The sequence below is a fragment of the Myotis myotis genome, unplaced genomic scaffold, assembly GCF_014108235.1.
Source record: "Myotis myotis isolate mMyoMyo1 unplaced genomic scaffold, mMyoMyo1.p scaffold_m19_p_2, whole genome shotgun sequence".
In the NCBI taxonomy this organism is placed as follows: domain Eukaryota; kingdom Metazoa; phylum Chordata; class Mammalia; order Chiroptera; family Vespertilionidae; genus Myotis; species Myotis myotis.
In genome coordinates, this window is record NW_023416324.1 from 67,592,666 (window position 1) to 67,727,164 (window position 134,499).

Below are 134,499 nucleotides of genomic sequence, written 5' to 3' on the forward strand. Positions count from 1 at the left end.
AAACGCACTATTTATCCCTCAATAATTACTAGTAAATGCTGGAAATAGCTCTCTAGTATAAATAGACATTGTTCCTCACGCCTCATCCAGTGCCAAGAGTCAAAGATTACATGTTGCTCTGGTCGGTGTGGCTCAGCTGGTTGAGCGTTGTCTCATACACCAAAAGATCACCGGTTCAATTCCCAGTCAGGGCACATGCCCGGGTTGCAGGCTCGATCCCCAGTAGGGGGTGTGCAGAAGGCAGCCAATCAATGTTTCTCTCCCATCAATGTTTCTGTCTCTTTCTCCCTCTCCTTTCCTTTCTCTGAAATCAATAAAAACATATTTTAAAATAAATAAATAGGGAAACTTGCAAAGACCTGGGCTTTTGCAGTGTTGATAGCCACATTCATTCACTGAGACCTTGACCTGAAATAGTCATTATGCTAATAGAGTGGCATACATTATCTAATTTAATCCTCAAATGAAAAATAAAGTCCATATTATTATTTCCATTTTACAGATGAGGAAGCAACGACTCAGAGAGATTATGTTACTTGCCTGAGGCCTTACAGCTGGTAAGTGGTGCCACTGGGATTTGAATCTAGGTCTACATGACTCTGAAGTTCATGCACTTATAGTCCTTACCATCTGCTCACAATTTGAAGATATAAGTAAAATTACCAAATATGAGTTTATTCTTTTCTACCTCATTCCCCAGTCCTGTGTCATTGACCACTTTGGTTACCATGGGAGGCTAAACAAACCCCATCCCCGCCCCCCTATGTCCATGTCCTAATCCAGCCGTGGGCAAACTATGGCCCGCGGGCCGGATCCGGCCTGTTTGAAATGAATAAAACTAAAAAAAAAAAAAAAGACCGTACCCTTTTATGTAATGATGTTTACTTTGAATTTGTATTAGTTCACACAAACACTCCATCCATGCTTTTGTTCCGGCCCTCCGGTCCGGTTTAAGAACCCATTGTGGCCCTTGAGTCAAAAAGTTTGCCCACCCCTGTGACCTAATCCCTCAACCCTCTGAATGTTTCCTTAATATAGGAAAAGAGGACTGCAGAGGTGACCTCGTCAAGGCTCTGGAGATGGGAAGCTTGTGCTTATTACTCAGGTGGGTCCCATGTACTCGCAAGGGTACTTACAAGAGGGGCCCTGGAGGGGTCAGAGGGAGGAGTAGGAAGTAAGGTGGTGAAAGTGGTATGGGAGTGGTGTTGAGAAGAGGCTGTGAGCCAGGGAATACAGGCGTCTCTGGAAGCTGAAAAGGACAAGGAAGTAGAGGCTCCTGGGACCCTCCAGAAGGAGCCCACATCTTGATTTAAGTCACATGAAACCCACTTCTGACTTCTGACCTCCAGAACTATGAGAACAGAAATGTGTGTTGTATAAGCCATGGAGCTTGTGGTAATTTGTTACAGTCAACATAGGAAATCAAAACAGTTAGAATTATTTCAGACTCGTGTCAAGATCTTCAGAGCTGTTAGAGAGGTAGTAGGTATGTTTCCCACAACGTCTGACAACTGGTTAACACCATATTGTGGAACTGGAATCTGGGTCTCTTAAGGCCTTAGTGCTAGGCTCTTTCCACTACATGGTTCAGCAGACATGCAGATGTCTCTGGAGTAATAGCAAGAGGGAATCTGAAGTCGAATAAAATGTAGACAAGGTCCTTAGCTGGTTTGGATCAGTAGATGGAGCATCAGCCTGTGGACTGAAGGGTTCCAGGTTTGATTCCAATCAAGGGCACAAGCCTGGGTTGTAGGCCTGATCCCCTTGGGTTGCGGAGGGGGGTCGGGGGGAAGGACAGGGATGCAGGAAGCAGCTGATCAATGATTATCTCTCATCATTGATGTTTCTATCTCTCCCTCTCCCTTCCTCTCTGAAATAAATAAAAATATATTTTTAAAAAATGTAAACAAGGGAGCACAGGTTTAAACCCCGACACAGAGACAAATAATACCATGTGGTTCTGTTACAGAGAAGATACACAGGGAAACCTTTCTTTGTCTAACGTCCTGTGCCTGGCTACTCATGAAATAGAACAACTCAGGCTTGATTGAACTGTCCTAGCAATGCTACCTACACATACTATGGGTGCTTAATAAAGATCACTTCACAAGGTGAGGACAGGTAAAATAATGGTATTATAAAGGTTACTGTAATATTGTTTAAAACACACACACACACAATACTGCTGGAGTTGAAATCAGAGTTGGATTCAACTTCCAATTCTGCCCTTAGCTCTGTCACTTGGGTAAGTCAGCTGCCCCTCTGGGTCTCAGCTTTCTCCTCCATGTAATGACCTGCATGGGCCCCTAAAGCTCTTCTACACTAGACTAAGTCAGTCAGTGCTCTCTAAGGAGACAGCGCCGTCCTAACACGGGCGCCGGGCTCAGGAGCCTAAGCGAGGAGCCCTGAGGTTCACCGCGTGCCTTCTGGGAGCCCGGTGCTGTGCTCACGAGGTCGTGTCATGATCCACAGTTTACAGCAGAAGAGACAGAGACGCAGGGCGTTCACCTAGCACAGTGGAGTTCCCGCAGCGCGCGTTAGTTAGAACCAGCTCCGTCTGACTTGAACTGTTGTGGTTTACAACCTGGCCATCTTCGATCTCCGCCCCAAAGGTTAAATACTGTCACTGACACTCACACACTTCAGATTTCAGACACTTCCACACCCATTCGCTCATTCAGTCCTACCAAGGACTCTGTGACAAAGCCCAGGCAGATGAGGAAGCTGGCTCAGCTGTGTGTTCTTCCCCTCAGCGCCAGGGAAGAATCCATCTGCCAAGAATGACCTTCAGTATGTTACTAGCAGACATGCTTGTCAACAGTGTCCTGGGAATGAGACAAACACTCAAAACTGCACGGCAAGGTAAGTTTGCTCCTGCGCAGATGGATGCTGTTGCCAGCTGAAACCCATGGGCAAAGCACGCTGTAGGGGAAGTCTGCTGGGGTTTGATTCGCTGATGTGTTCTGTCCTGCCCCTCGCGCTGACTCAGAGCTCAGGTTCACATTATTTTGCAATTGGCTAATTCAGAGGAAGGGGAGGGGTAAGGTGGAGCCTGAGATGGCAGTGAGCTCCTTTCTTTGACAGAAAAGATCGCTGGTTCACTCGCACAAGTATAATACTGAGCTTGCTGTGGCTGGAAAACACTAAACTAAATTAATATAAAAACTGTTGTATTAGGACAGGTCGTACAAAGTGGTTTCTCCTGCCATATTGGTAAATGAAGATATTATGTGGTTAGCAGACATTGTATATTGTCAGCCACAAAGAGTGAGCTGAGTGTCATGCAGACCATCCCTACCAGCCAGTTCCTATTTGAATGCATCCCTCACCAGGATTCAAGTGAAATATAACCCGGCATTTGGTTTTCATGGCATTGGCCTGGTTCATGTGAATCGTTACATTTTACTTCAGAGCAATTGCATTAATTTTTCTGTAAGTAAAGAGGCAACTTCTTTTGCTTTGTCTTAAGCAATGTATGTCTAATATGTGGAAGAAGAAGGAAGAGAGGGAAGGAAAGGAGGAGCAGGAGGAAAGACATAGGGAAGGAGAAGAGAAAGGCAATCAGAAGGGTATATTCACAATGAGAAACATTTTTGTTCATGAGAAAAATATTTCTAAGATTTTATACATATACCAGTAATAACAGAGCCCCAGAATCAATTCCCAACACATTTCAAAGGGTTGAAATTACTATAGGCTATATCTGTGGCCTCAATACTTTAAGCTAGTGATCAAAAATAAAAAGTAACTAGAAAAATATTCATATATTTAAATAATCCATTGGTCAAAAAGAAGCGACAGTGAGAATTAGAAAATATTTTGAGCCCTTCTTTGTAATGACAAATGGTATATGCTTTCTTGCTGGGCGTGATGGCCTCCAGGTTTATTTTCTGCCATCTGAAACGCAGGGCATGTTTATGCTCAGCTGGGGAAATCCAGCATGGTGCTTCCACACTGACTGCAATTCCTTGCTTTGGGAAAACACATTCTGAGGCTCAGGACTGAATCTCTGTTTGCTTGACATTAGTAACCTCCCACTCTGTCTCAAGTTAGTTCTCCTTGGCTAGAAGCGAGGTTTATATTTTTAAATAACAATGGAAGAACATATAGATCCAATTACTTTATTCTAGCTTTGTGCTGTGGGTGTCAAATTGCTGAAGAGAAAAAGGTCTCCTCAGTGTGATTTTCTGTACACCTAAATATGTCAGTTCATGAGTAAAGACAATATGCTAGTCAAAATAATCTCAACCTGATATATTAGGTATCAGCTTGCTTCTGTGGGGATCCATTTTAATTTCAAAAATCTTATCAAGAACTATCCAAAGAACAACTTTTAAAAATTCTTTTGTAATAATACATTATCTGGTGATGAATTTCTTTGACTGGCATTGTAGTTCACTTTCTGAATTAATAACACATTTAAAATAAACCACAGATCCACTGTGAAAAGTTGCTGAAGAATTACAGATGGTGCCTTTGAAAAGAATGTTACCAAAATATTTTAATTAGAGATGTTGGTCTGACTGATGTTGCTCAGTGGTTGAACATCAACCCGTGAACCAGGAGGTCAGGGCACATGCCCTGGTTGCAGGCTCCATACTCAAGGCAGAATGTGCAGGAGACAGCCGATCAATGATTCTCTATCATCATTTATGTTTCTATCTCTCTCTTCCTCTCCCTTCCTCTCTCTGAAATCAGTAAAAATATTAAGTTTAAAAAATGAAATTTCAAAATATGTATGTGAAGCCATTTCAAATTATTAATGGAAATAGGAGTCAGGAATAATTTAAATTCATAGACATCCCAAAAGCTGCTTTTTCCATCAATCCTTTTATCATTACATAGATTCTGAAGGTCGAAGGTGCTCGAGTCCTAGCACTGCCCCACACTAGCTGCATGCTTAGGCTTTCTGGGTGTGTTTCTTTAGCTGTAATATGGGCATAATGGTGATACCTCAAGGGTTTATCTTTATCAAATCTTGTAATGACTATGAAAATGTTTTATAAATCATACATGTTAACTAGTATTAAATATTAATAAATAACAAACCATATTCATTCCATTTCTAATAGAAGTTATTGTCCCTAGAAGAGAATACTGATATGTTAAGTACTCCTGTGTTCTATTACAATATTGAGAAAGCAAGGAAAGGTATTTAAAACACTCAGCAAATGAAAGGTGTGATTTGACACAGGTATAACTGAATCTGTGGAATACCGACTGAGAAGCTCTAAGAGTTGTCTTCAGGCTATTTCTCAAACTCACTCTACAGGGAAAGTGTTAATACAACTCAAAAAAATTATATGAATACTACATGGAGGTGATATATATTGGTGTGTGTTATGGAGACTAGAAAGATAAATAAGGTAAAATATCTGCCTTCAAGAGCAAAGAATAATGAGTAGTCCTTAGTCATCAGTTGGGATAATTGTTTCCAAAATTATTCCCTCCCTCCCCCCATAGCTCACTCGCTCTCTCTCTCTCTCCCTCTCTAGCCCCCTCTCCCTCTGCCTCCTCCTCCTCCCCACTCTTGCTGTGTGTCTATATACATTTAAACATATGCATTTGTATGTGCACAATTGAGCTTATATTCATATATCATGTTAATAGCCTCTGGGATCATTTCTTAGCCACAGAATTACCTATCCCAAACATATTATCTCATTCTTTCCCACCATTCACATGCTTGCTCAAATTATAGGAAGCCTTGAAAAATTAGTGAAAATAAATATTATTTTATAAATGACTTTAAAATCGTAAGAGGAGATATGATAATAGTTAATAATGATGGAAGGCTTATCTATCAAATACTGCCCATCTCATTTAAATCTCAGAACTATGCTCTAAAATAGATATTTCTGTCAATCCAATTTGCAGATGAGAAAACTGAGAATTGTAGTTTTAGTAGATTGCTCAAGGCCATACAGATTATATGTGATAAAACTTGGAATTGAAACCTATGTTTCTCTTATTGTAGAAACTATTTTTGTGAGTGTGTCTGTATGTGTGTGTGTATACTAGTATATACTGTGTGTGTGTGTGTGTGTGTGTGTGTGTGTGGTGTTCATGAAAGTATGTGTAGTTATTACAAAAATATAATAAGGAAGGCAAACATAAACATCTAATTTGTAATGTGAAAAGTACAAGAAACCTTCCGTGCTTGTGATGATAAATAAATAAATATTAAAAGGACAGATTCCATAAAAGGACACATTCCAGGGGAATGAACTGATTCCTTTCCGGGAATAATGGAACTCATCAAAGAGATATTTTAATGGACTGGTATTACTATCTTGGTAAGTTGTTTCCAAAGATGGCCACCATCTTCTCACTTCTGGATACCCAGGCCACTTCATCCCGAAGAGGTGAGATCCATTTCTCCTCCTTCTGAATCTGGGATGTTCTTGTGACTTGTTTTGTCAAAAAGTACATGGCAGAAGTGACTATCTGACAGTTCCAGGCTTATCCCTTAGAAAACATGGTGGTTCCCATTTTCATTCTGTTGGAAGGTAGCAGTCATATAAACATCATTTAGAGAGAGAGCAACTACTTACATAGATAGATAGATAGATAGATAGATAGATAGATAGATAGATAGATAGATAGATAACCATTTGTATAGAGCGAAGCCCTGGATAACAAAAGACTTTGAAGGAAAAGAGAGAAGCCTGGTCAACCCCCAGTTGATCCAGCCACCCCAGGTGGAGCACCAGACACGTAAGTGAAGCTTGTAGATCTTCCAGCTCCAATTGAACCACCACAGCCAACGTGGAGCAAAGACAAGCCATCCCCAAATTGCAGAATCATGAGAAATGAATAGTTGTCATTGCCTGTTAAGTTACCTATAGCTCTATAATAAGCTACCCCAAATAATATGCAATAAGCAACTGAAACACCTAAGAAATGGTTTATATTACACTCCACACTGAGCAACAGACCCAAAAGTCATGAATATATAATGACTTGCTAGGGTTTTTAATCAAGCTGAAGGCAAGTAAGTTTTTATTACTTGCAGCTTAGTGGTAGCTATAAATCTTTTGTAAATATAATGCCAGTGGTGACTTATTTTTGTTGTTCAAATTTAGAAGTTGCAGGGCTCTGGGCAAACATCCCATTTACCTCTCAAGGGTAATATAACAGATTTTAAAAGGTTTACCTTAAAAACCCGAGTCTTTTGAAAGATATGATTAAGAAACTGGGATACCTAAGCAAATTATAAATAGAAAATATTCCTCCCAAGGACTTTTTCCAGTTTATTTTGTTTAAAAACATCATAAATTAAAAATAAATAAATAAAAACATCATAAATTTATTGAACCTAGAGAGTTTTAAAGGAAAATAAAAAAGATTTTTAAAATGTCAGAAATCATTTTACAATAGCTGGAAACAGAGTGAAGTTAATATATATGTGTTTTCATTCCTGCTAACCTGGGAAAGACAGAGATGAATGAGATTCAGAGCCACCACTATCCTCACACTAGGCATTAGGTTCAAATGCCTCCTCTACTCAAGTTCAACAAGAAAATTTAAAGAGAGCTGTATTTCCTGGGATTGGATTTCGGATCCCAGTCTGCCTTCCCTGGTCATCTAGTGGAATTGGAAATGACCAGGACGTAAACAAAACCAAAGGCTAGGAAGGGTTTCTAGATAATTAATAAATATTTTACATGACTGAAAAGTTGACTCAGAAAACCTCTGCAGAAATTCTGGAGGTACAGGCCACGTGGCTGCTACATGGATCACTCCATTTATCACCAAGGTTGACCGCTGAGTGAGGTGATTGAGGGTCCCAGTCCTTCTCATTAAGTCACCTGTATCCAGACCAATGCTTCAAGGTCACCCCATGAGGACTCCTCACCTAGGATACCTGAGTCTGTGCCTCCCTTCCAGATGACCTTAAAAAAATCTATTGGTAGCAGGGTATTCAGGAAACCTTTCTAAATTACATTAAATGGCAAGAAACCTCACATTCCAGAAAGCTCTAGCATTTTGACTCTTCTAAATCTACTCATGTGACAATCTAACAAACTCAAACTATATAATAAATTTAAGAAGTAATCAGTATATGCTCCAGGCTCTGAGCTAGAAAATAAATAATAAAAGTAAGAACTTTCTAATAAATAAAAGCAAAGTAATTAACTCACAAATTATTTAAACCTCTATAAAGTTGTTTAGATAAGGCTCTCAACCTTGAGCATTACTATCAGCACAAAAAGAGTTTTTGCTGAACCAAGTTCTCCAAATACAAAATAAAATAACAATACATCATATTTTTCCTTAAATTATGTTCCTTTTATTTTTAATAGTTAAATATTCATATGGTTCAAAATTCAAATGGTTATAATATTTAAAAAGTCATATTCCTATTCTGTCACCCCCAACACCCAATACCCCTGCCTAGAGTTTCTTGTGTATTCTTTGAAAGACATTTTATGCCTTTACAGACATATCTTTCTCCTTCCCACATGTTTTCAAAATAAAAATGGCTACCTTATATTTGTACATTTTCTACAACGCACATTAAAATAATTTATGTTTCATTGAGGGGTCTTCAAAAAATCTTTTTATTTTATTGAATTTGGGGGGTGACATTGGTTAATAAAATTATATAGGTTTCATGTATGTAATTTTATAATATACTAGAGGCCTGGTGCACAAAAATTTGTGCACTCAGGGGGGAAGGGGGGCGTCCCTCAGGCCGGCCTGTGCCCTCTTGCAGTCTGGGAACCCTCGGGAGATAACGACCTGCTGGCTTAGGCCTGCTCCCGGGTGGCAGAGGGCAGGCCCAATCCCTAGGTGCAGCTCCTGGTCGGGCTCAGAGCAGGGCCGATTGGGGAGTTGGGGCGCCACCCCCTGTCATGCACAGAGCAGGGCGGATTGGGAGGTTGCGATGCCACCATCAGTCACGCTCAGGGTAGGGCCGATTGGGGGATTGGGGCACCGTCCCCTGTCACACTCAAGGCAGGGTCGATAGGGAGGTTGCGGCGCCACCCCCTGTCATGCACAGAGCAGGGCCAATCAGGGGGTTGGGGCACTGCCCCCTGTCATGCATAGAGCCGGGCCCATCAGGGTTGTTGGGGCTCCATACCCTGTCACGCACAGAGTAGGGCCGATAGGGGAGTTGGGTCATTGCCCCCTGTCACAACAGAGCAGGGCGGATCAGGGGGTTGGGGCACCGCCACTGTCACACTCAGGGCAGGGCCGATGGGGAGGTTATGGCTCTACCCTGTCACACACAGAGCAGGGCCCATGGGGGGGGGGGGGGAGGCGGGTTGGGGCGCTGCACCCTGTCACACACAGAGCAGGGCCGATCAAGGGGTTGGGGTGGCACAGCCTGTCACACACAGAGCCGCAGGGCAATCAGGGGGTTGGGGAGCTCCCCCGTATCAGGCACAGAGCAGGGCTGATCAGGGGGTTGGGGTGCCTTCCCCTGTCACACACAGAGCCGCAGGGCGATCAGGGGGTTTGGGCGCTGCCCCCTGTCACGCTGATCCCGGTGCCGGGAGGCCTCTCGGCTCTGCTGATCCCGGTGCTGGGAGGCATATTACCCTTTTACTATATAGCATAGAGGCCTGGTGCATGGATGGGGCTGGCTGGTTTGCCCTGAAGGGTGTCCTGGATCAGGGTAGGGGTCCCCACTGGGGTGCCTGACCAGCCTGGGTGAGGGGATGATGGCTGTTTGCAGCTGGTCACACCCCCTTCAGGGTGGGGGTCCCCACTGGGGTGCCTGGCCAGTCTGGGTGAGGGGCTGAGGGCTGTTTTCAGGCTGGCGGGTGACTGAAGCTCCCAACTGCTCCTTTTTTTCTCTTTTTTTATTCTGGGCCAGCTTTAGCTCTGGCTCCAGCTCTGAGTCCTCTGCTGCTGAAAGCAGGTATCTGGTTTGTTTGGGTTCTATAATTGAAACAATGTATAACTCCAGCTCTGAGATCCTGGCGGGCTGAAAGCAGGTTTCTGGGGTTTTGTTTAGCTTCTATATTTGTTACTATGTTTCAAACTGCAAGCTCAGAGGCCGGCAGCGGCAGGCAGGGAACGTTGGAGTCTTCCATCACTGAAGCAAGCAAGCCTCATATTCACTTCCAGCTGCCTGGCTGCCGGCCGCCATCTTGGCTGGCAGTTAATTTGCATATCTCCCTGATTAGCCAGTGGGAAGGGTATCGGTTGTACGCTCATTACCATGTTTCTCTTTTATTAGATAGGATCATCTGTATATTGTATTGTATGTTCACCATCCCAAGTCAAGTCAAGAAAAATTATACTCTTAAGCCTCAAAATTCCATGGGAATTTATTTTGATTTTACAAATGAGGACACTGAGAAAACATTTAAAAAACACTTGCCCAAGGCAGAGATAGCACATAACCTTGCTCTTTTTATTTCAATCAACATTCCTTTTACTGTACTTCAACATCCTTATTTATTCATTCCTCACTCCATTTGTTTTGCAAATATCTATTAAGCTCCTATTCCATGCAAAATATTATGTTAGGTGTTTTGGAGTCCATATATTTTAGTGAGAAACAATTTCTTCTTCCCAAGAGCTTAAATTGTATAGTGGAAATAAAAAAAGATTTATATAAAATGAATGTTCCAGTGTGATTTTACAGCTATGCAAGTTACTATGGAGGTCCTAAAAACATTGCAACTATTTTGCCTTGAAATATCAAATAAGGTTTTATGGTAGAAATGGCCTTTGTGTAAAGCCTTGAACTATAAGTACAATAGGAACAACTTAAACATATCAGTACAATTAAAATACATTTATTTACGAAGTATTACAAGCATAACAGAAGCATTAGTTAAGTAAATAAAGAATTTTTCATGGGAATAAAATGTGAACCCCCCTCACTGTAGCTCACCACAACATAGATTACTCTCACAAATATAATGTTGAGCAAAATAAGTCAAACACTAAAGAATACATTCTGTGTGATTCCTTTCATGTAAAGTTTTAAATGAGTCAAAATGATGCTAGAAATCAGACTAATGTATACTACTAGGAAAGAAGGGAAGAGGCATCCGTTGAGAAATGAATGAAGATAATTTGTCTTCCTGGCCTGTGTGGTGATTACACACATGAATTTACTTTGTTATGCTTTACTGAGCGGAACAAATAATTTATTCATTTTTAATTGGAATACTTAATCCTAATATTTTAAATTTTAAAAAATTAAAATGTGGATAAAATACAGGGGAAAAAGCATTCTTTGCTTTTGTTTATTATAGTCCTCCAGTGGAAAGTATGAATTCACAATGCTATTTCTCTGACAATCATAGGAACCTATTAGCAAATGACCACATAAGAGACTTACATGTGATACTTAGGAAGTTCCTCTTTCATTATCATTACAAATCACCAACAAATATCTTTACCTATCTAATGACATTATTTATTCCTGCTGGCTGTAGGTTGTCTCATATATCCCAATATCATGATGATTGAATGGATTTGTGAAAATTAGAGATTATATTAATCTTATAATGTCCTATGAGATTATGATTTTGTCAATATACATATATTGCGATTTCTTAAATTTCTGCTTATAATTACCATGCATTGAGGAAAACAAAAGAGAACAATCCCTGAATTCTTGTGTGGACTCCAGGTGCAAGAGAGGAACAGTAACAGTCCAACTCGTCAGTGTTGCCAGGATGTCTTCATGCCTACAACTGTTGAACACGTAGAGCATGTGAATTCATAATAATTAGGTTCCCACTTCTATGAGTAAGTAAGCACTGAGAATAATCCTTTATTCTTTATGTAACTCAGGAAGAGGGATCTGTGAGAAACCAGGGAGCAACTCTCTAAAGAAGATTGAGCTCTGGCCACAAGAGGGCGTTGTGAGAGATGCAGAATAGCTCAGTCCAAGGCTGGGAGATCTATGGCCACCCAGTGCTGAAAAAGAAATCACTTTCATCACTGGCTTTCTTCATTACAAACCTTGAACAATATTTGGCCAGGGCCAAGAATGGTAAATTAATATTTAAAAGTCCATCAATGGCAGTACGTTTCCTGTTTGTTAACTCCACTAGTTAATGGGCCTCTTAGTAAATAGGACCTGGTTTTGAATACTCAGTTCAAACAGCTCCTGTGGCTATGTTAGGGAGGAATGGAATAAGCTTCTTTCTTCTACCCTCAGTTCTCCTAGTGCACTCCAGTTCCTACCAGAACAATATAGCAACAGAACTGCTCTAGAATCATTCCAAACTTTATGATCGTGGAATGTCATCTGTATTTATTGAACTGATACTACCTTGCTCTGAATTTATTTAAAAAAGTAGATGTGAGTAAAAATTATAAAATTGACAAGGTTCTGCCAAACCGGTTTGGCTTAGCGGATAGAGCATCGGCCTGCGGACTGAAAGGTTCCAGGTTCGATTCCGGTCAAGGGCATGTACCTTGGTTGCAGGCACATCCCCAGTAGGTGTGCAAGAGGCAGCTGGTCGATGTTTCTCTCCCATTGATGTTTCTAACTCTCTATCCCTCTCCCTTCCTCTCTGTAAAAAATCAATAAAATATATTTTTAAAAAATTGACAAGGTTCTATAACAATTCTATACCTCTCTTAGAGATACAACTAATTATTTCATGTCTATAATATTTAACTGTAGCTTTTATGTCATTTTATGTATTATTTTCAAATTCATTAATTTTCTCTATAAAAGACTTATTAGACTGATTGTTCAAAGTTAGCTAGAAGTTAACAAAGAAGAAGTATTTATAATACAAGGTAGGTGATGTAAACCCTTTGACTACATAGTATTTAACCACAATCTAAGACAGAGAAACCACAAGATAAAGCCATCAGTAGGAGTTGTCCATTTTTTGCTGCTAATGCAAGAATTTGCTTAAGGAAAAGTGGCCTTTGGACTAGCATATTCCACTGGAATGAAGCAGGCTGACAAACCTGCTCAGCTGTAACACATGCCATCTTTCATTAAAAGGAAGGATTACTCAGAACAATGCCAAGGTCCCCGAAGAAGTCCCTGAGAACCATGAAGAATTATTCCTAGGTCTAGAGACGTATTCAAGGACTTTCCAAAACATGTCTGCCTGAATTGCATAACTGCTCTGAACACTGACTCCCCTTCCCCCCTTTTTGTACAGGAATGTCTACAGAACATCCTGTGCCTTTCTCACCATTGTTCATTGGGTTTTTTAAGAGGGACAGATACCTCTCTCTTTTGTTCACAAATGTACAGATCAAGAGCACTATAACTGAGCTGCTGTACCTAAGGAAATACACCCCCGGAGCCTGGGCTTGACTTAGACAATGGGATTCTGGACTTTGGTCTGATACTGGAATGGGGTCATAAGAGGATCTAAGAGTAGGAGAGACGGTGAATCACTTCCTAGAATCCCCAGTGATGATCTCCATCTCATGGCACTCAGATCTTTTGTAGTCTCCTCCCATTATGTACTAGGGTAGGTCTGTGACCAAAAGCATATGACAAAAGTCCTGGGGTGTCCCCTCCAAAATTAGATTAGATTATAAAAGGTTAACGCTTCTATTTGGGGAACCCCCCCACACACACACACCTCTCTCTCTCCTCATCACTTGCTTTTTCCTTCTTTCACTCTGGAGGGAAAAACGACATGAGCATTCCCATAGAATGTTCCATATGGACAGGAACTAAAGCCTCCTTCAACAACCATAGCTATCTGCCAAGCCCATCCTTCAGATCCACGCTGGCGTAGGGTTTGACGCAAGTCTGAGGACTGCAGCAGGATTCTGTACCATTGGTCTGAGGATAGGGACAGACGTACCTAAGAGATTTGCAGATTTGACTCATCAACAGAGAATGAGAGCTGCTAGAATCTTATCCTGGACTCATTTTACAAGAAATCCCACCTGCTCAACCAGGGGCTTGGCCAGAAGGCAAGAGGTCCAACAGAGTCTGGGCATGGGCTGGACTGGTAGAAATCTAAGAGCTAAGGAATACTCATAGTCAGCAGAATGAGGGGCACTGCTCACCTTGTGGGGGTTTAAGTCAGAGGGACCCAGCATGTGAGCTGTCAAAGAATCCAAGATGGTCCCAGAAAAAAAGTCAGCTTTAAACATCAGCCATCCCAGAGAGTGAAAAGACAGAACAAAAGTATCAATCAGTCAAGTAAGAACCTTCTGGTCCTTTTCCCTTTGTCCCTCCCTGAACTCTACACTTAATAGTATAATATTCAGGAGAGGCCTGAGGTTGCTTAGGTAGGGGAAGCACCCAACAGACCCTCCCTGCCAAGGCTGATAGGAAGCAGCAAGAGATAGGAGGGGACAGGAGAGAGGGAGATCTTACCTTTAACTAAAAATCAAAATTTAGACTAGACATGCTAATTTTTAATCAAGCTCTGTTTTGCAAGTTAAAGCCACAGTGGGACTTTGTCATTAAGTCCCCTTGAAATTTTTCAGCAGCAAGAAAAACATTTGTCTTACTGAATATACTTTAAAGTGACAGTGGGAGGTGAAAATAAAATTGCTTCTCTTGTTAAGTCTCTCAACCTATGCTTATCCAATATGCCAGTTGTATTTATTATAATGGAAATGTTATTCAGGCTAAATTATGAAGAAACACAAGAATTTAAATGGAAAATTGCATTGCTATCATGAAAAGTATGATGATAAACAATAGCCACAATGCCTGACATTTAAAAAGCTTTTTAAATACATAAATCTATGTTTTATTATATTTGCAACCCTCCACAGTAGTTGTAGAAGATGTTAACTAAGCACCCCATCGGCCGGGTTCCTCATCTCTCTACATATTTCCCCCACCCAGAATCACTGGATCTGGATGCAGGTCCTCCCCAGCTGGCTGTGTCCCTAGGCTGGCCTGGGACTGCCCCAGCCTCACATCCTAGGGTTCTATGTTGCTCCTCTTATTCTCATTCTGACTCTGGCACTAGCCTCCACTCCTGGCATCTGGGCCTTCACTGCATGTCCAAATTTTGGCGTCAACCTTCGTGGTTTACAGTTGGTTTCTGCCCATCCTCAAGTCTTTGATCACTTGTCTGTATTCTTGTTCCTTCCCAGGACTTCTTCCAACGTCATTTCCAAATGATTGGAGACCTATCTTAGAAATATGGAAGCCTAGACAACTACTAGTAAGCCTTCACATCTCTTGACACATCTTCCTCACGTCTTCTTTGCTGTGCCTTCCTCAAATGCCAGAACTCCCTGCTATTTCAGTGTCCTATTGCCAGCTATTTGCCTGGTTGAACCTGACTGACTGTAGACCTCGGAAAGTGTGCTCACCTGACAGCCTATACCTCCAGCCCAGCACATGCATCAGGTCCAGCTCCCCTATGGGTGGGTTTATTGCCCGGTCCTAGCCCCTCCTGTAAGCCTGTTCTGATGAAAGTAACTGACATGCTCCATCAAATCACAATATTAGTGAATTAACATTTATTAATGTGTTGTAAGTTCCAGTGAAGTATTATATCATTTTAGTTGGTTCTTGCAATACCCCATGAGGTAGGTACTAATTGCCTATAGAAATGAAGAAATTGGTGCATATACTGGTTAGACAACTTGCCCACTATATATATATATTTTTAAATATATTTTATTGATTTTTTACAGAGAGGAAGAGAGAGGGATAGAGAGTTAGAAACATCAATCAGCTGCCTCCTGCACACCCACTACTGGGGATGTGCCCGCAACCAAGGTACATGCCCTTGACCAGAATCAAACCTGGGACCCTTCAGTCCGCAGGCCAACGCTCTATCCACCGAGCCAAACCAGTTAGGGTGACTTGCCCAATATTAATTGGTCTCAGGTAGAAGAGAACAAACTTGACCTATTCATATAAAAGTTTGTAGGACAATTGATAATTTAATGCATACACATTCACCAAAAAACGGCACATAAAATGTTAAGCCATGTACCAGTATATAAGAAGAAGGCTAAGTCTATTTTTGGGAAAAGGAAAGACAAGTGAGAACTAATAATATTAGTTATTAACTAATAAGTTTAGTAACAATAAATTTGTTGGCACACAGATAAGAAGAGGAAAAAAATTGAATCTGCTAACTGGGCAATGGACAAAGTTTTGCAAGAGACACAGGAGAAAAAGACTGGTTTCTGGAGAATAACATTCGGGAGCCAAAACCCTGGAGATAGAAGGAAGCCTGAACTTAGTCCTGTTTGGACAAGAGCTGGAACAGCGCCAGAGTGCTGTGGGAGGCTATGGGTCTGGCACTTTAAGCACTTTAACTCTGTTCAGGAGGGCTTTCTCCCACTCATGAGGGGAAAAAATAACAGTTGAATTTGAAGTCCAACAGAACTAGGGTTCATAGCATCAAGGCTCCACCCCTTACTTTGAAATAATCAATTGGGTTTTCTGAGTTTCAGTTTCCTCAGTTATAAAATGGGAATATTAGTATCTACCATGCAAGATTATGATGTTGATGAGAGATCCTTATGTAAATAACCACCACGGTGCTGAGCCCAGTGCAAATGCTTGGCAAATGCTTTATGGTATCATTATGATTTGGGGGAATGGAAAGACCACCAGATGCCAAGAAAATGATTGTGAGCTGTACTCTTAGCTCAAGTTCCTGGCACATAGCAGGCAATCAGTAAATATCTGTTGAGTAAATGGAGGAGTAAAACAAGGAATGAATGAATCCTAGAGATGCCATCTCAAGGCCCAGCATATAGTTGCTTGCTTAGAGAGAGCAGCATCTGTACTGACATCTGATGTGTCACCCACATGTGTCATTCTCTATGTTTCAAGGGGCTTCTAGGTCTTGCAAGCTCTGAGGCAGGGTCTGGGACTGCTGCCACACTGGGATGTTGCAGGATGCTCTAATGCTTTTCTTTAGCATATAGGATTCATTCACAGTAATAGATGTCACATCTGCCATTTCAGAAGGTTCATGTGTCTAATGAGTATTTTTCCAGGCTTTACCCTGGAGATAGGGTGGATCAAGAAAAGGATCATTTTATAGTCTAGATCAGTGATGGCGAAACTATGACACGCGTGTCAGAGGTGACATGCGAACTCATTTTTTTGGTTGATTTTTCTTTGTTAAATGGCATTTAAATATATAAAATAAATATCAAAAATATGCATCTTTGTCTTACTATGGTTGCAAATATCAAAAAATTTCTATATGTGACATGGCACCAGAGTTAAGTTAGGGTTTTTCAAAATGCTGACACACCGAGCTCAAAAGGTTCGCCATCACTGGTATAGATGGCTCAGTTGCCTGAGTAACCTCTTGGTCCACATTCACTTAGTGGTTAAAGGGTGGAAAAAGGCATTAATTGAATATGGACACAGATAAGTTCTGAAGTGGCAGAGATGCCATTGTAATAGCCCAGTTACTATTTAACAGGAAAGGAATAAAGTGGAGACCAGGTAACACAGGATGCCATGTATACAGCTTTGCCAAAAAGCTGCAGTTAACATTCTCCAAGTCTGTTCCCCGATGATCGAGGGGGGGAGTGACTGGACAGAGGCAGTTCTGAGGCAGTTCTGAGGCAGTTCTAAGGTCTGAGTAATGTGGAAAGGCGCTTGTCTGTCGGTCACACCTGGGAACAAATTAGTGGCCAGAATAGGCATGGCCACTACAAGTGTATGAAAGAAGAATATTTAAGTTTCTAAACAAAGAAGCACTCTCTCTCGCTCTCTCTCCCTGGCTCCTGGCTCTCCTGACTCTCCTGTTCCAGGGGCCATGCTCCCCTGTGCCCACAGGCTTATAGCCATGGGGACTCCGCGATGGCCTAATGGACTTCAACTAGCTTGGACGCTGAACTACTCCCGGCTGCAGCATGGAACAGAACTCTGGGCACTGGCCTTGCTTTTGGTTCTACTGGAACCCCAGCTGCACCTCTTTTGGGACAGGTTTCAGGGACACACATGGGACTTTGAAACCCAAGAAATGAAACTCCACACAAATAAAGCCTTTTACCACATCTCATTCTCCCATGGGGGCTTCTGAAACTTCTTATTTCAGCAATACCCTAAGAACCTCACTCCCACAAGCAGCAGAGGAATTTGATTCTCTGATAACACCGTTACATTGAAAAAGAATTGAATGCTGAAGAGAAGCAGTGGGAGGAGTTCCAGGAGTAGGCAGGGTAAATTAAAGGAAAGTCAGTATAGAATGAAATCTTATAAGAAAAATGCCTAGTGATGCCATAAAAATCTTTCACCACATCCTGGGGTTAGCTGTGCTTACTCCATATTGAGAGTGAAATAAAATACAGCATCACAATGGCCCAGAGACGTTTAGCCTCGTGATCTATTCATAGAGAACAAAGATGCATTTATACTAATGGCATTTGAAGAGTATTTGAATCTAGTAAATGATGCCAACTCATACTGCAATTAATAAAATACCCAAGGCCAGTGATGTGGAAGGGGGAAACTAGATGCTTTTAGGGACCCACACTTTATGTGGGTCTGAATCCCCAGAGCAAAAATGAACACGAATGCGGGGTACTGACTAACCAAATGGGTGACTGGAGCCATATGGTAGTTGGTTCAGTTCCAGCTCAAACAGCAGACCAATCTGTGGTATTCTCAGATCTTTCTAAGCCTGGCACCATGCAGCAAATAGCTCATCTGTATTGCTGGGGATGGAACCAATGAGAGCAAACATCTATTTACATAAAGGCAGACTCCAACAGCCAAAATGACTTTATATTTGGCATGGCTTACTCATAGAAACTGAGCACTTACTAGGCCAGGAAGCTACAATTGGTCCATTGAATTGTTTCCTTCATTCTTGGCAAATTTCCCGTGTTTTTCAAGAGGCTAAACCCACAATTTACAGGGTTTTAATCTTAAAGCTAACTAGAAAAGTTATTTTACATGTAGTTGAAGTGTAACAATCTGGTCCTTTGTACTCAAAAATATTTATTTATTATTTCATGTCAAAAGCAAGGGTTCTTTTTTAGTTGCTTTTTTAATGATTGATAAATTGTGGTTTTTTGTCTGTGTGTTTTTAAGGCACATATTTTAAAGACCTGGATTCTAAACTTCTTTCCAGTACTTACTAGCTGTTTAACCACAGTTATTTATAGTCCTCTCTTCCTAATCTACAAACTAAGGGCAGGGATACTCACTTCAAACATTGTTCTGATGCTAAATGGGACACACAGAGAATACCTAGCAAAGAGTCTGGAAGATTAAGTATTAAATAAATATCAGTTACCTCTGCTTCCTTATTCTCTATCCTCAATGTTACAAGAGAATTAAACACAATGTTTTTAAAACTTTGAAAGTAATTTGACCTAAATTTAGCCCTCTGTCCAAATGAATGTATTTTTCAGAAAGTAGCTCAGATAGGTAAATCTCTGCAGCTATAATCATAACAGGTATGCCTTGAAAGTCAGTGCACAAATTGAATTGTTAATATCTAATTAGTAATAATGGTAGTTAAATCAGAGTTTACTTTAAAAATCCTGTGAAGTACCCTAGCTTAAAATAAGTAACCAACCCTAATTAATCTGTTTTGCAAAATGAATTCTTTAAATACTATATGAATACTTTGCCTAAAATGGGATGTATTCTTAGTTCTTTGTGAGCCAATAATTACATATTTATTCATCAGTGGACTTTGAAAAAAGTATTGTATAATGTTGATTATATTTCATATCTGAAAACATATCACTGTCAGAAAGATAATAATATTTAATTTATTCAGAATCATGAGACCATTGCTACACTTCAGTCTTCTGTGGTAAGATTGGTGTGTGTGTCTCTGTGTGTGTGTGCATTATAACATGAAATATAAACATATACTATGTCTAGTACATAGTACATGCTTAATGACTTATTGTGGCAGTTTGAGGATTTTAGCAAATATTAATTATGATCAGCAACTGGCAGACACTTCTTGACTTGATGTAGGACAGAGTCCCGAAGGTTAGCAAGAGGAGAAGCACTAGTTCACTGCTTGTGGGAATGCAGACTGATGCAGCCAATATGGAAAACTGTATGGAGTTTCCTCAAAAAATTAAAAATGGAACTTCCATTTGACCCAGCAATCCCACTTCTGGGGATATATCCTAAAAACCCCAAAACACCAATCAGAAAGAATATATGCACCCCTGTGTTTATAGCAGCACAATTTACAATAGCTAAGATTTGGAAACAGCCTAAGTGCCCATCAGTAGATGAGTGGATAAAACAGCTGTGGTACATCTACACAATGGAATACTACGCTGCTATAAAACAGAATGATCTTTAACCCTTTGATACAGCATGGAACAACCTGGAGAATATTATGTTAAGCAAAGTAAGCCAGTAAGAGAAATATAAGTACCACATGATCTTCCACTTATTTGTGGAATCTAATGAACAAAAATGAATTGACCAATAAAATAAGACCCGAAGCATAGAAGCATGGAATAGACTGACATACCTCAGTGTGAGGACTGGGACGGATGAGAAGAGATAAAGAAGTTATATACTTATATGCATAGTTCAGGGACACAGGCCATAGGGGAGTAAAGATTGGGGGGGGGGGATTGGGAGGATGGGGTAGAGGGGGGGAGGAAATGGGAGACATCTGTAATACTATCAACAATAAAAAATATATATTTAAGCCTGGCCAGCATGGCTCAGTGGTTGAGCACTGACCTATGAACCAGGACATCCCAGTTCAATTCCCAGTCAGGACACATGCCAGGGTTGCAGCTCTATCCCTGGTAGGGGGTGTTGCAGGAGGCGACAGATCAATGGTTCTCTCTCATCATTGATGTTTCTATCTCTCCCTCTCCCTCACTCTCTGAAGTCAATAAAAGTATATTTAAATATATTTTTAAATAAAATATATAAATAAATAAAGTTTTCAAAAGCATGGAGAAAGTCTGAGCCCCTCCATTGAGAATTGACTTTGTCTGGATTGCGGGGCATCGAAGGGGAAACATAGGGCTACTGGAGATAAACATTCACTGCAAATAGAATATATATGAGGGGAAAAACATAGAAATGTTAAAAATTGGTGTATGCAAAGTAGAGGTTATTGTACTATTATATTGTTATTGTCCTAAAGAACTGTCTATTGTTCTAGCTGCACCATATAATCAAAATATTAATAAAATAATGGTGAACTACAGATCAGTCTAATTTTTTAAGGAATTAAACATCAAAAGTGGTCATCTATCAACAAATACCAATCATTAGCACCATTGCCTCACGCATTCTGCTTAATCCAGCTGTGATTCCTGAATCTACTTCTACAAGTACAGTTACTAGCAAGAAATCATTTCCTAAGAAGAATTTAGTTTTAAGGTCTCCTAGAAACTGCTATAAGGAACTTTTAAAAAATATTGAAATGCCATCTGCTAAAAAATATTCTGGCATGACAAATTTAAACAATGTGAAACCCAAGTGATTAAAAATATGGTGCAATCATATCACCAATCTTGGCTGGCATTGAAAAAGCAGATGTTAGAGGAAACTTTAGAAAGTATTCTATTTGCATATAATAGCTTTGAATTTTTCTCAAATGTCTTTGTTATAACTCTCACACTATTCATATGCCAATGAGATCTTTGTGGTTTTATTTTTGGACTTATTAATTTGTCAGGCTGCACTGCTTCTTCTGCATCTAAAATCATAACTTTTGTTTTAGGGGAATACGAGAGTTACTTTTGTGATTAAAATCAGCACTTTCAAATATTTCTGTGGTATTCCAATAGCACACCATTTGAAGTCACAGGTGCTATTTGGGGGAGTTATTTATCTGCTAATATATTTTAAATTAGCAAGACAGAGTGAGAAAATGTTGTCTAACTCCAACTACACATTCACTGGCATAGAACTATTTATTAGGCGCCTAACTTATCATTTAGTGAAATCTTATTTTTAATGAATGGAAATTTCTCTTTAACCTAATCTTAAAAAGCAAAAATTCTGAAATTGTTTCTATGAGCTACTTCACAAAACATCTTCAATGACAGAAGAAAACATACATAACAAGTATAGATCAGTCTGGAAGTCCTCTTTCACTTTGTTCTTATTGAGAAATATCACATCGTCACCTATTAAAGAGCAACCAGGTGCATGCATACGTTATTTGCAAAAATATAGCTCCTTCTGAAGAAATTGCTGCAGGGTGCTGCTTAAAAAGATGCTCATGTAGCACCTTAATATCTAGCACTTGAACCACAATGGGGCTTAGGGGGTTTGTAGCACCACTTGAAGTCTCTCCATGGCCAATTAAGTTGAAAGAAATATTTGCCATACAGGATTCTCACTTAGAGAAATAGCTCTACTCCTTGCTAAACCAAATAATTTAAGCATATTGAATGGGAAATGGGCCCAGAGTATACAGTTCAAGCCTACGGGTGCTTTCAAAACCAATGAAAGTTTTGGTAAAAGGCAATTGGGAGGAGATTAATAGATTCATTGAAGATATAAGCCAAAGGATAAGCCAACTAGTTGCTGTAGAAAAATGAGCAACTGAAAGAGCTTTTCTAGGGTCTGAATAAACTCCAAACAATGACTTCAAGAACTATCCCTTCAAAGGAGCCCAAATTTGATTAGATTAATGTGTGCAGCAATTTATTTCCCCGGGCATTTTTACAAGCAATAGAGCAATCAACCAGCAATTAATGGAACTTCACATGTGGGTGTGGTCAGGTAACCAGAAAGACCGAGAACCTTCCAAAAATCACTGTCCTCCCTGAGTGACTGTAGGCTTCCTGTGAGGCTTCTTCACTGTGTGTGTGTTTGGGACGATGGGGGGTTGGGGAGAAAGAGTCCTCACTAAAATATATTTACCATAATAGCCAAGGAGGCTGGTGGTAACAACGCTGTATTGGGCTAAGAATTGACTTCAGATGTTGACTTGAATATATAGGAACAGGTGCAGAGAACCTGAAATGATAACTAAGGTGGCTAATATAACAAAAGCTATAAATATATACTCAGTCTCCTCTCTTCTCTCAGCTTCCTTAAAAGACATAAAACTGTGCAAAATAATAATGTTAACAATGTATTACTGGGTTTATAGCATGTACAGAGATAATACATGTAACAATAAAACTGAAATAAGAGGGAAAAGAGAATAGAGCTGTATGGGAATGATGTTTCTATAATCTCACTGGAATTGTTAATATAATCCTGAAACCTCATTATGCACTCATTGTCATACATTAGCATACTAAATGACACACCCTGAGCCACTTAATGAGAAACAAAAAGCCCATATAAGAACACAAAATGGCCAATGGAGCTCTTCCCAGAAGTCTCTGCCTTTCCCCTCCTCCCCCGAAAGATCCTGAATATTCCTCCCCCTTATTGAATGCCTTACTCCTCCATTAAAAGAGCCTCAATAAAAGAAGCAAATCTTGCCCAGCTGGTGTGGTACAATGGCTAAGCATCAGCCCATGAACCAGGAGGTCACAGTTCCATTCCCAGAGCACACGCCAGGGCTGCAGGCTGGATCCTTAGTAGGGGGAGTGCAGGAGGCAGCTGATAGATGTTTCTCTCTCAGCAACGTTTCTATTTCTGTATCCCTTTCCTTCCTCTCTCTAAAATCAATAAAAACATATTTTTGTAAAAAGAAGTAAATCCCATGAGGAAGGGTAAGCTCTGCTTGTGGAGTAGCCTTCTCTCTGTCCACTGCTTCACTGAGAAACTCTTTCACTTTAAAGTCTATACTGTGAGTAACCAAGAAACCACAGTGAGTCTCAGACCCTCGGGTCCCAGATTGCCAGAACACCTGCATCAGAGGGACATTTTATAATGATTAAACTATCAGCCCATCAGGAAGACAAAACAAATAAACATATGTGCACCTGTCAACAGAGCACGAAGATATGACACAAAAACTGACAGAATGAAGAGAAAAAAATATAAAGTTCCACCACCCATATCATCCTTAAGCCCTACATAGCATTTATTATAAGTACTTAAATGGAAAATACTTCAAGCAGGATTCATTCTTTTACACTTTTTATTTTTTAAAAATTAATATACATAATAGTTTGTCTAATAAAAGGCAAAAAATATAAACTCAATAACACCAAAATAACCAGACTGCTTATTCACTTCTTAGTTCTTTTGATGTTATACCAACACAAACTCAGATTATTTCTTCGGTTGAAAAAAAAAACAAACCAGAAATATTTACCTGGGAAAATCCAGGTTCAAAAGATTTACCAAAGCCTGAAATTTTGTCTTATGGCTATTGAAATCGATTGTATTTAGAGGACATTGATTTTGTTTAATAGCAGCTACACTAAGATGTAATGAACAATATTCACCGTTTTAAAGTGTACAATTCAGTGGGTTTTTTTTTCAAAAATATATTCAGAGTTGTGCAACTATAATCATTACCTAATATCAGAATATGTCTATCACCTCAAAAGGAAACTTTGTATCCATTAGCAGTTCTTCTGCCCCTTCATTCTCAACCGCGGAAACCACTATGTATGTTTTTGTGTGTAAATTGTCCTATTCTGGGCAGTTCATGTAAATAGAATTACATAATATGTGACCTTTTGTGACTGGTTTCTCTCACTTAGCATATTTGCAAGGTTCATCTATGTTGTAGTGAAACCAGACAACCAATGGGTCCAGGCTGCCTGTCACTACTTGAGCCAATTCAACAGAGACAGGGTTGAATCATATGTGAGTGTTTATTCCAATAATGCCGGCAGTATGGGAGAGCAGCAGGTCATCCACAAAAATCTGCTCTGCAGCCCCCCATAAAGCCAGCTGCTTATATGAGGTAGGACAAAGAATACTTGGGGAAGTAGGGATAGGTATGGGGAGGTAGGCAATGCAGGCTGGGGTGGGACTCCATTGTTTGGGCATACTAAAATTTCCATGATAATAGGCAGTTCTTGAATGAAAATGAACCTCATTCCAAGGTGGACTCTCAGGTCCAAGGTTGACTCCCAGTTGCGGGGGAGGGGTGAGTAAACTCCCAGCCAGGTTAGAATGTCCTTTCTTTACAAGAATAAGGCAATCACCATAAACAGAGCATGATTGTATTTCTTATAACCATAGCTAGTTCCCAATATTCTATTTTTGCCCCTAACAGTAGCACTGATCAATACTTCATTACACTTCATGGCCAAAATATGTTCCATTGTATGGATCACAATTTGTTTATCCACTTATCAGTTGATGGACATTTAGTCTTCTACCTTTGGTTATAATGAATAATACTTCAATGAACACTGGGTACAGGGGTTTTTTTTGTGCATATGCATTTTTAATTATCTTGAATATATACTTCGAAGTAGAATTAGTGGGTTATATAGTAATTTTATGTTCAACATTTTCAGAAACTGCCAGTCTGTTTTTTAAAGTGGATATACCATTTTACAATCCCATCAACAATGTGATAAGACTTCCAACATCTCCATACCCTCACTGAGACTTATCATTGTCTTTTTATTTCAATCATCCTAATGAATTTGAAGTAGCATCTCCTGCAGTTTTCATTTGCATTTCTTTAATGACTGCCATTGAGCATCTTTTCATGTGCTTATTTTCCATGTGTGTGTGTGTGTGTGTGTGTGTGTGTGTGTGTGTGTGTGTGTTTGAGAACTGCCAATTCAAATATTTTGCCCATTTTAAAATTGGGTTATTTTTTTTTATTGTTGAGTTATATTTATATACATTCAGACACAAGTCCCTTATCAGGTATATGACTTGCAAGTATTTCTACCATTCTGTGATTTGTCTTTTCACTTTCTTAACATCGATATCTTAATTAATGCTGTCCCTCTCTTTTTATTTACAATGAGTAAAAAAGAATACAAACTTTGTGCAAATGAACAGATATAAGTGCTCTGAAGAAAGGGCAGAAATAGAAGACAGACTGATGAAACTCAAGGGGTAGGGGGGAGACAGAAAGAGATTAACCAAAGAAATGTTATGCATATATGCATAACCCATGGGCACAGACAATAGTCTAATGAAGGCCTGGGGAAGGGGCAGAAGTGGGGGGGGGGGGGGCAAGGGGTCAATGGGGGCAAATAAGGGGGACATCTGTAATTCTTTCAACAATAAAGATTTTAAAAAACAAAGAGATGAGACTTAGCACTTGAGTGTGAATCACATCATCCTCAATGCCATGACACCAAATCTGTACTTTCAACACAGAAAAGCATACCTGCCATATCTTATTTCTAAAATCCAGGACTTCCAAACTCAAATCGGAGTCTGCCATCAAAAACCCAATCAACTATGAATTCTTGCACTATGAATATCTCCAGCAGAGAGCACTAATGTCTTTTGAATATTTAGTGTAAGTAGCTTCAAAGCTAGAAAAGACTTAAGGAGCAGGTACCACCCTATCCCATTCCCACACATCTGGGAACATAAGACACAAGGGCATTTATTCCAAATCAATTAATAGTTTATTGATCACACACTATTACCAGCTACCATGTTAGTCCTTGGTAAGCCGAAAAAGAAAAGATACACTTCTTACCCTCAAGAAATTTAGAGTTTAATGAAGATGTTTACCTCCATCTCCCAATAGCCTAATCTCCCATTAATCAAGGAAAGCATTTAATAGCTAATCATCCACTTCCCTATCTCTATCACACACACACACACACACACACACACACACACACACACACACGGACTAACTGTCCTTGGTTGGAAATAGTAAGTTCAGGAGGGGTTTAGAGATAATCTAGTCAAAGCCTCTCATTTTATACGTGGAAACTCTAAACCCAGACTGGGTAAGTAATTTACCCAAGATTATAATAAGAATTAAAATTAATATGGGACTTACTATATGCCAGGAACTGCTCTAAGCATATACTTTTAAAATATATACATATATACTTTTAATTGATATTTAGAGAGAGAGGAAAGGAGAGAGAGAGAAACATCAATAAGAGAGAAATATCAATCAGTTACTTCCTGCACACCCCCTACTGGGGATCAAGCCCACAACCTGGGCATGCGCCCTGATGGGGAATCAAACCGGTGATCTCTTGGTGCACAGGATGGTGCTCAACCAGCTGAGACACACTGGCTGGGTTCTAACCATATTATTCATTTAATTCTCACTATACCCATTTTTCAAACAGAAAACTAAGGCACAGAAAAATTAACAAAAAATAAAATAAAAGGATTCCACATAAGGGCAAAGCCAAGATTTAAACCCAAGTAGTCTTATTCCAGAATCCATGTTTGTAGAGCTATGCTATTTTTAGGTAACTATTACTAAAGGTAGTCATCATTTTTGAACTCGTGTCTTTATGCTTTCTTGTTATTTTATGCTAATCATTATGGTTTCCAGCATCTCCAAAGACAATTCTCTGGTCAAGAATCATCAAAGACCCCTAAATGGTTTGGCTCAGTGGATAGAGCACCTGCTTGCAGACTGAAGTGTCCCAGGTACGATTCCAATGGAGACATGAAAAGGGTGGAGACATGAAAAGGGCTCACCCAGAACCCACATGCTCTAGTTAAGAAACCAGAGAACTATCTCAGCTGCAGACCCTGAGCTGCGAGGGGTCTTAACCCCACACCGGCTCACCAGCTGGACAAATCAGTGCCAGGGAAAGGAGCCAGCATACCAACAGGCCGTAAAAGTCAGCATGAATTCCATCGACCAGGGTGAGACAGAAGACTGCTGGAAACTCAGATGCCCTCTTAAAAAGCCAGTGTACAAAATCTTGTTTGTAGCCAATCACCCTGAGCTCCAGCAGAGGGAAGGAGCTCAGAGTAGACTGAAGTCATACAGGGAGAGACTGGGTTGTGTAACCTCTGGGAGAGGGCTGGACGGACAGCCATCAATGTCCCTGTGCTGAGTCCCTCTCCCACACCACCCACAGACATCATCTTTCCTGGGTCCAGCCCTCCCACTCATGTGGGAATGCACTAGCCCCACCCTCCCGACTCTCTGTGGCCCTGTCCTCCTAAATCACACTACCGAGGAGTCTGCTGGTTATAGCCAACCTGGGCACCCAGTGCAGACTTCATTGGAAGACTCTTGAAGAGGCCAGTCAGACTCAGGGAGTATCAGAGTTGCACGGATAAAATTGCATTGTATGGCTCTAGAGGGAGGGCCATTTTTCCCCAGTGCACACCTCCCAACTCCCTGTCACCCCACCCTGCTGAGCTCATGCCGTGCAAAGGAGTCTGCTGCCTGATCCTGTGGTGTAGATTTTCTTGAAGAGATCTTAAGGGCTAACTCAGAGGAAGTCAGAGGCTGAGTTATGTGGTTCCAGGGCAGTGGTAATTTCCCCTCCCACCCAAGTCATGCACCTGAGCAGCAGCACCCAGTCCCCGAGTGCCAGAGCAGCAGCACCTCTCAAGCCAGTGCAGCAGCATCCCACCCACCGGTATCAGAGTAGGAGCACCCCATCCCCCAGGGCAGATCCACTAGTCCCACCACTAGAGAACCACTAGCTCCACCCTCCCAACTCCCAGTGGCCCGCCCTCCAAAGCTTGAGCAACGTTGTCAGCGGGCTGTGGTAAGCCTGGTGATCGTGCAGAAGAGTCTCCAAGAGATTTGGGTAGACTCTTGGAAAAACTGAGTTGTATGGCTCCTGGGCGGGAGAAAAACTGAGTTGTATGGCTCATGGGCGGGAGAAAAACTGAGTTGTATGGCTCATGGGCGGAAACAATTTTCCCTCACACGCCCATTGGCACCACACATTCCTGTGCAGAGTTCTCCCTAAATATGGCCAAATATTGATGAACTCTGATTGCCTCACCCTGATGACTCCTGGAAACCCTACCTCATCACAAAGGTCTGAAGGTATCCAGAGAATGGCGGATGACCTTGGTGTACCCTGAGAATGTACTGAGTAGCCTCAGATGTAGCACTGGTGCCAGATTTGAATCTGTATTAATCTGGTGAACACCACTTGCCCCTGCTTCATAACTCACTAAAAACCAATCCCACACAACTTGCATACGGCCAAAGTCTTGTTCAGTGCATGAGGCTAACAGGTGGCTAGCAGGCAAAGAATGATTTTGAGGAGACTGGGGCTTTTTGATGACCTGCCCCCATGCTTGGTGCTGGTGGAAGCCAGCCTTGGTGAGCAGGTAGGCCCCTCCCATATACATCCAGGCCCATTAATGCTTTATAGCTCCAAACACGTGGCCCAGGGCCAGTCACAAGCAGCACTTCATATTGACCTGCATTGGGTCCTTCCAAAGTGGTGCCAGAACATACATACCCAGTGGCAGGATTCAGACCACATAAGAGTACAACCCAATTTAGCTCTACATGCAGCACACCCAAAGGGAGATTTTGGCAGGCACCAGACCCTGTTAGAGTGAATTCTTTATTTCTTTCTTTAATTTGGGAGGGGGTTATTTTTTTCTTTTCATTTTGACAGTACATTTATTAAAACTGGCGACAGTGAAACAAGAAAGGGTTTAGGATAGAAGAAGCAACAAAAGAGAGCCTAGGAAGGGCTGTTTTGGCTCACTGGAAAGGCAAAGGAAAGGGGCCTTAGAGATAGTTTCAGAGGGTTAGCCCAGGATTTGTTGCTGCTGCCCATTGCTCCTCTGGTTGCAAGTCTTGTGGGGACCCTTTGAGTTTAGGAGATGCATGTCTGAGAGGGAAGAAAGGCGCAAGTATGCTCCCGAGAGGGAGAGAGTCTGATGTCTGTGTTCACCACTCTTATTCAACACTAGTGTCCTGGTGCACTGATTCATACACATGGAAAAGAAATTAATTAGAAGAAATATTTTAATACTACTATTCACCCTTTCTCTATAGTAGAAGTGTCAAACAAATTCATGATCAACAATGACAGATCAAAACACATGTGTGCGATTGGCCCCAGTGAGAGCTTTATATGTATCTCACATGCACAAGTCAACTTAGCCTTTTATATATTGATAGAATAAACTTGCTTAATTAAATCTGCTTTCTGATTTAGCTAAATTTTTTCTAGCCCAGTGAAGCACCCCAACTTCTCTTTCAGGTAATTGTCAGCAACACAGCAGTAAATATCAACATGAAGCAGATTATTATTGTAGATCATGCAGGGAGAACAACAGGTAAAATATTCAACTCCAACAGAAAGAAAGAAAGAAAGAAAGAAAGAAAGAAAGAAAGAAAGAAAGAAAGAAAGAATCTACACCACCTTCTTATAACACATAGAAATATAAATTCAAAATAGATTTAAAGGCTTGCCCTGGCCAGTGTGGCTCAGTTGGTTGGGCATCCTCCCATGCAATGAAAGTTTGCGGGCTCAATCCCCAGAAGGGGGTATGCAGGAGGCAGCAGATGGATATTTTGCTCTCACATTACTATTTCTCTTTCTCCTTCTCCCTTCTTTTCTCTCTAAAAACAATTTAAAATATTTAAAAAATGGATTAAAGATTTTAATGTAAGACTCAAAAATCATAAAGCTCCTAGAAAAAAACATAGGCAATAACATCTCTGACATTTCTTTAAGCAGTATTTTTTTTTTCTGATATATCTCCTCAGGCAAGAGAAGTAAAAGAAAAAAATAAACAAATGGGACTACATCAAACTAATAAGTTTTTGCACAGCAAAAAAATAAAAAGCCATCAAGAAAATGAAAATGCAACCCACTGAATGAGAGAACATATTCACTAATGATACATCCAATAGGGGTTAATATTCAAAATTTATGAATAACACATACAGCTCAACTCTAAAAACAAACAAACAATCCAATTAATAAATAGTCAGAGGACCTGAATAGACAATTCTCTAATGAGGACATACAGATAACCAATAGAGATATGAAAAGATGCTCAACATCACTAATCCTCAGAGAAATGCAAATTAAAACCACAATGAGATATCACCTCACACCTGTCAGAATGGCTAGCATCAATAAATGGCTAGCAATCAACAAATAACAAGTTTGGTGAGGATGTGAAGTAAAGGGAACTCTTGTGCACTTTGGTGAGAATGCAGATTGGTGCAGCTACTGTGAAAAACAGTATGGATATTTTTCAAAAAAATTAAAATGGAACTGCCTTACAACCCAAATATTTCACTTCTGGGTATATATTCACAGAAATCCAAAACATTAACTCAAAAAAATATATGCACCCCTATGTTCACTTCTGTGGAGAGTGGCTACAGCATTTGGACAGGTTCAAGCTCGGACTAATGAGAGGGCAGGGTCCTTTCGTGGCAAAGCCATGTGCAGGTCCCAGCTTGGAGGGCAAAGCCCTCCCAGCACAATTATAGCCAAAGGCTATGGTCCCAGGTCGCTGAGTAATTTAGGCTTGATAGAGTTCTCAAGTGCATGTAATTAAGTAGATTCGAAACTCATGAGAACATTGTAAACATCTTGACCACACCCTTGCTTTGCCTCAGGGCATATGACTATAAAATAAAGACTCGGCTTATAGGCTGTGGCACTGTCTCTCCATCTGAGAACAGTGTCCCACCTGACCCTAACTGTATTCTCTTGTCTGTCTTCTTTAATCCTTCACTGCCCCTCCTCAGGTTCACCCCTGGCCATGCTGGATATGGTTCACACTACAGCCTTATTTACAACTAGTGGCCTGGTGCACAAAATTTGTGCATGGGGTAGGGGGTTCCCTCCGCCCAGATTGCACCCTCAGCAGTCAGTGCTGGGTCGCCTTGGTGCCCACGGGAGCTGGAGGGGCGGGGAGTGACCAAGAGGTCAGCAGTTCAGCCCGCTCGCCAGTCCCCGCCCACCTGAGCCTGCTGATCATGCAGCCTGGCGTTCAGTTGTCCATTTGGTCATTTTGGACATTATGGACCCTGGCTCTTTATAGATAGATAGATAGATAGATAGATAGATAGATAGATAGATAGATAGATAGCCAAGATATAGAAGCAAGCAAATGCCCACTAATAGATGAGTGGATAAAGGAGAGGTATTACATATATACAATGGATAAATACTTGGCCTTAAAAGGGAATGAAATTTTACCATTTGTGACAGCCTGGATGAAATAAGTAAGTCAGAGAAACACAAATACCATACTATTTCACTTATATATGGAATTTAAAGAACAAAATAAATAAACAAATAAAATTGAAACAGATTCATAGATACAGGGAATAGACTGATGCTAGCCAGAAGGAAGGGAGCTTGGGGGATTGGTAGAAAAATGTGAAGGGATTAAAAAGTACAGATTGGTAATTACAAAATAGTCATGGGAATGTAAAGTATGGTATAGGGAATAAAGTCAATAATATTGTAATAACTACGTATGGTGCCAGGCGGGTACTTGAAATAGCAGTGTGGAGGGACACTTTGTAAAGTATGTGACCACTATGCCATATACCTGAAACTAATGCAAATTACTATTAAACATAATCTGTGATTAAAATTAAATTAAAATAAATAATTATCAAAGAAATCTCAAGATATTAGAACACTTCAAAGTCACAAGACACTCCACTTGGGAAAAAAGGCCCAATTCCAATGTGGATGTATATGTTATCAGAAGGAAGAGATTAAGACATCCACAGCCATGAGAAATACAGTAAGTAATCTTGTAATTCTTTAGCTAATCTTAACAAATGTTGCCACTTGAATGCAATTCCCTTGTCTTCTCTAATCACCACCATGTTCTCCTTCCCACTTGCAAATCCCAGTCTTCTAAATTTGTTAATTCTTCAGTCAAGTAGGACATGTTAAACCGTGAGACCTAAAGTGAACAGAGCTACAGTTTCAATCCTGAGATGACACCAGAATACATAACATGGAGAAGGTGTGTGTTTCAAAAGTCTCAGAGGTTTAGTTTTTATTTCATTTCTTCATTCATCATTTGACAAACATTTATTCCATGCTACTATGTGCAAAATACTGCCTGCTTTCTGGAGATGCACCAGTCCATGTGATGGACGTGGCCTTTGCCCTCCTAAGTCCACACTCTCACAGCATTCCTCCGAGGATGTTAGGGATCTGCAGTTAACCAATTACCTTCTTGCAACCTATTAGGCCTCTGAATGATGGCTGAGCCGCAGGAAGTTTAACAGAGTAACTCCATAAGGCTAGGAACTGCCAACAGATGGCATCACTCTTCGATATACACACTATAGAGGTAAGTACATTGTTTAGAAATGACTATACTATGTTATTTGAATGAGTTCTGTGAACTATAGTTTACAAAGATAAATCATTTGTATTATCAATGTATTTTGTCAGAATGCATACATCCTTTTTGTCCTTGGGGACCCTGAAGAGCAAAACATTCTATCTGCTTATTGAATTGCTAAGTAAATTAAATATATCCAGGAATTTTATTTGACAAATGAGTTCATTCAAAATAAAGATACAATTGTAAAATTTCCACCCACCTATATATCTGTTTTCATCCTTCAGTATACTTTCCCTTATCTTTATTTATAACCAAGCTCTCTCTAACTCCCCCACCTACACGGAGGCCTTCGTCAGCCACCAAACGCTATTCTACTCACTGTAACAACAGGCTTTCTTTCAAGCCCTAAATTTTTTAATTCACTCATCAGGTCTCAATTTCTCTGAGGAATCTTAGCCACTTGAAGCCACTCTCTCCTCTATCGATAAAAGACCCGACTACCTTTGCCCTCAATTTTGTAATGAGATAAAGAACATCTGGTTTATTATTTTACTGCCCCTTTTCATAAAGTAATCAGGTTATATTCAGCTATCATAAAGCTAACTTGAGTCATGGTTTCTGAGCCATGTAAATATCATGTGTTAGAAGATTCTACGGGGCTCAATATTCACTCACATATCTGGCTACATATTTGCCTCTATATTTTTGAGATTTAAAAACTTTAAGCTTCTGGAGGGCAAGTGTTATGTTGCTTTTATATGCTCCCTAAACCACAATTTGGTAGATAATGAATTGGAATGTAAGGAAGTTCGCAGAGATAAGTTAGTAGAAGGTTAAGAAGGTAATGGGAAGGTGCGTCTGCATTTGAGATTGTAGGGTTCAGGAGACAAAGCCAAAGAGGATGGTGTTGTAGGACAGACTGAAATTCAGTTAGTTAGTCCTCAGTGATTTATCACAGCCAGACTAACATCTTCCGGAGGCATGCTGACCGACTGTGGGCCTCAGAAGGGCAAATGCCTCATCCATCACAGGGACCAGTGTATTCCCAAAATCTAGTGCTTTGCACATGGTACACACAGAATAAATATTTTCAGATGATAAATGAGTGAATGAAATAAAATGAAGTCTGAGACTTCTGAAACGTGAACTATACCCATCTTCTTTCCTTATATAGTCCAGGATAGATATAATTAAAAAAAAAAACATTGAAAAATAGAAACTACTGCTTATATTGTTAGTGGCTTGCCCTGGGTCTCATGGCCAAAGGAGCCACCAATAGAACTCAAGACTCCAAGTCCAGTGCTCTTTCTAGCACATATCTCTTTCTTCTCCAACCCTAATGCATTCTAGGCCTTATTCTTTTAAAGCATTTTGATTTTTAAAAATTCGTAATAAACCACAGATGTATTAGCTCTTGCTCGTAGCAAATCAGGTTAGATAATAATTGAAGTCCAGTATTCAATGTGTAATTATAATGAACAGATGGCCTTATAATAGACCAACACACACACACACACACACACACACACACACACACAGAGTTTTTGAGATGGAAATCAAGATCTGGCTGCTGCTAGACCTGGGTTATTCAAAACCGAAGAAATGGAAGGGTTAACTGTGAGGGGCCTCAGAAACCAGCTGCTTTTACAGCTCTGCAAAACCTCTTACCTAGATTTCAACATGGTTTGGGGAACGCAGATTGAATCCTCATAGGGACCCCAGCAAGCATTTCTCAGTCACTAGCAGAACCCATCAGACCACTTTGCAGAAGCTGAGGAATACCAGTTCTGCTTTATTCTAGCCTTTCAGCCTGGCTTCACTCGCAGGTATTTTCTTAGAAGTCACTGTCTTTTTATGGACATGAGTCAATAATGGCTGGCTGCTGTGTGGTGGATTCCAATAGTGACCCTGATGACAGTATATATTCTTTTAATGAGATTCATGGGGAACTTTCAAAGAAATATTTGGACAACTTCCCAGAAGACAGATCAACTGGGGACGTCAAGCACCTTGCCCCAGGAATTGGTGTTTTTCCTTCAGAGAAGAAGCTGAAGGTCATCTCCTTAGCACCTGTCTCATGAGGAAGGGGCAGTGTATAGTTAAAGCACAGTGGGCGATGAGAACACAGAGTAACCAGTCATGAATATTTCAGACTCAGCCTGTGATAAGGGATCAACTCACACAGAAATGCAGTCGGCCTTGCACGATTACAGTTTGGATTTCTAGGTCAAGCTACATTATTCCTAACACATGTGAAATGTCCCAATCATTCTGTTCTCAGAATTCTCACCACTGAGCTCACGCTCAGGGATCATTCTCAGAATTTCCCCCAGGCCCAAGGAAAGCTCATGTTAAACATCTGCAATTAAGAGATTGAAAAGTTCAGAAAAACATGGTAAAGTGGTCAAAAATAAATAAAATTCTTTATCAATGACAATATGCTCAATCATACACAGCTGAGCCAGGGGGATTCTGACAAACTTTCTGAGAATGCAAAATTGTGAATGGCTTCTAACATTTCTTATTTTCTTCTGAAATGGTATCTAGGGTGAACCATGATGCTGAGACAATATTTTAATTTAGAACCTTAAAGCTAGCCAAACTTCCTCAGACCCATGTTCAGTATGATTCTTTTTCAACACTACATGATCCACCAACCTCATCTCCCTCTCCCCTTTAAGATGATGTATTCTTGCTGGATATATCTTCCCCATTAGAGCATACTATATTTTTAAGTAAAGGAATTATTTATTTTGACATACTCCCTTCCTACTGTCATATCCCCAGTGCTTTTTTTTATACACTGTAGACATGAAATGTTTAATTAAAAGAGGATTTTTCATCATCATAAATAATTTTAGGATAATGAATTGGGAAAGAACTGTTACTATTAAATCAAATTGTCCTTCATTAGTCATAAAAATTTTCTTAAGACTCAGAGAAAACTAAACTCTTAGTTAGGCAACCACATGAAGCATAGATTAATGGTCATGTCACTCAGAGGTTTTGGGTTTTTTGTTTGTTTGTTTTTTTTCCCCAGGGAATCAGCTCAGAAGGGATCTGCCAAACCCGTGTTAGTTGATTGCTTCATGAGGGTCATGAAATACAGCCACCAGATGACCAAATTGTAGTGATCCTTTCATTTCTATTATTTGTGACTTTGCTTGTTTCATTGGGTAGAGACACTGGCCACATTTGCTGTTCAGTTATCCCTTTGTCACATGAATGTGAAGACCCTACAAGTAGCTCTTGTTATACTTAATGGGATATGTAGAATATTTTTACCTTTGATTCTTTTAGAGGTTCTCAGCTCACCAGAGAGAGATTGAACCCTGAGGATGAGTTGATCATTTTAAGACAATCTTGGGGGCAGATAAAGCAAAGATATCGAATTTAATTTCCTAAGACTTCTTTTTCATTATTTGTTGAACTTCCCCTTTTTTATGAGGCCTTTTCTGACTACTGCCACCTGCATTGTTCAGTCTCCTCATCCGCATTAAGTTATGCTTGATTGTTTTCTGTGCACTTGTCTAAGTTGCGAGTGGCTGAGCTCAGGGACTGGGACCAACTTTGATGCTTCTTTGGTATCATGCCTGTTGTCTAGTATTTTGATGGACACATAATATGTACTTAATATCTATGATGGAATTTTGAATCATTATTTCCAATGTAAGTGAATTTGGTGGTGGAAATAGTGACTGAGCTTTTTAGAATTTTTACCAAAATAAATTGATCAGAGAATTCTTTATTAGACTTCGGATATCCCTGTAGGGACTGCATATCATCCAAGACTCCATGAGTCCTATTTTTCAAAAAGATTGACTGGACATAAAAAGCCAAACACTATTTGTATTTCTTATTCTAAGGCCTACTATGAGATGCAAATATTTGTCATTACTAAAATACTCTCTCTTCTTTATGGACCCAAATCTTGTATATAGTATTAAAGTTCTCTGAGAATGGCATTTTTTTAAACAACATATATTTATTATCTCTCAAGGTTTCTGTGGGTCAGAAGCAGCTTAGCTAAGTGTTGACGTGGGATCTCTCATGAAAATTCATTCAAGACGTCAGATGGAGCTGCAGTCCTCTGAAAGCTCAACTGAAGCTGGAGGATCCCCTTTCTAGGTGGCTCACTCACATGGCTGGAGCCTCAGTTCCTCTTTTCAGCATCATTTCCACACGGCAGCTTGAGTATCCTCACAACATGGCAGCTGGCTTCTCCCAGAGTGAATGATTCAGAGGTCCTTAAACTATCCTCATTTCTTTAATCCTTTTATCTTTTTGCTGGTTTGTTTTCTACTACTTTGCTTTCCAAATCACCAACTCAGTCCTCTGCTTCACTAATCTGCTGTTGATGGCTTCTAGTGTATTTTTAATTTCAGTTATTGTAGCCTTCATTTCTGACTGGTTCTTTTTATGGCTTTTATGTCCTTTTTATGCTTACTAGCTCTTTGTTGAAATTCTAAGTTTTTTGAGCATCTTTATAACCAGTGTTCTGAAATCTGGTAGATTGCTTGCCTCTATTTCATTTAGCTCTTTTTCTGGAGATTTTTCCTGTTCTTTCATTTGAAACATGTTTCTTTGCCTCCTCATTTTGGCTGCCTCTCTGTTTCTATGTATTAGGTCGTTACGCTATATCTCTGAGTCTTGGCAGGGTGGCCTTATGTAGTAGGTTTCCTGTGGGGCCCAGTGGCACAGTTTCCTAATTACTTGAGCAGGTGTTCTGCTGTAGTTGAGCCTTGATTGCTGTGGCATGTCAGTGGGTGGGAATGACCCTCAGGCTGACTGGCTGAGGATTCACCATAGCCACAGCATGCAAGCTGCTGTGTGGGGGGTGACCCCAAGAAGCAGAGAAAGACAAATGCCATTTTATTTCATTTAGATGTAGAATCTGTGGCATGAAAGGGTCAATGTCTAAGGCAGTTTCGGCTGAAAGGACTGATGCGTTCAGCTGACTTGGAACATGTGGGTAAAAGTGCTGGAATAACTCCTCCCAGTGTAAAATGTCTACCGCAGCCACACAACTGCGGTCCCTTGGAAAGTACTCTCTCTGTGGTAGGGTTCACTGCTCTTTTCTTTCCAAGTTTTCTGCTGCATTTCTTCCCTCCAGAGCTTGGGTGCATGCTGACATCATGACCGCACACGCAGTTCGGCCCCTGCAGGGATCCGCGCTAGGACAGAACCAAGGTTTCTGTCAAACACGGAATGAAAGGCCTTGGCCCACCATCTGCAGCTTCCTGCCCGGCTCTTCCCCCAGTATCCATCCGCTGCTGCTGCTCCACAGCACACACCAGAGGAGACAGGCGGCCATGCCCTTCTGCTGTGTGCCCCCTGTGGCTGCCGCTGCCCCTCCAGCATTTGAGGTTATCTTCCTCCGCACTGTAATGCAAGCAGGAGCTGATAAAAAGTCTTGCAGAAGGAAGAAAACAACAGAAACATTTATGTCATGTTATGGTTACAGAGGACGCTTCCCAGAAGCAGTATCACACATTTTCTCCAGTGTCAGTAATAAATGTTGTCACCTGGGAGGGCGATTTTGTTCATGAGAAGCAGAATAAAAGAAACACATTTATAACCTACATGTCTGAGATCAACCCAAACCTAATACATTTTTATTGAACTTCATCACTTTAACTTCCTGCTAATGGCAACTTGGGTCACTTTTTCATTCATACCATCCTTGGAATTGGGATCTTAACAGATCATCTAGTTTATAGGCTCACCCAAGGAGGTTAAGTAACCACCCCCAGTCACACAGATAGTGATATTGTTGTAACAGAAGAATCAGTGATGTATTCATGGATTTGGGAGAGAACCTTGCTTTCCAAACATTCCAAGATACCTATAGAAAACTAGACATTCTCAAATTTTAATTTCATGATTTTATAACCAGTATCTTCTATCATTCACTTTTTCCTTGTTTCGTATTTGATTCTGTGTGTGTTTTTTAATCTTCCTTTCCAAGTAATAAGCAGTTTGAGGACCAAAACCAATTCTAAATTAGCTTCGTAGATCTGTACATACACAGTGCTTCTCACACATAAACACCATAAAAACTCTCTGAATAACCAAATGAAAGAAGGTTCTTTCGGCCCTTCCTCTAGGTCTCAGTAAGAAGACAGCTGCCAGCCCAGGATGGCAGGGGTGAGAAAAGAATAGAGCAGCGTCATACAGACAGCCTTCTTCTTCCCTTTCAGGGTAATTCAAATTGGGGTCCCAATCTGAACATTCTTCCTGGGACACAACTCAGTCTCACACAGCTCAGTTGTGCCACTCTCCGTACTCCCATTTACACAAACTGACCAGATAGGTCCCAAATGCTGGGCGTTTCATATAATTCTTCATTTACTTTCGGGAGGTCCCTGTACAAACATTTTTTAAATAAATGGGGATGTGGTCGCCATAGCAACTCGGAGCTACAAAGGTAGTCTAACTCACTCACTGTTGAAGCAAGTCCCTGCAAAAATACTGACTTAAATCTGGGGTGGCGATGAGAGTGGGGATGAATGTGGATAAAATATTAAGTCTCCCAAATGCCTGGTTTTGCGTTATGTAAACGCAGGGCCACAACTGCAGGGGGAAGGGGGCGGGACAGTAGATGGGGCGGCCCTGCAGTGTTAGCCATTACACGCCGGTTAGGAGTACAGGGTGGCCCCTCTACCACGTTGTGCCCTCTCCAGGCCAAAGAAAAAACCTTCGAGAGGTGGATGGTACTGGAGGCCCAGAATCCTAACTTAAGCCGTTCAGTTTGCTGCAACTGTAAACTCTCCCGCACACGCTCAGCCCTGCAGCCTCGCTGAGCGCGCGGTGTAAAGAAGGGCGAAGGAACTGGCCTTGTGTGTGTCAGAGGCAGGTTCCCGCGCGCTCCACCCGCGCCTGCCCTTGGGGCCCAGCGCTCGTTATGTAAATCGCAAATGACTCCGGGGTGCACCCGTGAGGAGGCGGGGCCCACACATAAATACTGTGCTTCCAGAGTCCCCCACACGGTGTGCCTCTCCCCCGCGTCTTTAGAAAACACCCCCTGCGTCCCCCGCCACCGGGCGATGTGTGGCCGGCGAACCAGAGAGCGGCCGGCGGGCGGCCGCATGGCGGTGGCAGCTGCGCTTTGTTTGCACCGGCGCGGGGTGCGCCACCGGCCCCCGCAGTCCGGGGCCGAGGCGACCGGACATTTAACAGCAGGAGCAGCTACCGGAGCCGCCGCAAGCTCTCTCCCCTCTTCTTCCTCCTCCTCCTCGGACACCGCCCCCGCCCCCCGCGCCGCCGCCTCCGCCCCCGCCCAGTCCCCTCCTCCTCCGCCCGCGAACTTAGTCAGCGGTTCGCGCCGCGGCGCCGCGATTGGCCGGCGGAAGGCGCCGCGTCACAATGGAGCCGGTCGGAGGCGGCGCGCCGGCCAGCGCTGGGGCTTCCCGCTGAGCCCGCGGCCGCCGGCAGCGGACGGAGTGCGGGCGCCGGGCCGCCGCCTGCGCGCCCCGAGTGGCGCAGGGCTGCCGCCGCGGTGGCGCGGGCGTCGGGGGCTGGACTCGCGCAGGTAGGTCGGGGTGGGACGCCCCTGCTCGCGGAAGAGGTGCCGACCGGCCCCCGGTGCTGGAGGTTGAGGACGGGGTGAGGGGGCGCAGCAGGTGGGGGTGGCCGAACAGGTGCGGTTACCTGTCCACCCTCCCTTGCGAGCTGGGCGTGCGGGCGGCTGGCCGCGCCGGAGCCAAGAGTCACGGCCTCGCCGCTCCCTCGTCCCCGTCCGCAGCGAGGCGGTCCGCGCTCTGCCCGGCGTTCCGGGCGCTGCACCTGAATGTGGGTCCCGGGGCGGCGTGGGGGCGCGGTTCTGGTTGTGCAGGCTGGGGTCTCGCCCCGGGGTGATGAGCACTCTCCCCGGGGAGTACGCGTGGGGTCGCTCTCCTGTGCCCCCTGCCCTCGCGCTGTTGACAAACATTTTGTGCTCATTGGACACTCATTGTTCCCCTCCAGTGTGATGGTGGTGTTGGCATCCGTCTGTTAGCTGGAGAAGGGGGCAGCCTAAGAGAGAAGCTAAGAGTTTCCTCCTCGCGGGGGGCAGTGGGCAGGTGCTGAGACGTCAGAAGGGAGGAGGCATTGTTTCTTCATTACTCTGTATCCTCAACCGACTGCCCAAAGTCCATAGGTTGCCCTTAGATGACTTCTGTGGAAGACCTTTCTTTGTGGTCAGAAAGACACCCTCTTAGCACCCCTTCTCACCTCCCCCCAAGACAAGAGCAAAACTAAATTTAAAAGCAACTTACACGTGAACTTCCTTCAATAAATTTGCCTTGCCTAAAGACTTAAAAAAAAAAAATTTGTAAAAAGATATCGCTATGAAACTTCTCAGTGTGCAAACATGCAGCCAACTTAAAATGGGAAATGTGTTCCCCTCTTTCTAAGAAGCAGTTAAATGACATGTGTCGTTATCAGACTGTCCTGTCTCCTAAACACAAGTGTAGGGTTGAAGCGCACAGAAGAATCCAAACGGCAGTATCATTCCTGTACCCTGCATGTGTTCAGGTTACATCTCCCTGCGAACCCCCAATGCTCTCTGAGTCGAGGGTGCCACGGTGACTTTCTTTGGCCCCTGGCGTTCCTAATCCGCAGCTTCACTCTTGAAGGCAAATGACAGCTAATCTCTGATGTAATTGGGCCAGTGTGATTGAAGATTATAAACCCTAATAGTCTGCTATTCTCTTAGTTCAGGTAGTGAAGTGGGCAGAGTTGTCACTGAGTCCACAGTTGAATCGTGGCACTTTTCTTATACCTACTATCCCCACAAAATGTTTTTCTTACAGAAAAAAAAAATGTTAAAATGAAATTTACTGTTCTTTGAAACTTACTGTGTTTCTTCGGTTGGAAAGGTATTCTGACACGTCCAGCCCAACATGAATGTTTTCACATCTGGAGTGATTTCATTTGACGAGTTAAAATCTGCTTTTTGAAGACCATCCCCGTTGCTGTTTTCTTCTTTATTTTTTAAATTTGATTTAATTTTATTGTTGACAGTATTATTCAGAATCCTCATAATGAAAGCAACATTCATTATGTTGATGAAAAGGTACCAGGTTGTCCAAGTTTTTTATTTAATAGACTTTATTCTTTAGGGTAGTTTTAGATTCACAGCAAAATTGAGAGTAAAGTGCAGAGATTTCACATATACCCCCTCCCCCTGCCCCTACTCACTTATAACCTCCCCCTATATCATCATGCCCCACCCCGGAGTGGTCCATTTGTTACAGTGGATGAACCTATGTTGACAACAGTATCATTTTGTTTAGACTGTGTGGGTATTTTCCTGCAGTGGTCTGAAATTTGTAATTTTTTGGTTTTGTTTTCTGAGATTGAGAGGGGCAAATATATTTAGGAGATTCTTGCTTTAACCAAAGTTTTTATTTGTAAACAAGTTTTTATTTTTTAATTTTCAAATCCTTTTTGATGGCATATGAGTATTTTTATGTTCCTTTTTGATTTTGCTGCCCATATAAAAATAGTCTATTTAATCTAATCCCCGGTTTCCATTTACTGTCTCTCAAGATTGAATTTCTGAATTTTATTTATTATTATGCCATTTAAAAGTGAGTTTCCTCTGAAAGTCCTCTGAGAGAAGATGGGAGGATCCCTAACCATTGCCTGCATGACTTTATTTTTTTTAATCCTCAGCTGATGATATGTTCATTATTGATTTTTTTTTTTTTTTTATCTTTAGAGAGGAAGGGAGAGGGAGAAAGAGAAACATCAACGATAAGAGAGAATCATTAAGCTGCTGCCTCCTGCACGTCCTACTGGGGATCCAGCCAGCAACCCGGGCATGTGCCCTTGACCGAAACCAAACTTGGGACCCTTCAGTCCACAGGCTGACGCTCCATCCACTGAGCCAAACCAGCGAGGGCCTGAATTTTATTTTTGTTCTCCTTTTCAACATCCTTCTAGCCTACACTGATATTTCAGTAACGAACGTATGCTGAATCTGACGTGTTACTCCTGACTTGGTGGAATGATTTGCATTGCTTTCCATGTAGGAAGCATGTCTCTCCCTGTTGTCCTGCCTCCAGAGCACAGGATCCTGCAGCAGTTTAGACCTGTGACCAACCAGAACGAATTTGAGAGGCCCAATTATAGCACAATTTATTTAACCAGTTGTAAAATGCCTTCTAATTTGTGCCATGTCTGTTTTCATATTGCTGCTTTTTCTTCCATTGCCATTGCCTATTTCCACTCTTTTTTCTATCTGTAGCTTCTAAATTTCCAACATACCTTTATGATAGTTTTTTCTAGTATTTAAAATACTCTCTTTGGCGGGCATAGCTTATTTTTTTTTTTCTTCTCTGGGTCATTACGATCTTAAATAAAAGTAGGCCTAACTGCAGTCACTGAATCTCTCTTCAAAGATCTTAACACTGCTGTTGATTTAGAAATTCAACAAAGGGTAATACTAAAACCCCTGTTCTACAACTGCCTTTCACTGAGGATTCTACTCCACTCCAACATAATTTAAATGCACGTCGGTGGTGTTGTGAATTGTGTAAAGGAAATGAGTAAGTTGTCAGAGTTTCAACCTTGATCTTTCCTTTTGCCTTTTGACCTTCATGCTGTCGTTGATATGGGTCAATCTGCTTGTGCTTTTCCAGACTGTATCTTTGAACTTCATCTCCTACTTCTTCACTTCAGAGTTTCTTGTAACTCTTCTTGCCTCTCTGATCCTGTGGCCATTTCCAGAGCTCCATTCTACAATGCCTGCTCCTCAGCCAGCAGCATCTTTCACAGAAGCTACCAGCTGCACAGCTTCTATTCCCCTTCTGGTTCCAGCTCCATGCAGGTACCTGAGATCATCCTCTGCCCGTCTCTGAGGGAGGCGAAATTCTTCACTGTCAACTAGCATATTCCTTCTGATCGTTTCTCAAGTGTGCCAATTTGAGAGCATATTCATACCTCCCTTCCTCGGTCAAACTCCTCTGCAGTATTTTCATACCACCCCCACCCCCAATCTATTGCAAATTGTAAGTAGGAGTTCTTCAGGCTTCTGCCTAAGAGCATGGACTTTGCAGGTCTGGGTTTGGATGAGTTGCTGGGTTAGTTAAGATTAGCTGCCAATTACAGAGACCGCAGAGAACAATGGCTTAAACAAAGTGACGTTTGTTTCTCTTTCACACTAAAAAAGAAAAAAAAAGTTTACAGAGGAACACTCCAGGGCTGGCATGATGGTTTTACAGTCTTCTGAGACCTAGGCCAGTTCCACCTTTTAGATCTATCATACCGCAGGCGAGGCCCTCAACTTCATGGTCCTCGGTGGAGCTTCAGCCATCACATCCAGGTTCAAGTACTGTAGTAGAACGAAGGGAAGGAGAGAGAGGAAAGGCAAAAGCCTTTCTTAAGGAAGGTCTCTTAAGGAACGTTTCTGAGGCTGTCATATACTTCTTGTTACATCTCATTGGCCAGAACTTGGTGATGTGGCCTCACCTAGCTGGAGTAGAGATGTCATAATATTGTCCTTATTTCAGATAGCCTTATGCCCAGCTAAAATGTGGGAGGTTCACCTCCTTAGGAAAAAGGAGAGAATGAACACTGGGTAGCCAAACACCACAGTTCCTCTGCAACTCTTTCTTGACCAATATTACCCATCACACAGGATTCCTAACAATTAAAAGAAATATTATACATGAAACTATCTAATACAGTGTCTGGCATAACACAAGTTTTCAGTCAATGTTAGTTCATATTCCTCCTTGTTCCTCTTTCAGGAATTGCCTAGTTTCCCTGTTGCAACATCATTGGCATCCAAACCCTATTTTAAGTAGTTAGGCATTTGCCCAGTTGGTGGTATCAGATTGTATGCTTGTACCTTTACATAGGAGAGGGCAACACATTATTACTCAATGTCAGCATTTATTTCTTAGCTTAAAACATGGCTTAGATGAAAAACATAGCTCTTGGAATCAAATAGACCCAGATGTGACTCCTGGCTTTGCCACTCAGTGTGTAACCTCCGCCTCTCCGCACCCTCAATTTCCTCATCTGTGCACTGGGAGTAATAATCAGATATGAGAATTAAATGAAAAACATGTGTATAGAATGTTTAATACTGTACCTGATAAAGTAAGCAGTAGCTTTTCTTTTTTAATTTGGCTTAACCTGGGTGAAGCTTTTTGAAAATGAACTCATTCCATTAAAAAAATATATTAATAGTGGTCATTTCCATATATATTCCAAATGAGTATTATTAAATTATTAGTCAAACTGTTTTGAGAATTGTCTCCATAATCAGTTTAAGCCCAAATAACAGCAAAATCTTTCCTATATTTTTAAAATAACAGAATAGCTCAACCTTAAGCTTTATCAGCCTTGATTTGATAATTTGGGGCTGTTTCACTCTCAGAAGCTGAAACATTTCCATGATTGTATATGTTTCATAGTATTTTCAGCAGCTATTTATTAACTGTCTACTTTGTGCCAGACACTATGCTAGGTTCTGGGACTACAGTGGCAAGCACAAATGTATTCCCTGCCATCATGAAAGTTGCAGTTTACTGGAAGAGTCAGCAAATAAATAAAAAAAATGCCACTATATCCCAACTGGCGTGATTCAGTGGTTGAGCATTGACCTATGAACCAGGAGGTCACTGTTAGATTCCCGCTAAGGGCACATGCCCAGGTTGCGGCTCATCCCCAGTGGGGATGGGAGGTGAGGGGGGTGATGCAGGAGGCAGCTGATTATTTTTATCATTGATGTTTCTCTCTCTCTCTCCCTCTCCCTTCCTCTCTAAAATCAATTATACACACACACACCTCAGGGGTCCTCAAACTTTTTAAACGGGGGGCCAGTTCACTGTCCCTCAGATCGTTGGAGGGCCGGACTATAGTTTAAAAAGTACTATGAACAAATTTCTATGCACACTGCACATATCTTATTTTGAAGTAAAAAACCAAAACGGGAACAAATACAATATTTGTATTTGCATGTGGCCCGCGGGCCGTAGTTTGAGGACCCCTGATATATATATATATATTTTAAATGCCACTATGAAAGTTGTCAGGAAGGAGTCATACAGCTGCAGTGAAAGCACATGCAAATGCCTCATGGTTGGAGGTTGAATGGAGTCTGTAGGAACAAAACATTGGCCGGTGAGCTGCAAAGCTCAGGAGTGTGGTTTGAAATGAGCTCAGACATGACCTGAGCCTGCCCTTAGGCAAGAACCAGAATGTGCCACGGGTTCCAACACCATTACAGAGAAGGCATTTCATAATGTTTGGAGCCATCTTTGAAATATGTGTATATAATAATATATCTTCTCGGTGTGATTCTCTGAAAGGAGCTACATCGACAAACTTTAAATATAGGTACTTTTAGATACAACAGGCAGATGCATTGGAGAGAGTTGGCAGTAAAGTAGGATCTTTTCAGAGAAGGTCAGAGGCTTGATCTGTATCACCCTTCGCAAATGGAGTTTGAAGCCATTTGCCTGGATGGGGGCCATATGAAAGACTGTTGGCGGAATTGGCAGCTCTTTACATAAAGCAGTAGTGAAAAAATGACCACAGGATGGGAGGTATGGGCAGTGTGTTCCAGAGAACTGGCTGGACTGATGTGCTGGGATGGCCTCTCAGGGCCAGCGGGCAGCACCAGCAATCCAGTCCCTTCTAAGCTCTCAGGTTTGTATAGGCAGGAGCCCAGCTCCACATATTGACAGTAGGCCACCATTTCCCCTTGCCCTGTCCAGCTGAGCCAATGGGAGAAATGTCTCTCATCCCTTTGAGAGCCTTGGAGGTGGTGGGGCATGACGAGCCTCAGGGGCAGAGCTGCCTGCCATTGGACTGCAAGTTGTTTCTTGCTCTGAGTAGATAAATTTAAGATGAATAAGTTCTGTTCATCTCAAGATTTTAAAGTTCATCTCTCAAGGCAAAACTAAATGAGTTTGTTCCTGGCCCTGTTTCAGTGCCGAAATAGGCAGTCCTCAACTGAGCAGTGATCTGTCTTCCAAAAGACTTTGTGAGTCATGATGCAGGTCCACAGACGCAGTGTTGTGCATGGGCTCAGGTTCCCAGGCTTGCCCAAGAGAGTCTGTGCTGTGCCTGCACCACCCTAAGGTGCCACCGGCCTTTCTCTTTCACCCTCCCAGAAACGCCCTTGCACCTGGGACTCGCTCTTGCCCCCCACTTGCCACACATTTGGAATTCCTCCCTCACCAGGCTTGTTCCTACCTCGGGGACTTCTCATTGCTCTTCTCTACATTGAATGCTCTTTCCTTATGAATTTGCATGACTGCTTCCTTCTCCGCTATGAGGAGTCAACTCAGATGTAGCCTCTGAGATACCTTCCCTGACCACCCATACCTGCCCCCATTGTTGTCTTTCAGACCTCGGCTTTTTGTTTGCTTGCTGGTTTGTCTTCTATTCCCTTTAACCCCATCAATTAAAATATAAGTTCTGTGAAAGCGTGAACCTGTCTCCCTGTGTACCTACTCTTAAGCCTGGTTTTCAGTAAGCTTCTCAAGCTGCTACATGTGATATTGGCAAATAATTTTACCCCTTTGAGAATAAAATGGGGCCAATAATACCTATGGAACCTGCCTCGTAGAACAAATGAAGGCCTGAAGTTGGTAGACTGAAGGTTCTTTCTTTTCCCCTAAACAGGCTATTCATCTTTAGATTCCATATTTTTCAATAACAATGTTTTTTACCCAGTTACATGACCCAGAGAATTGTAGAACTCATCCTAGGCTTGTCTCTGTTCCATTTCCCCCTAAACTGCTCCTTCTACAGTTGCTAAGAAACTTGTCCAGCGACCATATTCTTAAGGTTCCTCCCATCAGCACCTTCCCTACACAGCCCCTTTGCTGTCCTGAGTCTTTTCCAGGATCACTGCTAATTGTCTTCCAACCAATAGTTCAGTTTGTAGTCTTTCCTGTCTTCTACACACCAATGTAATATTTCTGAGAGGCAAATCTTATAACTGCCCAGTTTAATAACCTTTAATGACTTGCTTTGCCACAGGATCAAGTCCAAACTCCTTGGTGAGCCATATAGTAAAGTCTCCCTTTGTTGACTTCTGCAGCTCTCCAGCTTCACCTCTTGCCACCCTGTCGTTTCTTAATCAACAGATCATGTGCCACGGACACAGCATGCACAGTTGCAACCTCATACACCAGCCTCAACTATTTTCAGTGCAGGGAGGAAGACAGTTGCACTCCACGGCTTTCTTCCTTCCCTCCATCTGGGAGGCTCGTGTCCCCTCTTCAAACACCTGCCTGTCTTTCTAAAATCAGTTCCAGCATACCTACCTATTCTCAAAGATTATTCACAACACTTTCCTTCCAACCCCTGGAGCTCCTCATTCCCTCCTCTGTGCTGCCTCTGAGCCTGGGTTCCTACTATAATCCTGAGCCCGAGAACAGCTGTGCTTCCTCCTAGGTCTTCCTTCACGATAAAGATTATTTTGTTCATCTCCCGGGCTTCCTGGGCCAGCATAATACTTGGCATGTAAATGGAGATCTGGGAAAGAATTAGGGAATAAAATTCAGCTTGCTTATTACCTAATCCAGGGCTTTGTTTCAATAACATACTTTTGACGGGTATTTGACTAAAATTTGAAAGCTCTCCCTGAAGTTTAGAGGTAGAAAGGCATATTGTATTTATGCCGTTAATAGATATCAGTTGAATGGCCAAAATATTTTGTTAATGAGCTAGAGTTTATTGAACATATACCGTGTTCAGAGTTCTGCATTTGCCAATTTACAGGGAATGCTTTAGACTGCTTTTACTCTTTTCTGAAATAATCCTTGCTTTGTCTTTCTATATGAAGTAAGAATGTTAGATGGTCAGCACACGTTCTTGGCTTTCAGACGGTTTAGAACAGTGTCTCCTAATGTTTTTTTTCCCAGGACCCCCTAAAAGTGTTTAGAAAAACTATGTGCTCTATTCATACATGTTAAAATGTAATGTCTAAATTTTTATCATGATTTTTAAATAGTTGTAAAAGATGACTTTCCAATATTATAAATATTGATTTTAAAAATTCTTGTTAATATGTCCAATAGAAGCTAAATTAATACCAAGATGACTTCCTATTTTCCATATCATCTATTTTAAAAGTACATGAATAAGCTCTTCTAGAAAAGTTGGGAATTTTGCATATTTGTTTCCCTCATGAGATTCACATCATTCCTCTATTCTTATTAAACTTAATCCCAAAGTAACATTATTATGTTTGAAAATCTTTCATTGATTACCTTATCCTACTCTTGTGACACACACACTGCAAATACTACATTTTTATTTTTTTAAGTTTTTGTGACAAGAAGTCCCTGTTAAATAAAATTTCTTTTAGATTAAATTATGATTTTTTTTTAGTGTACAATTGATCAGAACAATCACATTAGAATTTTGATGAATCATTATTAGGCATAGATAAAATTTTATTGGAAAATTTTCTCTCAATGAGGTGCCTGGGACTTAAAAATAGTTTATTTATGCATAACTAAATATTACTTATTGATAGAGTAAGCTTGGCTTCATATTAAATCATGTGCTGCTTTTAAAATATAAGCTGTTTATGAAATACTTGCACAAAAGCAGTATAATCCCAACCCTATGTTTTAAACTCCTGAGTTCTATGCCAAAAGTTATGTAGTGATTGATCATAAAAGTGATTTTGTTTTTTGCTAACAACTTAATTAGCTCTTTCTCCAGTGTTGCTCCAAGCAAAGAAATGGAAACTTTCCCCTGACTCCCCAAAGGATTTGTTTCTTAGTCATGGAAGTCACTCACTTCCTTAACCTCTATAACCCTACAGGCACTCCAAAGTGGCCCTCTGGGTGGGCCCTGGGGATTTTCACTCCCCAGGACAGTGTGCTATACGCAGACTCCTAAGCAGTGATATGCATGCCTTTCTTTTGAATGTGGGAAAAGGATAAATGTGAAAAGGGAGGAAAGGGGATGGCTAGAAAGAACCAACGGGACATCAGTTGTTTTGAAGCAGATAGACACAGATAGACATTTTGAAGCAGATGATCTGGAAATAAATGATTTCAGAGTACGTCTTCCTCCAAAAAAAACCCCACAAAACACAAAACCACCAAAACAAAACACAAAAAGGGTCCCCAACCCCCAAAATGCCCTGTTTAAAGGTGAATTGGTTTGACTGCTAAAGAAAACTTTTCAGTCAAATTAGCTATCAACTTTAAAGCAAAAGCCTCCTATTAGACCAATTTAAAGATTTCCTCTTGGTGGGTAGTAGCATTCAAAAGGGAAAGAGCCTGGCTAATGCATGGCACTCTTTTATATATGTATCCAACAGAAGCTAATTTGATACCAATGTGATTTGATCATCATCCATTTTAAGAATACATGAACAAACTCTCCTAGAACAGTTACATAATTTTTATACCCACTGTTAGACTAGATACAAAAAAAGAAAAACATTGGTTAAAAAATCACCAGATGCTTGACTGATAGTCAGCTAAGTCAGTGGGTGAGTGGTTTCTAAGAATAAGTCTCAATCACATTGGAAAAGAAGTATTTCATGTTTTATTGAAAAATGCTAATTTCTTCCCAGGAGGAGGTTATGAATTTCAGCATGCAGAAAGGTTGGTCCCAGGCTAGATTTTGGACTTTCTTCTGTATGGGTAACGCAATCTGAGGGAGAGGAGTTAGCCTAGCCATCATCCTACAGAGTAGGAGCCTTTACCGAGTCCTCCTGGCTCCTAGATGCTGTGGCCGTGTGTCAGAGGACACTTTACAGATGTCCCCTGTTTTCATGCCTTCTCCCAACAGCGTATAGCAAATCTCTCCTGAAATACTTTACAGGGACCCCCGCATTACTTGGTATATTATACATTTGTACATCACTTCTAACTTGGAAAGCATTTATAAATTATTCACCTTTATTGATGACCTTCAGTAGATGAGCCAAGTATTATTCCCATGATAAAATGTGGAAACTAAGTTTGCAGTGGGATATGTGGCTTATCTAGGCAAACTCCACAAGTTAATGGCACATCTGGCACTTGATAAAGCAACTTTCTTCTACAGTATATGTACTGCCTGGCTCCTTTCCCCAGATGTGTTCTTTTATTAAAGGCTCTAAAGATTGGAAAACTTGACTTAAAGTGACCATGTGAAGATTACGTAAGATAGATATGCTTATAAAATGCTTAGTAGAGTGCATGGTTCTTAGCAAGACTTCTTAAAAAGAAAAGTAACATACTTGAGTTTTTGTACTGACTTTTACGGATTTTTAAAAAACTAATACATTCAAGAGATTTGTTTATTTTTTTTTTGAGCACTTAATACTTGTCAGCCATCATGCCAGTCTCTGGGAATAAATCCAGCATTTGGGGGAGAAAAAAAAACAGAAAAGAGAAAATGCATTTTGCATGGCACATACATCCTAGAAGAGGGAAGTTCGACAATAAGCAAATGCAAGATATAATGTCATAGTGCAGATAAAGGGTTAGAGAATGATTGGTGATGGGGATTAGAGGAGCTGATCGGGGACAACATTCCTTGGGTAGGGGCTTTTGAGAAGACCTGAATATTAAGGTCACCAGAGTCAGAGTTCAAAACATTGAGTTTATTTGGCAAAGTTGATTCAAGTCATGATATTCTAGAGTTATTTAGAAAGGACCTTCAAGGTTATCTATTGATTTTAACTTTTTTGTGTTATGCATAACATTTAAACATGCCTAGAAATCATCCTTGGATCACCTCAAGTTCATATCCTTGTTCTATTCTAGTCCTTTCCTTTCACTGATAAGACATTAAGGTGAAGAAAGGCCAAGTAAAAATGAGCCACAGTTTCACAACTAGTTGGTGGCTGAGCCAAAGACCTAAAGATCCCCACAAAGTTGCCTTGCTTTTTCCACTAAAATCTACATAACTAGAGTGATACATTTTCTGAAGCAATCATCCATAAAGCATCTCCTGCTTTTTTTGTATATGTGCCATTTTTATTTGCATAGACTAAAACTTCCCCAAGTAGCTAAATGTGGCCAGTGTGGTTCCTTTTCCTATTTCCTGACCAGTCACAGCATAAATAATACCCCAAGGATTCTACATGTCCTAGAAAATTCTGAGCAAGGAGGACTCAGGCTGATGGCAGGAAAGGACAAAATATGACAACAAAGAATGTAGACCTTGGAGTGTGGGAAGATTTATCTGTTCTTACAGTGAAACTTTGGCACATCATGGCTTTGAAGAGCGGATAGGGACTGACAGTGCCTTTAAAGGGCTCTAAGTGTACAAGCAGCAGAGGGGCTGGAGAAGTGAAAGGCTTTGTTCTAGATTTCAGAGGAGCAGTGACTCCCTAGGGTGAAAAAACAGTCACTCCCATCATCCCACCCAGTAATTTCCTCTTGGGACATTTTATACAAAAACTTGGAAGATAAACTTGTCACTTTCAGGAAAATATTCATTATATAAACTTATCTTTCTAGCCACACTTCCTTGACAGATATTTCAACTTTTAGCACTAAAAAATAACCAAAAACATTTTTTTTAAAAATTTTCACCATAGTTCCCCCCCCCAAAAAAAAAAAAAAATTATCACTGTGGCCAAAAATCATTTGGTAAAATTTTATACTCCTTTGTAATCAAAACTCTTTTTTCTTTTTGAACATTTTTAAATTGTCTTTCAATTACATTATTTTGTGTAGTTTCCAGTTAGACAATCATGTACTTTACAGAGTGTTTCTCCAATATTTCCAGTGTCCACATGGCACTGTACATAGTTATAATACTATTGACTATATTTCCTGTGCTGTACTTTACTAACCAAAAAGTTTAAGTAGCAGTAATCCATACCATGGAACGAGTACCTGATTTCTGAAATTGGATGCTATGTAAACATTTCTATTTGCATACAAGATTTTCTAATAAAGTGCATCTGGCTTTAAAACCTCCAAAGCACAGCAAATCTGCCTCCAATAAACATTGATATTTATTGAATTTTAAGCTGCTTTCTATTGTTGCTCTTAAAGACAAAGAAAACCTACCTTTTCCATTGGAATTGCCCCTCAATATTGTGATACCTTCAAGAGAAGAAATTCTAGCCTTTTCTCTCTCAGTCAGTGAAAGGCCCTTTCCTCCATACTCCCCATCTCCACCCCCTATTTTGGGATATTTCTAGCCTACTTTTCCATCTGTGTGCCTTGTTACTATGGTGATGGGCACCAGAGAAATAGAGAACAAAGTGGATGTAATAAGCATCTCCTTACATGGTTTCCAATGCTAACAAGGGATCTAGGTTTTTCAGGCATGGCTTGTTCTTTATTGGTGGCAGAAGGGGACCAGCCCAGCTGGGAGCGGGCCCTGGGATTGCAGGCCGATCCCCACTGTTCTGCACTCATCAGACCTTTCTCACTCAGAGTCATGAAGCTGAGGAAGAGCAGTGGGAGCCTGTGGAGGGGATGGAGTGCAGAAATTAGTGCCAGAGTCTACCCAGTGCAAAAGACAAATCTTCTGAAGCATATTCATGGGAGGGCATTTTGGGCTAGTTTTTAGGTTTACCCATCATGAATTTCACATTGTTTAACTTAAGCTCTCAATAGAGAAGAAGTGCCAACTTCGGTTTTCCTCCCTTCGAGGTCCTTAGCCTGCGTTATATGAAAATTAAAATGAAATCTATCTTGATGGATAATAGCTTGCAGTATTTGCTCCTGTGAATTGTTTTAAATAAGTAATTAAATTATTAATGCATGCTTATTTTGTGGTTGTTTTAGAATTACAATTAAGTATGTTTAGATATTGTAGAAATTGCTGTTTTCCATAAGACCCGGGAGAAGATTCCACAAGTAGATTTTAACCTTCTTCGCCTGCTTATTCATAGATTACATCTTCATGTGTCATTTTCTTTGACAGCCCTAATGATTAAATGAAATATTCCAGTTAATCGATTCCATCATCTGGACAATTATTTTTAAATTTATTATATTTCAAATTTGCATTGCTTGTATTTTTATGTTTAAGAGGCAGATACAGGATAAAATAATTTAGCACAGTGTTTTAGAATATAAAATCATGGGACAGGAATCCAATTTTTGGAGCTAAAGAAACTGAATGTGCTGGATGCCTGTTGCATTGTGACATGACATGAGGACCAGAAGTTCCTTCTAGCTCTACATTCTTGATTCTTTTGGTCACGTAGCTCCTTTCTTTTTGCCCGATGACCCATATTTTGCCAATTTTGTTATCTGCTATTACACTGATATAAAAAATGCTTGAAATCAACCTCATACTAGGACTAAGTTTTTTAGATACAGTGTGACCTTCCCAAGCAGTCCGCTTTTCCTGTTGTGGCATGAATGAAAGAATGAGAGCACTGGAGTGGGAGCTGGACCGCCCAGTGCTGACTCTGGCTCAGCTGCTGCCTGGGGTGAGCTTGGAGATGCATTTTTAACCTTGCAAATAGCATATAGCTTCATCAGGAGGAGCCGAGATGCCACAAGAAGGTTTTGAAGCAGAAGATGACATCAGATTTGTTTTGGAAAGTAATGCTAGCATCTGTATGGAGGACATGCTGGAGATGACAGAGATTATATTGGGAGACCAAATAGGGCAGTGGTGATAGAACAGAAGAGACTAATATAAAAGGAATTTGAGGAAAAGGTCATAGAATTAAATAGTTTCATTAACTTATTTAAAAATTTTTTTTATTGATTTCAGGAGGAACAGAGAGAGATAGAGAAATAGAAACATCAATGATGAGAGAGAATCATTGATTGGCTGCCTCCTGCACGCCCCCCACTGGGGATCGAGCCTGCAGTCTGGGCATGTGCCCTTGGCCAGAATCAAACCTAGGACCCTTCAGTCCGCAGGCCGACGTTCTATCCACTGAGCAAAACTGGCTAGGGTCCCATTAACTTTTTTTTATTTTATTTAATTTATTTATTTATTTATTTATATCACAAGGATCCCCTGGTAATTGCTTAAGTCAAGCTTTGCTTACTTTATAACTTCAGTTGTTTATCATAGAAGGAATGGATTAAATTCCTCCTGATTATTTATTGCACCCCCCCCCTCCAAAAAAATCCCTCAAATTTCAGATTGCCAGTGAATATAAATTATATTAGCACAACTTTAAAAATGATAACTTCTGCTATTAACTGAATGTTTGTGTCTCCCCCACTTCCCAGGTTCTTAGGTTGAAGCCTAATCCCCAAGGTTATGGTCTTGCGAAGTGGGGCCTTTGGGAAGTGATTAGGACGTGAGGATAGAGCCCTCTTCAGTGGGGTTTATAAAATAGAATCTAGAGAGCTTCCTTGCCCCTGCAACCATGGGAGGACACAGCGGGAACAGCTCTGTCTATGCATCGGGAAGCGAGCTCTCACCAGACACTCAGTCTTCTGGCATTTTGATTTTGAACTTCTCAGCCTCTAGAACTGTGAGAAATAAATGTTTGTTGGTTAAGTCACCCTGACTATGGTTGTTTGTTATAGAAGCTAGAACAGACTAAGGCAGCTTCTAAACATGAATGTCTTCTGACTGGAAATGAGAAAAGACTTGGGAAAAGGTCGTGTTTGTTCTGTGGGAAGAATAATGGCTCGTTTTGCACAGGAGAGGTCCGCTGAAACCACGCAGGACAGTTTCTTATCTTCCAGAAGGCTTGAAACTGTGGGCATGTTGGGTAGGTTTTGTGGGGACAACAGAGCTTGTATTTGTGAGGAGATCCCTCCTTCATGGGCAGTTGTTCTCTGATACCTCCTGGGAGGAGGGAGTTTCCATTGCTCTTGATGTTATCATCTATGTGAAGGTAGAAAGTAGGCCAGGAAGAATCAGCTCTTATTTTTAGTACAATTAAGAAGCTGGCATTCTGAGAGACTGCATAGCTCGGCTAAAGTTTAGGCAGATAGTAGGCAGGATGGGAGTTCACGCTCCTCCATGGTTTTGCTGGCTTCTCCACTCGTTTCTGAGTGAATGGGTGAATGAATGACTGCATGTTTACTCTCTTCATTCCAGTGAGCTAAGCTACTTTTTGTTCTCCTCAGAGATTACTTTGATGATGATTCATATTCATGCTAGCTAGTTTTACTATTACGGGTTGTGCAGGCTTAGGTAAATGACATAACTGTTTCATTTGCCTCATCTATAAAGTGGCAATAACTTCATGGAGTTGTGGGAGCATTAATTAACTGACATTAAGGGGTTAGAAGAATATTTAACACAGTTATCTTGTGACGAGCATCCACTCCCATGACTGTTGCAGTACAATGAGCATATTCAACTACGTCAGCCTCACATCAACTACTTATTAGGGTCTGTCTTTGTGTCCTCACACTAGGCTCTTTGTGTTATCCACCGAGGAGAAATGATTAGGAAAAGCTCCACTTGATTTGTCTTTTGATGATTTATAATTTGTTGTTTCAGTTAACTAGGCCTAAATGGACTTTTTCTTGGTTAATTTTTAAAGCACAGCCCGATTACTTAATTCTGACAAATTAGGCTTGTATAATTATTGATGGAAAAGGAACACTACAGACAAATTAAAAGAATTTATAGCTGTCCCAGGACCAGAACAGAAAGATCTCTAAGGTTCTGTTATAGCCTAAAATTTGTTCATTCTTTACATCCTCTAAAATTCAACCTTGAATTATTTAGCAAGTGAATAAGTAAAAAAAAAAAATTAATTGTCCTTCACATTTTTAAAGTTTATTGCTATATGTAGACTTTATCCTTGAAAAGTCTCTCATGATCATTGATCATCATAAGTAATAATACTCAAAGTAATATGTCTAGATCAGTGATGGCGAACCTATGACACGCGTGTCAGAGGTGGCATGCGAACTCATTTTTTTGGTTGATTTTTCTTTGTTAAATGGCATTTAAATATATAAAATAAATATCAAAAATATAAATCTTTGTTTTACTATGGTTGCAAATATCAAAAAATTCTATATGTGACACGGCACCAGAGTTAAGTTAGGGTTTTTCAAAATGCTGACACGCCGAGCTCAAAAGATTCGCCATCACTGGTCTAGATGGTACAAAATCCTCATTTTTATTTGTTAGAAGTCTTACAACTCCTTTATTCTTTTCCTGTTGTTATGAAAGTAACTGAACCAGTGACTGGTACTCTCTTTATCTTAAAGTGATCTATACGAGCCCAAGTATATTCTAATATCTCATTTTTGAAAAACTAAAATCTCTGTATATATGTGTGTACAGAGAACAGGATGTAAGGATATGTAGAATTGCCTGGTGTGTGCAGTGAGGGTTTATGAGAGGGGAAGGAAACAATTGTTTTGAAGTTTACCCTTTGATTCTTGTGTTTTTCCTCTCTAGTGAAGTCCTTAGAGATACCACACATGGTGAAATCTTATAAAAAATTCTTTCTACACAAAGTATTTCCTTTCCTAATGAAATTCCACTGTGGTGCTTTGTTGTTAGTGTGCTGGGAATTTTGAAGTGTTCTCTGTATTTCTGTGATTTTGACCCAGTAATCTTATTTGGATTTACCAGGCGTAGCAGCTGTTGTTTTTACCATCTATTGCTAAATTGTATTAATGTCCAAAGTTGAAAAACCCTCTTTTCTATGTTGCTCTAAATTATTCAGTTTTATTTAAAATGTTTTAACAGATTTTTTAGAAAGGGAGGGAGGGAGGGAGGGAAAGAGAGAGAGAGAGAGAGAGAGAGAGAGAGAGAGAGAGAGAGAGAAACATTGATTGTGTGCCTCCTGCATGTCCCCCACCAAGTGTTTGCCCATTCGATTCCCGGCCTGGTTCATGGAATGATGCCCAACAAACTAGGCCACTCCAGCTCAGAGTTTTATAAAATTTAAGCCTTTCCCCAACCCTTGTAATTTTCATTGACTTTTAAGAAAAATATAATAATAATATTAATATTGCAGTGGATGGTTTTAAAATGCTAAACCTGCCTCTCAGAGATTGCAGTGTGGTTTGTAGAACAGTATTTTCTTCGAGAAAGCCATCTATCCCATATATTTTTAAAAAAATATATTTCATTGGTTTCAGAGAGGAAGAGAGATAGAAACATTAATGATGAGAGAGAATCATTGATGCATGCCCCACACTGGGGATTGAGCCCACAACCCAAGCATGTGCCCTGACCGGGAATTGAACCATGACCTCCTGGTTCATAGGTTGACACTCAACCACTAAGCCACATTGGCTGGGCTCTATCCCCTTTTCTACTGGAGAAAAAGAGATCTCAATTCCATTGTAATTTAAGTAGTGTTTGGTATAATATAGTAAATGTTTGCAGTTTGATATTAATGACTAGAGGCCCAGTGCACGAAATTCGTCCATGGGGGTGGGGGGTCCTCAGTCTGGCCTGCACCCTCTCCAATCTGGGACCCCTCAGGGAATGTCCCACTGCCAGTTTGTGCCCACACTTTTAACAGATGACAGCTCCATTGTTGTTTCTTTTCATGCTTAAACCCATTGGAATTAGTAGGTATTCAAAGTGTGTATACATTTTGGGGGGATACCCTGTATATCTCTAGTCAGCAATGAAAGCGGATTTGGAACCCCCAGACAGGGAACCTCGCTCACTCCCTGCATGTCTCCCACTTCACTTTCCACCTTCGTGGGCAGCGGGACAATCAATGTTTTCTCTCATTAACTTGGAAAAGCACATCCTGTCACCTGCTGCCTGTCAGGAGTGCGCTAGGCCCCAAGCAAGCGAGGCTCAGTCAGGGCAGCCTTCGCTCATGGGTGCCGGCCCCAAAAATGCACATTCCTCCTCTGCAGTCGCCCCGACTACCCCACTGTTTCACTGAGAGGACAGAACTCCTCACCTCCTCTGGGTTCCCGATCTTGAAGGCTGACCAAAGGCACCTCAGCGAGGGCCATCTGTGCCCACCAGGTGTGTCTGTCTGCACCTGCTCCTGCCTCAGCACCTGCATTAACCCCCCAGAGGTTATCTCATCGCTGCACTGGCCTCTGCGGGAACAGGGTGTCACCACTCCACCCTCTCACTGTCATCTTACAGGTGCCCACCCCCAGCACCCAGACACCCAGACACTCTTCAAAGGACATGAGCGTGCCGGAGGGGATGTGCGCATGTCCTGTGGGGGACGTAGGCCTGCTGGGGTTGTTGGAAGTGCGGAGGAGGGGCGGGGAGGGGGTACTTGCATGCGCCATGGTCCGGGACTGTTGCAGGCACGCGTGGGTGACAGCGCGCTGGGGATGTTCACATGCCAGGGAGGGAGGAAAGGATGCACACACCGGAGGCCTGCAGCTGCGCAGATCCACAAACCCCAATGGCATGGCCAGGAGGACGTCAATCTGGCCTATCACTAAGGAGGCCAAGCCCCCGCCCACTCCGCTCTGGCCAGCGCCATCTTTGTCACGTCAGTTTGCATATTCCCTCCTTATTTGCTGTGGGTGCCTCCATCTGTATCACACAGTGATGGTCAATTTGCATATTACTCTTTTATTAAATAGGATTGTTCTTTGGCAAAACAGAGTGCAAAGTTGAGAAGCCAAAGGGTTTGAAAATGTCCTAGGAAGCATAAACTCAGAATTATAGTTCCTTACCTCTTACTCTGGGAGACTTATGACTAAGGGACAAGTCCAGTGGAAATAATGTGGGATGTGAGACCCGAGCTAAGCCTTTGCAGGATGCAGTAGAATTTGGAAAGACGAAGGAGGTATCAGAGAAATATCTGAGCTGAGGTGTGCAGGAAAGTAGTAGCACTGAAATAATTGTGGGTGCAATGGTACGTTCAGGCTTTGCTTCACAACAGTTCAGGGCCATAGGTGTGATACGAGTTGATAATTGCTGAAGCTGGGTGAAGGGTACAGGAGGCTTCCATAGACTATTATTTATACTTTTGTATGAATGTGGAATTTTTCATAATATAAAGTTTGGAATATAAAAATGGTATGTATTTTTTGGGTGGTGGGTAGGCTGGCCTGTCTGGAATAAAGGGTTTGTTCAAAGGCATAGTGGGAAATGATGTTGGAAAGGCAGTTTGGGAACAGATTTGGTGGTGGGACTGGGTTCATGAGTGCACACTGTAGAGTCTGGGTAAGTGGTAAACACTGGTTCACTAACTGGACTCCAGTTTTACTTGACTGTGAGCTCAAGGAGGAGTTGTGGTGTAGCCGGGCACCCTCATTGAGGATGGCAGCTACACCACGTAACGTCTGCTTGGGCCCTACCACATCTGAACTGTTACATTCAGTTCTAGAAGGCTCATTTAAAGAGGGCTTTTTAACCGCGTGTCAGTGGCGGGACATATCAGGCACAGAAGGGTATCTCATATCTTCTTAGGAATCTTCCTTGTGGAACCCTCCATCAACTCGAGGTTGTCTACCTGGGAAGGACTTATTTTTCCTTCTGAAAAGTCCCTACCCTACCCCTTTTCAAATTCTTTCTTTAGGAACTTGAGAATGGGCAGTAAAAGTGAAATAAAAACATGACTGATTCCCAGTAATCTAAAGGAATGTGCGCGTGCCGCATCTAATTTAACTGCCTGGAAACAGACTTTCACAGCGGACTAGCCATTTGGAAAGCCTCACGCTTTTGGTGTTGTAGCTTCCTAAAGCTGAGTTCCCTCTTCACCCCTGCTTGAGATGCTTCTCTACTGTGAGAAGAAGAGGAAAGAGGCATGTCAGAGAATTTGGGATAGTTGGGAATTTTAAAGAATTGTTAAATATTTGGATGTGATTCAGTGGTATGCTAGAGCTGACGAGAGCTGGTTGTTATATTTCAGGAATTTTGCAAGCCAGTTGTTAAACGCAGCCATTAAAAATTAAATTAGACATACTCGAAATTAAAGTGTTAAAATAAAATTAATGCTCAAAATGTATCGCTTCCTAATTATTTTACTCTAATTTGCTGTTATTGATGTTCTCAGGGTTATTTATGTCTAATGTATCTGCATAGCAGAAGTGCTATAAAATGGTGTGCTGCACCTTCCTTCTCAATTCCACATTCAGGGGCATCATGTTGGTACCTTGAAATTGGCCATGGTGGGAATATTTACACCATGAAATGGAAATTGGCATAAACTGCATATCAGGGCTCCCATCCCTACCACCCCCCCCCCCCATGAGAACTGTTGTTAAAAACTACCAGCATACCACTTGGTATGGGTATGATATTGTGCCTATATTTTTTAAGGACTCTCTCTACCTTTTAGAGATACATATTGAAATAAGACAGGTAAAATGACATCTAGAATAATCTAGGGGAGGTGGGTCTCATGATTGTCATATCCGAGTGATGGGCACATGGGCTTTATTACACCACTCTCTTCTACTGTTGTGTATATTTAAAATTTTCCATAACCAAAAGTTTAAAAAAATAATTAGGGATTGTCACAAGGAAAATTAATAAGTCGCTTATGTCCAGTATACATAGAAATTCAGTCCGGTACCTGTCTGTTCCTCAGACTCTGATGCTAACATTACTTTGATAAAATATTGTTTTCTAATTTTAGAGCCCTTATTTGTGACTGATTCACATCACTCATTAAGAGAAATGCCTGTTTCTTGTTAAATAAAATCAACAAATCACTGTGTGCAGTTTACCATACCCATAAGGGCAAAGGAATTCAAGAGAGCCCTTGCTAGGGCACTAAGCAGCTCTCTTCATATGGAGGGGAAATAGATTCTTGGATTGCAGTCCTGTTTGCAGAACCAGGGAAAAATGAATCAAGTTATTGCTCAGAGGGCTACTTCAGGCTATATGACAGCTGTGTGCCCTTTAGATTTATTTTTCAGTCCAGCTGATTTGAGTCACTGCCCAAGAAAAGAGTGCTGTCAAGTGAATTGTCTTCTGTGCAGGTGATGAGAACCTTTTTAAATAGTGCCTCACTGATACAGTTGATGTGTTTGGAATTGTCGGTCCATGAATTAAATTAGACCAATCCAATGACTTAGAAAGCCATAACCTATATTATACAATGGCTACATTTCACAAAGAGTGCACAAATTCAGTTTTTTCCCTAACATATCTAGATATCTAATGGAAAAGTTTTAGCATAAATTACTTAGAAAACATATCTTTTCTCATTGTAAAGTCCTTTTAATTTCATTCTTAACATGAATTTGTAGCATGATAATAGTTTCTTCTTGTCTTTGATTGCATAATAATTCATACAAACTAAATCCAGTTAACCAGGAAAAAAATTTCATGTTGAGTAAGGTATGCAAGTGGTCACAGTGATTAGCCCATCAAGCAGGGCGATGAGGAAATTATTAGGTTTTATAATGGAGAGAGCAAAGGACATTAAGAAATTTGAGGAGAAAAGTAGTCCATAATATCTGTCTTGTAATTCTAAAGTTTTGTGAAATCTGTCTAGAAATTCAGGCTGGGGCAATTCTCTAGGTTTAACCACACACACACAGATCAAAGTGTCAAAAATGAAAACAACAGATGTCACACTCAAGTAACCTGGGGTCAGAACACTGAAAGGAAGCCTCTGCTGAAACAGGAAGTGAGATCAGGAAACCAGAAGTCAAAGTAGTATGGGTAGGTGAGAAATCATAACTCCTCATAGAACAGAGAGAGGCAAAGGAATCACTTGGAGAACCTGGGAGGTTTTGACACTTGGCTGCAGTTTTTCCCATGTTAATTTCTTTGTATTGATAACGTTCAAGGCCCTGCAGGGTCCCACCCCAACATAGGTCCTGAAAGAATTTCTCTTGGGTATATAAATAGAAATCACTGTTCAAGACTAAGTTGGAGCATGGAGATTGAGTCATGATTGCTAAGGGAAAACACATGATAATTTCTTGAGGTATAATAATCACAGGACTCTGATTTATTCACTCTCAATTATTTATTGAGCCCTTACTCTCTAGGCTGAATGCTGGGGGATACATCAGTGAACCCTACGGATAAAAGCCTGTGTTCTTCAAGCTTACTGCCTAATGGGTAGACACAGAATGTAGACATAATAATTACATAGTACATTAAATGGAGATAAATTCCATAGAGAAAATCAAAACAGGAAGTATTCTTCCTGTTAGATTCCCCGAGGGTACATTTTCCAACTTCATCAAAGCTAGCAGAGGAAAGATTGATATTTATAAAAATGCAAAACATACCACATCTGAAATTCCTTTGGGTATCTATTAACTCTGTTAAACTAAATATATTCACTATTTCTACAGTTGCTAAGTTTAGAACACAAATGAAAAGTTGAAGCAGTGTGGGAGAGGGAGCAGCTTTTTTACACTGAAATAAAATTTTAAAAATATGCCCCACATATTTGTTAGAGAGTTGGCCGTTCATGATCAGGAAGGCCATGAGCACCTACCACAAGGAGGCTGGAAGGTATTTAAAAACATCTTTGCTTCCAATGCTGTTCACCTCCAGTTGGGCAAGACAGGTAGAAGCCATTCAAAAAAGTGGTGTGTGTATGTGTCATATAACATAAGACTTTTTATCTTAGACAATTGCCGTTGTAAAAAAATTAAGTTGTCTCATCTGTAAAAGGAAATTTTGGAAAATGAAGAGGTTAAGTGAATTCTTTACTTAGGAGATAGACTCATGCTACATTCAGTTCTTCATTTTAAATAACTTGTTTTCCCTCAAATTACCAAGCCTTTAAATGCAGCATTGGTGAAGGTGGGCAGCAAAAAAACTCATTCACATGTTCTCCTCTCCCCAGGGCTCCAGTTTGTATTTCCAGCTGCCTACTAGACCTCACCACCCAAATGGCCCAAAGGTACTGCAAACTCAGCATTTAGAAAACCATGCTCATCACCCTCCTCCACCGACCAGTATTCACCATTACCCTGTGGTCAAAAGTAGGGTGATCACTTGCCCTTGAGTCCTGGCTCTCCTTCTTGTTAACATCTATATCTTCTAGGCCATTCTTCAACCTTCTGATTAATACCCGAGTAACTCTAAAATCCATGCCCATAAGCTATTTAGCAGAGTATTTGCTTAAAATTTCTTAAAAGTATAGTAATTCAAAGTGCTTAAAAGTATTTGTTTTTACTCCCTCTTCTTCTCACACCCAGTCACTTCTTAGTTCAAGCCTTCTTTCTTGCTTTATCCCTTGCACTATTGATCTGGTTTTCTATCTACATCAAACATTTCCACCTTCTAATGAATCCTCCATGCTGCTACCAAAGGGGCAAATTCTAAATTTCTAAATTTAAAATTTCACACTGACCAACTCATGTCACTCCCTTGCATGAAAACCTTAATTGATTCTATAGTATAGTACCCATGTGTCTTTATGATCTGAACCTACAAAATGACCTTTTCATCCCATCTTCATCTTTCCCACTGTGTTTACACTTGAGAGCAATACTCAGTCATAACTTAGTTATGCCAAACCCCTAATAAGGGTATGGAATCTTAATTATGTTAGTAAGTCATCCTTGATTCAAAGTGAAAGAGCAGAATTCACCAGATTGATCATTGGTCTGCCAGTGAATATTAGAATATTAACTAGTACTTTATGATAGAGCCTTTTACCAGCCCAACTTAGTTCTTCTCTCCTTTCTCCATCTCTTCCATTGGCCAGTGCATGTTATATTTACCTTGTGTGGGGGCTAAATATTAATTCTTCTCCTGCCACCTTAGAAGGTTTTCTAGTTGGGTTAATAATCAAATGAGCAGAAAATTTAACTGGACAAAATTAATTTTTAATACATGTGCATGGGGAATTCACATAAGCATGAAAATTCTAAAGACAGTGAGGCAACATTGGATATATATGACATTTTTGGACAAAGGAGAAGAGGGTGGGAATGGGGTTTTAGATTTCAGAATTGAGAATGAGTGATTTACAGGTAGCTAACATACATGGTAGGCAAATTCATGCTAGGAGACACAGAAACAATGGAACACATGGGGTATTTAACTAACAAGCACCCAGAAGCCCTCTTATTTACCATACTTAATTTAAATGCGGCTAAAGCTAACATCCTAAGATCTTCCTGAAGTAGGTTTTTGTCTATCTGAATCTCTTGAGCAGGAAAGGGGAGGAGGATGTCAAAGGTTCTTTCTGAGTCTTGTCTACACTAATAAAAGAGACACATGCAAATTGACCATCCCTCTGCTATGCCTACCAGCCAATCGGAGCGATATGCAAATTAACCCAACAAAGATGACGGTTAATTTGCATACACAGGTGCAGAGCGAAGACTGAAGACAGTGTAGAAGGAAGCCAAATGCTGCAGAAGGGAGCAAAGCAGCAGAGAAGGGAACGGAGCCGAGGCAGTGGAGATGGGAGGGAGCAAAGCGGCGGAGATGGGAGGGAGTGAGGCAGCGGGGAAGGGAGCTTCGCTCCTGTCTCAGGAAGCCCTATTCTTGCAGGAATCTTCCTGCAATGGGCCTCTAGTTTCTTAATAAGTAGCTTAACGTCAATATCCTAAAAAGGCGGCTTCAGGGTGGCAAAATTTTGGCCCCCTTCACCTGTTAGTACTCCTGAACTTCCTTCATTCCTGGCCATTTTCACTGACACTCTCCTCACTGCTGATCCTCACTACTTTCTTTCTTTCTTTTTTTTTTTTTTTTTTTTTTGAGCTCACGCATACGAATGTCTAATTAACGTAGCTTCTTCCATGTCTCAACGCACCTCAGAAATCAACAGATTCAAACCGAAACGTGTGATCCTTGGCCCCATCTTATCAGTTCTCTGCGATATTCCTTATGTCAGTGAGTGGTATCCCATCCATCTCGTTGCTCAAACCAGAAACCTAAGAGTCATCCCTGGCACCTCTCTCCCCCTCATTCTCCATGTTGAATCCATTCCAAGTTCTGCCAATCCTGCCCCGTAATGTTTCTCCATCCACCAATCTCTCTCCACGTTCACCATTCTGCTTCTAGTAACACAACCATTACGCCTGACTGATGCCAAGTTTTCTGTCTATTCTATCAGCATTCACTTGGCCCTTTGCCAATTGGTTCTCCGCAAACAGCCATTTGTTTTTTTGAAAAAAAAATATATTTTATTGATTTTTTACAGAGAGGAAGGGAGAGGGATAGAGAGTTAGAAACATCGATGAGAGAGAAACATTGATCAGCTGCTTCCTGCACACTCCCCACTGAGAATGTGCCCGCCACCAAGGTACATGCCCTTGACCAGAATCAAACCCGGGACCCTTGAGTCCGCAGGCCGATTCTCTATCCACTGAGCCAAACCGGTAAGGGCCTCATTACTTTGTTATTAAATTACTACAGTTGGGTCTTACCTGGTTCCCTTGCCTTCATTCTGTCCCACTCCCTTCTGCTGCCCCAGTGAATCTCCCATGCCCTACCAGGTTAATTTTCCCAAAACATTGCTTTCATTCTGTTTTAGAATCAATAATTGTTTCCTTTCGTGAGTCAATTCAAGTCATACACTTCATTCTGAAATCTTAAGTCTGAATGTCCTCACTACCTCACTGATTTGTGAAGTCATCTTCCTCTGATTATAAAGATTCTCTCCTCAGCAGGACCTGCTGCCCCATGGCTCTTCCTCACTCAAGACCTCTCTGCTCTTGCCCATCCCCAAGTGGAGTTCTTTTTTCTGATCCAGCTCTTGCATATCCTGAAGGGCTCAAGGTGTGCATCACCCATGTTGCTGTCCATGTTCCCTGAACGACAGCTGTGGACCTTTGTGAGAGCAGCTTCGGGTGGTGGGAAGAATGCAACGTTTGGTGTCAGTTATGAGAGCAAGCTCTTGATTGCTAGACATGTGACTTAGGCAGCTTATTTTCCCCCCTCTAAGCTGGTATCCTTGTCATAAAGTCAAGTGCATGGTTTAAATGAGTTATGATGGGGGGGAGGGGGGGATGCTCCATAAACTTTAAAGCATTATGCAGCTGTATCTTATAATCTCAACTATGCCATTTAATCTTCAATTATATATTTTCCAGTTCCCTATTAATTTTGTGTATATTTTCCATCTTTTATGAGTGTTTTATGAGTGTTTAAGGGTAGATATAAGGTGAAATAAAAAAATTATCATTTATTGATTATTATTCTTTCTGTCCTATTCAGCCCATACCATAACAAATGTTCAGTAAAAGCTCTTCTGTCAGGAGAATCAAATGCACATACAAGTATCAGGCGCTATAGTGAGAGTATAGCATTTGGTACAGGGAGTGAGAGAGTAACAGGAAGAAAATGAAGTGGCCAGAAGTAGACTGATTAGGGGACTAGCCTGCCTCAATGCTGACTTCTTTAATGTGTCCAAAGACAAACTCGGGATTTAGACCTCCTAGGCACATTCTTCAACCTTTTTAGACAATGACAATAGAATTGCCTCAGTTTCTTAGGAATAACACAGTTCTTACACAGAGAAGACTCTCAAATGTTTGATGAATTCACTGTCCACATAATTTTTGTACTGCTATGTGTGCACATACACAAAATGTGTATGCACGCATGTATGTGCCAATGGATTTGTCTGTCACTGCCGATATTTATTCATAGTTTCTTTTTTCCTTTTAAATTTCATTCTCATGTGGAGCAGCAGTGTGTCTGCTTTGTCTGCAGAATAGCACTGATATTCACCTTTGCATTGTGTTTGCGGTGTTTGATGGGGATACCTAATCATTTGCTGAAGTCTCAGGTAGTTCAGGGACTACGATATTTATTAGATTGCTAAGAAATTATTAAAATATTGTATTGTATACAGTATTAAACTTACTCAAATCCTGCTTATAATTAAGAATAAAAATAAAGAATAATAATCATTAAGAGAATTTATTTTAATTTTGCACAGGTATTTTCTAGCCCCCCCCTCACAGGCAACCCACTCGGAATAAAGGATATGGTAGTGGAATGCAGGAATTTATGATTCTGCTGCTGGTGGAAATGGGGTCTTTGCTGTGTCAGGAGGAAAGCATTTTCAAGGACCCACCTGGGAAGATGAGGTGGTAAAATTTATTTGGGTGGAAACAGAAGGCTGCCCCCAGGTTCCCAATGTCTATCTTCATCCATCCCACTGTGAAAAAAGTCCAACCTTGTTTTCATTAAGCCCAGTACAAAGGCCACAGTCCAGAAATTCTGTGCCATTGGTTTAGTCCATGTCTGTCACCATCTAGCTAGCATAGTCTATCCCAGCCGTGGGCAAACTACGGCCCGTGGGCCGAATCCGGCCTGCTTGAAATGAATAAAACTAAAAAAAAAAAAAGACCGTACCCTTTTATGTAATGATGTTTACTTTGAATTTATATTAGTTCACACAAACACTCCATCCATGCTTTTGTTCCGGCCCTCCGGTCCAGTTTAAGAACCCATTGTGGCCCTTGAGTCAAAAAGTTTGCCCACCCCTGGTCTATCCCCAGCTACACTCTGGCTAGCACTGTGCACAAGCCCACGCTTGGAGTCCGTGAGGCTGCTGGACCCCAGGTGGCTGTTAGGGTGGCATGGCTTCTATGAAGAGAGAAAGTGTGAATGAATGGGGCGAGGGAGTGTTATGGGCACCAGAGATAGAGCTTTGTTAAACTTGGATTATATCACCTCAGGCTTGGAAAGGATCAGGCACCCTTTCAAAATAACTAGTCTACTTCCCAAACTTTCATGGGCTTCTGATGGGCCCAACCCCTAACCAATGTATTTCCGAGATCTTCTGGGGTTCTGTGTGCCTTATCCAATCCAATCCTTTTCCCAGGCTAGGTACCTCCCCTTCATGGTCACCATCTTAGTTCCTGTTGTACATGCCTCATCATAGAAGCACCTCTACCTGAACCATCTTGACTTCTACCTGGCAAGCTTCCAGCAGAGGAGTTTCTTTTGCTGTTTTTATTCCTCCCCTGGTAATGACCAGTAACAATCCTTCCTGCCCCCTCTAATCCTTCCTGTCCCCTTTGGGGGCGGGGGAGATTAGGTCCTGAGGGTGGAGGATGCCCTAGAGCAGGGGTCCTCAAACTACGGCCCCCGGGCCACATGCAAATACAAATATTGTATTTGTTCCCGTTTTGTTTTTTTACTTCAAAATAAGATACGTGCAGTGTGCATAGGAATTTGTTCATAGTTTTTTTTTAAACTATAGTCCGGCCCTCCAACGGTCTGAGGGACAGTGAACTGGCCCCCTGTTTAAAAAGTTTGAGGACCCCTGCCCTAGAGTGTGTGAAGCTGTAACTTCCTGGTGAAGCAAGCTTATTGTCTTATTCAGCTCCCAGCCCATTAGATTCAACAATGTCCAATTTCCTTTGCTCTCTTCCTTTATTAATATCTAGCTGCCTATGCTAACAGTTCTGCCTAGTATCCATCTTAGAAGGGAAATCTTAATTGTGACAAGTCTTGGTTGATGAACTGTCCTTGGACAATAAAAATAATCATTCGATGCTTTGTGTAACTCTTCCTATCCCTGGTCACTGAGTCTTCCTACTCCGTTAAAAAACAAATTAAACAGAAAAATTGGTTTCTGTTTTCAGGGAGTTTCCAACTTACTGTAGAATAAAGGGAATGATGGTAACCCCAGCAAAACAACTAAGGGAAATTTGCTTGTTACCTTCAAAGCAAAAGGTACATTTCTCCAAAGCAAATCACTAAAGATTCCGATTGCTTTGTTGAAGAGTAAATTTGCTCCCATGAAAATGATAGCTTACCCATGTTCTCCCTTCACCCAGGCAGCTGGGTGCGTGCTTGCATTTCATATGAACCAGCCTGGATATGAAGAGCTATTGCACAGACGATTGGGGAAATTCCCAAACAACAAAATGAAGACGTATGCTTTTGAAATTTCTCATATCACCTCTTTCATTAAATTGACGTTTTTAAGGGGAATGTATTTTTAAAGGGAATTTTAATAGTGCCTCAGCTGATTCCAAATGTGTTCTTCCATTTTACTCAGCTTTCACAGTGGGATCATATTTGGTTTCACTTCCTGGTTTGTTCTCACAAGCCTGTTGCTGGGAAATATGTAAGTAAAATATTTATGAGAGAAGAGTATTATTTTATAATGGGTGAGAGAATTTGGTTTGGTTTAGATACAGTAATTTTTATAGATATAAGATTTCTGATGCCTAAATTTATAATCAGTTGCTTAAAGAAAACGCTTTAAAACAAAAAACACCAAAACTCTTTGGCACTGAACTTAATTAAGTTACCTTGTGGTGAAGTCATCTACAGAACTGTTTGAGTAGGCACCAGTGATGAAACAGATGCACTGTTGGCCCATATTTAGAGTAATTGTAACTTGATTCTAAACAAAGGTTTCATTGCCTGGTGCGTGACAGTGCCTAATGATTTCTCCAGAGGAAGGGCCCCGTATATTCTTAAGATGATGACTTGCTAATGGTGTCACATGGCCACTAGAGTATCTGGCACCCTTTTGTGTATGTGTTTTAAAGACTGTTCTTATGTGATATGGCAGTGCATGGAATATTTGGCTATTAATTCTAAAAGTCATATTTTTACCTCAAAGCATCTAATTTTACCAAAGTCTTCAGGTACCATCCTGTGTAAACCAAACCAAAACAACCAAACATAAACATCTAATGAAATCCATTTCTCTTTCAAAAACATCACTTAAGACTTTCTGGGAAAATCTCCCTCAAAATCTGTTTCGTCCAGCTGCATTATTTTACTGGCTAGTCTAATAGTTTAACATTTTAAGGATAACTGTTTTTCTACTTGAGAATTTCTACTTTAATTGTGAATTTTATTTATGTTTTATTTTACAAGGTGATCTGATATATACCCTAATGTAGAATTAGGCTTCCTGCTATTATTCTCTAACCCTCTCCCCGTCGCTTTCAAATTAATTTCCCCAATATCCAATAATATACCCTTAATATATTTTTTTCCATGGTACCCCTGCTCAGGTACCATCAGTGATTCCCTATTGCCTATAAGATCAAACCTAAATTCTTTTCTGCTCTCATTAGAATATTCGTCTATTAATTCCAAAAGTGATATTTTTACTCCAAAACAATCATTTCTCAGATGCCTGTTATATGCTAAGGTGTGGGTTATGTATTGAAAAGTTCATAGCCTAACATTCCAAACTTTCTTTAATATTTTACCCTAATCGACTTCCTAATCTTATCTTCTTTATTTCTGTATCAGAAATACCACTCCAAATATATGTCTCATCACTAACTTCTTAAATTCATCTTGGCTTCCTCCTACTTCTTTGTTTCTCCATTCCTCTACATTAAAATATTATGTGCCTTATTAACCCTTATCCCTTCACCTCCCACCTATATAAATTCTATACATGTTTCTTGGTCCAACTCGTAAATCCTATGCTCTGTTATACCTTTGGCATATATTGCCTTAAGACACAACTGTGTAATCCACTTGTTTGATCTTTCTTATATTCGTGCTTTAAACCATCAAAGCATATGTTCCTTTTGAGGGTCCTGAGTTTGATACCTGTCCAACCCCTATAGCCGTGGTCGGCAAACTGCGGCTCGCGAGCCACATGCGGCTCTTTGGCCCCTTGAGTGTGGCTCTTCCACAAAATACCACATGCAGGCGTGCATATACAGTGCTATTGAAACTTCGTGGCCCATGCACAGAAGTCGGTATTTTGTGGAAGAGCCACACTCAAGGGGCCAGAGAGCCACATGTGGCTCGTGAGCCGTGGTTTGCCAAGCCGCAGTTTGCCAACCACTGCCCTCTAGCATCTTGGGCGATGTTTTGCATCGAGCAGAAGCTAGGCCGTGATTGTTGAATACACCTAGTGTCAGAGTGGATGCAAGATAAGACATTCCTCTTACACTTTCTCTTGGGAATTACATCTCGGGCCATGACACACATTGGTGGTACCTGGAGTCCACCTCATTTCTAACTCTGTTTAACTAACATGACTAAGTTGTTGCCTTCCTTGAATAGATGAAACTTTCCACAGTAAAAACAGATGGTGTTGTCAAATATAAATAGAAAAGTACTATTTTTTGTGACGGGTAAGGAAAAAATAGATACAGGAAAAAAAACAAACCACCATTAGCTATCTTGGCGCAATCTTTCTGCCTTTCAAGTTGAGTTGCTGAGAAATAACTGTAGATTTATTTGCTGTGCACAAAGGAGAAACTTAAGTTTGGCTAAAGATCATGCATGTTGTGTCACCGAATTTGTCGCTAAGCCAGACCAAGCCCCACCCTGATTTAGAAGTCATGTGTTAAGCCTCCAGAGGGGAATGTGGCTTCTGTCTCTTGGGAAGCCATCAAAACTCTAAAATTCCCAGGAAGAACATGGTTTCTCTTTTTTGCTACCACCAAGTGAAGCTGCAGGATCCTGCTGAGTTCTGAAGCCCAATGTGCAGAAATCCTACCTGTCACCTTCTCTCGAATGTGGGCATTCTACCTGATTCTTATCAGTTATCTGTGGGTTTTTTTAAAAGCCTGACTGTACTCTATCACTTCAGTATGCCCCGAGCTGCCTCTAGGTATTCTTAATGCTGAGCTAAATCCCCCTTCTCTGCTGATAGGGCTCAGATAGAGTCTTTACTTGCTAAAGGATTCAGGGACCTTTGCATGTCATGTAGAATTTGGTGCATTGAAGACAAGATGATGTAGCCATACTGGAAGGTGTTGTGGTGCTTGCTCCAAAAAAGGGGGTCTAATTTTTATTCTTTTGTCTGTTCATTTAATATATATTTTTAAATTTATTGTTGGCAGTATTACAGGTGTCCCTCTTTGCTCCTTAATATGTTTTTAAATTAAGTTTATTGGGTGACATTGGTTTAATAAGATTATATAGGTTTCAAGTGTACATTTCTATGATACATGATCTGTTTATTGCATTGTGGGCTTACCACCAAAAGTCAAATCATCTTCCATCACCATGTATTTGACCCCCTTTACCCTTTAGTACTGCCCACCCCCTTCCCTCTATAACCACCATACAGTTGTCTGTGTCTGAGTTTTTATTTGTTTCTCTTGTTTATTCATTTGTTGTTTTCAGTTTTATGTCGCCCATATAAGTGAAATCATATGGTTTTAACTTTTTCTGTCTGACTTATTTCACTTAGTATGATGTTCTCAAGGTCCATTCATGTTGTTGCAAATGGCAGTATTTCCTCTCTTCGTGTGGCTGAGTAGTATTCCATTGCATATATGGACAGCATATTCTTTCTTCAGTCATCTATCAAAGGATAGATGTTTCCATGTCTTGACCACCGTGAGTAATGCTGCAGTGAACATGGTGATACATACATCGTTACAATTAAGTGTTTTCAAATTTTTCAGGTAGATACCCAGAAGAGGGGTTGCTGGGTCATATGATAACTCTATTTTTAAGTTTTTGAGGACCCTCCATACTGTTTTCCATAGTGGCTGTTCCAGTTTACCTTCCCACCAGTAGTGAATGAGGATTCCTTTTTCTTGACAAACTCTCCAACACTTGTTTTTTTAATATTTAATAGCAGCTCTGCCTGCTAAGCCCTGGATATACAATGGTGAGTATGATACATGTAGAATAGACCTCATAGAGCTTATAGTTTAGTGGGAGAGAAATAAACCTTTAACCAAACAGTCATATGAAGGTGTGTGATAAGAGCTATGAAAATAAGGGACAAGGAACTAAAAGACAATATTGTGAAGGGCCTGGTTGGAGTGGTCAGGGAAGACATCTCTTAGAAAGTAACTTCTATAAGTCATTGACTTAGAATGGAAATGGCTTAAATGGCTGCCCTGTTTTGGCCTTGAAGGTGAGCTTAACCTTTTAAGTCAGGAATGGGGAAACTTTTTTTCTGCTAAGGGCCATTTGGATACTTATGACATCATTCGCGGTCCATACAAAATTATCAACTTAAAAATTAGCCTGCTATTGACACACCATTATAAAAAGAAATTAGCCTGCTATATCTGGTCCAACATTTGATTAACTCACCCTTAATGCCTTGGCAGGACCAGACCAAATGATTTCTCGGGCCTTATATGGCCCAAGGGCTGGACGTTTCCCACCCCTCTTCTAAGTGGACTGCTTGACACTGTTTCAGATTGTAACTACTTCACATAAGAATTAGCCCTTGTGTGAGACTGTTCTTATGCAGTGACATGCTATGAGTGATACAATAAGAAAGACATACTTGGCCTTTACTCCTGGTTCCTGGCATAGAGCTCCTAAAACCGTTGGAATGTGCTGATAGGAGCATCTTTTGTTACTCATAGGAGCCTCCTTCAACCATACCTGAGTTTATGCTAATCAGGTGACTCTTGGTGGGACACTAGATAGCTGCAGAATGGCGGCTGGCCTCCAGAGGAACCAATCAAGTGATTAGAGGATTAGAACTTTCAGTCTAGCCCTGACCTCTGAAAAGAGGAGAGGGGCTGGAGATTTTCAATAACCAATGGCCAGCAATTTAATCTATCATGCCTATGTAATTAAACTTCCATAAACACCCCTAAATAACAGGGTTGGGGAGCTTCTAGGTTCTTGAACAGATTGAGGTGTGGGAAGAGTGTAGTACTTAGAGAGAGCCTGGAAAGCTCCGCCCCTGCCCCTTCCCAAAATATGTTGCCCTATGCATGCATCTCTTCCATTTGACCTTTCCTGAGTTGTATGTATGCTTTACAATGAAACAGTAATGCTAGGTAGGGTGTTGTCCTGACTTCTGTAGCTGTGCTATGCTTTAGTGAATTATTGAACTTAAGGAGGGTGTTGTGGGAACCTCTGAATTTGTTGTCATCAAGTCATACAGAAGGGTAGGTAGTCTGAGTACGGGGACTTGTGACTGGTGTCTGAAGTGGGGACAGTCTTGTGGGACTGAACCCTTAAACCTGTGGAGTCGGACACTAACTCATGTCAGAATAGGGTCACACTGTATGACACCCCGTTCATGGGAGAGAAAATCATGTCAAAAAAAGAGACATTTCACTGTGTTATCCTAATTGTAAACCAGACTTTGTTCTGCTCCAGCAGAGAAGCAAATGGAAACCAGTGAGTTCGGCCAGCAGCCATTAACGAAGTTGCAAATATGCAGCACTGACTTAACACCAAGGTGAAAGTGGACTTTTTATTTGAAATAATAGATGACATTCGAACCTGTTCTTTCAAAACTGTCTTTCTCTTATAGCATTCTTACCCAATGCTTCACTCACCACCCGTTCTTTCCAGGGAAAAATAGGATCCTGAAGAGATCGCAGTGTTGGCTGACAGGAATGTTTTAAAAGATCTTCTTTGTGTTCGGCAGGTAAAACAGGCTTCGCTTCGTTGGCACTGTGAGCCCAAGGTTTCAGGTGTTTTTGTTTGCTTCTTTCTTTTTAAATACCCAGTTGATGGAATGTAAATGGTCCATTATCAGTCCATTATTGCCAGGTTGATTTGGAGAATAATTTTTTTCTTACCCTGTAGTTCTGTGTCTGGGCCAGGGAGCTCTTTGCAAAGTTTCTTTTGACTCTGCAGTAAGATTTAAATGTTAGGCGGTGTCGGTGACCTTGTAACACTTGTGTTTTGTTTCCTTGGAACCAAAGTGGGGGTAAGTAGAGCTCACTTCATGGGTTATTTTGTTTCAATTTAAGATAATGTCCCAAGGCCCTCCTCTTTTAAAATTATTTTACCAGCAAAAGACTTGGCTTTCTTTGTGAGTTCCCCTTTACATTTATGTGGCACTTTAATGATTCCAGAGTACTTCTACAGTATTTATTTTACCACTAATTATCAACTCTTGGGGCCAGGATGACTGTCCATACTGTAAAGCGGAGGACAGGAAGGCCTGGATTGGGCAAGTGATTTGTCCAAGCCCATGCAGATGGTGGTGGAGGCAGGCCTGGGACTCCTGCAGGGCACATTTCCCACACTGCCACCATGGAAAACCAGTCTCTACCTCTCACTCGTACACGGGGGTAGGGAGAAACTGAGGCTTCACTCAGTCAACAAGAAGGCCCTTAGGTGCAGGGGGGACAAAGGACATATAAATAAAGTGAAACCGGGCAGTTTGTGCTTGCCTAAAGCAGCATAGAACATTGCCAGGGAAACGCGTTAACAGGAAGAGCAGTCCCTGTATTCCCAGAATAGACTGCTGCTGACCAGGAAGTAGAAGAAAGCTTCTGTAAAAAGGCCAGTGTCAGGGAACATAGACACCGGTAATATGTAGATAGAAACAGAGCAAGAGTCTTAAAAAACCTCTTCCCTAGTGGTTGAAACTATCAGAATCCATGGCACATAGGCAGTGAGTGCTGAGGTTAGAGGTAGCCCTACAAATGTGGGAGGTTCAGTGTGTGCCCCCCATGAGTCTCATGGTGAAGCATCCTTTCTTTCTATTGCAGCTATCCTCAAGTGAGTGATGGTCGCAGTGATCATAGAATATGTTATTCAGTCTGCCCAGCCCTTTGGGGTCAAACTAGCATTCCTGGGCAGGAAATAGCAAGATCTAATAAAACAAGAGAAGCTGGATAGCACTCAAGTTCCATTGCCAGGCCTCTCCCACCCCTCCATGAGACATTATTTTATCTTTATAATAACAAAGAGCAAATGGGGAGGTGATACGTTTTACAAAGAGCTCTCTGGCTGCCATATGGAAACAGGACTAAGAAGGGCAAGAGAGGAGGGTATTTCAGTTGACCTCCTCAAAGCTGGGCCAGGCTCCACCCAAGGCAGTGGTATCAGGGATGCAGCAGAAGCAGCTAGTTTAAGAAAAGAGCAGACCTGACCGATTTGAGGGATTAGAGGAAAGAAGGCTTTTTGGTTGGGTACCTGAGCTGTTGATACTGCTGTCACTCTTCAGCATCAGTGAGCTCTCAGTCTTGATGTTGCAGGTTCGGTGTGGATGTGAGCGGAAACGGCGGATTCAATTTGGGACATGCTACATTTGAGCTGCCTCCACACACATCAGTAGATAGCCGGGAAGATGTTGGGGAGATGATTCGGAAGCTTAGGCTGAGGGAACTGGGCTCACCATATAGTTTGGGAATCATCTACACGGAGGTGGTGGGTGATCTTTAACCATGGGGGATGTCACCCCAGAAGAGCATATGCATCTACTGGCCAAGAACTGAATGTGGTGAACCCCGTTTCTCAGTGGGTGGGTTTGTATTAGGATCCTTCCATGGTTCCCAGTTACCTTTTTTTTTTTTAAGTATGCTTTTATTGATCTCAGAGAGAGAAAGGGAGAGGGGGAGAGAGATAGAAACATCAGTGATGAGAGGGAATCATTGCTCGGCTGCTTCCTGCACACCCCGTACTGGGGATCGAGCCCACAACCTAGGCATGTGCCCTGACCGGGAATTGAACTGTAACCTCCTGGTTCAGGGGTCAACACTCAACCACTGAGCACACCGGCCAGGCCCAGTTACCTTTTTACCTTCAATTAAAATCAGTGCTTTCATTATATGCTTGACCTGGCGACCTTCTTTTCTTGCTATGACCCACTTTTACTTTCTTTTTAGCAAGACCAACTTCTTAGTTGCCAACTGAAGACTATTCAGTGCTCTTTTTAAGAAAACCAACACCATTCTTCTTGGAGTTAATGCTTTTCTCGGGGCTGTCACTTCTTTCCTCTAAAGCCCTGTGCAATTCTCACCACCCCAGAGCAGTCTTTTCAGATTAGGTGTTCCCTCGCTCCAGCTGCAATCAATCAACTCATAGACTAGTGGAATGCAGGAAGCAGAGGATCTATCCATCATCTTGCTCTCTAATATTACAAGTGAGGAAAGTCAGGTCAAGTGAGGTAAAATGACTTGTCCAACTTTATACTGTCTATTAGATGTAATGTAGAGAGTAGAAAACCTTGTGGGGGTTGACCGACTTAATAGATTGACCTCTTAATAAGAAAGATTAATAAGAGGATCAAATATTTGCCAAATCCATCTAAATTTATTTGTGATTTTTGTTAACAGGTGGGTGCTTCCATGGTTATTTTTTTTTTTTGGGGGGGGGGGGGTGGCGAGATCTCATGTGTTTACCTAGATAGTCACTAGAAGATTTTAAAATGTGTTAACTTCATATATGGCTATTTCTTCTAGTGTGAAAAAAAAAATCTGTGCCCTTTTGGGAAAAATTAGTAGGATCACATCTCTCCCATCCAAATCCTTCTATTTCTAGGTAACAAAATTGGTAATTAAATATTTAGTTATTTTATAATAACCTATAAATTATAAACAAAGCAAATTTGACACAGGAAAATTATATTTTGGTGTGTTGGCATGTTTTTAGTACGCTGGGGCTTGCTATATATTTAATTTGTGTAATTTATTATGTTCGTTTTAAAGCAGAACAGTTTTCCTGTTTTACATGATTATAAATATTCTTGGTGGTAAAATATATGTAACATAAAATTTATCATTTTAATCATAAAAGTGTGCAATTCTGTGGCATCACATAAATTCTCAGCTATGATAATAGTTTCATATAAGATTTACATATTTAAACATACAGGTTTATAGACTTATAACATGGCTTTGCTTAGGTGGCATTGGCTCTATCTGTCTTGTCTGCAGCATGGATCTTGATTGGGGAGATAGGCATTGCATCAAAAACTGGAGGTTCTTGTACAGGTTAATTTTTTAAAAGGGGGGCATCCGTGTATATTATTTTGGCTTCATAATACTTTGTCTTCCTATGGGTCATATATTAAATAATTGAGGTAATTTACAGTTATAGTTAATGACACTGGAGTAGTAACTGGAGTCATGTGACATATTGCAAAATTTGGCATGGAAATTACTAATTTATTTTTTTATTTTATTTATTTATTTATTTATTTATTTTATTGCTTAAAGTATTACAAAGAGTATTACATATGTCTCCTTTTTTCCCCCCCCGCCCTTGACAATCCCCTGGCCTCCCGGAAATTACTAATTTAGATAGAGAACCAAACCCCGTAACATCCAATCTAGTTTCTCTTAAGAGGATAATACATTAAAGCCCACCTCTAAGAATTAATTTTAGGTATAGCTACTACTCTGTTAATAACTTACCATTTTGAGCACTTATTTTGTACCTGCTGCTGTGCTACGCATTTGATTTATAGTTACCTCATTTAATTCTTGAAACAACTTCATTAATATCTATTTTACAGATGAGAAAACTGACACTTATTGATACTTATTGATACTAATCTAGGGTCAAGTAGATGGTAAATGACAAAGTCAGAATTTGATCTCAACTGTTCTGCTACTGTTCCTTCCAGGTCTCTCAAATATTCATAATAATTTGAGGATAAGAACTAGGCCTAACAAAGTAACATATTGAAAGTAACAGCAAATTGAGGTCATGTGGTACTCCTTTATTAAGTCATTCAGAAAGAAGGTCATATTTCGGTGATGTGGTATTAATTTTTTTGAACCATATTTTTTTTTATGGTCAATTAACATGTTTCTCTTTTATTATATAGGATATAGATGAGTGTATGAGACTGGGGCTACCGTTAGGTGAAATTAGTTACTATGTTGTATCAAACTGGACTCTGCTGGTTTTTGCTGGGGTCCAACCCCAGCAGGTCCAGGGGTTCCTAAAGGTGTAGACGGAGTCGGCGAAGAAGGAATGACACAGAGACAGCGTTCAGTTGATCAGCAGCCTAGCCAGGATCTCTAGCCAAGTTCTGGTCAGGATCTCCAGCCAGGTTCTGTGTCCATGTTCTCTTGCTAGGTTCTCCAGCCAGGTTCTCCAGGTTCTCCAGCCAGGTTCTGTAGCCATGTTCCCTCGCTAGGTTCTCCAGCCAGGTTCTGTCCAGGTTCTCCAGCCAGGTTCAGTCACCAGGTTCTAGTCAGGTTCTCTTGCCATGTTCTATCCAGGTTCTGTAGCCAGGTTCTGTCTCTAGGTTCTTCAGCCAGGTTCTCTCGCTAGGTTCTGTCTCTAGGTTCTGTGGCCAGTTTCTGTCCAGGATCTTTTGCCATGTTCTCTCCAGCGAAGTTCTTCTGTCTCTAGGTTCTGTGTAGGTTCTGTGTCTAGGTTCTGTTTTTGAACCATATTTTAATAGGAAAGCAGGAAGAAAAGCCAGGTAAAACATTATTTAAGTACAGATTAAACGTAAGTACAGCTGTTCCTCCTGTCTTTAAACTGGTGGGTAATTGTTTCTCTGTAAGAGGTTGTGCGGGCAGGATGCACCCTGGCTATCTATCATGTTGATCTTAACTACGTAATAGAGGCTGGCAGGATGGAGGGAGCACTTGTTGATTCTGTTCCACTAAATGGAACACTGAGTAATGAGCTAGAAAACTATATAGATCTGAGTTTTTTAGAGTGTGTCTTTAGTTTCTCTAAAAGACAGATTGCAGATTTTTTAAAAGGAGGGATGTCATATTCTATATAAAACTCCATTTTACATAGCTCCTTGGAGGGGCGGTTGTAGCAGATGGCTCTTAGAGCTGGTGTGAATTCTGGGTTTGTTTTGTGAGCTTGAGCAAATTCCAGTCCTCAGCTTTCTCACCTTCAGCGTTGAGATCATAATACCTGCCTCACTAAGTACACAGTAAATCGTAGCCTTCCCCTTTCCATCTCCTGCCTCCTTTTTCCATTCAACAATTGAGAATCTCTTGTGTGTTGGGTCCTGTCCTGTACACGGAGCTCTTCTAAGAGCCCAAAAATGAGAGGCAGGAAGGCATCTAACCAGCTCTTCGTGTTGAAGAGTAATGGAAGTGTCGTAAGAACTATCTACACTCCCTAAATGCTGAAGAAGCATGAGGTATGGAGCAATTACATGTTTTGGGCGTCAATGGACAGCAGTGTCCATTTAAAACATCTTTTGTGTTTAATGGTCATTTACTACTTGGTGAGCATTAAACCTTTGTATTTTGTGGTCAGAAATGAGCTCAGGATAAACATTAGGCTGATTTGCAGTGCATGGCAATTTGAATTTTGTCATTGGGTTAAGAATATGTTATACCAGATGTAGCAATCTTTACAGTGATCCCTGTGAGAAGTTACTGGTTTTATAAGACTGACACCATTCAAGGACCTGCAATGCTGTCAGTTTGATCATAGCTCCCAGGGTTTGGGAATGACATACATATAGAGCATCTGCCATGTGGCAGGCTCTGGGGAAACAAGAAATGTCCTTGCCGTCCTAGAACCCTGGTCTCGGGGGAAGGTGAACAGGGCAAGATGCATACCATCCTTGCTTGGGTGATAACTTGATAATTCCATTGGTTCCGGCATTATTCCTGTTGCATTATACTGTTAACTTGTATAAAAGAAGAACTGTGAAGTTATTGGGCAAGATTTTAAGGTTACTCAGGAATGCTGTGGCATTTAACCAGTGACCCATCTTTGATTCAACAAGACTGGCCATCATTCTAAAGCAGCCAGTCATGCTGAGTTTGACAGCACTTCTCCATTCCGATTTGTTAGATGTCACTTGTGGTGGGGAAGTTGTCAGCTACGAATTTTCTTCCTTCCTTCCTATAGGGCAGCGGTTCTCAACTTGTGGGTCGCCAAACTGTGGGTCGCGACCCCTTTGGGGGTCAAATGACCCTTTCACAGGGGTCGCCTAAGACAATCAGAAAACACATATATAATTACATATTGTTTTTGTGATTAATCACTATGCTTTAATTATGTTCAATTTGTAACAATGAAAATACATCCTGCATATCAGATATTTACATTACGATTCATAACAGTAGCAAAATTACAGTTATGAAGTAGCAACGAAAATAATTTTATGGTTGGGGGTCACCACAACATGAGGAACTGTATTAAAGGGTCACGGCATTAGGAAGGTTGAGAACCACTGGATATATGTGTTTTCAAATGGTCTTAGGCGACCCCTGTGAAAGGGTTGTTCAACCCCCAAAGGGGTCGCGACTCACAGGTTGAGAACCGCTGCTGTAGGATGAAGGCTTAGCATCTGCTTCTGCCCCAGGGTGATGGCAATGCGTGAGGCTCTGTCCCCTCCACTGTGTGTGCCCCCTTCCAGACCCATCGTGAGTGCACCAGTGTGTTCACAGATCTTTCAGAGAGCCAGGCCTGCTGAACCCTTGGTTCCTAATGGGGTTTGATCCTGATCTAGTGTTATTTGTTCACTCAGTAATTATTTACTAATTTTTTAATGGTGGGGACAGGACAGGACAGGACTAGACAGGGGGTCGCTCTAGGTGAGCAAGTAACGTGTTACCCTGGGCAGGCTGATGATTTGATGTCACTTCAGACTGGCATTCTTTAAATCCTGGTTCATGACATTGTTAAGAGGAGAAGGCAAGCACTCTATGACAGGGAAGAGCGTAGCCAAAGAGGCCCTCTGGTTCCCCCTCTGCCCGTTCCCAGGATCTCAATGGGCCAGAAGTAAAATAGCAGATTCCTTATCTTTCCTTCCAACCACATTCTGAACAATTCCTGAGAGAGGTTCTGGTAGATACTATTTTTGTTCAATCTAATTCAGTTTCCAGAGTTGTTTTCAACACCCCTTTGATGAATCGGTGCATGGAAGCCACTGTGATACCCAGGCCCTCAATCTATCACTGGGAAGAGACACTGGGGTAGGTCCCAGGGGTCCTGCCCCAGTCCCCAAGGAACGTGAGGCAATTGCTTGCGGAACAGTGTGAGAGAACTATTAGTAAAGTGTTCCAGGGACAGAGATGGAAGAGCAGTGGCGTCAGCCTGGGGCGGTCAGGGTGGCTCAGGGAAGTGATTCATGGACGTGATCCCAGGGTGGGACAGATGGTAAAGTGAAATGTTCCTTTCAAATTGATGAAATGGGACACTTTAATTTCACATCCCTGAAAGCCTTAACCTTTCGGAATTGCACAAAGCAAAGTGACTAGGATATTGCAGTGATTCTTGCCGTATTTGATGACCTGCAAAACGACATCGAGTGACTATGAGAAGATTCTTGACTTCTTGCCAAATCTTTAATTGTAGAATTTTACTTTTCACTAACAGACAAACTCACCCAAATGGAAAGCCCTTCTCAGATTCCAAAGTTTTACAGTAGTTCTTCGATTTACTACAAGAGAGTTTGTTTTGTCAATCTCCATTCTTTCTACTGACAAGCAAGAAATAAGAGCATTCAGGCTTCTCACTTTTCACAGTAAAAACCTTGGGGCCTTTGTTTTCTATCAGAAGGCTGGTTCGCCTTAACCGGTTTGGCTCAGTGGATAGAGCGTCAGCCTGCGGACTGAAAGGTCCCAGGTTCGACTCTGGTCAAGGGCATGTACCTTGGTTGCGGATACATCCCCAGTGGGAGGTGTGCAGGAGGCAGCTGATCGATGTTTCTCTCCCATCGATGTTTCCAACTCTCTATCCCTCTCCCTTCCTCTCTGTAAAAAATCAATAAAATATATTTAAAAAAAAAAAAGAAGGCTGGTTGCCCCTATTGTTCCTTAAGCCATAGTCACTGGGGAGTAGTCCCTTATCAATCTCTTTTGGGGAACCTTCTGAACAGAAGCTCTTACTTGAGAAAGGGAAGTCTCAGTGTTTTGCTTGTCTTCCAGATTCAGAGATGACTTTCGGGAATTGACTTTTAAAGTGAAAATATATGTCCTGTGCCCTGCTGCTGGGGAAAGAAAATGTTTTTGAGGGAGGAGAGAATGCTAGTTTTGTAACATTCATTAGCATAGCAAACTGGAGAAGCCACAGATGCTGTCTCTGGGCAGCTGGGTCTGCAGAATTACTGTGAGTCCCAGGCTTGTTTTTATCCTGCCTCACATGGACTATTTATTCTGTTCTGAGAAGCATTGCCATTTAGTATTTTTGCATGCTCATCCTTCCAACTTGTACTTTTGTTTGCTGCTGGGGAGGAAGAAAGCCGATAACTTCTGCTATGGTTTCTAAAATTAGAGTGATTTGGCTTTAGCCTGAATAAAGAAACTGAAGTATATTTTGTTTGTTGTTGTTGTTGTGTGGTGTGTGTGTGTTTACCTAATAGCAATGGTTGCACTCTGAGATGACAGATTGTCATTCTGAGAAAGCTTTTTTTAAGTTCTACATTTATATCTCTCGGCAATATATTCCTCTGGTTTAGGTAAATAAGTAGAAAAAGGAATGAAACTCATTAATAAAACATTGGTAAGTGTTCAACCCCACTTAAACAAAGAAATGCAAAATAAAGCAATAATAAGATCATTTTTTCATGGAATTAGTGAAGTGTCTTTTATTTGTTGTTGTTGGGATTGGTTTGTTTTTTGCCTTTTTTAATGGTGATTCTAACATCTGGTGAAAGTTCTACTGATATATTGTTTATAGGAAAGAAAATTAGCATAACCTTCTTGGGAAATAATTTGATGTTACGTATCAGAGGCCTTAAAATATTCATGCTCTTTATCTCACTTTCAAAGTCTATGCAAAAGAAATCATATGACCAGAGTACAGAAATGTTTACAACATTATTAGTAATAAAAAGAAAAGATCTAATATTCTGTAGCGAAATGGTTTTGTAAACTATGACATACCCATGTATGAATTATGTTTGGAGAAACTAACATCGAGAAAAACTATGATAAATGGTGAGGCAAAGGAGATCTGTGTTTTGCCATTGAATTTTACAATGGCACAATTGTGTAAAATTACCAGTCCAGCAAAAATAAAACAAAAAAACCTGGAATGAGAAAACAATCTCAAATATTAAATCTTTCTTCCTTCCCCCATGTTTTCCTTTTTTTCTGTAAGAAGCATAAATATTTTCAATTGGTGTTTCTATCTTTTATTTATGAAATGAGTGGTGCCTTAGATATAATGCTTATCTCATTTTTCACTAAAAATTTAATGTTCATATTCTACACTTTATAAGTTGCCATGGTGATGAGATTAAATCTGTGATTTCTGATAGTGACTTGTTTCTTTCCCTGGGTATTAGTTAACACCTTTTATGAGAGGTCAGAAGGTGATCTCTTTAGCAACACTCACTTTCTTATTTATTTTTTTGTTAATCCTCACCCGAAGATATCTTTTCCATTGATTTTTAGAAAGAGAAAGAGAGAGAGAGAAACATCGAAGTGACGGAGACACATCGATTGGTTGCCTCTGCACATGCCCCGACCAGGGCCAAAGATTGAGCCTGCAATCGAGGTACAGAATCAAACATTTGACCCTTCAGTCTGTGGGCCGAACCGGCTAGGGCAACACTCAATTTTTTAAAAAGTTACTTTTTTGTATGTTGAAAGTTTTAGTACCATATAAATTGACAAATTGTGTTGGAGTCCCGTGATGCGTAAAATATAACAATATGTTTATGATTTCTCTTTAGGAATTTTTCAAATAGAAACTAATTGCAAAGTTTCCGGTTGACCAGCATTCATAGGGTAAGATTAATATTCTGAATTGTGAACACATGGTAAAGATAATTACTATTACATTGGTAGCTTGGGGCGAACAAATAATGAATACTTAGTATGTAAAAAAATATAACTATTTTTATAGATGACATGAGTAAAATCCTGATGTTTTTAAACCAGTTAAACAGAAAATTAAATCTATATACAGTTTGGTAAAATGTTATTTTACTGTGCTTTGTCAATTTTGTATATAGGAAAGTGTGTGTGTGTGTGTGTGTGTGTGTGTGTGTGTGTGTGAGAGAGAGAGAGAGAGAGAGAGAGAGAGAGGGAGAGAGGAGAGAGATTTTTTCATTTTTAACATTAAAAATCTAAAGAATATAATGTCTCCAACAGACTTAGACTGCATAACTCCATGTCTGTATTTTTCAGACTTTTGTTTAAGGTGGTATTTTTAATGCATAGAATTGGTTTGCCAGGTTTTCATAAGTAATAGATGGCCATGCTTTCTGAGAATAGGCAAGTCAGAAATAAATAAGTCCTGTGTTCTGTTGCTTCCTGCAAACATCATTCTTCTTTTATAGTTATAGAAGATTAATCTTAGATTAGCTCTGTAGCAGAGCTTTTGACTTTGATTTATGCACTGTATGAAATAGCATGACTTTCTAGTGTGAGTACAACATATGTCTTAAAAGTGTGTCACCCTGCCCTGACCAGTTTGGCTCAGTGGATAGAGCGTCGGCCTGTGGACTGAAGGGTCCCGGGTTCGATTCCAGTCAAGGGAATGTACCTTGGTTGCGGGCACATCCCCAGTGGGGAGTGTGCAGGAGGCAGCTTATCGATGTTTCTCTCTCATCGATGTTTCTAACTCTCTATCCCTCTCCCTTCCTCTCTGTAAAAAATCAATAAAATATATTTTTTTAAAAAAAGTGTGTCACCCTGAGCGTAGAGTCGAGGGGGAGCAGTGGTGAGCACATTGGGTCTGTTCCCTGGTTTTCTGAACACCCTTCTTTTTATAGATGAAGATGCAGATCCGTTGACTTTTTGAGTATAGCCACATTTCCCTGCTGATTCATTGATTTGACTCTAAATTTTTAAAAGCTCATATCAACTCTTCCTGCACGTATGGCTCTTCAGTGGCTTTTCTGTCACTCCTGAACTGTGCATTATCCAAACTCTTTACCTTGGCTGCCGGCCCTCTGTCACTCATCTTCTTTCCACAGGCTCCTGACATGCCAGCCGCGGGGCCTCCTTTCTGATCCTCACATACCCTGAGCTTCTTACTCCTTCGTGGAATGACCCTCCTCAGCATCATCACGTCTGGCTCCATTTAGATCTGGGATCTGTGCTGTAATGGCAGTCCCTCCAAGGAGGCCTTCCCTGACTCTCCAACCTAACGTAGCTTTAGAGTCTTCATAGTGTTTCTGACTTTGTGTTATCTACTTGGTTATCATCTCTCTTTCCTTACTACCCAGTAAGGTCCGTCAGAACAGGGTCTTGTCTATCTGACATACCTGTATTTCCCCGACCACTTAGAACTCCCCCTGGCACATAGTAGGCATTGTAAATATTTGTTACATGAACAGATTAATGTTCTGACCCCTCTCTGACAAGTGTTGTTGTTCAGTTATGTTTCACCCAGTCTCTTGGGTTGTTTGGTTTGTATGGAACCAAATGTAGGACTATTTGGGTTTAGCCTTCATCGTACCCATTTTGGCATAGAAGTGACACTATAAGATGGGGTGCTTTCAGCTATGCATGTTTTCCCTCCACAATCCTATATAATAAAAGGGTAATATGCAAATCAACTGAATGGCGGAACAACTGGTCACTCTGACGCACACTGACCACCAGGGGGCAGACACTCAATGCAGGATTTACCCCCAGCCCACATGCCCCCATCGCCCAATCGGGGCCTGTAGGCCAATCTCTCGGTCCCTGCCCCCGGGAGGCAGGCTCCGATCACCTGATGGTGCTCAGGGAACTGACGGTGGGTGGTGGTGGACACGGGTGGCACCAGGCCAAGGCCCCCACCCTGCCAGTCGCCCCCAACATAGAGGGCAACCAGAGGCGGGGCCGGCGAGCCGGCCGGAACAGCCAACCTCTTGGTATCTCCCCCCCGTCTGGCAGGCTCCAATCGCCCAATGGTGGAGGGGACCCCGTGGTGGGTGGCAGTGGGGGGTTGGGCCGGCATCTGGGGAAGAAGGCCCTGATTGCAGGCCAGGCCTAGGGACCATACCCGTGCATGAATTTCGTGCGCTGGGCTTCTAGTAGGAATATAAATCCTGTGAAAGCAGAACAAGGCCTCGTATCTCCTTGGTATCCCAAGTTCTAGCCTCCATAATTGAGTGCATGTAAATGTTAACTTTAGAGAAAGGTTTAAGATGAGTCACTCATATTTTTAAGAATTTCAAGAATACACTGGTTTGTCTGCTCCAAAGTTAAAAAAGAAGATCTCATTTTGAATTATAGTTGAAAAATTATAACATAGAATTGTTCTGGACTATATTTGCAGCTTCATGTTCCAAAACCCTGTTTTATTTTTATTAGAAAGGTCTATTATTAATTAGGCTACATGTCCAGAATCAGTACTGCTAACCATCCAATTCTTTTCAAATTAAGAAACTTGGCCCTAAGCTCATTTTTTACCCTTTGACCCTAGAGAAGCCACTTGAACATCTCTGAACTTTCATTTCCTTATTTGTAAAGACTTGGACTTTACAAATCTCTCTGGTTTCTTCCTAGAGTATATAGTCCATATGATTCTGCTCTTGTGAAGGTAGGTCACCTATGGAAGAATTAGGAGAAGCAAATGGAATGATGATCTCTGCTTTCAGCCAGTCATTTGAAAGGAGAGCATGTATGATTCACAAGAAACTGCAGAGGCACTGAGTTTGGCTCTATTTTATGGCTTTCTTACTGTGAGGTGGAGATGGATGTCAGGGAGACATTTTTGTAAACAATGAAGGTCGGGGAGAAGGGCTTGAAGATACACATTCTAAGAATTATGAGCCACTGGTGGTGTATGCTCAACAAATAATATTATAATCATGTGGCTGCAACTTCTTTAAATATGTTCTAGTTAATTTGGTAGTTCACTAAAAACATCCAAAAACTAAGAGGGTTTTTCCTGTGAGATAATCACCATCTAAATTAAATACATGATGGGATGGGAGGGCAATCTGGCTTTGACATCTGTCACCCTGTTGATCGCCAGGGTTGATTCACCTGATCTGGCTGGCTAGGCAGGTGTCCCCTTCCTTCCTCACTGGTCCACATTCATCCCTCCCAAAGTAGATGACCTTCCTCCCAGAGGAGACGACTGGTCTTCAGTCAAGGGTATATGAGTAGCTGCTAGAACCTCCAAACAACCTCTCAAGTCCATTTTTAGGAGAACATAGTGCAGTCAAGCTTTCAAGACTCCAGACATTTAAATGAGGCACTGCACGCAGAAGTCAGTCTGCCTTTAAATTTTTTTAATTAATACATGATTTATTTCATGACTGTGAGAAACAAGGATAAGTAAAGAATGTTCTGGAAACAGTCTAAGTGCCCATCAGCAGACAAATGGATTAAAAAACTGTGATACATCTACACAATGGAATACTACGTTGCTGCTGTAAAAAAGAAGGAACTCTTACCATTTGCAACAGCATGGATGGGCCTGGAGAGCATTATACTAAGCAAAATAAGCCAGTCAGAGAAAGATAACTATCACATGCTCTCACTCATATGTGGGATATAATGAACACATACTGATGAACAAAAATAGATCCAGAGACAAAGAAACACTGAACAGACCGTCCAACCTCAAAGAGAGGGTAGGGGGGTAAGAGATGAACCAAAGGACTTGTATGCATGCATATTAGCATAACCAATGGACACAGACATTGGGGCGGTGGGGGCTTGTCCTGGGGGGTGGTAGGGGCTGGGGTGGTCAATCGGGGAAAAAGGAGACAGATGTAGTACTTTAAACAATGCAAAAAAATAATTTTAAAAAAGAATGTTCCTTAAAACTCAGAGCAACTGAGCTTTTATTAGGATATCTAAGGTTGTTCCCATGGTTTTAATTGCCGTATTCAGTAACTTTCTCCTGGGGCTTTAAATGATTAGGGTTAATCATATAAATCTTAATATTTAGAATAGTTTTATGATTGTTTCTTAGACCAGTCTACTGCTTTGGGTAAGAGGTTGCAGAATGGTATCACACCTCTCTGTTCTCCTTTGGTTTCTCTGTGTTATTGGACTATGATGCCAGCTTCTCTCCTTGAAACTCTTTGGTTTTTGTGTTCCAGAAATACTGCGCTTCTCCTTTATTTCATTGACCCTGCTTCTCTCTCCCCCTTTATTGTTCTGTGTCTGGTAGTCCTTCATCTGATATATTATCTAGGGGAGAAAAGTTCTGTTATTCACTCACTAAATTTACTCTCTCGAAGAGTTATTAATTCATTTCTATGACACTATCTACTACTTAAATACTCACGACTTCCTATGGGGGATCAAAGATGGCTGCGAATATTTTGTGATTCTCCCATCAAGAGATAGACTCTCTGTTTCCCCTCCCTTTGGATCTGAGCTGGCCCTGTTTCCTTTTTGAAGCAATCCAATGGGACAGAAATGGTGTAGGGTTCTAAGGCTGGACTAAAGAGAATTGTAGCTTCTGCGTTCATGTGCTTGAAAGGTTCCTCCTTAGAACTGAGCCACCCTGCTGTGAGGAAGCCTACCTGGCTGGGTGGAGGAGCGGCCAGGCCCCTGGTCACCAGCCCAAGCTGAGCTCCAGGCCAGCAGCCAGCCCAAGTGCCAGCTCTGTGATTGAGGCATTTTGGACCTTCCAGCCATCCCACCATTGAAGCCAACACCATGTGAAACAGATTGCCTCATCATCCCACAGCATCAGGAGAATGATTTTGCTATTTTAGCTGCTGAGTTTTGGGATGGTTTGTTACATGGCAATTAAGAGCCAAAACAACAACTATACCTAGAAGTGCGGTGCTGTCATAACAAAGCATCTGGCATGAGCTTTGAGACCAGATGGCGGAGAAGACCTGAAGGGCAGTAAGAAGGCTATTAAAAGTTGGCTGGGCCCTCAGTGGGTGGCTCAGTTGGTTGGAGCATTGCCCTGTACACCAAAAGGTTGCGGGTTTGATTCCAGATCAGGGCACATACCTAGGTTGTGGGTTCCATCCCCTGTCGAGGTGCGTGCAGGAGGCAGCTGATCAATGTTCCTCTCTCACATCAATATTTCTCTTTCTCCCTCCCTTTCTCTTTCCCTAAAAATCAATAAAAACATATCCTTTGGTAAAGATTTAAAAAAAAAAATGTTGCCCGGAAGAACAGTGAGGAAACTTGCTATTGGAGAACATAAAATAGTACCATTGTTTTTTATAGTGGCGGAAAAATCAGCAAGACTGTCCCCTACATGGAAGATTGAAAATGAACCTAATGAATTGTGGATCTAACTTGGGAGATTTTCCAGCAGAATATTGAAGTGCCAATTAGCTTATTTTTTTAACCACCTATAATCAAAGTATTGCAGAGATGAATTTAAAAAGAGACTATTCAGATTTTAAGTAGACTGTAGAGGAAATATTTCTAGATGATAATTTTCTAGGGTCATAAATAAAACTTTCCCATGGACCAGCTTCCTTACCCAGTAAAAGGTACTGTGAGTACAGAAATCACCTCAGGTCTAAAGATTAGGTCCAGAGCACTACTGCCATAAAACTTGGTCTCAGGGTAAAAATAAAAGCCAGGGCATAGCTGTAAGACCTAGTATTAAGATTTCAAAAGATTTAAGGCAGCACTTCCTAGATCTTCTCAGCTAGTTGTAAGGGTCTCTAAGAAACTTAAGGACATTGTCTCATAGCACTGAGGACCTGATTTAGGTGACACGATCCTGGATTTGAAGCCTGAACTTGATGTCGTAGTGGGCTAAAACTTTGGGGGGCAGGGACTTGGGGAGAGGGTGAGCAGGCCTTGTATGCATGGGAATGTAAGTTTGTGGACAGAGAATGGGCTGTGGTGGTTAAACACGGCTGCAATTCCTTGGCACTCTTCCCATTGAAAGGTGTTCGCTTCCTCTCTCCTCGAATCAGGGCTGGCCGTGTAACTCCTTTGGCCACTAGAATGTGTTGGATATGACACTGTAGCTTCCAGGGCTCTGCCATAACAGACCTGCAGCTTTCACCTGTGTGTTTGGAGTGCAACTGTGTGAGGATACGCAAATGGCCGCGTGAAGTCTCACATGAGGGAACTGCCAGCCAGCAGTCAGCACCAGCGCCCCGCCTGATGAATGAGGACATTTGCATCTTCTAGCTTCCTTTGTGCCAGCCAACACCATGAAGCAGAGAACCACCCACAGAATCACGAGAAATAAAACCGTATCTTTTTTTAAGGTTTTAAGGTTTGGAATATGCAAAATAGCCAGCCAACATCCTTCCCATCTGTATGCGATGAGTTGCAGCCTCTCTCCGCAAAGGCTGTAGAGAGAGACACCCTTCCTAAACATCTGAACGTACTGTTTTCTGCCTTTTGCATTTTTGTAGGGTCAGTTCTTTAATGTACAAATATTTATGGCGCACTGTGTGCTAGAAACTGTGGAAGGCACTACAATAGCATAGGATCAAAATCTGAATCTACTTGACTCCTGCTTCTCTATTTGGTGTTGGCCAGTGGTATGAATTTTCATTTACAGTGACTAGTTCATTCTTTGCTTTCTTTTCAAATACATTAAACATTTCCCTTATTATTTCTGGCCCACATGGTTGAAATAGCCTCCTTGTTTCTAATTCCTCCTCCTCCAACCGTCCTGCAAATCTCGAGTCAGTGACTCGCTATTTCCCTGCCTCACATAGCTGAGCCTCTGAGGCTCATGGGGGAGATGGGAGCTGTGCTTTAACAGTCTGTGGCGGTGAGGAGGAGATACCCTAGACATCTAGGGAAACGTCCAGAAGACTTAAAAGGTAGGCACTTTTCCCAGATATTTTATTGCCAATCTTTCTGGTGGGCTTTCTCCTCCTCCAAAGATTTAGAAATAGTAGTAATAATAATAATTTTGGCCTTACCTGGACCACTTGAATTGCTCCATGGGAGTGGGGCCCGGATTTAGGTTTCATTTTATTGTGCCCAGGTGATTCTAATGTGAAGCCAAAATTGAGAACTGCTGTCATCGATTTGTGATACTTATAAATGGTCTCTGCACCAGCAGCAGCCACATTAGCTAGGAATTTGTTAGACATGGACATTCGTGGGGCCTGCTTCAGACCTAATGAACCAGAAACTCTGAGGGTAGGACCACTCATTTTGTGTTTTAATAAGCTCTCCAGTGCTTTTTGTGGATATTAATAGAAGAGAAACACTTTACTAGATAAATCTTAGTTCCATTCTAGGTCTCAAAAGCACAACTAAATTTGCGAAGGGTGTTTGTTATTTGAAAGTTGCTATACAGTATTGACATGATCTGAATCAAATGGTAAGGGATATAAACTGGCATACTAAGTGTCTTGCTAGTGATCATTTGGGTACTCCTCAGATCTCTAAAGAGTAGTTCAAGGTATTCTTTCTTTATTATTTTATTTTTCTATTACAGTTTGGATTCAACAGTATTTTGTATTACTTTCAAGTGTACAACAGAGCAGATAGAACATTCATTTGGTTATAAAGTGTCTCCTTCAATAACTCAAGTGCCTACCTGGCACCATAGATAGCTTTACAGTATTGTTGACTATATTCCCTATGCTTTCCCTTAAATCCCCAGGACTATTTTGTAACTGTTAGGGTCGCCAACGGAGGTGTGCATGAGGCCAAAACACATAAAGAATTATGAATTTCTTAGGTCATCTGGAAAACAGATGGGCTGAGCCCCAAATGTGCCAGCACCCAGGAACGGGGAGTCAGAGATTTTAAAGGATTCTAGGCGGACTTTTTCTCGGTAGGGAATTCTCTGGGCAGGTCCAGATCCTGGGCAAGTCCAGAGGGGAAAGTTACTGGTCTTAGTAAATGGAATGTGGTCTAAGCAAAAGGGCAAGTCCATTGCAAAATAATCTAAAGGTCATTTTCCTGGGGGGGAGGTATGAATTCCATCAGTTGATGGACCTAACAGTAACTATCAATTAGGGCTCCTTAAATCGCATCACCTTTTTTCACCTTATCCCCCAAAACTCTTCTCAAGGGGTTATTCAAAATAAAGGAACAAATTTATCAGGGATACTGATGCTTTGTTTCCCAGAGAAAGAACTCAAAGAGGTGAATTTAAATTTCAGTTAGCTGTATAATGACCCAAGAAACATCTTGAAGTAGTACTAAACATTTTGAAGGGATATAAGACTTTTAAATAAATTTTCAGTGAGAGTCAGAAGACAAAAACCCCATTTTGAATTGTTTAGCTATAGCCCTGCCTGGGGTCAGAGAACAGGGATCTTTGAAGTATCCGCCAGTTCTTAGCATACAATGACTCTAAATACCATCTGATCATCATTTGTTTATTTTGTCACTGGTTATTTTGGAAATGCTTTCAAAGTAAAGTAAGGACTAGTGGAAAGTAAAGATGCCTAACTTGAGTGTTGTTGTTCCAGTCTGAGAGACTTTGGGGTGAGATTGTCAAATGAAATTCATGTGCTTTGAAAAGTTTTTATGATTTTTTAATGAGGTTTAAAAGCTAAAGGAATGGGATTAGGACCATAAAATCCTTTACTCTTACCATTGTTTCTTTGAACTGATTTAGTGCATTTGTGTATTAGAAATAGAGATCTCATTTGGATTGAATCCTCATTGTTTGCAATAATACCGTCTGGAAAAAGTTTCCTAGACACAGAAACGGTATTGCATTTTGTAATGACAAAGGACAGCTACGCTCTAGCTCTCCAGCTAAACACTTCAATGAGAAAAATTAACATCAGTTAATATATCGGAAGGCTTGAGACTTTTCATACATCATTACATTCAGATGTTATTTATTTATATATTTACTCTTAGATCAATGGAAAATGTTTAGTAGGGGAAAATGTTAGCTGAGAAAGTAGATTATATAATCTGTGATTGGAGACATGGCAGAAAACTGTACATTTGCATCCTTGTTTTTCAAAAGATTGTAGTAGAACCCAGTTACAGTGCAGATGTGGGGATAAACTGGGATCTTCATCAGTTGGGGCTGCTGTGACAAACTACTGTATAAACTGGGTTACTTAACACATGTATTTCTCACAGTTCTGGAGGCTAGAAAGTCCAAGTTCAAGATGCATTGTATCTGATGAGAGCTCACGTCCTAGTTCATAGACAGCCACCTTCTTGCTCTGTCCTCATATGGTAGCAGGGCAAGAGAGCTCACTAGGGTTCCTTTTATAGGCACACTACTCCCATTCAGGAGGGCTTCCCCTCAGGACCTAATTACCTCCCAGAGGCATCACCTCTACCACTGTCACATTGGTGGGGACACAAATATTCAGTCCATTGCAGTTGAAAAAGACAGTTAAATATTCAGCTTTTCCTTTAGCGTTTGAGAGAACCAAGACTGGCATACTCTGAGGACCTAGTCCTAGGTTCTTGTTTATATCTATTTATTCCTGGTTTTGTCAACTGGGACATGGTAATGTCTTTGGGCCTGCCTTATTTTCTATGCTTATAAAATATGAAAAATAATATCGCAATATGAAAAACTATATTTATCTCAGTGGCTTATTGTAAGCATGACACAAATTAATATAAATGAAAGTTATTTGAAACTAGGAAACTAGATAGTAGATATCATTAATAATAGATTTTTATTTGCTCTTTTATTGACAAGGGACTCATCAAAGGAAATCTGCATTTGAGGAAAAGTTTATAATTCTTAAAAAGACAAAAGTTCTTTACAGATAATTTTCAGTTAGAATAAGTATGGTGAACCTGAAGTGAGTTATCGTTCTCTGACAGAGTGGTTACAGTAGTTTCTCACTATGATTATTTAAAAATATCACTATAGGTGGAGATTTGTATTTCTCTGCTTTCATAGAAATATTGTGTTTAAAGTAGAAAATGTATTTGCAATATTTTTTAAAAGCTGTATTGTATGCCAGAAATCTCATCATGGCTAAATAGCATTTTGGAATGATGCACTAATTACTTTTCTGGCACATTACAGATGCAGTACAATGGGAGAATATGTAAAATGTTTAACACACCAAATGTCTTTATCATGCTTGCTGCACATAAATGCAGGTGTATATCGTATGCTGTAAGCCTTTGAAAAATGTGAATGAGAAAGTCATGGCCCGGTGCTAACCATGAATGAGTATACAGCTCGTTTGTCATACACACTAACTGTGTTCTCTGGCCTGCAAAATAACTTGATACTGGTTAGTAATTACTAAGCAGGCTTTACACATACACTGGTAAATCCAAAGTAACTTTCAGATATGTCCAATTTTTTTTATCTTTGAAAAATGACAAGGAAGCAAGATTATTGCTAAAAAAATATCTGAAATACAGTTTGGGGCCAGTGAGTGGATTTCAGGTATTTAATAAACCATATTAAATGAGGATCATATCTTCAGGGCAAATATCAAATGTATACTAACCTTCCCAGCAACATTCAGAGGTTATATAGGCACTAAAATTTTTCACACCAAATTTAAAAATTTTTTGTTTTAGAATGTTGTCACATTTCAAATTCGTTAATGCATATGTAATTTAAACTATTGCAAATGATTATTTGAAGAAGATACTAAGAATGGCTTTTATTAATCCTCAAAGGTAAAAAAATGAATATAAAAGGGTAACTACATTTAATAAATATCATAATTTCAGAGAAATTTAGCCCTATGTCTGAGCTGTGTCTTAAAAAGTTATTTACTTGTGACTATTTCTGATGAAATCATAGGCTAAGTTTTAAGAGTGTTGAGTCTTCTCATTTGGACAGATGTGTGGTTTTAAATCAGAGTGCAGAAATTACAAGGTCTGACAGGACATCTGATAAATGCAAGCAAGACCAACTGTATGAGGACTAAGTGAGGGAAACTAACATTTGTAGATTGGTTGGGAAAAGCTAAGTGTTCATCAATGTACTGTAGACACGAGATTTCAAATCTATTATGCCTAAATTCTGTAGAAAATTTTCTGTCATTTAAGGGAGTTTGGGGAGTGAGTATGATCTAATCTGTGAGTGAGATTCTGTATATGTAGCTTTGCCAAGATGTGCCACAGTGTGGAAAGTGAACTGATTTATGAAAATTTACTTCTAATATTATATTTTTTGATGGAGAAGTTCTGTGAATACAGTATCTCAATTTTTTTTAAGTAATTGCAGCTATTTCAAGATATCTGTGCTTTCTCATAGAATGAAGACAAACACAGAGATGGTGTTTCTAAGAAATTTTAAAAGGTGTAGGCCTCCTGATTGAAGCATTGTCAAATTATTGGAATCATTTTTTTATTGTTGTAAGTATAAATATTTGAAATATGTTATTTTGGTCAATGTTGGCTTGTGTTCTTTGTCGTATTCATTCTCTGTCAAATACCATTGTCATTGTTAGAGCTGTTTAAGTTTACCTTCTCCTGCAACTTCAGTTGCATACTTGAATTAATTTAACTCAGGACCCTTTAGAAAACAAAGTCTCAACCTTTGAGCTAGAAAAGCCCTTAGAGATGCTCTGGTTCATACTGTTCATCCATTACAAGGAATTCCTTTGTGGTATCTCTAACAGATGAAATAGGTTCTCCACCCCTGATCTAGACCCTGGTAGGGAGAAGGGCTGAACTGTTTCACACAATTCTCAGTTCTATGGATGTTTCACTACAAATTGAATCAAAATATGACTTTCTGAAATGGCACCCACCTAGTTCTGCTTCTAGAGGAAATCCACTTATTCTTTCATCAAATAGTCATGCAAAAATGCAAAGAAATTATCAGGTTTCCCTACTCATTTTTGTTGTTTTATTTTTCAATTACAGTTTACATACACTATTATTTTGGTTTCAGGTGTACAGCATAGTGGTTAGTCATGTACTTTATAAAGTGATCCCCCTGATATTTCCAGTACCCACCTGAAAACATACTTAGTTATTACAGTATTATTGACTATATTTCCCATGCTGTACTTTACATCCCCATGACTATTTTGTAACTACCAATTTGTACTTCTTAATCCCTTTACCTTTTTTACCCAGTTCCCCAGTCCCCCTCCTGTCTGGCAGCCATCAGTCTGTTCTCTGTATCTATATGCCTGTTTCTGTTTTGTTTATTTATTTTTGTTCTTTACATTCCAGTGTAAATGAAATCATATGGTATTTGTCTTTCTCTGACTCATCCATTTTACCTGGCATAAGACTATCTACGTCCATCCATACTCTCCCAAATGATAAGATGTCGTTATTTATTTACGATTGAGTAATATTCCATTGCATATATGTACTACTGCTTTTGTATCCACTCATCTATAGAAGGGCACTTGGGATGATTACATATGTTGGCTTTGGTAAATAATGCTGCAGTGAACATAGTGTTGCATATATTCTTTCGAGTTAGTGTTTGGGGCGTCTTTAAATATATAACCAGAAGTGGAATCACTGGGTCATAAGGCAATTCTATTTAAGTTTTAGGGAAACCTCATACTATTTCTCATAGTGGCTACCAATATGCATTCCTACCAACAGTGGATGAGGGTTCCTTTTGCTCCACATCCTCACCAACACTTGTTATTTGTTGATTTATTAATGCTAGCCATTCTGACAGGTGTGAGATGGTATCTCAATGTGGTTTTAATTTTCAATACTCTGATGGTTAGAAATATTGAGTATCTTTTCATATGTTATTAGCCATCTGTATGTCCTCTTTGGATAAGTGTCTATTCAGGTCCACTGCTCATTTTTTAATTGGATTGTTTGGTTTTTTGGTGTTGAGTTATATGAGTTCTATACAAATTTTGGATATTAACCCCTTATTGGGTGTAACATTGGTGAATATCTTTTTTTAATTTTTAAAAATTATTTATTTTGTTATTCCTCAACTGAGGATATTTTTTCCATTGATTTTTAGAGAGAGTTTAAAGGAGGAAGGGAGGAAAGAAAAAGAAGGGGGGGAGAGATAGAGACAGAGAGAGAGAAAGAGAGAGAGAGAAATATGAGAGAGACAGATTAGTTGCCTCCCACACGTGCTCAGGGCTGGGGATCAAACCTGCAACCCAAACCCATGACCCTTCGGTGTACAGGCCACCGCTCTAACCACTGGGAACATCAGCCATCAATATTTATTTTATATGTCCATCAATATTTGCTTTATATATTTAGGTCCTCCTATGTTGGAGGCATAAATGTTCGTAAGGGTTATATCTCTTGTTGAATTGACCTCTTTATCATTATGTAATGTCCTACCCCACCTTTTTGTGTTTCTATTTGCATGATATTTTTTTTTTCCATCTCTTTACCTTCAGCCTGGGTGTGTCTTTTGTTCTGAGGTGAGTCTCTTTATAGACAACACTAGAGGCCCAGTGCATGACATTCGTGCACTCGGGGGTAAGGGGATCCCTCAGCCCAGCATGTGCCCTCTCGCAGTCCGGGAGCCCTCGGGGGATGTCCGACTGCTGGCTAGGCCCACTCCCCATAGGGCTAAGCTGGCAGTCAGACAGCCTTAGCATTGCTGCGGAGACGGGAGTGGCTCCTGCCACCGCCACTGTGCTCTCCAGCCATGAGCCTGAGTTCTGGCTGAGCAGTGCTCCCCCTGTGGAGTGCACTGACCACCAGGGGCAGCTCCTGCATTGAGTGTCTGCCTCCTGGTGGTCAGTTCGTGTCATAGCGACTGGTCATTCCACATTCAACTACTCTAGGTCCTTAGAATGGACTATTCAATCCATGTACATTTAAAGTGATTATTTATTGCCATTTCATTCTTTTCAATTATGTTTCTTTCTTTTTTCTTCATCTTCTTCTTAAGCCCCTTAAATATTTCTTGTGATTACTGGTTTGATTATAATGAACTTCTTTAGCTTTTTCTTGTCTGAGAAGCTCTTCTTCAATTCTAAATGATAGCCTTGCCAGGTAGAAGAGTCTTGGTTGTAGGTCCAATTACTTTGAATATTTTGTTCCAGTCTCTTCTGGCCTGAAATGTTTCTATTGATAAATCAGCTGACAGTCTTATGGAAGCTCTTTTGTATGTAACTAACTGTCTTTTTCTTATGGCTTTTAAGATTCTCTCTTTGTCTTTTACCTTTGCCATTTTTATTATGCTGTGCCTTGGTGTGGGCCTCTTTGGGTTCATCTTGTTTGGGATGCTCTGTGCTTCCTGTATGTCTCTTTTCTTCACCAGGTCAGGGAAGTTTTCAGTTATTATTTCTTCAAATAGATTATTGATCCCTAGCTTACGCTGTTCTCATTCTGGTACCCCTATGATGCAGATGTTGTTGCTCTTCATGTTTTCCCAGATCTTTAAACTATCTCACTTTAAAAAATGGTGGTTTTTTTTATTTTTGTTTTTGTTTTTGCTGCTCTGATTGGGCATTTCCTGATACCTTGTCTTTCATATCACAAATTCTATCCTCTGCTTCATCTAATCTGCTATTGATTTTTCTAGTGTATTCTTCATTTCTGGTTCTTTTTTTTTCTTTTTTCTACTGAAATAGAAACAAAACATCTTTACAGGACCTCGAATCAGACTGCTATAGAGATAGGGAAGGGTTTCCTCCACGGAAAGAATTCTTCTCCATTTAAAAAACACAGTGAAAGGTGACAGAGTATGAGGAACCTAAAAATGCTATATTTTAGAAACCGAAAAAAATAGTCAAGAAAGTTGCCTCTGCAAAATAAAACCCATACCTTCTGCTTATGAGGCTAACCTGGAAGCTGGATCACCTTACTAAGCAAATAAGTGTTCTCTTCTCAAATGTATTTTGCAGAAAACTGTCATTATACTTTTGGCAATTATTTTTGGTGTTAATCTTCACCAGAGGATATTTTTTCATTGTTTTTTAGAGTGAGTAGAAGGGAGGGGGATTGACACAGAGAGAGAAACATCAATGTGAGAGCACAACATTGATTGGCTGCCTCCTGCATAGCCTCTACCAGAGGTTGATCCCAGAACCCCAGCATGTGCCCTGGACTGGGAATCGAACTGGCAACCTCCTGGTAACCAACTGAGCACACCATCCAGAGTGCAAAATTTTTTATTACATAGTAATGTCTCTGGGAGGGATGAGCATAAAGTTGAGAATTTACCAAACAGCTTCTTAAGAAATGACAAAGGTGGAAACTGGAAGATGATGGGTCAAGGTATGCCTATCTTGCCGTCTGCTTAGGATTACCCTCACCTCAGATAGGACTAATCTTAAATAACCATTGGCAGCATTTCAGAGCTTTCTCACATTCTTTTTGTTTTTGTTTTTTTCTTTTTCCCTTTTCTCCCTTACCTACTCCTCTTCCTCTATTCCAGCTGCACTTAGATGTTTTTGCATAATGCAATTGAAGGCATGGAGTTTGGGTTGGTGGGAGGCTTCAGGCCACAGAAAGATAACCATTAACTGGGTGGTTTTGGCAAGTAACCACTCTTTGCCTTGGTGTCCTCACCAATAAAATGGAGATCTCTATTTTCTTTTTAAATTTTTATTTATTGATTGGATTTTAGAGAGAGAGAGAGAAGGAAGAGAGAGACAGGCGGACAAACATTGATTTGTTGTTCCACTTGTTGATACATTCATACATTGGGTGTTTCTTGTATCTGCCCTGACTGGGGATTGGACCCTCAACCTTGGCATTTCGAGACGATGCTCTAACCAACTGAGCTATCGGGGCAGGGTGAGATCTCTATTTCTTAATGTAGCTATAAGACTAAACAAGCTGATTTAACACAATGAATGGAATACATTAGGTGCTCACTAAGGTCTTGTTCTCTTCTTTACCCTTTCTTTTTCTCTGCTGACTTCCCTGCTTCCCTTCCTCTTTCCAGCATCCAAAGATCTAGCAAACAAATGATCATTCCTCTGGGATGATATCATAGCACATCACTGAAATTCAGTTTCACTGGGGCAAAGCCATAGACAAACAACCAGCATTAACGTTGCTTCTCCACTTTGAGAGGACTTTGAGGGACTAGAGTTCCTGACCACCTCGCTGAGAGCCATGACTGTGGGATCTGTGGATCGGGGAGCAGTTTCCCAGGTGAACAGTGCCGGGAGCCAATCACAACCCCAAATTGAGGTGTTCCCGTCAGATGGAATCGTCCCCTTACCTGGTCTTCCAGTCCTGGGGGACAGGAAAAGAGGAAAGGTTTTCAGGCTGACCCAACAAAGTGTTAGAGAAAGACTGATTTCATTAATATTAGTAATGATTTTTTTTTATGAAGTAGATTATAAGTTCACTGTTTGTGAGCATGCACTTTCTCAACACTGATCAAGAATAGGGAAGTTTTTGAATAAGCGAACTAAGGTGATAACAACCACAGATATCCAGAGAGCAGCCTTCTGTAAATCTTTGAACTTTTGTAGCCAAAAACTAATAATTTGTGCTGAATAAGCGTTCTTGAGCACCTAGCATAATCCAGAAGACAATCTGCACCTAAAGTACCATAGCCTAGCCTTCACTCTCCTCCCTGGGACAGGAAATAGAAATGTATAAATCAAAGGCAAGCTATAAAGGAAAATCTGCCAGTTTTAGTTACTGATTTCTTTTTTTTTGTTTTTTGTTTTTTAAGAGTGTAAGTTTCGATGTCTATATGTTTGCTTTTATTATTTTTATCAATCTATTGCAAGTTTTTGATGTAAACAAAGCTCTTACTTTAAAAGAATAACCAAACTGATTAAGCTGCCTAAAAAGGCAGCTTTTCAGGACAGTGGTCTAATTTGCAGTCTTTGAGGCCAACTTAATAGTGACAGCAAAGACACTTTTATAGCTGAATCCCAAATTTAGGAAATAGCCTTTATATTTTCAAGATGAAATTATCTTACTGTTAGTTTTGGAACACAACATAACTTAAGACAACTGCTAAAATCATTTACTGCTGTGATTTGGAGTATGAACCTGGGAATCATACCCTCTTTAAATTATCCATCACACCTATTAAAATCAGCTTCCTGTTGATCCTGTGTGTGTTTCATATTCAAATAAAATGCTTTCATATTAAATATCACTGCAGCTGTATATACAACAGTTTTATTGAAGCCATGAATGCTTAAATTACGTCTTTTGTTTCGTTTCACTGAAGAAAAAGCCAAAGCATTTTTACAACAATGTATCAGTGAAATGCAAAATCAAATACCAGTCCAAAAGCTTTGTGGATCTGAGCCCTAGTTGGTTTGGTTCAGTGGATAGAGTGTCGGCCTGCAGACTGAAAGGTCCCAGTCAAGGGTATGTACCTTGGATGCAGGCTTGATCCTTGGCCCTGGTTGGGGCGGGTGCAGGAGACAACCAGTGTGTCTCTCTATCTCTCCCCCTCCCTCCCACTCTGTAAATATCAATGGAAGGCTATCCTTGGGTGAGAATTAACAACAACAACAAAAAGCATTGCTGTTAGGATTTGTTTGGAAAAAAAAAAACAAGGTTTGTGGATTTGAAATGTTTTGGAGAAATGCGTGGAAATTTTAGGTATTTCCTAGTTTTTTTGTTTTATTTATTACTAGAGGCCTGGTGCACAGATTCATGCACATTGAAAGGAGATTAATTAGAAGAAATATTGTAGAGGCCGGGAGGGACCATGGAAGGTTGGCTCCAGGGCATGTCCGGCCTGTCTCGCCCAGTCCTGATTGGCAGAATCCCAGCAGCAGGCTAACCTCCCGGTCGGAGCGTCTGCCCCCTGGTGGTCAGTGTGCATCATAGTGACCAGTCAAAAGGTTGGGCACTTAGCATATTAGGCTTTTATATATATGGATAGCATATGTCACTCCTGTTTGTTTTTCCTTTTTATTGATTAACAAAATTATACAGGCTTCTGTTGCACAATTCCATTATCTGTACATTGTATCGTGTGTTCACCACCCCAAGTCAAGTCTCCTTCCAACACCGTTTATCCCCCTGGCATCACCACACTCTTGTCCATATCCATGAGTTTTTTCTCTTTTTGTTTTTTCCCTCAATCTCTCCACCCCCTCCCCCCCCCCCCCCACATAGCCCCTCAAGCCAACCACTCCCCTGCTGTCTATGAATCTATTTCTGTTTTGCTTGTTAGTTCATTTTGTTCATTAGATTCCATATATGAGTGAAAGCATATGGTATCTCTCTTTCTCTGACTGGTTCTTTTTTATGGTTTCTAGGTCCTTTTGTATGTTTTCTATCTCTTTATTATGGTTCTCACTGAGTTCATTCATTTTCCCCTAAGTTTCTTGAGCATCCGTACAGCCATTGTTTTGAATTCTATATGTGGTAAATTGCTTGCTTCCATTTCATTTAGTTCTTTTCTGGAGCTTTCTCATGTTCTTTCATTTGGGGCATGTTTCTTTGGCTCCCCATTTTGGCTGTCTCTCTGTATTTGTTTCTATGTATTACGTAGATCTGCTATGCCTCCCAGTCTTGGTATGATGGCCTTATTTAATAGGTATTCTCTGGGGCTTGGTGACACAATCTCCCTTGTCACCTGAGCTTGGTGCTTCAGGAATGTCTCTTGTTTGGCTTATGTGAGCCTTCCTGTTGTAGTGGAGTCTTGAGTGCTATTGGCCTATCTTGATGGTGTTGATTCTCAGTCTAGCTGAATGTGAGGATCGATCTTGACCATATTGTACAAGTTGCTGTCTGGGGGCTAACACCACAAAGCAGAATTCACCCCAGCTGGATCTGGTGCCTGCTGACCTTCTCCCTTTGGTTGTGCCCCTTATGGACTAATTTGGTCATGCTCTGATGTGGCCTGAAGCCTGTCGCCTGGTTTGTTGGTTCTGGGGCCTCTTGTGAGGGACTCTAGTGCAGATCAATGTCAGGCGCTGCCTGTGACCAGCCCTGGGTTACCAGTTTGGAGCTCTAAAGCAATCCAGTTTGTGGCTGCCTCTGCGGGGCCTGGGTATGTGGTAGGGGCCAAGCTGTGTTTTATTTAAGCCTGGCTTCTACCAGCACCAAGCTTGGGGACAGGTGAGCAAAAGGCCCAAGGCATCCAACACACACCTCTGTCTCCTGGCTGCCTACCAGGCTCAGTCACTGAAAATGCCTTTGGTGGTACGCGAGCTGTGTCAGGTAGGTTCTTAGTGAATCACCAGGTAGGGACAAGTAGGATTCATCGGGTTTCTAGGTCTGAGGCCATTCAACAAAGCCTCAGTGTACACCCCGGCCAACCACCACCTGCCTGGGAGCAGCAGATCTGTGTGGTGGGGCGGGGTCTCAGGGACTCGTCAGGGTGAGGCCAGCAGAATTCATCAGATGAACACAGACCAAGATAACGGGTGTGTGGAGGGAGGGCACAACACAGGGACGGTGGTGGCTCTGGTCAGCATGTGAGGGAAACATGGCCCTTGCCTAGAGTCACACAACTCCATCCTTCCCTGTTGTCTTTTCCACCCCTCAAATGTGCTCAGATCTTCTTGAGAGGTCCCCAAAGAAGTCTGCACTGCTGCCAGGCTGGCCACAGCCAGCCAGCTCCTATGCAGGGCATGAGCTCAGCAGTGTAGAGCCACAGGAAGTCAGGTGGGTGAGGCTAGTGCACTCCCCAGGCTGACACAGCATGGAGAACAGTGGACCCAGGAAAGATGGTGTCAGTGGATGGTGTCAGGAGGGATTTAGTACAGCTGCCTCTTCAGCTCTCTTCCCTAAGGCACTCAACCGAGTTTCCCCTTGAATGACTCCAGTCCTCTAATCCGCCTTCCTTCCATTGGAACCCACAGTGAGTGGCCACGAATGAGATTTTTTTTCTCTGGCTCTTTAAGAGCGTGCCTGGGTTTCTAGCAGACTCCTGTCTCTCCCTGGTGGTCGGAATCTCCACTGATTTTCACAGCCAAATGTTATTTGGGCTCCTCTTCCTGGCTCTGGTGCTCTGGGCTGGGAATCCCAATATGGGGTTGAGAACCCTTGCTCCTACGGAGGGACCTTTGCAGCTAAGAGATCCCTCCAGACTGTTATCTGCCACATGTGGGTGTGGGGACAGCCCTTTCACATCTCCGCCCTTCCTACCAGTCCCTACTGCAAATCCTGGCTTCTTCTGTTAATCCTTGGTTATAAGACTTCTCTTCCACTAGCCTTCAGTTGGTTTTTCAGGATGATTGTTCTGTGATGTATTGTGATTCCGGTTCAGTCCTGGGAGGAGGTGAGCGTAGTTTCCATCTACTTCACTGCCATCATCTCAGCTGAATATCGTCAGTTACCTGTGTTTCTCTGTAGATAATGGTTTGCAGACAAGTAGCTCCTGACTTTTCTGTTGCCCAATTAATTTTTAACCTATGACTCAGTGCTGAATTCCAGATGTGATCTCACCAGGCAGGTACAGAATGACTGTTGCCCCTTTATCTGGGTTCATCTATCAGTGTGGCACCAGATTATAATAATGTTGTAACTGTAGTTAGCATTAATATAGCACATAGCTATATTTATCATGATAGCTATCACGTATTAGCTAAAAGCATATATTCATACCAACTAAAAACCCTAGGTATTTTTCACATGATCATCCATCAGTATGTTCTACCATCCTGCCTGCTACCATGTTTATGGCATTTGGGGGTCTACGTGCAGGACTTTCTGTTTGTCTCATGTACTCTTGGTTTTGGTTTTTGTCTTGTACTGACAAACAATTATGGTTAACTGAAGTTGGATGAGGCAGAATGAGAGGAGCTGAGAGTTAGAATTAGACCCACTAAACTAAAGGAGGGAAGGGTGACAAGTTGTATAATCAAGATCCAAGTCCTAAGAGGAACTCGAAACCATATAATATGATGTTCAGAGAGGATGCAGGGAGAAAGTGGTGCTCCAGTCCAGCAGTTAAAATCAGGTGTCATGGGTGCCCTAACAAGTGGGAAAGCAAGAAGGTATAGGTATAGGGCTCAGATCAGATGATAAGGTGTATGTTGGAGCTGACCGGCAAAAGAGAACACACTGATTAACAGGTAGCAGAGCATCTGTAATGGAATTCTGGGGTTCGATGCGGGTCTCTAGAAGGGGGATTATTGAGCCAAAAAAAGGCTTCCTTGGGGGTGCTACCAGTACTAGGGTATCTAGAAAGAGAAACTCAGACCTAGGAAAAATGCTAAGACTTCAGATTCAAGAAAGTACAAGAGAAGCCCATGGACATAGGTTAGAACTGGACCCCCAGTAAAAGATAACCATGCCGCTGTGGGGGTTTTTCCTTCTTTTTTCTTGCCAAATACATTATTAGGTTCAAAATGTCCTTTTATCTATCTTGCTCTGTGCCCTCTAATAGGAGGTCTGGATTTTACTAATTAACAATTGTTAAAATAAGTGATTTAAAAATATTTTTAAATGACTTAATGTTTTATGTAATGTCTCTTTCTGAACTTTGCATAAACCATTTATATAAGGAACATGGAGTACTTTTAAAGAACCTGAAAAATCCACCTTGTTTTTCTGATAGCAAAAATAATTTAAGAATAGATTATGCCCTTAGTCATTTATTCTATTAGTATTTTGCCATGGAAACGTTAAACATGAGAGTCTCTATAAATAGAATATTGCTCTAACTGGATTTTTATTCCCAATCCTTTTTTTAAGCCATTACTATTGTTTGTCAGCTTTTAAGTCCTCTAAGTTGGACATGAATTTTAGTTACATCTCAAGAGCTGGGGGTTTAGGGGAGCAAATGCATTAAATTACATTTTGTTTTGAACATAGAATTGGCAGATCCCTCTAGAATTTTCAGAAGGGGTAATTTTATAAGGTTTGCTCAAAAGAGGTTCTTCTTAGTGACTGAAACACAACTCTTAGGCTAAAGTGAATGCCCCAGGCGTGGGGGGTAGGGTGTGGAACAGAGCTTACTCAAACCGTTTTTGGGAGGGTGTAAAGTGTAGCTAGGAACAAGTAGCATAAGAACAAGTTGTCCTAGTGTTGATTGAAGAAAATCCGGTTTTTAATAGCTCAGCATGAAGTCAAAATGCAGGAGGAAATGAAATTGTTGCTTCACATCCTGCCCCAGTCGTTTATCACCAAACGGTGTCTCACCGAAGGCACTTTAAAGTGCACATTCTCCAACGAAACCAGGTGCCTTCTATATCCCCTGATCAGTCCTGCCTTCCAGGGTTTGCCCCTGAACTAAATCCTACTTAAGATATGTGTAAATGAGCGTTAGAGTTAAATGCTTATTTTGGATACTTTTACCTCAGCCCCTTTTCTTTTATTTTTCTCTTCCAGTTTCTGTACTCCTCCTCTAAGGGAAAGTCATGATCACACTAACGGAGCTAAAATGTTTAGCAGACGCCCAATCATCTTATCACATCCTAAAACCGTGGTGGGACGTCTTCTGGTATTACATCACCCTGGTCATGCTGCTGGTGGCCGTGCTGGCGGGCGCGCTGCAGCTGACGCAGAGCCGGGTTCTGTGCTGTCTTCCGTGTAAGGTGGAATTCGACAATCACTGCTCCGTGCCTTGGCACCTCCTGAGAGCCAGCGTGAATGCGTCCTCCGACCTGGGGCCGCCGCTCCCGCTCCCCCTCCGAATCCAGAATGACCTCCACCGCCAGCAGTACTCCTACATCGACGCCGTCTGCTACGAGAAGCAGCTCCACTGGTTCGCAAAGTTCTTCCCCTACCTGGTGCTCTTGCACACGCTCATCTTCGCAGCCTGCAGCAACTTTTGGCTTCACTACCCCAGCACGAGTTCCCGGCTCGAGCACTTTGTGGCCATCCTGCACAAGTGCTTCGATTCTCCGTGGACCACCCGCGCCCTGTCGGAAACGGTGGCCGAGCAGTCAGTGAGGCCCCTGACGCTCTCCAAGTCCAAGGTTCTGCTTTCATCCTCAGGGTGTTCGGCTGATGTGGATGCCAATAAGCAGTCCTTGCCCTACCCGCAGCCCGGCATGGAGTCGGCTGGCATAGAAAGCCCGACTTCCAGTGTCCTGGACAAGAAGGAGGGCGAGCAGGCCAAAGCCATCTTTGAAAAAGTGAAAAGGTTCCGCATGCACGTGGAGCAGAAGGATATCATTTACAGAGTGTATCTGAAGCAGATAATAGTCAAAGTCATTTTGTTTGTCTTCATCATTAGTTACGTTCCATATTTTTTAACCTACATCACTCTTGAAATTGACTGTTCAGTTGACGTACAGGCTTTCACGGGATATAAGCGTTACCAGTGCGTCTACTCCTTGGCAGAAATATTTAAGGTCCTGGCTTCGTTCTATGTCATCCTGGTTATACTTTATGGCTTCACCTCCTCCTACAGCTTGTGGTGGATGCTGAGGAGCTCCCTCAAGCAATATTCCTTTGAGGCGTTAAGAGAAAAAAGCAACTACAGCGACATACCGGACGTCAAGAATGACTTTGCCTTCATCCTCCATCTGGCTGACCAGTACGATCCTCTGTATTCCAAACGCTTCTCCATATTCCTGTCGGAGGTCAGTGAGAACAAACTGAAGCAGATCAACCTCAATAACGAATGGACGGTGGAGAAACTGAAAAGCAAGCTGGTGAAAAATGCCCAGGACAAGGTAGAACTGCATCTCTTTATGCTAAACGGTCTTCCAGACAATGTTTTTGAGCTGACTGAAATCGAAGTGCTCAGCCTAGAGCTGATTCCTGAGGTCAAGCTGCCCTCCACCGTCTCCCAGCTGGTCAACCTCAAGGAGCTTCATGTGTACCATTCGTCTCTGGTGGTAGACCATCCTGCCCTGGCCTTTCTAGAGGAGAATTTAAAAGTTCTCCGCCTGAAATTCACTGAAATGGGGAAAATTCCACGCTGGGTATTTCACCTGAAGAATCTCAAGGAACTTTATCTGTCGGGCTGTGTTCTCCCTGAGCAGCTGAGTACCATGCAGTTGGAGGGCTTTCAGGACTTAAAAAACCTGCGGACCCTCTACCTGAAGAGCAGCCTGCCCCGGATCCCACAAGTCATTACAGACCTCCTGCCTTTCCTGCAGAAACTGTCCCTCAATAATGAGGGAAGCAAACTGGTTGTGTTGAACAACCTGAAGAAAATGGTCCATCTGAAAAGCTTAGAGCTGCTCAGCTGTGACCTTGAACGCATTCCGCACTCCATTTTCAGCCTGAACAACCTGCATGAGTTAGACCTAAAGGAAAACAACCTCAAAACTGTGGAGGAGATCATCAGCTTCCAGCACCTCCAGAATCTTTCTTGCTTAAAATTGTGGCACAATAACATTGCTTATATTCCTGCCCAAATTGGGGCATTATCTAATCTAGAGCAGCTGTCTTTGGACCATAATAATATTGAGAATCTACCCCTGCAGCTTTTTCTATGCACTAAACTACATTATTTGGATCTAAGCTATAACCACCTGACCTTCATTCCAGAAGAAATCCAATATTTGAGTAATTTGCAGTACTTTGCTGTGACCAACAACAATGTAAGTAAATTCATTCTTCTCTTTATTTAGTCATTGGAGTGTCTGCTGTTGCAGTGTGTAATGTGGATAGAGAAGATGGACATTAAATCATACTAAGCATCCTCAGAGAACAGCCTGACCACCACTTACTAGACATGTGACCATGGACAAATCACCAAAACACTGAGCAGCAGTTTTTAAGCTAACTTGTAAGTTGTCAGGGAGATTTTATGAAAAACTATATGAGCACTCGGCACAGTTCCTGATATGTAGTAGTTGCTCAACATATGTTTTCTTTATTCTCTTTTCCTCTATTTTACATAAACAGCACAGTTGAAGTATGTTAAACTAATTAGGTGTGACAGAACTTACTTTTCATTTTGGAAAGGTCTTAACTACTTAGAAAGTTTCATAAAACTTTTCAGCTTTCCGTATCTGCCATAGGAGCAGAAATTTTTGGTAAACATACTGTGATCATGAGTTATTCATAAATCTTTTTTTGTGGTGCAGTAAGACAGATTTGAAATCTACATGCATGTCTAGAAAGGCAATGCGAAATGAAAGGCCTGGTTCCATAATGCAACACTAGGGCTTCTTGGAAGCTTTTTCCAGCATCCATGCTTTACAAATGAACCATAATTTGCAACAGTAAAGCCAAGTTAAGGAAAACTTAACATCTCTGAAACAAGAAAAAACAAAATAAATGACTAGTTTCCTAGGTTAAAATGTGAAGGAGGAGGAAAAAGGAAAAAAAAAATCATGCTAGCCAAAAGCAGCAAGAGAGTGATGGTAATGTCCGAAAGGAAAGAAGGCGGGGAGGGGAAAGGGGGGAGCCGGGGAAGCCTGTCTAACTCAGGTCTGCCAAGAGAGGAAAGTGGTCTTCCTTGGAAATGGGAGCTATTTTCTTCTATCCCACTCATAAATGTGTTATCTCTTAGACCTTTTATCATTCGTATTTTATGCTAAATATAGCTGTGAGGATGGTGTTGGCTAATAAACATATTAATCACCTGGTATTATATTTGGAAACCATGGATTGTTAGAGGAATACCAGAAAGTCAGGGAATGAGGGCAAAATTCATGGCACAAAATTCATACAAATTTTAATGAGGGCTCTGATTTTTACAACTCTTAAGACTTTACACATATGTAAAAGGCTAGAACCCATTCTTAGATAAGAAATCTTCAGGTCGTAAAGGATAATGAGGTTTTAAAGCTCTTTTAGGCTTCATTTAGATTAATAGTGCACTTCAGGATGACCTGAAGGGCTTGTTAAAACATAGATTCCTACCCTAGCCAGTTTGGCTTATGGATAGAGCATCAGCCTGCAGACTGAAGGGTCCCAGGTTCGATTCCAGCCAAGGGCACATGCTTGGGTTGTGGGCTCAGTCCCCAGTAGGGGTTGTGCAGGAGGCAGCTGATCAATGATTCTCTCTCATCACTGATGTTTCTATCTCTCCCTCTTCCTTCCTCTCTGAAATCAATAAATAAATATATTTTTAAAAAAATAGATTCCTGGGCCCCACTCCAGGGTTCCCATTTCAGTAGGTCTGGTGTAGGATCCAAGAGTTGGCAGTTTTAAAATGTCCCAGGTGAAGCTGATACTGTTGATTTTGTGACCATACTTTGAAGTCTACGGGTCTAGAGATTTATCATTAGTGTTGTTAAGTTATGCAGTTGATTAATATTAATATTAATATTAATAGAATAAGGAGACTTCTCATCTTTCCCCCAAAGCTGTCCAAAGATTGAATGAACAATTAAGAAGGAAGAGGTGATTTTCTTATTAATAAGACTCTCTAGATATAGATTATCAGTCTCTTGGTAGGAAGGTTGTTAAAGGGAATTAGAGATTCAGGTTTCATGTGGAATTTAATTTTAAGGTTCCTTCTAATCTTGATAGCCTCATGATTCTATAAGGTAGACCAAAATAGTTATAAAAATTAGAAAATAGCCCTCGCCAGTTTGGCTCAGTGGATAGAGTATGGGCCTGCTGACCAAAGGTTCCTGGGTTAGATTCCGATTAAGGGCACATGCCTGGGTTGCGGGCTTGATCCCCAGTGGGGGCATGCAAGAGGCAGCCAATCAGTGATTCTCTCTCACCATTGATGTTTCTATCTCTCTCTTCCTCTCTAAAATCAATAAAAAAATATATTTTAAAAAAAGAAAATAAAACATCAATTTCGATGCATAAGTATTTATATATGCATATACTTAGAAATGTGAGTTGATTCATTCATTTGGAATAGAGGTTGGTAAAGATTCCTGAGAGAAGTTTTAAAGATTCTTCTAAGGACTTAAGAAATGTATCAGATTCATAAATGAGGCAATAAATACTAACTCTGGAGTTAAAGACTTTTTTTTTTTTAAAGGATGTTGGGTAGCTAATATCACTGAAAAGGTTGCAGAATTAAACTTGGAAAACAAGCACCAAGCTAGTTAGACAGCAAAAAGGACCACAGCCCAAAATCATAGTACAAAAGCGAAATGGTAGAGATACTGTGCCACCGACCAACCCTGGGCACCAGGGCTGCCCCTGAAAACTTGATTCTGCTGCCACTGCAGCCCTTGCCCTTCCACCAAATAAGTTCTTAGTGATTTCTGCTTCTTTGTGACACTACCCCAATTCAAAGTCCAAGTCTGAGCATTGACTGGTAGAGTTATGAATGCTCACACTCGAGCACCAAGATAAGATAGGGAATTCTCTAGATAGCAGAGCTATTGGGCAGGTCCCCAAATGATAGACATTCATTGGGAGGGCCCTCCAGAGTTTCTTCCACAGGATAGTACTAGGTGTTATCACAAAAGCATTCAACATTTCTTTTTTATCATACTTTTGCAGCAGGGTACTTCAGAGCTTTTTAAAAATGAGTATGCGTTTTGCTTCTCTAAGAGGGAGGTATGGTGTGCAATATTTGTCAAACTTACTTGAGCAGGACACTTTTTCATAGTAACTCTGAGTTTCGTGGAACACATCCTGAGACTGCTGGAGGCGGGAAATCTAAAAAAGATAGAGATCATGCACAAAGGATTGCAACAGACAGGCCCAGATGTAATAAGTGAGAGCACTTAACAAGGTGGACAGAATGGAGAGTGCCTTGAGGTCTGCAAGTCAAGTTCATATTTGATTCATTGGAAAATAGCTGTGGTGAGATTGAGCTTGAAAGTTCTAGTTAGCTTGAACTGGTAGTTTCAAAGGTGGCTCTGATTATGGTGCATAGAAGATTGGGCCCTGGCCAGAAAGCTCAGTTGATTAGAGTGTCCTCACAATACACCAAGGTTGTGAATTTGATCCCAGGTCAGGGAACATAAAAGAATTAACCAATGAATTCAAAAATAAGTGAAACAACAAATCAGTGTTTCTCTCTCTCTCTCATCAATAAATAAAACCTTTTTTTAAAAAAAAAGAGTTGGGAGAGGACAGTCAAAAAACAAAACCCCATGAAAAGGTTTGATCAGTTATGATTTACAATTAGGAATACAGATCTAAATGGAGAGACAAAGACTCCTATCTTAAAGATATGGGAGCCAAATTTACCCACAGCCTAAGCTAAGAATGGTTTTTAATTTTTTAAACGGTTGGGGGTAAAACTCAAAAGAATCATGATATTTTGTCTCACATAAAAATTATATGAAATTCAAATTACAGAGTTCATGAGTAAATTCCATTGCTCTCATTTGTGGGCCTATATTACAAAAAAATTATGTTCAATTATTACTATATTTTGACTTTCATTACTTAAATATGCATGAAATCTTTTCTCTCTTGTTATATAAGCACCTACATAATTTTCAGTTTTGCCTCTTGGCCCACAAAACCTAAAATATTACTATCCAGCCTCTGCTCTAGTCCACTGCCCTCCTTTTACTGATACTGAACTGAGGCTCATAGTAATTTGAACTGAGGTCTGAAGCTACCCAGTGATGGAACCCAAGTGTTTCAACCCCTATTCTAGAGCTCTTTCTAGTGCATCTTAGATGCATCAGTCCAACTGATGTTAATATGAAGAGTGGTGTATGTGGAAGACAGGAGAGGGAGAGGCAGCGTCCACCTCGATCCCAGTGCTAAAATGTCATTGGATGCTCATCCATAAGGAACGTGATGGAGAAGCACAAGGAAGAGGGCGAAGGGGGATTCATAGTGTCACTCAAATCTTGTAAACCAGCCCAATTGACACCTAGGTCTTCTGACTTCTACATTTCTGCATTTAAAGCATTTCTTGTATTAACTCAAAGACATCTAGCCAAAAGGTGAACAATGTGGAAATTCCTCCTTATTTCACACATTAATGTGCTATGATGCGGAAGGTCACTTATGTGGCAGGGCTTATTGTTTTTACCATCACTACTTAGAAACAGAAACCTTCAGCTTTGTTTCTTGAAACAATTAGATTTTATATATTTGGTTAGTACTTCCGAGTGAGATAGCATGTGTCAATGGCCAGAAAAAAAGGAAATCTGACATTGAGAAGGATTCTGAAGTAAGGTCCCAGCCTCTGGGAAACAGAGGATTTCATTATCAATGTCAGCCATAGATATAGGAAGAGAATCACCTCCCTTCGGATGTCCTAGGGATATTAGAACATTTTGTTGAAAATATTTGGTTGTGCTGAACCGGTTTGGCTCAGTGGATAGAGCGTCAGTCTGTGGACTAAAGGGTCCCAGGTTCGATTCTGGTCAAGTACCTGTACCTTGGTTGCAGGTGCATCCCCAGTTAGGAGGCAGCTGATCGATCTTTCTCTCTCATCAATGTTTCTAACTCTCTATCCCTCTCCCTTCTTCTCTGTAATAAAATATATTTGTTTAAAAAAAGAAAGAAAATATTTAGTTGCCAGAGAATTCTAGGATATAGAGTGATATTGTAGCTATTCATTTTGTTCATTTTATAGTTTATTGTATTTATATATTATAGTTTAGTCTATAAAACCTTTCTGTTTATGAACTTTATTACCTCTCTGATCAAGTCTGTAAGTATTGTGATTTTTGAAAAGAAATCAGTGGTCCACCAAGGTAATTCTTTTCTTTCTGGTTCATGTATTATATAGTCTAAGCAAGAACATGCTAAATGAATTCAGTATAAATAAATGCTATACAAATTTTTTTAAAATAAAATTCATTGGCCCAGTCAAAAACTGTTTGGTGTTCTTGTAAGCTTCGTGCAAACTCTTTTTTAAAGGTGTAAGTAGATTTTTCAGGATGAGATTGCTGAGTTGAAAGAAGGTCTTGAGTCTCTAACATAGCTCCCAGCCTCCTTTAGCAAAATTGAATCCCAGTAGATGAGTTAGGGCTGTGCTTTCACGGGGTGCTGATGTTGAGAAAAAGCCTGAGATGGACACTTAGTTCTGGGGAAGTGGTTCCACTAACCACAGCCCTGACTCACTGTCATGGCAGCAGCACAGGCATGTTGACAGCCCGGCCTCAGAGGCTCACTTCCTTTGCCTTGTGAAATCCCTGGAAGTCGCTAAGATCACACAGTCTGAAATTTGGAAGAAGATTGGTGAAAACCTGATAGTGCTGACAGCCCAACAGAAGGAGAGTGAGGGCCATGGCTTCAGGGTGTCCACCCACTAGGCAGTCAGTTCCAATGAGCAAGGTTCTTCCTGGCATCTGAAAGCGGACCGAAGAAGTGAGATGTGGGTACCCTGGTGCACCTCTGCTTAGGGCTCTCTTCTTCATAACATTACAGACTAATTAATTGTGTAATTGTTCAATATCTTTCTCTCCCATTAGACCACTGTTTCTCAAATGGGAACAACTTTGTCCCCCAAGAGTCATTTGCCTTGGAGACATTTTTGGTTGTCACACCTGGGGAGGGGAGTGGAACCAGCACCTAGTAGGCGGAAGCCAGGGATGCTGCCAAACATCCTACAATGCTTAGGGCACCCACCACACAAAGAATTATCCTCTCCAGATGTCAACAGTGCACGGTTAAGAAACCCTGCATTAGACTAAGATTCTTAAAGACCCATCTGTCATGCTCAGCACTTTATCCCCAACACCTGAGCACAAAAGGAGGCTCTCCACACACATTTACAACTGGTTTGCCTAAGCCATTGCTTAGGCACCAGCAGGCACTATCCTGAGCATATTGCACAGGACTTAATGTTTCCTCTACCCCCATCTCACTGACTCTACTTCCGAGCTGCCAATGTCTCTGAAGGAGTGACATTTCTTCTGTCTTATCTCTCTGTCATATCTCTATATTGAAATCTACATATGCATAGTGTTGCATTTGCATTCTTGAGAAGAGATTGAAATAAAAGGGTAGATGTTTTTTCGTTGCTTATACCTAGTATTTTGAGGTACAGTAATGGGCTATATTGAATGCTGGTTTTAGCGACAGTGATCATTAGGTTTATTATCAAGACTCTTCACTACTGAGTGTATGTGCGGGGGATGGAGGGGAGGGGAGGTGGCAACATAATGAGCATTTATGAATATAGTATGGCAGTTCTTTAGTTTGTGTATAGAACATGTTTATCCTTTTGAGGAGATCATTCTGGATGGCCCCAGAAGTTCCAGCAGAGAGCTGGGTCGGCGTCAGCCCCTCCCCTCCGGAATGCTCCTATCCTCCTTGTTTCTAACACGGCCACTTCCCGAACCAAGAGCCCATGTTTCATGGTAGCAAAGATGCCCTGTCCCCACCTGTGTAAATATGTGGAGTGTTGTAGAGTGAGGTGTGTGCAGCCCAGCTCTGCTTGGCCCAAACTCACCTCTCAGCGGCAGGGTGAGAGCTGAGGGCACTGTGCATGCCCAACTCTCCTGTGGACCTCTTTCCCCAACAGCCCTATCTCATATACACACAGTGGCTCTCTTAGAAATCCATGAGCACCCTACCCACCAGATAGGGGAGCGGTTCAGTTGAGTGGCTCCAGGAGTTCACTTAATTGCAGGCTATTTATCATATTTTAAATTATTTCTCTGTGTTACATCATTTAATTGAACCAGCCAGGAAGAAGGGTAAATAAATACTCGTGTATATGTAGAGGGCAATGAAATATATTATCATGTCTTCTGTCGACTTTTTTTTTTTTTTTTACAGAATAATGTTTTCAGTCTATACTGTGAAACCCTAAGGAAATAGCCTCATGTCTGTTCTCAGGATGTTTTTGAGGGTGTTGCTTATTACATATAAGACAGGAAATTCTTCACAAGGACTCTTTTTTTTTTTTTTTTTTTATTGATTTTTTACAGAGAGGAAGGGAGAGAGATAGAGAGTTAGAAACATCGATGAGAGAGAAACATCGATCAGCCGCCTTCTGCACATCTCCTACTGGGGATGTGCCCGCAACCAAGGTACATGCCCTTGACCGGAATCGAACCTGGGACCTTTCAGTCCGCAGGCCGACGCTCTATCCACTGAGCCAAACCGGTTTCGGCCACAAGGACTCTTGAGAGCAATTTACTTCTGATCTAGGACTCAAGAATAATTATGATTCTCCTGAGTTACTAGCTTGTTTTTTTCTCCCTTAGGGACAGTGAGTATGTAACTGATTAGGTTTTCTTTGAGAATTGCTTATTAGAATGTTTAGAGCCAAATAGGTTGCCTACCCACATATAACAAGGGTTTGAAAGTTTATGGTAGCCTCCATTCTGACTCCATGTTGGGATATCCTTGTTTTTCCTTTATATTTTCCATCTACTTCAAATGTATCATCAGTGTTACATGTAAACATCCAGAAATGTTTTTGGAAAAAGGGTAGAGGTATACATAAGTAATTGTACTATAACAGGCCATCCAAAACTGGTCTTACTGGCTTTTTTCTTTCCGTTTCCAGATTGAGATGCTACCAGATGGGCTGTTTCAGTGCAAAAAGCTGCAGTGTTTACTTTTGGGGAAAAATAGCCTGATGAGTTTGTCCCCTCACGTGGGTGAGCTGTCGAACCTTACTCATCTGGAGCTCATTGGTAATTACCTGGAAACACTTCCTCCTGAACTGGAAGGGTGTCAGTCCCTAAAACGGAGCTGCCTGATTGTCGAGGAGAACTTGCTCAATACTCTTCCTCCCCCTGTCACAGAACGCTTGCAGACGGGCTTAGATAAATGTTGACCTACAGAGAAAACTTCTAAAAGTGTGCCCCAGGGCTTTAAATGAGAACTAAAGTTTCCTAACTTATAAAGATTTTTAAAATGGGTAATAATTATGACTAACTATAATCAAATGTTTTATTAAAAGGCGTCTCAGTGTCTAAGTAAACAGGTAAAAAGTGTTCACACTGAAATGAGTTTTGTGAATAATTGATCTTTTACTTATTGACTTGTAAGAAGTACGCTTTGAGGGTGGAATGGGGGACATGAAATTATTGAATGTCCACCTTGCAGTTATTACCTTGAAGATTAGCTATTCTTTCCTCTCCCTCCCCAGCCCCATGACTTATTTGCACACTTGTTTTAACTGACGTCCTGTTTGGATATTTATCAGCTAGACCATAAACTCATCAATATAAATGCCCTTGATGTACACTCAACGCTGTCTTTGATTTATGTTCTTAATTATTTTTAGGCAGGGTGTCTGGTGCTTGGCAGAATTCCTTCTTGGTTTTTTACTTCCTGTCCCAGCTTGATTGAGTCTTCCTTCCTGTGGTTTTCTCTTAACAATGATGAACCTGAGAAAGTGCCTGCTTTGGGCCTCTGCCTAGGACAGGAGCAGGGTACTTAGGACATGTCACCCTTGGGACATCCTGAAAATCCATGTCTTCTCCAAGATGTCTTCTTGTGTATCATCAAAGCTTTTTTTTTTATTTGCTCGTAAGTGTTTATATTAAATGTAAAACATAAATATTTTTATTGCATAATCTTGGATTCAAAATCTGTGGGAATAATTTTTGTAAGGTACAGAGAACACATGCATATCTGTAAGAATTTACTATTAACTTGCTTGGGGTGTTTTTTTTGCCTGCTTATGATTCTCATGTTTGTGTGCATTCTCCAAAATGTTTTTGTACTCTGCAACTAATTACTTTTGGATAACAAAAGCCTTGTGTTTCATGCCCTAAAATATGTAAGGGTTTCCTTATAAAAGGATGGCCACATCATCTACCTCTCTCTTCCCTTGTTGCTGTGCTATTATTGTACGGGTACAATTCTTAATAACTTCAGAAACTGTGATGGAGGGGAGAGGTAGAGATTTCAATCTTTAAAACTGACTTCAAAATATCTTGTAGAAATTAAGAGTTAAACCAAAACACTTTACTTTCTTCTCCATCTGCATGATCTGTAGATATGATTATAATGTAAAACACTCAGCCTCTATTCATAGTTTAAAATGAGTTCTCAAAGCTCACAAAGAAATAAACCCATTTAACTGGAATTCATCTCATGCTTCTGGTTAACTTTTCTGGAATACAATTTGCTCTTTTTTTATAAAGAGCTTTTGTGTTTGGCCTTCTACCGTGCATATTGTAAAACGAAAATCAACGGACTCATTTTGGGTAAATGTACGTTTTTAATGTGTTTCTCTAGGCATTATGATGCCATCTAATTTTTGGTGTGACTATGAAGTAATTGATTAACCGCACCTAGACAAAACTGGAAAAACACTATGGGTAAAGAGTACCGTAAACATGGAATTGTGATGTTTGCTGTTTTTCTTGCTTTGCCCATTCCAAAAAGATGAAAGTGAGTCTTTATAACAAAATGTAGCTTCCCTTTCCTGCCACACACACCTGGACTGAATCTCAGAGAAAGAATTGTTTGCGTCAGATGAATTTGAATAATATTAGCTATAAAAATTATAAAACACCAAAGGCTGCCTAAACCTTATGGTTTATTCTGAATGAGAAGGAATGGTGTAAAAATGTAATTCTTACCAAAACTTGCCTTTAGTCAGAACATTCAAGTTCTCAGGGACCCAGGCATAACTGATGAAACTTTCTTCTAGGACTTCAGAAAACAGATTCTGACTATATCTAGAGTTCTTTTTGTCATTTTTCCTATTTTTAATGTGAGTTGATGCTCATTTTCATATTTCACAATAGAATTGTCATGTGTGTTGATCCCGTGTTAGATAAGATTATCTTAAGTTTTGGATGTGAACAAGAAACATGGAGAGGTATGTTCTCAGAACATAAATGTTTGGGAACAAATAAATAGCCATAATTTGTATGAAAATTTTCATCCTCTTTTCTAAAGAAGAGTTTTCAAAACAAATTTTAGATTGTTACCATTTTCCTGACAAACTAGTTCTCCCTGGCTAGTCACTGGTTGTATTCACATGCAAAAGTCATTGGATAATCTTCCTTATCACCTCTCTCAATTTCTGAAAGTGAGTTACTATCAGGATTAATAGTGAATATTGTAAGCTTCTTTCCAAACATAAGGGTGTAGTAACTGGTGCAAACTCTGTTCTCAATGCCCTTAAAAAGTTCTCAGATTTTTTTCTTATTTCATCCTTACACACCAGTGTTTAGGTAGCTTTTGAAATGACGTCACACCAATGCAATGAACTCTGAGACCACCACCTGACACACCAAAGGGGTTTAATGCCACCTTTCCTGCGTGGTTGGAACAGATCATTTTATATGTGTTCATATTCATGTATGGGGAATTTAAATGGAGAAAATGAAGTTGGTTCACTTGTAATTGTGAGACTTTAGTTGGCATTTGATTTCCAAGAATGTGCAGTACATTTTCCAAAAAATAAACATGGATGTTATTCAGAACAAAGTTAATGGCATTGGTTCATTTTATTTGCATGCATACACACATAGAGACATGCATATACCTATATATGCAAAATGTAACATGAGTCTTGGATATGTGTAGTATTTTTTCCCAAAGTTGCAAGAGGATATTTTTTATTCATATCTCATAATTATGGAGTGTCTTTTTTTCTCTTAGTTACATTTTTTAGAAACTGATTGCTCAACCTTAGCCTGAGAACCTAAGCAGTTTTAAGCATTTCTGGTAAGATATAGTGTTCCTTTCCTAACCTACATCAGGGTGACTCTGTGACACATAGATACTGTGTTTTCATTCTTCATCCTCAGTCTTAATTTCCCCCTGGATGTCACCATATGTCACTGTTGCGTAAAGAATGTTTGTGTGAAACAGGGTAGAGATCCTCAGAATCTCAGCACTGTGGCTTACACAGCATGTGTGTGCTGTGGTGAGCTGCACTGAGGTATTTGCAGACCTTTGTTGGATGGTGAAAATATTTGTTTTTGTTCAAGTGCTTCATGATTCAAATTTTGTATGTTTAATTAAAACTGCATAATATTGATGGGTTCAGAAACTATTATAATAAACAATTCTGTGGATTTATAGCTTTATTTCCTTGTATTTTCAATAAAATGCTCTTTCCATCTTTGTTCTCTTATCATTGTCCTATATACGTAAGGTATTTTGTTTTCTCCCTCCACTCACTCACCTCCTTAAATTTGATCAGCACTTGTACAGTAACAATATATTTGTGCTAGGGAACTGACAGTGATACCTGAGGAGGAGCCAGAGCCTATAATCATGCCTAGTTGAGTAGTTCTACCTTTCCCACCCCTGCAGCATTTAGAGCTAATCCAGTGGTCCTCCATCTCTCCTAAAAGCATGAGAATATAACTGTAAGTCGGTTTTCAGGAACTGTATATTGCATTAGAATCTGTGTTTATTTTTTCTGGAAACAAGAGGAAGGCTGATGGGAGAGGGGAAGAGTTATTTTGTACCCTTGTTTGAATTATGACGACACATACATGAAACTTGCAAAATGCCCTAAATATAATTCTTATCTTCAGCTGGATATGAAAGCTGAAGTAGTGGAAAATCTGCAGTCCTATTTAATTGCTTTCTTCCTGTTTCTGGTCCATCACCTCTCTATCCACTGGGAACTATCTATTAAGTTCCTTTGGTAATGAACTACATTCTCTTAAAATTTTTTTTTACATGAACAATCTCATCACCACAAAAGCATTAACATAGAAAATATAAGCAAAAGCACTGAATTGAGATGGTTTCCAGTTGAACTTAATTTATACTGAAGTTTTGCATTTGACTTGTATAATACACTACTGCTGAGAAAAACAATTATGAGTGCCTCCGGCATGTCATGTATTATCAACAGAGATGGTTCAATTTAAAAAGTACAAAGGGGCATAGAATTAGAATGAATGTCTCTGTGCATATATGTGTTGTGTATAATCCTAAACATGTTTAAATATTTTTAAAATTCTTCAAATGTTTCACTTTCGCCCTAGCCGGCTTGGCTCAGTGGATAGAGCGTCAGCCTGTGGACTGAAGGGTCCCAGGTTCGATTCTGGCCAAGGGCACGTGCTTGGGTTGCGGGCTCCATCCCCAATAGGGGGCGTGCAGGAGGCAGCCCATCAATGATTCCCTCTCATCATTGATGCTTCTCTCTCTCCCCCTCTCCCTTCCTCTCTGAATTCAATAAAGAAATATATTCAAAAACAAACAAACAAAAAACAAATGTTTCACTTTCAGTGAAATACTGGGCCAATCTGAAGTAGAGCCATTTTCTTGTTAGCATCCCCAGTGAAGGCTAGCATTGCTTATTTTATCTTTGTCCCATATTTTGAAACATGCATAATCAGCTTTTGCCTCTGGCAATAAATTATTAGAAAAGGTAAGACTTTAGCTTGAGTTGAATGTTTTCGGCCCTCAGGTTTACCATGAAAATCTGCATTTTAGTGGTAAATCCCTTTGCCTGAGATCCATTAGGTTTGGTAAACTTTACTGTTTTTAAAGTACATTTTGTGTAAAAGGAAGATTCAATTTTTTATAACAAATGGCAAATAAAAACATTAAAAGTTGAAAGAAGTTGACTACTATTTCTTACCTGTGTCTACCCGTCAGTGCCCAGGTTCCAAAAGTGATTCCCTTCCTCCTTCCACACTTCCCTATGCAGCCAGCTGTACGGTTACATAATTCACCAAATGATAGATTTTAGGTTTACACATGAATCTCATAACACTCCTATGAGTTTTCAAAATAAGCTACAATTGTCACAAAATAGCAAGCCCCTAAAAAGAGCTGGATTGATCCTTGAATGAACGGAGGGGCAGTGGAAGGTGAAACTTGACACTCTCCTAAGAGGTTCATCTTTCCAACAGTGTTCATCCTTGGGGACCTGAGATCACTAACCAGCCCATCTCTCTGCCTCTCTTCCTGGCTCCAGAAAAAAAACAAAGAAATGATTTGCAAGATGACATTTTCAGAAGGTTTAGTAAAGGGAACAAAAATAGAATCATTGGGAAAAATAGACACATAGTCATTTGATCTGTTTGTTTTTTATTATTTTTAAATCATTATTTTGATATCTCTCCCCCCCCCCCTTCTCTTCCTCTATTTCAGCGTATACACGCACCGCGCGCGCGCGCGCGCACACACACACACACACACACACACACACACACACGGTGTCAGGAACACATCAGAAAGCTGATCCTCAGATCCTTTCTCTGCTGGAGGACAGAACTTGATACACACCGAACCAGATTATGACAGAAATTAGCTGCTGAAACCAGATGGACATATTTTTTCCTGGAAAGGCGGTTCTTCAAGAAGGCTTTCCTCTACCTCCCAAGTGCCTTGGGAATGGGAAATACAGGATTTTACACATTTTAACAGCTGGTAGCTCAATTTTGAAAATGACAGGTAAACACTGCCTTTATAATTATTCAAAATGTGTGTATACATTTGGGGAGGCGGGGGGGAACACCCTACATGTTGAAAAAATAAAGCCTGCACCAGGCTCAAGGCATTCACAGCCACCCAGGGCCTGCTGGGTGTTTGGGGACGCTGGTCCTCTGCTAACAGCCTGCAGGGCGGTGACATGCCCCCATGAGCACCGTACTAAGTGTGGCTTCGTGTTCTTCAGCATTCACTTCCACAATGCAAAATGGCTTATCAAAAACGTGGTGAAGGACCTGCCTGTGCGAGGGGGGGCGGGGGGGTGCGTGCGGTCAAGGGCACGGTTTGAGTCTGGAGCTTCAGCTTCTGTTGGGCTTCTGCCCCTTTCTCCTCTGGATTCTCTGAAATCCTAGCTTGTCAACTCTGTCCCTCTCATCTCCGAGGTCTGGAGGCCAGCTGTTCATCCAAAGGTGCAAAGTTAAACCTTGAACTCAAGCCCCATGTTTACAGAGGAATATGTAACTATAGGCCAAAGAAGGATCAGAAAGAAATACGCAGTCCTTTTTAAAATTCAAATATCTTCTCACCTTGTGTTATCTCATCATCCTCTAGACTAGAATTATAAGTCCTGCCTCCTAAATATCAATGATTCTATAGGACTACCTGTGTGTTACTGAGAGCTTTTCAAATGATTTATGTTATTGTAAGAAATATTCACACTTGTAAAAAAATAATTTGTGAGTTTATTTGAGCCAAACTGTTGACAATTGCTGAGAAGCAGAATCTCAATGAATTAAGATAATGTTCCAGAGAATGGCGGGTTTTCACCTTGTTTTATACATTACAGTCAAAAGAGGAGATGTAAGTGGGTTGCATGAACTCCATTAGTGATAGATTAGGGAGGTGGGAGAAAGCAAAGCAGGGAAACCTCTGGGATTGGATAAAAAAATAAAATGATATACACATACTTCTTTTACTTAGGTGGGTACAGGATAGTTAACAGTCAACAATTAACTCAGTAACAATGAGGATTTGTGATCTCCGCAGAGCAGTGCCTGTGCTTTGAGGGGCTCCAGAAAAAAAGAAAAATTACTTTGACATTCCAACGATATGTTATCGTAGATACACAAAGACAGTAGGCTCAGTTAAGTAAAGATTCACCTTTGTCAGGGAAGATATCGGCCTAGGATATGACTACCACCATAAACTGCTTTTTCATTTAAAAAGTTTTCATTTCAGGCCATCCTTTGTGGTTACTTTAGGTCTTTGAGTTTGCAAGGCCACCACGCAGGCCTTCCCTGAGTTAGTCAGGTTAGCATGTGGCCCCTTTTCGTAAACACTCACAATAAACACCTTAAAGTTTGTTCACCTTTTTACACAGGCATTTGTTGGTGTAGAGCTCAACACATTATTTTTTACTCTCTGCCTCCCTCTGCTGCTGAGATAAGAACAAACCAAATAGAAGCTTCCTTTCCCTCCCCTTTTTTTATTCAGTTTCTCTTTGCCTTACCTTTATCAAATGCAGCCCCCAAGGGAAGCTCTTGAGAATTCAATGGCCCTCATTTAATCCTAATGACTCCATCTCAACTGAGATGCCTTAGAAAGCCCCCTGCAGTGCCTGGCACCAGGACCAGACCGGAGGTGGACAGGCAAGAATTTAGCACCCCTTTAAAAAAACACTTTGAATAATTTATCCAATGTGTATTTGGTAGAGGTGGGGAAACTGGTTTTCTATTACTGAAAACCATGAACCTTTATATGAGCTGTCTAGTTAGTCCCTTCTCCAATAACAAAACTCTCACAAGAGTGAGAGAGAGTTTAGAGATGACTGAGCAGAGAGCTAAGTGGGAGCTGTAGGGCAAATAAAAGTTACTACAGCTCAGAGCATTTCTTCAAACATCGCACTAGACCATCTCTTCTCCAGGCGTCAAGAGCAGGCCTGTCAGCTGCTGGGCCTCCCTCTTTCCCCTCAATGCACCCTATTTTCGTGGTCCCTTCCCACTCCCTTCCTAGATATCTCTCTCTCTCTCTCTCTCTCTCTCTCTCTCTCTCTCTCTCTCTCTCTCTCTCTCTCTCTCTCTTACTGCTGTCCTAACCACATACTCCAAGCTTACATGTCCTCTCCCATTACTAAATCCCATCTTTGAGAGTATTAAGTACTATCATACCGAGGGTGAGATTTTAGCTTTCCTCACAAACATAAATGTATTTCAGTTACCAAGATTCTTCCTTCCTACAAGGTGGTTTCTTGTCACAACTTCAAATAAGAGACTTTCTCAACGCGCTGACTGGGAGCAGGACCAATTTGCATTCCTTAGGCTGGAAACGTAAGAAATTGCATGTGGAAACCTGAGTTAACCGGTCCCCTATTTCCAATTATCCCAATGACATTGGGTGTTGCTTGTAAATTAGTACCCACCCCGGCAAATGTTTAAACAAATGCCAACTGAGTGAAGGGGTTTTCTGACTAGTCTTTTCCTGTACTGGGTTTGTATTCCCATCTTTGCCTATTGCCTCTATGGGAACTTAATAGAGAGACTACTCAGATCATTATGGGGAGAAAAGAGTAGTTCCATCATCTTTTTTCACAATAGGCAGGCAGTTGCTCAGTGGAAGGGGAAGGCTGAAGAATTAACTAAGGGAAGGAAAATAGATCGTCTCCATTAAGAGGCCCGAGGAAAATTTGCTGGGCTTCTGATATCTCGGCAGAACCTCATTAACGGCTTCAAAAGGAAAAATGATAAAACATCTAGTCATTGCTTGTCCATGCTCCTGCAGCGTGGAGTCTGTCTCCACAGGGAAAATAGCACAGTGGAACTGGAGTACAACAATACTGTTATTTAGCACCTGCCGCATGCCAGGTACTCTGCTGGGTTCTTTGTTTGTACCTCAGCCCACCCGACAACTTCATTTGATGTGTTATTCCCGTTTTACAGAAATTTTAAAAGGTTAGCTTTCCCAAGGCCTTATAACTTGTTCAGAAGTGGCATCGTATTCAACCTACAGGTCTGCAAAGTTTGTTTCTGCAGAGGTTTAGGGAAACAACACAACATCAGATGTGCAGCTGGGGATTCAGTAGAACTAGAAACAAAGCCAGTGTCCAGTTTCTGTTCCATATTGTAGCTGGGTCTGGTTTAGCATTAAACTAGCTGCAGCCCATTGGTCCATTGTGTGTGGGAAAATGCAGGCACGTGAGCGCCCCACAGACCAGGAGTCAAGCGCCAGCAAGAAAGTAAGAGGCAAGAGAGCGAATTCCTTTAGGGGATTGTATACCTCAGATCTTCCCACACTTGCAGTGGCCACACCTACTCTGGCCAATGACCTGTTCCCAGGTGTGACCAACAGACAAGTACCTTCCCTATGTCACCCAGACTTTCTGGGGAGTGTTAAACTGAGGCTTACTGGCAAACCTGCAAAATGGCATGCCTACACTATTTGGCTTTCCCTTTGCTTCTTTCCAGTTATTCATAACTAGGTTAAATTGCCACAGTATCAGTTGGAGCCTCGTCCTGTGCACAAAGAGGTGGTGGGTTCAATTCTCAGTCAGAGGGCACATACCCAGGTTGAAGGTTTAATCTCTGGCTGGGGCACATGTAGGAGGCAGCTGATTGAAGTTTCTCTCTTGCATTAATGTTTTGATCTCTCTCTCTCTCTCTCTCTCTCTCTCTCTCTCCTAGTCTCTCTCTGAAATCAATTTTTAAAAAATTTTTTAAAGAAGGGTCTGAAAGAGCCATCTTCAATAATTAACATTATTGAAAACTATTAAAGTTTCTGTCATATACTTTATAAACATCACTAGTGCTTAAAACATATTAATGTAGGCATTATCTCCATGTCATAGAAAAAGAAATAGGTCTGGGCAGGTTAAATGGCATATTGGGTTATATATTAGATGACATCGCCAGTAAATGGCAGAGTCAGGTTTGCAACTGGGAACTGTAGCACCAACTCTGTTTTTGTATCGTGCACACTGCCAAGATCGTATGGCAAGAAAGTGACGGGTTGTGATCACAGCCTAGGATCTCAACATCTAATTCAGTATTCTGTCCTTTATAATGGGAAACTCTATATAAGCTAAAAAAGGATTGATATACTTTCAGACACACATATACACAAACAGTTTTAAACACCCTTTAGTATAAATAAATCATCATTTCATTCAAAGAACCGATGTACTTTTAAACTTCATGGTTATTTATTGAAAATACAGTTTTTATTTTAATACAGCCTAAACTATGAGCACATGCGCTCTCATTAGAAGAATGGAGTGCTGTTCAGAATTTCAGACTCTATGGGAGAAGTTGAATAAAGACCGCATCCTGGTAAAGAGAGTCATTAACATTTTGGTTTTGGTTTTAAAGTGCAGAGGGGGCTTGCAGTCAGCTTGGGTGTTACTGTCCAGCTCAGCTCCCCGAGAGTGGATTTATTATAGGGAAATGCTGGCAGTCGTTTTAGACTTGCAAAATGACTACCAATCCCAGTTCAGGCTAAATTCATTCTAAATTCGTTCTGCTGATGTAGACGTTTGCAGGGCAAGGAGGGACGGGTTAGCTGCCCTTATTGAATTCATGCCATGCTCCGCACCCCGAGCGGACGGAGTGTTCCTCCCTGGCTCTGCCTTTGGGCTGAACACACTGCTAAGGTTGGAGAAAGCCTTCCCCAGGGTCTAAGGGCCCCCTTCCTGAAGCACTGGTTCACTTGGCATTTTCCCTCGGATGCTTCAAAATGCTGGCCCTTCAAGCCAATGGCATGTCAAGCCTGCCTTGAGTGACCCTGACCAGTGGTCTCCAAGGCCCATTCGCACCATGGGACTACAGCTCTCAGATGTCCTCCACTCCCGCCCCCACTAAACTCTGCAAACGAAGGGAAGATGACTTATCAAGTGACTTTGCACAATCACATTAGCTGCTTTTTATATTCTTGTAGAAAAGGGAAAAAATCGGCCTTCCCTTTTTCTTCCTGGTGGTGAGTCTAACTCCTCCAGCCTAGAAAAGAGGGCCGCCGAGCGTGTTTTCATGCAAGGCTGGGAATGAGCCAAATGGGGGGCTTTGGTGCTGCCTCCGATCCTCAGCAGAGGCCCCGCTGAGCCCAGTCCTAGAGGGGCCTGCGGAATACGAACATGCTTCTCAGCGGGAGCTGTGGCTCCGGGAACTGGCGGTGTTGCAGATGCTGGAGACCCCAGCTCACAGGGGCAGAGAATGTGGGGTCCTTGTGACTTCTGAGATGAACATTTGTCATTAACTTCAGTCGTTAACATTTTGGTTTTGGTTTTAAAGTGCAGAGGAGGCTCGAAGTCAGCTTGGGTGTTATTGTCCAGCTCAGCTCCCGGAGAATCCAGATTTATTACAGGGAGACTTGCAAAATGACCACCAATCCCAGTTCAGGTTAAATTCACGTGACTTCTGGGATTCTGCACTGGCCCTCCTGATGCTGCCATTTCCAAGGTGACCTGTGCATGTCAGCATGCTCAGGGCCCCACCTACCTGAGCCTCGCGAGAGCCTAGATGTGCCCTAAGGCGCCTTCCAACACCATTATTCTGATCTACATGAAATGCTCAGCGAATGGGAAGTGTTGATCGGGGTTAATATTGAGTAATGTTCTATAGAGCTTGAGCATGTCATACATTTATTTTTCAGTTTTTGAAATGACTCACTTTCATGACATGTGAACAAGACTTTTTTATTCACTGCAGCACCTCGGCCTCGGGAGGCGGGGTGTACGGTGAAGAGGAGCTAACTAGGGCAGGGCAGAGAGGAGCATTCCCAGGAGAGCCTTCACCGTGCTCAGATTACAGCTCCCAGTACGGAGAAATGTCCTGAGGTTACACAGGTAAAGAGGTGACCGGTGAAGTGCTCGGCCCTCTTGAGCTTTAACACCAAAGCTTGAAATCTGAGGCTGATCCATCACCACTGATGTGCAGCCCAGAGTCTGACCTGGGCCAACCGATGCCTCCAAGTTTTCAGTTCTCAGATTTCTGGTCCATGGACCTCTGGGCCTAACTGTCCAGTCAGCTAACAGGCTCTCAATTGGAGAGACACACCTCCAGGCTCAGAGACACTGAGAGATGTCAGCTCCTCCCTGCGTTGAGGGTGCAGCTCCAACTGGGTGCCAGCTCCAAGGGCCGACTGTGCACCCATGAGGCTCAGCTGACCCACTGGGGGCTGTCTTGGAGCTGTGTGCTGTGCACCAACTCTGTGTTCTGGTGCCCAGCCCGGGACTGCTCTAGGCCTAGACCTGGGCTCTGCTGTGTCTACAAGAGAAAGCAAGACAATATCCTAGACCAGTGGTTCTCAACCTGTGGGTCGCAACCCCTTTGGCGGTCGAACGACCCTTTCACAGGGGTTGCCTAAGACCATCCTGCATATCAGATATTTACATTACGAGTCATTACAGTAGCAACATTACAGTTATGAAGTAGCAACAAAAATAATTTTATGGTTGGGTCACAACATGAGGAACTGTATTTAAAGGGCCAGAAGGTTGAGAACCACTGTCCTCGACAGAGCTGGACTGTCAGCGTGGTTGCGGGGAAGGCACTCATCTTCACTCTGGGTTGGAGTCCTATCTCCAGAAGTAACACCTGAGTAACCTTATCTCTCTGAGCCTCAGTTTCCTCTTCAGTGAAACGTAAACTATTCTATGAAAATCGAGTGCCTGCTCCTACACAGGTGCCGGCTCCTACACAGGTGCTTGTCCCATTGATTCCACTGTATCTTCAAAACAGATACAGTGGGATCAATGGGGACAAGACAAACAGGACCCTGCCCTCGAGGAAACAAACCCCTCAGGATCTTAGGAGGATTCCATGAGATTATGTAAAATGCTTGGCATCTTGTCTGACCCTGGTGGGTGCATGTTAGCTCTAATGAGTTTTCCTCCAAAGTTGGTAGAAAATCTTTTAAAACATGCCCTTCCCCACCCCAGTCTTTGCCCATGAATTTCTCTCTGTCTGGAAGTCTCTTCCTTGCTCCCTTTGCTTAGCTAACTCCTGTTCATCGAGTTCTCAGGTTAAAGGTCGCTTCCTCAGCATAGCACCTCCCTGACCAGGTCCATATTTAGGTTCCTCCGTTGTGCGTTCTCGTGGCAACCAGCACTCTACTTCGCATTCTCCATCACTTTGGTAATTACTGCTTGGTTAATGTCTGTGTTCCTGAGTAGACTGTGAACCTGGTGCAGACAGCATCCACGTCTACCTGATGTTTCGGCGCCTGGCTTTGAGGTTCTCCCGAAATATTTGACCATCCAACTGGCTGACATGTGAAGGGGATATTACCGTCTGAATGAGAAAAGAGCACTGGACCAGAAAAAAGAGAATCAGAATCAGGCCCAGCAGAAGCACAGGGCCCTTTATTTCCTTCCTCTTTTCCCGCTCATGAAAAGGAGGAACGGCCCCGAGATGAGTGAAGAACAGACCATGCCCCGGGCAGCCCCCCATCTCCCCGGAGGCAGTCAGGTCGCCGGGTCAGGGCAGCAGGGATGGCAGGCTGTTCCCCACTGACAGCAAGCATTTACCCATCACCACTCAGGGCACTGCTGGGAGCAGGGCAGGAAGAGTTTTGGAGAACACAGGCCACAGCCACACCCTTGTCTCTTCTCCCGTAGCCAGGGAGCAGGACTTAAAGGAAAAGGTGGTGTTCTTGTAACTGCACAGAGAAGAAGCTCGAAAAGATTAAATCCAATGCCACATAACTGGAATGATGTCAGCAGCAGAAATGGCCCCATGTTGACTTCTCACTCTGTCGCCTGGTATAAAAGATGTCCCTGCCTCTAGGTGCCTCGTACCTTGAGAAAGAAACGTTGGCGCAAACAGTCATTTACATGTGACTCACTGGGAATGTGAAATGTTCTTGCTCTTTTGTCCCTGTGGGACTTAACAAAGCAGCAATAGGGCCTGACCCCAGTGGTTTTCTATTGGCCAGAATCCAATCCTCTGGGCAGGGCTGGACTTCCACGTGCATTCCCGCAGGCCCACCATACGGAACTGGCCGGCAGCCTCTGCACGCCTTTCCAAACTGCCACACCTCTACCCATGCTGACCTCAGTCAGAAGTCCTTCCTTCGACATAAATATAGAAGATCTATCTATCTATCTATCTATCTATCTATCTATCTATCTATCTATCATCTACCTATCAAACCTCTCTTTATTCTTTAAGACTAAATGAGATATGTGTCTCTAATACCTTCTCTGACCACCTACCTTCTCCCAAGTAGGAGTTGGGTGCTTTCATTCCAGCCCTTACAATAATGTGATGAGGTTATTTATAAATTTCCTCCTCACTAAATTGATGACAGAAACCATATCTTCATCTCTTTAATCCCCTTCAACTAGCATAGTGCCCAGCACATTGTAGGGGCAGAACCAATGAAAAGCAGCAAGCCAAGCATTGACAAACAGTGCCCTGGGACAGGGGGTCAGTCAGAATGCCTAAAGTCCAGTGCATGTGCTAGGAACTACTAGTGGGTACCTTTGTGGGCAAACTGTTAAAACAATGAGAAGTCTTTAGAGGCTTGTGCATAAGGAAACAGCATGAGGATTTTGAGTACCTTATCTGAGGGTTTAATGGGTGTGATGAGGTTAAAGGATGAAAATCTTGTGCCCATTCTATAGATGAGAAAACTGAAGCATTAAGAAGTTAAATGTCTTACCAAAACACACATGGCTAATAAGCAAAGAAAGCTGGTTTAGAATCCAGATTGGATCTCAGAGAGTATGTTCTTAGATACTGTGAAAAACTCAGCCAAATTTGCAAACACTGCTTAGAACTAGGGTCCTTTATGTCTTCAGGAATGCTGTCCCCGCTGGGCTGAGTTCCTCCAGAGTGTCACTACCCTCCCTGAGCCCACCTCAGTTTCCTCCTCAATAAAATGAACAGTGGGCCAGGTAACTGCAAGGCCAGTGTTAGGCTCTGCAGTGCTATGATTCTCTGTAGAATACAAACGGACTTCCTGACCAGGAAATCAGCTCAGTCAAAACATACATTGCATTTGTGCATTGACCCTAAGAACTTTTTCGCAGGTTGTAATCATGACTCCAAAACACAAGGAAGGCTGTGAAATACTCTCTTAGAGTTCTAAGCTTTCTTCCCAAATGGGCATCCTATCTAATAAAGAGGGAATATGCTAATTGACCCTCACACCATCACAACGATGGCAGCACCCACAACCAGTAAGGAGGGAATATGCTAATTGACTGCCCCGCCCTCAAAGATAGCGACACCCAGTCCCCTCAGCCCCACGGGGCAGCAGGCGCACGGCAAGGCCGGGCTCACCCCCAGGCAGACACGACCACTCTTCGTGCCTGCCTCCGGAGTCCCCCAGTCCCCTCAACCCCCTACCTGCCCAGGGCCAGCCTGAGGCATAGGCAAGCATCAGATGTCGGCTGCCCAGCTGCCCAGGGCCTCCCGAGGCTCAGGTAATCAGGGCCAGCTGAGGCTTGCGCTGCCGGCAGTGGCAACAGCAGAAGTGAGATAGGGCATTGCCTTCCCCTGATCACCAGGTTGCCTCCTGCCCAGGGGCTTCCGGACTGTGAGAAGGGGCAGGCCCGGCTGAGGGCCGCCCCCCACTCCAGTACATGAATTTTCATGCACCAGGCCTCTAGTTTAAAGTATGCTCTGTCACTGAAGTTCAACTGCAGCGCCCACAGAAAGTGTCTTTTATCTGAAGAGTCATGCTCAAGCCACAGCAAAGTTCCCACCCACTCTCCATGGCCCCCAGGGCCTTTGTTCTGCCTGTAATTCTGCCTCGCACCAAAATAAAGGTCAGCATTGCTCTCCCCACACCTGTAGCCCCCCTGTGCCCCCATCATGTCAGTCTCAATCATGCAATTCTCTGACTTCAGGCTGAATTTCAGGGTAGAACGCTCGCCTCTCTGAAAGCATCTGTGTGGCTCAGAATGAAGTCTGCCATGAAAAGTTCCCACCCAAACCACCGAGTAACATCCTGTTGTTGTTTTCATCAAATCTATGCAGTAACTGCTCTGATTTGGCTTTGAATTGGGATGATCTGTCGGTTGCCATTTTTCTGAAACATTCGGAACAAGATACGATCTCATTATGGTCAGCTACATAGAATGGACCTTTCAGAGCATAAAGAAACATCTGTCCTCCATCTGCGTGCCCCGAAAATAGGACTTTCAATGGAGTACATTGTAGGACACTAATGCTTTTAAAGGGCAAGAACTGCATTTCTGGCTAAAATCTCAATAAATATGTGTAACAAAATATTTTCATCTTCCATGCCGCTTTTCTTTTTTTGTTGTTTTAATTTTTCCATCTTCATGTAGCCCCTCTACGTCTTACACGCTGCTTGTAAAAAGGATTTCAAAGGCCATTCGAGCACAGTGTTTAATAAGAACATAATCTCTACAATTAGCTAGACCCGGTACCAGGACTTGTTCTATCATGTACTCGCTGTGTGATCTTGGAAAGTGACTGAGCCCTGTTAATTTTAGGTTCTCTCAGAGACGTACTGGGGAGAGGAATAGTACCCACCCCAGGAGCTAATGAGCTCAAGGAGACTGGCACATGGTAACGCACTAAAAAATAAACTTTATTGCTCTTCCTGTTTTGGGAACGCTGCTGTTAATACTAGAGGCAGCATGGCCTGATTCCTGATGCAGCTGAAAGAACAGGGATTTTAATAAGAAACCCAGAATTTGCACTCCACCCCCTGCCACTTCCTAGCTGTGTGACCTTGGGGAAATCACTGGATCCTTCTCAACTGAGCTTCCTCATCTGGAAAACAGGGAAAATAAAAATAGCTAACTTACCAATAACAACCCTGAGGGGCGAATGAGGTGACTAGTGTGAGCCTTGCCGCACTCTGTATGCATACATTATGTTGCAATTGTCAGTGTTATGGACAGAATGTTTATCCCCACAAAACACATATGTGGAAATCCTAAACCCTAATGTGATGCTCTCAGGAGCTGGGGCCGGGGAGGTGATTAAGTTTAGATGAGGTCATAAGGGTGGAGTCCCCATGAAATCAGACAGAACCAAGATCCTGGACTTCCAGCCTCCAGAACTGTGAGAAATAAATGTTTGTTGTTTTAGCCGCCCAGTCTGTGGTATTTTGTTACAGCAGCCCGGACTGATAAAGACAATGACACCATCAAAACAGAATCTATTTCTTTTATTCAGGAATTTTTGTTTACAAAAATCGTATGTGTTCAGTGATCCTAACTGCTTTTCTGTTAGCCATAGAAGTGAGGATTCTGGGGCCCCACTAAGGCAGCACAGGGGTAGAGCCTCTGCCTTCCCCAACAAAAAATGAACATCTTTTTGTGCCTGTCTTAGATGGACCTTCATGAGCAATGACAATGTGTCCCGGCCAATGGCCCATATGTCTGAAGAGAAACTGAAACAGAGAAGGATTGTTGACTGTTCTCTGCCTACTGGTTATTACTTTTGATGTTTTGTTAGTTTTTCAGATTTTGATGCTGTTGTAATAACCCAGTTATTATTTGACAGGAAAGGCGTGAAAAGGGAGACCAGATAATATAGGCATGCCATGTATACAGCTTTGCCAAAAAGCTGCATTTAACATTCTCCAAGTCTGTTCCCTTCTGATTGATGGGGGAATGGACTAGACCAGTGGTCGGCAAACTGCGGCTCGAGAGCCACATGCGGCTCTTTGGCCCCTTGA

General features: G+C 41.3%; 1 protein-coding gene across 10 annotated transcripts; it reads left to right on the top strand.

Moving 5' to 3' along the window:
• Positions 1 to 40,348: 40,348 nt before the first annotated feature.
• LRRC8B (leucine rich repeat containing 8 VRAC subunit B) lies at positions 40,349 to 120,579 on the top strand. 10 transcript variants are annotated; one of them, XM_036352261.1, is made up of 8 exons: positions 40,356 to 40,481; positions 63,522 to 63,578; positions 74,672 to 74,750; positions 74,867 to 74,942; positions 84,870 to 84,924; positions 96,206 to 96,306; positions 107,125 to 109,292; positions 117,050 to 117,740. In XM_036352261.1, the coding sequence occupies exons 7-8, from the start codon at positions 107,154 to 107,156 to the stop codon at positions 117,320 to 117,322; spliced, it is 2,412 nt and encodes an 803-aa protein (XP_036208154.1). In that variant the 5' UTR covers positions 40,356 to 40,481; positions 63,522 to 63,578; positions 74,672 to 74,750; positions 74,867 to 74,942; positions 84,870 to 84,924; positions 96,206 to 96,306; positions 107,125 to 107,153; the 3' UTR covers positions 117,323 to 117,740. The 10 variants fall into 10 exon arrangements, with proteins under 10 accessions (XP_036208160.1, XP_036208161.1, XP_036208152.1 ...); XM_036352267.1 differs by lacking the exons at positions 63,522 to 63,578; positions 74,672 to 74,750; positions 74,867 to 74,942 and adding an exon at positions 117,776 to 120,579 and having other exon boundaries at positions 40,349 to 40,481; positions 117,050 to 117,179; XM_036352260.1 differs by lacking the exons at positions 74,672 to 74,750; positions 74,867 to 74,942.
• Positions 120,580 to 134,499: the final 13,920 nt, after the last annotated feature.

Bases quoted from the DNA above. Each gene is read 5' to 3' on its own strand.
- LRRC8B (XM_036352259.1), top strand. From the start codon at position 107,154: ATGATCACACTAACGGAGCTAAAATGTTTAGCAGACGCCCAATCATCT. The intron at 109,293-117,049 runs GTAAGTAAATTC...TTCCGTTTCCAG, and splicing joins TTGCTGTGACCAACAACAAT to ATTGAGATGCTACCAGATGG.